Source organism: Vicugna pacos, chromosome 32, assembly GCF_048564905.1.
Source record: "Vicugna pacos chromosome 32, VicPac4, whole genome shotgun sequence".
Taxonomy (NCBI): Eukaryota; Metazoa; Chordata; class Mammalia; order Artiodactyla; family Camelidae; genus Vicugna; species Vicugna pacos.
Window position 1 is genome coordinate 16,653,989 of NC_133018.1, and position 105,829 is coordinate 16,759,817.

General features: G+C 40.9%; 1 protein-coding gene across 6 annotated transcripts; it reads right to left on the reverse strand.

Moving 5' to 3' along the window:
- Positions 1-15,655: 15,655 nt before the first annotated feature.
- MAP9 (microtubule associated protein 9) lies at positions 15,656-100,395 on the reverse strand. 6 transcript variants are annotated; one of them, XM_031670048.2, is made up of 15 exons: positions 97,316-97,440; positions 96,364-96,511; positions 95,544-95,628; positions 94,130-94,450; positions 87,872-88,101; positions 81,161-81,254; positions 79,293-79,456; positions 77,650-77,720; positions 76,383-76,551; positions 75,543-75,632; positions 73,260-73,421; positions 72,994-73,139; positions 72,682-72,814; positions 64,256-64,320; positions 15,656-15,737 (listed from the first exon to the last, which is right to left on the reverse strand). In XM_031670048.2, exons 2-14 carry the CDS (start codon positions 96,436-96,438, stop codon positions 64,291-64,293), a joined length of 1,770 nt encoding a protein of 589 aa, XP_031525908.1. In that variant the 5' UTR covers positions 96,439-96,511; positions 97,316-97,440; the 3' UTR covers positions 15,656-15,737; positions 64,256-64,290. The 6 variants fall into 6 exon arrangements, 5 of the variants coding, with proteins under 5 accessions (XP_031525908.1, XP_031525906.1, XP_031525907.1 ...); XR_012066275.1 differs by lacking the exons at positions 15,656-15,737; positions 64,256-64,320 and adding exons at positions 64,686-65,088; positions 65,500-66,920; XM_031670046.2 differs by lacking the exons at positions 15,656-15,737; positions 64,256-64,320; positions 97,316-97,440 and adding exons at positions 64,686-66,920; positions 100,310-100,395.
- Positions 100,396-105,829: the final 5,434 nt, after the last annotated feature.

Genomic DNA, 105,829 nt, shown 5'->3' on the forward strand with positions numbered 1-105,829 from the left:
GTAAACGTCAATCTGTTTCTCTGCTACTGCAAAGAGATTCAAGAAACAACTTGAGTGCAGAATGAGCCTGAAATACACTGTGGGACCATAATTCTGACACTTCTTTTCTTCTGAGTCTTTTGGTGCAATGAAGAAAAGGGAGAAAAGGGGGAGAAGCTGCAGGTTCAAAGACAAGCTGCTTCGGGGCAGAACACAGGTGACACATGGGGGGAAAACTAATAAATAAGGAAAGAAAAAACAAGGTAGTGTTCAGATTCAGTAAACAGGATGCCCAAACATTTCCAGCTCCACTGGCACCAGGGAAGTTGTCAATTCAAGTTACACACAGGTTGAGGCTGCAATTTATGCAAAGTTCTAGAGCACCATCTACCTCTGCTCCTATTACAAGATGGGCAATTCCTTAATAAATTATAAAAACTTAGACTGGTCAGCTGCTCCCACCTTTCTTGTTGCAACACCCTACCCAAGAGTCACAGTGTATCAGTCAACTGCCCTAATTTATTGCCTGGCATCCTTGCAGGCAGACTAGCTGATCCAGAAGAGGCTGTCTGTCATCTATTCATTCCACAATTCTTTATTGAATGTCTGCTACATGCTGGAGCTACAATGGTAAACAAGATAGACGTGAACAAGGCAGAGATAGTCCCTGCCCTTACGCAGTTCTCAATTTAGCAGGGGAGACAATTAGACAAACCATTACATAGAGTGCAGCGTATGCCATTTTCAGGGACTAAATAATGTTCTAGAAGCAAGAAGTGTCAGGTTGGATTTCTGCAGACGCAGACCCTGAGATATTTTTAAGAGGTGATCCCTGGAAACACCAGTAGAGAAACGGGGAAGTGAGGCAGGAAAAGGAAGACATTCAACAAAGGGTCCATTGTCAAATCATCCACCAGAGCTTAATCCTGCCAGGTGAATCTAGGAGTTGGTGTAGAGCACATGCCTCAGTTATCCAGTCTGAGGGGTAAGGGAGCTGTGGTTAGTATCCACCAACCCTTCAGAGTCAGTACTTGAAAGCTGCTCCCAGGTACCATAAATTTCCCAGCACTAGACTGCTCCAGAGATGGGAAAGTGAGCCCCGGGCGGCCAAAGAGAGACCTTAGGGAAAGAAAGAAAGAAACTGGCAGTTGGAAACGGGGCCAGTGTGCACTGAGCTGATAAGGGGTGGGGGAGTATGGGCGAGGCATGAGCATCTCCATTTTAAATATGAAAAAACTAAGGGAACAGAGAGGTTACATATCTTTCTCAAAGTCACACAGCAAAGAAGGTGGCAAAGCTGGAATTCAAGCCCAGGCTCCTAACCATTACACTCTACTATCTCTCATGTATTAAACATTTGGACTTTATTCTAGAGACAATGGGAAGCCTCAGAAAGGTTTTAAGTAGGGCCAGGGGTGGGGAAGGTCATATGCTCACATGGCTGCCCTGTGGGGAATGGACCAGAGAAGGGCAGAATGGAGGCAGAGTTGAGGAAATCGGGGTAGTTAGATGGACAATGGTAGAAATAGTGTTGAGAAAATCACGCCTAGGTTATTTGCTTCACAGCCAAGTACAACCAAGATTTGAGCCTGTGGCTTGTTAAATCACAAGGTCTTGCCTGAAAGGACTCAGTGTACCTGAAGCCCTATTTTCCCCCAGGGTTTCCCTACTTTGTGCCCACAAAGATGGACAGATTCTAAGTCCTCATTCAGAATCTCAAGGGTAGCATATCTCCTTATCTTGGTCTGACCATTCTTTTCATAGAAAACTCCTTTTTCCCTACACAGTCCTCCCTTAGTCCCTACATAATATATGAAAGACTAGGTCATGGATTTAACCCCCAAAAGGATGAGCTCACTTTTTTGTAATCCGAAGACCCCTCGCTATAGACTGTAGACATAATTCCTCAAGAAGAAAAAAGTTTCTTTCTTTCTCTACATTTGTCCTTTAAGAAGCTGTGAGAATGTTACTTGTGCATGGAGCCCTGAAACATTCAACTGTAATAATCCAAATAGGTATTTCAATATGTTTTAAACTTAATGCAATCTGAATTATGACTTTAATTTGAATAGGTCAACCTAATACTGCCGGCTAATTGAAGGCAGATCTTTCTCAAGCTCTGTGCTAGAATAAATTTCTTTTTCATGGCACTGCTTCCTTGGAAAAGCTAACAGCAGCATTAGCCAAGCACAATGAAAAGAAAAAAAAATAACCCTCCCTGTTACCTCTGTGGATAGCAGGAGAGGACAGGTTCAATTTGACAGTGAGAATGTAAACTGGCACAAAATTATATAGAATGAATTTGCCTGAAGGAGAAATTCATGTTTAAAAGCATGACTAAAATGTCTTTTAAAGGGTGTGGAGAAAAGGGAACACTCCTACACTGTTGGTGGGAATGTAGTTTGGTGTAGCCATTGTGGAAAACAGTATGGAGATTCCTCAAAAGACTAAAAATAGACTTACCATATGATCCAGCAATCCCACTCCTGGGCATATATCCAGAAGGAACCCTAATTCAAAAAGACACTTGCACCCCAATGTTTATAGCAGCACTATTTACAATAGCCAAGACATGGAAACAACCTAAATGTCCATCGACAGATGAATGGATAAAGAAGTTGTGATATATTTATACAATGGGGTACTACTCAGCCATACAAAATGATAAAATAATGCCATTTGCAGCAACATGGATGACCCTGGAGAATGTCGTTCTAAGTGAAGTAAGCCAGGAAGAGAAAGAAAAATACCATATGATATCACTCATATGTGCAATCTAAAAAAAAAAAAGACAAACAAACTTACATATAAAACAGAAACAGAATCACAGACATAGAATACAGACTTGTGGTTGCCGGGGGGCGGGAGGGAAGGGATAAACTGGGAGTTCAAGATTTGCAGATACTGTCCGGTATATATAAAATAGATAAACAAGTTTAAACCGTGTAGCACAGGGAGATAAATTCAATAAATTGTAGTAGCTCACAGTGAAAAAGAATATGAAAATGAATATATATATATTAATGTATGACTGAAGCATTGTGCTGTGCACCAGAAATTGACACAACATTGTAAACTGACTATAACTTAATCAATCAATCAACCAATCAATCACCAATACTACGTATCTATTAAAGTGACTTAAAACAACCACCACCAAATGACAATACCAAGTGCCAGCAAAGATACGGCGCAACCAGAACCCTCACACGTGGCTGGGGAGATGCAACATGGTAATTGCATGAGAGAACAGTTTGGCAATTTCTTGAAAAGTTAAGCAAATATTTGCCACTCAAACCAGTGATCCCACCCTTAAGTATCTACCGAAATGAAATGAATGTTTTCATACATTCGCACCAAAACTTGTACACAAATGCTTATAAGGGGTCTAATCATAATTGTCAAAAACTGAAGTAACCAAACTGTCACTCACTGAAGAATGGAAAAAGAAACTGTGGTACATCCACACAATGGAATGAGCAACAGAAAGGAATGAATTATTGATATACGCAGCATGGAGGAATCACAAACACATTATTACACTGAAAGTTGCCATATTCAAAAGGAGGGAGGTACAGATATATACACATATATTCTTTTTTATGTAGGATTTATATTGAAGATATATATATGTGTGTGTGTGTATACATATATATACCCTTTTGAATCTGGTACCTTTCATCATATACATACATATATAAAATTCCAATTATATGACACTCAGGAAAAGGCAAAACTGTAGGAATGAAGAGCTGACTATAAAGGGGCAGCATGAGGGAATTTGGGGACGGAGTAGTGGTTCTGTGTTTTGAATGAGATAGTGGTTGCATGATTGTGCGTTTGTCAAAACTCATAGGCCTCTGTACCATAAAGAAATGAATTTTATGGTATATAAACTTTAAAATAAATAAAACCAAAACAAACTGAGAGTAACTTCTCAATTTATTACACCATCCACAAATCCAGAATGTCTTAGAACACTTTTCTGAGCCTCATCTGGAGAACAGGGCTGGATCATAGGCTGTTATAAGGATTAAGTTGGACCAAGAATGCAAAGTGCCCTGCACGTAATAAATTCTCAATAATTGATGTTTATTATTATTCATTTAATAACCTTTACCCTGGGCAAGGCTCCAAGTATAAAATTTACTTGCCTGTCTTGTCCACTGTGTTATAGACTTCTGCTGGGCAGGGAACGTGCACAATGTTTATTTGCACACACCACAGTGCCTATTCCCATGCTTCACACAGGGGAAACGATCAATAAATTTTTGTCAAATTGAAATGTGTGCAGACTGCTAATTGTCCCCAACATCCATTCTCTATTTAACAATACTCCTGAGTTTTAGCTGGAAACATGACTGCCTAGCTAGAGACTACATTTCCCAGACTCCATTGCAGCTAGGTGTGAGCATGTGACTTGGTATGGCCAATGAGATGTCAGCAAAAGTAAGGTGCGCCCTTCCAATTGGTGCTCTTAAAAGGCTGAGTGTGTTGCTGGCTAGAGAGCTAGGACTACTGCCATTGCTTTGAACCCAAAGACAGAAGTCACATAGGACGATGGCAGAGGTGTCCATCCTCCTGTATCTAGAGACTATTACATCAGCAGGAAATGAATTTATGTCTTCCTAAAGCCCCTGCTAAAGCAGACAAATGAGACTCTAACCCACACAAATGGATGCCCACCATGCATACTGTTCCTTCATTCAGTCGTGCAAGGATGTTTATTGTTAACAGCTGCTATAGGGGTGCCAAGGGGTCTGTGACTGGTCTCTGCCCACTGTAAGCTGGTTGGGAAGGGAAAAGTCTACAGTCAAGAAGAGTTTAATAACAACATACAAATTAGATCTTGAGATGATGCAAGAAATGTCATAAGACTTTCACTGAGTCAACTATTCACTGCCTTCTAAGTGCCCAGCACTGTTTTAAATACTGGGAATACAATGAGGGGGAAAAGTCAGGATTCCTGCTCTTTGGGGGCTTACATTCAAGTGAGGAGGAGACAGAAGATAAGACAATAAATCAGTAAACAAATCAACGAGAAAATGTCAAACAGCAGTAAGTGCCTGGATGAAAATAAAACAATATGGTCTGACAGATACAGAGGAACTTAGGGAGTTAATATATATGGAGTGGTCAGGGAAGATTGCCCAACTAGTGACATTTAAGTTGAGGCCTTAATAGTGAGAAGAAGCTAGCCACGTGAAGACCTGAGAAAGGGTCTTATAGGGAGAAGGAGCAGCAGGTTCAACCACCTTAAGGCAGGAGAAAACCAAATTTGCTTGAAATTCAGAGGGAAGGCCAGTGTGGTAAAAACATATTGAGAAGGGAAGCGACAACGTTAATATAAATATTTATTAAATAGTACAAGCACTAAGAATGTGAGGAAGGAAAAATCAGTGTGGATTCTATTGATCAGAGAAGGCTTCCTGGAAAAGATGAAGCTTAAGCTGGATGGAAGTGTTGCGGCAAATTCTGTTACAGCTTAGTGTTACAGCTCAGCTGTGACAGCAACCTGGATCCGGGCAAGAGACCAAGCAGCACTCAGAGGGTTGGAGAACTCAGGTTTATTACCCCGGTGGGCCCAGAGGAGTTAACACTCTAAGCTCTAGACACAGGCTTCTATAGGCTGCCAGTCTAGACTTTGCAACATCATATGCAAATAAGGTGTGACAAAATTGACTAATCAGGAATGAGTTTTTTAGAAATGAACCAATCAGGAGTGATAGAAATGGACCAATCAGGAGTGAGCTTTATGCAAATACGGTATTACAATTGGACAAATCAGGAGTTAGCTCAGGGAACCAATAGAATCTTAGGAGTAAGTTCGGCTAGAGCCCTTTTATAGAGGCAAAAAGCGAGATAACGCTGGTCCAGGGAAACGGATGGAGCTGGCAGGAAAGTACTGGCCCTGCCAGGGGGTCCTGCTGGTCTTTTTATGGGGCTTCCCATCTCAGAAGGGGATTTGGATCAGCAGAGAAAACAAGGGAAGTAATTTTAGAAAAAGAGAAAGGTGAGCAAAGTATGGAAGCAAAATGGAACTGCTCTACTTTAAATGGTTACTGTGAACGGCAGATGTGCAGCATACATTACTCTATTTGCCACGTCCACACCCATGGTAGACATTGCTAATCAACCACACCATTTTTCATATAGAACCCGAGTATGGTCGTCAATTTTCAACCATCCCTCCATCAGTTCTAATCAATCAACAGGTATAGGAGGGGAAAACTCTGAGTCAGCCCTGAATGAATTTAAAGGCTCCCTTTACTGCCCAACAAAGGTGCAAAGGGAAAGCCCCATATGTGAAAATAATATAATTAGACTTCTATAGTTTCTTGCCAACTACTCAGGCAAGAATCCCTTACTTAGCAATATGCAACTACACCTCTCCCTTAAGCCCTGCACAACACGGAGCCCTAAACCCTAAACTAAAAGGAGGTTGCGCCCCTCCTGTTCTCCTGTTGGCATTCTCATGGTGATAATTGCGCAGCTGAATTTATGTGGTTCCAGTGAGCCTTGGCTCCGCCCCCCGAATCCTTCCCCACAACCCATGTGGCTTCTCAAGTCTTCCCATATATACCAGCTCCTCGCCTTATGGGTCGCGCTCTAAATCATTTTCTTTGGCATTTAAGGCACTGCCTCAGGATGCACCAAGGAGACTATGTGATCCAGTTCCAGGTACATGGACCCTCCTGAGTGATGACTGCTATCAGGGGTCTGGGGTTCCTAGGATGCTGCTTGTGACCTGTGCAGCCACCCTTCAGGGATGGGCACAGTGGGACAGAATCATAATGTTGATGACATTGACTGAGCACTTGCTAGGGGCCAGAACCTGTGCCAAACACTTCACAAACCAACCTCCCTGAGTTCTCGTATTAATCCCGTAAGACCCTCTTATCATGAGACCTATTTTACAGATAAAGAAACTGAGGCACAGAGCGGTAAGGCAGCTTGCCCGTGGTCTCTAATAAATGCCAGGAATTGAGCCCAGATCTCAGCCCTGAACCCAGCTGTTCTGCTTCACTAATTCAGTTCCTCTTATTTCTCATCTACACCTCCTACCCCATCCGATAACACAGTTTAATTCAAAGCAAAGGACAAAACCAATTTTAACTCAGAGCTACCTTCTGTCATCACTTGAGTTCTTTCAGTCTGGGTGCCTCTTCTCTTAATTTGTTCATGCAACAAACATTTATTGAACATCTCCCATATGCTAGGCACTGCCAGCCGGTGGGACTCTTTCCTGACTTTGTACCAGGAAATTCTTTCACTCTTGCAAAAGCATGATTCCCAAGCTGGTGACATACCTTCCTTGTTTATTGTTAGGCTGCATTTTTTTTTTTCCTGCAGATCTCATGGAATCTTTCTCAATACAAATAGTTTCCAAAAATACAGACTGAAATAAGTTTGGGTTGAAGGCTAGGGAAAAGATTGTAAAAATGAAATGTGCTTCCTTTTCTATGCACTGTTGATTTTACTGCAAATCCTTTCAGCTATTTGGTTTTTGAAAATAACATTAAGATAGAGCTACACCGATCAGCATGAATAAATCTCAGCCATGACGCTGAATGAGAAAAGCTGGTTACCAAAGGATCTGTGTACCCAATTATCATTTTAAATAAAGTAATGCGCAAAACAATACACTGTGCTTTGTTTGAGGATACATACATAAGAGATAAGAATATAAAAACAAGTATGGCAATTATAAGCACCAAATTCAAGATGTGGGTTACCTCTGGTGGGGGCATGAGGGAAAGGTGACTGGGGAGGGGACTCCAATTGTTTTGTAGTGTATTATATCTTAAACTGGATAGTGAGTACATGGGTGTCCACTGCATTATTCTTTATACCGCTTTGTATGTCTCACTATTTACACAATTAAATTAGTATCTTTAAAATAGACATCTGGATAAGTTACATGGTTTCTATTAGATTGAACCATAAGAAATCACCATCACTCAGCCATTTCTGACCTACAAAGGGGTAATTTCATATTTCATCACAGAATACAGACCTGCAGTGCATAATTCATCCAAAATCAGCCTTTCTAATAAATCCCAGTTAAGAATAATAAAGACTAGAAAATGGTGATCTGGGCTGATGTGTGTGTGTGTGTGTGTGTGTGTGTGTGTGTGTGTGTGTGTGCGTGCGCGTGCGTGCGTGTGTGTGTGCGCGTGCGCGTGCGCGCGCGCGCGCGCGCGCATGTTCTTGAACTCCAATTAACTACAGTTTTCTGGGGACAGAACTAAAATTAATCTCAGGGTTAAGACATGCAGAGAATGAGGAAAAGAGATATTACAGCAAAAAGGGGGAAAATACAGCATTGGCCCCAGAAATCAGTGTGAATTATTTCTCCTCTTATCTTCAGGGCCCACCCGAAAGAGTGCCTAGAATAATTGTCACTTGTCATTTCTCAACATTTCTGAAGTCCAGTGAGGCAAATTTTTGCCCATTAAAATCATGAGAAAGGCTTTATTAGAAATACAGAACAGGCCATTCATTTCTAAGGTGCTTGAGCAGATTTTCATTATCTTTCCCACCCCCACCAAAAAAGAGAAAATCTATTTATGTCAAGTAATGGAACTCATTCTGAGAACAGAGGAATAATGAGAAAACTATTGCATTGCTAGCATTTCACCCACTGATCAATTCTCAGCTGAGAGTTGTCCCCAAAGAGATGTGCTCCTTTTTTTTTTTTTTTCACTCAAGGCTTAAAAGGAAAAAAAAAAAAGTTTACTAGAGAGAGGGAGAGAGGCCCAAGATTACAGCACAAATGATCAAAGCAAACAAACTGTGTTTATATAGGGCAGCTGGGGCTTTACGAGCGCCCACAAGAAACACTCCAGGGAGCTTATCAGAAATGCAAATTCCTGCCCCTGCCCGGGTTTAGATTCCATGGGTCTAACCAGGAGCCCAGGAACTGCGCCTTTTGAACAAACATCCAGGGAGATTTGGATGCAGGGCATTTATGGACCTCACCAGGAGAGAAACATGGTAGGAGGATCTGGCTACCCTAAAACTGGTCTCAGTTCTCCCCAACACTGTTCTTGATCAAAGAACAGGGAGTGATGCCCCCTGTTTAGGGGTTCATTCTGAACTCGAGAAAACACGCTGAGCCAGCTGATTCCAGTTGCCAGCCTACAGAGTGGTTTCACTGACTTATTCATTCAACACATATTTACTGAGCACCAACTACGTGCCAGGTGCTGTGTTACAGTAAGAGGTTCACATTCTTGATCAAAGGGAGGGAGGGAAGGAAGGGAGGGAGGGAGGGAGGGAGGTAAAAGGACCCATTTAAAGAGAAAATACAGCTCCGGGAAAAGGAAGGGAAAGGAAGACTTTTTAAAGAGAATTCTGAGAAATCGTCCAGCAGCCCACTGCAGAGACATAATACATAATTTATGATGACTGCGTATCCTTCTGCTCAATGTACCTAGGTCCTTTGTGTCTTCTCTTCCGGACTATAAGCTCCAGGCAAAACCACCTCACTTGTTATCTCCAGCTAGAGACCGTGCACGCTGGGGAATTCTTGCTCCAAGCTTTAGGGGCCTTCAGCATATGTCACAGCAGCACAAACACGATTGGGCCTGAAAGGAAAAAGCAGAGGCCAGGCGCTGGGGTCTCGGAACAGGCAGTGACCGCCTGGGGACTTCACAGGGCACGGGGAGCAGCCTCCCCTTCTCCTGTGATCTTAGAACCGCCCCTCCCTGCCCTCTTCGCTTTCTCCCAGCCAAACATTCCATCCCAGGGTGAGCAACCGTCCTGCTTTGTCCAGGAGTGACAGGCTTCTGGGGACGTGGAACTTAAATGCTAAAACCAGGGAAGTCCCAGGAAAACCAGAACAAGCTGGCCCCCCGCCTAACCCTCTCTCCTAGGTGCCAACTAAAGACCAAGAAAAGCACCCAGCTGTGAGCCAGGGCCTGGGACATAGTAGGTGCTTGATGAGTATTTGCAGAATGAATGAAGGTAGGTACATAGCATAGCACCCGATACAGAATGAGCCCACCAACCTTTATTATTATTAATTGTTATTATTGAAACTAAGAGTGAGCAAGCATCTACACAGTCTTAAACACCCAGTGTGGCGGGCATCCTGCTAGGTCCACTCTTAAAACTCAAAATAAAATCCCTGATGTCACCTTTGCCATACGTGCCCATCAAAGTGGGCTGCAGTTCAAGAGGTTAAAGGTCTGGTTGTTTTTTGTTATTTGGGTTTATTTTGGAGTGGGGGGGGTGCCATAAAATTAAAGAGAATTGTTTCATGGAAATTTCTCATAACTGCTCTTTATTTTAATTCTCCGTATCATGTATTCCTCAAGTCCAATAAAGGATAGTGAGAATCAAAGCTGTAGCTACACGGCTCCTCAGAGGATCCAGGTCTGGGAGGGGAAGAAAACAAGAAACAAAGGGGAACAAGCGTGTATGTGAGACTCCCTCACCATCCCCCTCACCTGTCACTGTCAGGGAATTTGGTTTGCACGGAGGATCTTGTCCTCTGGGCTGCTCGATAACTGCTCGAGGCTGAAGTCAGATACGTAGAAACTCATGCATCTGCCAAGCCTTTTAGGCACAAGCAAAGCTGCCCTGTGAGCCCAGGGATGCTGACCCTGCACACAGTTCCACAAACACTTGCTGGCGGGGTAAGTCCCTTACACACCCCGTCTTGGCATCTCATTCATAACCAGTCTGCCAGCTTTGAAGCCAAAGTCAGTGAAGGACCCATTTCTCTTCTCAGCAGGCTTGCAGATGCAGCCATCCCCCTAGACAGCCTGCTGAGGTTACGTGCCCTCTTTCTCCTCCTGGCCCTGGAAGACTGTGCTAGCAACAGTCTTGACCGCCCCTGGGAGAGAAGAGGAAGTGAAATTACAATTAGCTATACTTCTTGGGTAGATAAAAATCTCCCTCTGCTATGTGAACGTCCCCAAAGACCCGGTCACATTCTGGGATTGCAAATACCCGATGATGTAATCAAGATGAATGTCTTAATTGTTACAATTTTTAAAATGCCTATTGTACGCCAGGCACAGAGCTAAGCAATATACATAGATTCTCATTTATCCTGACAACCACTCTATTAGTGGTTAAAACCACAAGCCTTGAAGTTAGACAGATCTTGGTCTAAACCCCAGTTCTGTGGCCTGCTGGGTGGCAATGGACGAGTGACGCAAACTTCCTAGGCCCCAGTTTCCAATATACTTGTAAAGTGAAGGCACAGATAACTGCCTGAAAGGATTGGTGTGCGAGTCGATGGTAGAATGTATCTTAAATAAATGGTCCCAGTCAATGTTTAGGTAAACGACACTGATGCTGATTCAGAAAAAAAGAACAAGAGGAAAGATAAACCAATTCAGAGAGGCTCATTAACTTAACTAAGGTCACTCAGCTAATGAGTGACAAATATGGGATTCACAGCCAGGGTTAGCTCATGTTCAGATGATTTTTAGCACCAGAAGACTCTCTTTAAACATCTTACAACTCCGAGTATTTGCATCCTACCTGCTATACAGCCGTGCTCGGAAGGAAGCTCAAAAGAACATTTAGGGCACCGAGGAGCACTGTTTGAAAACTACTGCTCAATATTTTTACTCTCCTAGAGTAATGGAAATAAAAGCAAAACAAAAACAAAGACAAATGGGAACTAATTAAACTTAAAAGCTTTTGCACAGCAAAGGAAACTACAAACAAAAGGAAAAGACAACCTATGGACTGGGAGAAAATATTTGAAACAATGCAATTTGACAGGGGACTAATTTCCAAAATATACAAACAATTTATACAGCTTAATATGAACAAAAAACCTAATTTAAAAATGGGCAGAAGACCTAAACAGACATTTCTCCAAAGAAGACATCCACATGGCTGACAGGCATATGAAAAGGTGCTCAATATTGCTAATTATCAGAGAAATGCAAACCAGAGCGACAATGAAGTATCACCTCACACCAGGCAGAATGGCCATCATTAAAAAGTCTACAAATAATAAGTGCTGGAGAGGGTGTGGAGAAAAGGGAACCCTCCTACATTGTTGGTAGGAATGTAAATTGGTGCAGTCGCTATGGAGAACAGTATGAAGTTTCCTTAAAAAACTAAAAACAGAGTTCTTATATGATCCAGGAAACCCACTTCTGGGCATATGTTTGTAGAAAACTAATTTGAAAAGACACATGTGCCCCAATGTTCACAGCAGCACTATTTACAATAGCCAAGACATGGACGCAACCTAAATGTCCATCGATAGATAAATGGATAAAGAAGATGTGGTGTACACACACAATGGAATATTACTCACCCATAAAAAGAATGAAGTAATGCCATTTGCAGCAACATGGATGGACCTAGAGATTATCATACTAAGCGAAGTAAGTCAGACATATATCACATTATATCACTTATGTGAGGAATCTTTAAAAAATGATACAAATGAACTTATTTGCAAATCAGAAATAGACTCACAGACATAGAAAACAAACTACGGTTACCAAAGGGGAAAGGGGTGGGGAGACAGATAAATTAAGAGTTTGGGATTAACACATATACACTACTATATATAAACTAGGTAAACAGTAAAGACCTACTCATAGAACAGGGAACTATATTTACTATCTTATAATAACCTATAATGGAAAAAAATCTGAAAAAGAATATATATATAACTGAATCACTTTGATATACACCTGAAACCAACACATTATAAATTAGCTGTACTTCAATAAAAAAAGAAAACTGCTGCTTCTGATAATTATTTATTTAATATATTACTTCCCATGTATCAGTTATCTACTGCCACAATAATGCCATGTAACAAACCACCACAAATAATTAATGTTTATTGCTCACACACCCGGGGTCACCTGAGAGTTGGCTAATCTAGGTTGGGCTCAACTCTATCCATCTCTCATCTTTCCTAAACCAACAACTAACTGGAGCATGTTCTCAAGACAAAGGTACAAGAGAACATGCAGAACATGCAGGTCTCTTGAAGCCAAGGCTCAGAACTGGTACACTGTTCTATTGGTTAAAGCTAGTCACGTGGCCACATCCAGAATCAGAGTAGAAGAGCACTGAAAAGCTAGATGGGAAGGGGAGTGGCACCTTGGGACTTACCAGGTCTTTTAATATTGGCATCTGCAGTGGAAGAGTGTGCCATACTAGCTTGCCCGAATGTTGTTTAGGCTCCTCGCAGAGAGGTTGGCAAATTCCCCCAGGAGCAGTACACAGCAGTCCTAGCTCAGCCTTTCTCCCCTCTCTGCAGGCACCCCTCCTTGCTCAACAGTTACAGCTAGTTATTTAATATAGCCTAGCACAAGGGAAACAGCTCGAAGGCTGGATTCCTGTTCCCTACTAGCTGTGTGATCTTAGGCAAGACACTCAACCTCCCTGAGCTTCAATATCTTTATTATGAAACGGAGACAATTATATCTGCCTTCATCTCTCTGGCGATGATCAAATTAAACCATCTAGGCCAAAATGCATCCTGAATGCTAGAATGATTCCTGAGCTCCTGAGCAAATCTTTCAAGGTGTTTCTCTCAGCCCAGCTCCTAATACCAGGCTCTGCCCACAGTTAACTCAAAGAGAAACTGTTGCAAGTCTATGAGTCTGGCCAATTCTCTTAACCTTGACATAGGGTGGGAAGGGGCAGCTGTTTATCTCGTTGTCTGTGCAAAGACAACTGGGGAGTGGGAGAGTGGGGGGCAGTTCCTGGAATTTTCTGAAACCCAAGAGCATCTTGGTGTGGCTTCTGTCTATAAAGTAAAAAGGGAAACAAACGCAAGAAATGCTGAAACTGAGCCAATTTGTCTGCATCCACTGGCAACTTTTGTCCTCCAAACTTTTCCAGACACACAGGCAGCTTAGTTGGTATTCAGGTCCTGGCTGTGCTTACTGAAGCCATCCAGCATTTATCCCAAGTGGAGTCCCCAACTCCCTTTTGCTTTGTTCTTAATCCCCAAAATAGGGTGGAATGGGGGCGGGAAGGAAGCTCATTTCTGAGGAACAGCATACATATTTTTTGCAGCTGAGTACTCATAGCCCAGATGAGTTGGCATCATCATTGCAGGAATGTGGGACCTGACGTAAGTTTCTGGGTGAACACTCTCAAAAGAAACGTGAGGATGGGCTCTTGCATCTCGGTTGCCCTTGCTTCTAACCACATCTCTTCTTTGCTATAGTTCATTACTGTCCCTTTGTCTTGTGCCTTTAAGCCACAGGTCAGTCAGTCCTTGGATTGGGACAGGCATTAGAACTCATTCAGCTCAACCACAGAATCTTGTCCTCTGGATCACTCCCCAGTCCGGAGCTGAAATCAATCCACCACATTTTCCCCACGCTCGGCTGAAATACGCCTGGTGACAGAGAATTCACTAAATCTCAAAGCAGCAGCCACAGCTGTTGTAGATCTTCAGAGCCTCCCTTAGTTAGGGTAAACCACAACCCACCTTTCCACAGCTCCCTTAGCCCCGATTCTGTTCACTGAGGCTTCACATGCTTCACTCCCTCTCTCCTACTGTTGTCCTTTGAGTATATGAAGGCAACTAGCACATCTCCTCGCTGAGAAATTTTAGGCCATCAGTCTTGATCTTTTTCAGCTTCTCACCCTGTACCTGGTCCCCACTCCAACTCCATCCATCATCATGCCCTTTCCTTACACCTAAAGAGTACAATTACCTCTCCTTCCATTTTCAAAGCTAACCTTTCCACCTATGTTCTCCACTCCATCTCCTCCTGCCCTCTCCATCACCTTGGTGATTGAACGGGACTTGGGCATCAATAAAAAAAGGGAGAAGGAAAGGTTCAGTCTCAAGCTGGCAGCTTGTGTGGCTGAATGAATGGGGAAGCCATCAATTACAAGGGGGAGAAGAGAGAGAAGCAGGTTTAGGAGGGAGATCATGAGTTCAGGGTGGAGCCAGATCGAGTTTGTGGTGTCTGGGGACATCCAAGTGGAAATGTCTACCAAGTGGCAGGACATAAGATTCTGAAGCTTGAGGAGGCAGCTAAGGCTGGGGCTGGGGATTAGGGAATCAGCAGCAGAGGGAAGGTGGTTGGAACAAGAGAGGTGACAATGTTGCCCGAAGACACTGTAAAGAGTGAGAATATCAGAGAGACAAGCTTCAACTTTTAAGAGGTGAATGGAGAATAATACAGAGATGGGAAGGATACAAGGAAAACCAAGAGAACTTAGTGAAATGAAAAGGATAAAGATCAGGGAAGGGGGAGTGACTAGCCATGTCAAATGCGACATGAGGTCCAGGGAAAGGAACAAATGGAAAATACCCAACAAACTTGGCTGTCGGAAGACCAGGGATGAACTTGGAGAATGTGGTTCCTGTAGAGGGATGGGGGCTGTAACCAAACTGCAATGGGTGAGAAAAAGTTGAAGGGAACACCAAAACAGAATTCCCTTTTGAGAAGTTTATATGAGAATAGGAGAAATTTTAATAGGAGTTTCTGATTTAAGAGTCATATTAGTTTCCTGGGGCTGCTGTATGAATGAGCACAAACTTGGTGGCTTAAAACAACAGAAGTTTATTCTCTCACAGTTCTGGAGGCGAGAAGTCTGCAATCAAGGTGTTTCCAAGGTTGGTTTCCTCTGGGGGCGCTGAGGAAGACTCCATCCCATGCCTCTCTCCTGGCTTTGTTGGCTGTTGGTAATCCTTGGTGTTCCTTGGCTTGTGGACACATCACCCCAATCTCTGCCTCTGTCTTCACATGGTTGTCTCCCTCTGTGTCTCTGAGGTGTGATTCGAATTCCCCAGCCTTTTGAGAGAACACCAGTCACTGGATTCAGGGTCTGCCTCATATCCAGAACGATCTCATCTTAAGATCCTTAATTACGTCTGCAAAGATCCTATTTCCAAATAAGTTCACACTGACAGGTATGAGGGATAAAGACTTCAATGTGTCTTTTGGAGCCACTATTCAACCTACTGCAAGGGTCCAAGTATGGATAGAAAATGTGCTTTGATGAAAACTCTCCTCTCCTTTGCCAATCTATGACGCCTAAAAAGTAAATCATCATATTAGTAGCTCATTAAAGATGTATTCATTTAGGTAAATGGACGCTTTAAAAGCCTCAACAGGGGTAATGTTCATTCAACAAAGATTTATTGACTCTTCTTAGCTATTGCCAGGGTTATTGCTAGGCACTGGGGATAATGAAACGAGTAAGATATTCATTCATCAAGTAAAAATCATTGTTAAATTAATTTCTGGAACCCCTAGTAACAAAAAGCCAGAAAACCCACCAGCTGCTGGAAGTGTATATAGATTTTCTTTAGTGCATACAGGATTTTTTATTTTTCACTTTTTTTATATGGACTTTATTGAGATATAACTTGCACACAGTAAAATGAGTAGATTTTAAGTGTACAGTTTGGTGAGTTTTGACAAGTATAACCACACCCCCAGCTGAATAGAGAAGACTTTTATTAACCCCTAAAAGTTCTATCTCCTTATAGTCAAACCCACCAGGCAGTCACTAGTCTGCCTTCTGTCATTAGAGATTAGTATTGCTTTTTCTATAGTTTCATAACAATGGAATTGTATTCTTTTCTGTCTGGCTTCTTTTACTTGATGCCATGTTCTTGAAATGCATCATGCTGTCGTGTGTGTAAGTAGCTCATTCCTTTTTTCACTCGGTAGTATTCCATCGTACAGATGTAGCCCTGTTTATTTATCCATTCACCTATTGACAAACTTTTGGGTTGTTTTCAGTTTGGGGTAATTGTAAGTAAAGCTGCTATACACATCCCCATACAGATCTGGTTGTATGATTTCATTTTTCTTGGATAAATAACCTAGATGGGTGACTGCTGGGTCACAAGGTAACACTACATTGTACTTCATAAGAGACTGCTACTGCTACACTGTTTTTCAAGTGGCTATACCACTTCGGTAATGTATGAGAATTCCAGTAGCTTTATATCACCACCAATATCTAGTATTAATTATCTATTTAAAAAAGCCATTCCAGGGGGAGGGTATAGCTTAAGTGGTAGAGCACATGCTTAGCATGCATGAGGTCCTAGGTTCAATCTCCAGTACCTCCATTAAAAATAAATGAATAAATAAATAAAACAAATTACCTCCCCACCCAAAAAAGAAGAAAAAAAAAAAGAAGACAATGAACTGACATTTTTAAAGTGCTGAATAAATGTCAACCCAGAATTCTATATGCAGCAAGAATATTAAAAAAAAAGAGAGAGAAACAGCCATTCCAGTAGGTGTGTAGCGGTATCTCACTTTGGTTTTCATTTGCATTTCTCTAATGATGAGTGATGTGTTTATGTGACACCTTATTTCCTCCTTGGAGAAGCATCTGTTGAAATATTTTGCCTATTTTTTTTTAAACTGAAGTATGGTCATTTACAATGTGTCAAATTCTGGTGTACAACATAATGTCCCAGTCAAGCATATATATACATATATTTGTATTCATATTCTTTTTCATTAAAGGTTATCACAAGCTATTGAATATAGTTCCCTGTGCTATATAGAAGACATTTATTTTTTAATCTATTCTTACATAGAGTGGTTAACAGTTGCAAATCTCAAACTCCCAAATTTATCCCTTCCCACCCCCTTTCCTCTGGTAACCATAAGATTGTTTACTAGGTATGGGAGGCTGTTTCTGTTTTGTAGACGAGTTCATTAGGGTCCTCTTTTATCTTATTTTTTTTTTTAATTACACATATGAGTGACATCATATGGTATTTTTCTTTCTCTTTCTGACTTCACCCATTTTTAATTGGCTTGTTTGGTTTCCTACTATTGTACGGTGGGATTATATAGATGTACATACATATACATATACATATATGTGTGTTTTGCAAAGAGTTTTACAGTCTGTGGCTTGTCTTCTCATTTTCTTAACAGTGTCTTTCAAAGCGTAAAAGATCTACATTTATGAATTCAAATTTATCAAAGTTTCATGGTTTATGCTTTTTTTGTCCTTTCTAAGAAATCTTTGCCCAACTCAAGGTCACAAAGATTTTTCTCCTGTGTTTTACAAGATGTTTTATAGCTCTGGGTTTTACACTGAGGTCTGTGGTCCATTGCAAGTCAGTATTTGCATACAGTGTGATGACCAGGTTGGGTTCATTTGTTTTCACGTGGATATCCAATCATCCCAGCACAATTTGTTGAAAAGACGATTCTTTATTGAATTGTCTTGGCACCTTCATTAAAAATTGACCACACATGCATGCGTCTATTCATCAGCTTTCTGCTCCATTCTGTCTATGTCTATTTTTCTATTCTTTTGCAAATATCACAGTGTATTGACTACTGTAGCATTACTAAGTCTTCAAATCAGGTAGTCTGAGTCCCCTGACCTTGTTCTTTTCAAGTCTTTTGATTATTCTGGAATCTTTACACTTCCATGTGGTTTTTAGAATTAGTTTGTCAATTTCTAAAACAGAAGGCTGCTTGGATTTTGAATGAGATTACTTTCAAGTCTATAGATCAGTTTGGAGAGGCTTGACTTCTCAACAGTATTGAGTCTTCCAATCCATGAGATGAAATATTTCTGCATTTATTTCAATTTTCCGTCATTTCTCTCAGCAATGGTTTGTCATTTTCAGTAGAAGGTAGGTTTTACACATATTTTGTTAAATCTACCCCTAAGCAATTCATGTTTTAAATACTGTTTTAAATTTTTTATTTTACAATTATTTATTGTTAGCGTACAACAGCACAACTACATTTTTATATTAACCTTGTATTCTGCAAACTTGCTAAATTCTCTTATGCATCCTAATAGTTTTAAAATAGATTCTTTGAGATTTTCTGTACACGTGAGCATACTGCCTGAAAATAAAGGCAGTTTCATTTCTTCCTTTCCAAACCGTACCCCTTTTTCTTTGCCTCATGGCCGTGGCTAGGACCCCAAATATGATGTTGAATAGAAATGGTTGAAAGGGGACAGCCTTGCTCTGTTCTCATTTTAGGGGGAAAGCTTTTCAGTTGTTCACTATTAAGTATGATGCTAATTGTAGATTTTTCATAGATGTGCTCATGTAACACTTTTTAAAATCCTACACAGTATCACTGTTACTATTAACATTATAAAGAGTAAGCATACTTAGCATAAAACGTGCAAACAAGACCAAAGGGTATGACATAAAATGCTCTGACCCAATCCCACCGATTTTCTCCCTAATTATTTGGATGCTGAAAGAGATAGCGACAGAGATTGGGGCGGGAAGGGGGCGGGGTGGGGGGCAAAAAGAGAATAAAGGAAAAATAACTTCAGTTATTCAGAGCAGCAGATCTTTTCAATGGAATTCTCCCCTTTTCCTGGAGTTTTACCAGAACCCAGTTCATTCTGATTCAGTTGTCATCTCTGGATACAGAGGACAAGGAACACTGCTCTTGGAGTCAGAAGAGCAGGGATGAGAAGTCAGCACAGCCCAACAATTAAGAGCCTGCGTTTCTAAGTCAGACGCACCTGAGGCTACCTCTCCATTGCAGTTCGAGCCTCTGCTCGCTCGTCTATGAAAAGGCCACGGTCACAGTACAGGTCTCACGGGCTGAGGTATAACTAGAGGGGTAATGCACAGGTGGAATACGCTCAGTCCTTTGTACGTAGCAAATCCGCCACGAAGGAGCAGTGCCTGGGTGTCTTTGGGCCAGTTTATTAACCTCTACGACCCCATAAAATGGGGATGCGCCCACTGCCTCCCAAGATTACATGCAAGTGAGATGAGACGATAAATATCAAAGACAGAGCCAAACAGCAAAGTCTGACCATTGACAGAGGTAAGAATCAGAATTTGGTCCAAGACCCACGTTCGTTCTTTTCTCTCAAAAATCGATTTCCCTGCAAAGCTACAACACTTGCGCCTTTATTGATCAACTTCCGAGATGACCTACATTATTCTGGATAGGCAATAGCCTCAATTTTTTTTTTATTGAGTTACAGTCAGTTTACAATGTTGTGTCAATTGCTGGTGTTCAGTCATACATGAACACACATATATTCATTTTCAAATTGGGCTTTTTCACCGTGAGCTACTGTAAGATCTTGAATATATTTCCCTGTGTATACAGTATAAACTTGTTTATCTATTCTGTATATACCTGTCAGTTGCCCCACTTTTTAAACAAGGATTAAATTGTTACTCTGGGATGAACACACTTCATTCTTTCTTCCTTCCAAAACTATTTCCCTTTTCTAATGAAGTCCCAAAATGGAAGAGGGTTTGGCGAGTCACCCAGTCCCACAGATTTGGAACAGAACATACCTCAAAAGCAACACCACTTATCTTAAGAACATACATCCCCAAATCTTATCTTTGGATTAAAAACGCAGGATGCCCAGTCAACACTGGATTTCAGATAAACAAGGAATCGAGTTGGGGTTCTTTTCTATAAAATAACCTATGCAATATTTGGGACATACTAAAATTTATTCATTGTGTATCTGAAATTCAAATGTAACTGGAAGTCCCGCATTTTATGAAACAACTCTGCTATGGCGTTCATTCCCAAACTGCATCTAAAACTTCCAACAAACTGCTCGGGTGTGAGAATTCAGAAGGCAACAGCCAAGATGGAGTGACTTCTGAATTTCATGGATGGTGCCAGATATTTCAGATACTTTTCCTCATTTAATCTTCACTCACACATTCCAACAAAAGCCCCACGGGCTGGCATTACCTCCCATTCTGTGCATGAGGCGACTGAGGCTGAGAAAAATGAAGCAGTCTGTCTGAAATTGAAAGTAATTCTCTAGGAGGGTTTCATGGCAGGTGAGACCAGTTCAAGCAAAGAGAATGAGCAGGAGGGGATCCAGGGGTGGGAACGGCTTGTCCTGGGGATGCTGAGTGTAGGAAAGAGGACATTTCTCGGAAGCTCACACGGGAGTGGCTCTGACCTGAGGGCTCATCAGAGCCCAGGATGCTGCCGGGGCCACTTTTGCTAGTGAACTGCATCTCTGTGCTTTCCTAGGTCACTCACTCCTGTGGCGTGGCGCGCACGCACGCTCATGCTCGCTCTTTCTCGCTCTCTGCCACCTCTTCCTTCCCCTTGGTGCTGCTGCCTGCTCATCTAGTATGCTGGTCAGCCCGGGCTAACGCTGTCCCTTGGAGGAAAGAAGAGCTCCTACACAGGCTTTGGGACTAACTTACTTGCCTGACAACCCTGCACGGGGATGGGGTGCTTGCCAACTAATAACCAAATGGAGCTTCAACTTCCCATTTGCCACCGAGCCTTGTATGTGTAAAACTGCAGTTCAGAGGCGGAGTGGCTGGGCCAAGTAGGATTCAAGCAGGCCCTGGGTCCTCCCACTAAATTCCACCAAATGCTCAAGGCCCAACAAGCCGGAGATGGGAGTCAGGGAGTCTTGGGAGGAAGATGACGAGGAGTCATGGAAGAGAATTGTAGGCAAAGAAGAGCCTGGACTTCCAGTGTCCGGACAAGGCAGCCGCCACGCTAAGAGGGGCTGCAGTGCTAACAAAGGCATGTGTGTTGACCAGCTAATGAAACACCTTCAGCCTCAAGGGGAGTTTTGCTGTAAGCGTGTGCAGGGCAGATTGGATACCCGTTAGGAGGCCACTGCAGGACTCCTGGCCTTCGGTCAGCAAATATTCACTGTGCATCTTCTCCCGTGGAGACCCAGGGCAAGGTGCTGCATCTCTTCTAGGTGCTGGGGACACAGCATCTAATGAGAACGATCTGGTTCCTGCTCTCCTGGAACTTACACTTTAGGAGGCAGACTGACAATTAGCAAGTTAACAACTAAATAAATACGCATGATGTTTTTCAGTTGGCACTGAGAGCTTTGAAAACATAAAACTAGCTGATGAAGTATACTGTACAGCACAGGGAAACAGTCAATATCTTGTAGTAGCTTACGGTGAAAAAGAATATGAAAATGAATGTATGTATATTCGTGTATGACTGAAGCACAGTGCTGTGCACCAGAAACTGACACAACATGGTAAACTGACTATACCTCAATTTAAAAAAAAAATTAGTTGATGAGATGATGGGGAGTGAGGTGGGGGGAATCATTAGAAAAGAGAGTCAGGGAAGGCACCTCTGGCTTAAGTAGAAACCTGAAAGATCAGAAGGGGCCAGCCATGCAGAGATGGTGGCAGGGTAGGGGGAGCAAACATTTTATACAGAGGAAGGAGTAAGTAAAAGGGACTGAAGAGAGAACAGATGGGTGGCTGGAGCAGAGTGAGCGACGGGAAGGGGTTGAGGTCAGATTGGTGGGAAAAGACCAAATCACACGCAGCCTTGCAGGCCAAGGTATGAAAGGTGAACTTGCCCCAGGTGCAAGGGCGGGCCTTTGGCAGAAGTGATAAATGATGGCAGCTGGGAGGAAAGTTTCTACAAGTCATTTCAAACCTGGAGAAGCCAGGCCTTTATGACAGGTGAGCAGTGAAGAACCCAAGAGGAACGCCGATCTCGCTGGGTTGGATCCCAGGACACGGATGGGCCCACGTTCACCCGCCATGGGCAGGGAGCTCTGCCGGGAGAGGTGTGTGCTTCTTATGTCTTCCTCTTACATCCGTGGATTCCCCTCCCTCCAACCACTTGTCCCATGTGGTCAGAGAGGTATAAGATTCCAGGACTCATACTGGGCTTGGAGAAGGACGAAGATCCCTTAAGAAGCCCTGGTAATAAACCACGGGTCCAGCCCACTGACCAAAGAGACCAGCACTGGGTTTTCAGCCCAAGCCCAGCTAATAATAAAATATCACCTCATTCCCTCTCCCCTTCTGTCTTATGCGCCTTTATTTCCACCCGGGGCCTTGGGAGAAAAGGGGCGGCTGAATGAAGACCGGCTTCAGGTATCCCTGGGTCCTCTAATCAGATACCATCTAAAGCTTCCCAGAGCTCACTGTGGCCCCTGACACACACAGGACAAATTCTGATGGATATGTTTGACACTTTTCTTTAAAAAATGATTGTCCCTTGGAGCTAAGGTTATGGATGGTTTATATTTTCTTTTTATGCTTAACCATGTCTTGCAACACTACTTTATTACAAGTAATACTTGTTACCTGAATGGCAGAATAAATAAAGAGAATGACAATTTATACAATTAGATGGGGCAAATCCCCCTGTGGTATAAGCGCTCCTCATATTTTGGGAAGAAAACTAAATATTCTAAAGGAAAACGTCCCCTCTCCACGTTTCAGAAAGGCATGAGTCTCCTCTTTTACAAAATGCATGACACCCACAAGTTAAGATCCAAGTTTCTCTGTGGCGTAATAGTCCCAAGACATTAACCTTATCCCCAAAAAACCTGACCTTTGAGCTTTCTGTTTTATTACCTTATTTGCTTGTACAGCTCTGTCGTAAGGATGTTTATTTTCAGCAACACAAGTGATCAATTCTCCCCCTCATCTCCCCGCACTTGCTTTCTCCGTGTCCCGAAGTGACTTTGAAAGGCCCAGGACAGGGGCCAGCATCCACTCAAGCTGGCTGTGCCTCCCTGTTATTGCTCATGTTCAAAAGATCGTTTTGTTTTCTCATCTTTGTCCTGACCAATTTCAAAGGGTAGTTTTAAGAATGAAGCTGACAATTGTCTGACCGAAATTAGTGCAGGTTTCCCTCTTGCAACTGAAAATCATCAAATATCAAATTTCCCAATGAAAAGCCCAAACTCCAAATTCAAGCTTAGAAGCCAGCACTCTGGGTAGTTGAATTTGGTGGCCATGTGTGTTTTAGTTCGCTCTTACACGTAGCACTTTACTTTGGAATTTGTTGTCAATGTTCACAAACCAAGAGATTTAACTCCACATTCCAGATTCTCAACTTCTCTTTAAAAAATCTGATGCTGCAACAGTCCTGGGTTCATACAGCCATCTGGCAACGCCAGGCTGAATCTAAGTAACAGGGCAGGGGCTCTCCTGTTCACCACTGCCCCCACCGTTCACGATGGGAGAAGCTGACAGAGCAGTCAGAAGCAGCCAGTTTGCAGTAATCAGGGAGGGAGGGAATTAAGGAATTCAGAGCCAGTTGCCCCACAAAACCCCAAGAAAGACTCCAAACTATGAGACCAGATTTACTGAGGAGCAAGACAGCAACCTGGAAAAAGCGGTTCACTGGAAGTCTAATTCCCTTTCCTCCACACACTCCCCGACTCCGGCTCAGAGAACGTGGACAGGAGATTGGAATTTTCTTCTCTGAAGAATATACAGTGGCCTCTGAGAACATCCTCCATGCCCTGCATTCGGGGACTCCCCGGTCAAATACTCAAAACAAAAGCTGCCACTTGACTACGACTCTCTCTAAGTATGGGGAAGGGGCCAAAGATCACCAGGCATTTGAGGAAACTCTCCAAAGCGAAAGAGGTCCAAGACAAGCCACATCATTGCTGGCACAGACAGTGTATCCCAGGGAATGGCTATTTGATGAGGGTCAGCAGCCAGCTCCGAGGCTGGAAAGACTTGCCGGATACGTTTTAGACGTGCTCTGGGAAACACCAGACAAGGCTAGGAGACCCCTCAAAGGACATCAGTTTCTGGCAATTAACCAAGTGGTGACTCACTCAACAATGAGTGTGCAGAAAAAGTGTAATCGTGGTGTTGTCACAGATCTGTGAGGCTGGAGGCATGCAGGTCACTTAATAATACACTTTGAAGAATAATAAAAATAGTAATAACTTGTTTATTTTTGGAAGGAAGGAAGGAAAAATTTAGAACATCAAAGAATGAAGGTGGAATCTTCATCCATAATGTCCAAAAGTGTCCACCTATAAGGTTATCATCTATAGCAATGGAATATCAACATATCATTTACGTCGTGTTTCCAGACTTGGAAGCCACTCTGTAGAGCCAGGGAGATTGTCAACAAACAGAAGGGTCAGTCTGGAGAAACAGAAGGGGAAAGACCAAGTTCAAGATCGCAGGACAGAAAACAGAGACAAGATTCAGCCACCGTCTGGAGCATGACTGGTCACCACGTGGAGGGGAGGAGAGAACACGGCAAGTCCTGCCTTGGTTTTACAGCGTTCATATATGTCCCTTCTACCTACATTTCATTGGCCAAAGAAGTCACATGGTCATGCCCAACTACAAAACGGGTAGCGAAGAGTGGTTCTACCCTGGGTCTTGAAGGCAGAGAGCCAAGAATATTTAGTGAACAGTACAAATAACTAGTGCACCTTCTTCTAGTTTTAGCTACACACTGGGTTTTCTAGTACGTGCAGCTAGGCTAGACTCTAACTGGTGTTGGGACCACGTTGTCCAGAAAAGTTTCATCCCCATACAGGCCAGTGAGCATCCCCCTGAGAGGAGCAGGAATTAGGAACTCCCATTTGCTACCTTCCTTTCTTCCCAGCAGTGGCAAAATAGAAGGACAGGAGCAGCAGTGACTGCGACTTATTGGGAACCATTATCCCTCCCACTCGTGCTCCCAGAGGCTCATGGTACCAGAGCACACAGCCAGTTAGAGGCAGGGTGACAACCAAACACACACTGGCTGACTTGCCTTAATCTCAGTGTCTCCGAGCACACAGTGAGTCCCTCAGATACCCAGATCCAAGCCCAGGTCTCCTGGCCCCAAGGGCAACCAGAATCTGCCATCCTTCACCTCCCAGCAAAGGCATCCTTCCTGTCCTGGTGGACACAGGTGGTTCTCATGGCCCTTTTCCAGCTTTGCCTTCTAACCCAGGAGGCTGCAGTAGAAAGTCTAAAGGGGGCTTTAGTAAGTTTTGCATTTATAAGGAAGATCTTTTCTTGACTTTTATTTCCAACCAGAGGTCACCCCCCAGCTTCCTCACCCAGAGCACCGTCAGTTCTCTCACTCCCCCTGGCAATGCGGCATGGGTTAGTGATTGTAGCTAAATGGGGTTCCCATGGGGGCTCTTCTGAGTGCTGGAGCCGGACACTAAGACCAGAAATCATGAAGCAAAATATTTTTAGACTTGAACACATCATTTTTTTTCTGTACAGCTTATATCGACACTGAAGAGAAAAGTAAAAGACAAATGACACACCAGAAGAATATTTACAATGTACATGATAGAAAGTGGGTTAATATCCGTAATATATAAAGAACTGAAAATCAGCAAGGAAAAAAAAAGAGCCAGACAGTAGAGACTGAAGAAACAAATGACAGACTTAGGAACAGACACTCAGCCTCCCCAATAACCAAACAAATAAGACTCAAAATTAGTTTCTTTTTTGTCAGATTAGCAAGAAGGTTGATCTTTTGCAGAACCGACGAGGGTAATTAGAAATGGACACTCATATATTGTTGGTGGGAGTCTAAAATAGAACAGCGTTTTGGGAGAGCAATTTGGAATGTCCATCAAAATTTTAACACCAAGTTGTATAGATTAAATATTTACGGCTTTTTGTATGTCAATCATACTTCAATAAAGCAGTTAAATTTAGGAGAGAGAGAGAAGGGAGGGAGGGAGGAAGCAAGGAAAGAAAGAAAGGGGAAGGAGGGAAGGAAGGGAGGAAGGGAGGAAGGAAAGAAGGAAGGAAGGAAGAGAAAGAAAAGGGAGGGAAGGAAGTAAACTACAAGCCTCCACCCCAGCGTGGCTGGGACACAGCAAGTGCTCGAGGCACAGCCGGTGAGTCTGAACACGCAGGGGCTGCCAGTGCTGTTAATAACAGATGAGCATTTTTTTCCTAATCACCCAAACGCTGCAGGAAGAAAATTTCCACTCTGCAGCAACAGGGATCTTCTAAGAACCAAAATCGCGCATATTATTTAACCACCTAAAACCCTCCAATAAAAATTAAATCCAAACTGCCCACCACGGCCTTTGAGGCCCCACCCACCTCTCCAGCCTCACCTGGCGCATCTCCCCAATTCGAGTTACCGAGCCCCACAGGCACTTTTTCCCCATCCTCTAACTGCCCACCTACCTGGAACAGTGCTTTTCCAGTGCCAGGTTTCCCCTGTCTTGCGCAGCTTGGCTGAAATGTCGCACCCCAGGCTTTCCAGACGGCCCACTCCAAAGCCTGCCACCCACTGTCAGTCTCTAACAAACACTGTTTTTGGTTTCTTTTTTTCCTTCCCAACACTTAGCACACTCAGCATTCTGCATATGTTTATTACATGGGTTTTGTCCATCTCTCTGCCCTCGTTGCACTGTGAGCTTCACAAGAGTGCACCCCTGTCCACTTTGCCCCTGCCCTTGAATGCCAAGCCCCTGGCAGAGCTGGACCTCATTAACCGTTTGATAAGCGAAAGGATGCCAGGCTCAGCAAAAGACTTTCTCGTCCACGAAGCTCTACCTTCCAAGAAAAAATGGGCCCCGCCGCACCGGGCGAGCGGGTTACAGCCTGCAGGAGAGCCGGGCTTCTCGGTGGAGATTAAATTGGCCTTCTAATGTTTGAAAAAAAGAGAAGAACGGAAGTGGAAGAAGTTGCAGCCCAAGACAGAAGGCACCAGAAGCACCAGCAATAGGACATTAGTGTGCCTGGGACGGGGACCCCCTCCCCCAGGCTGCAGGGCCTTGGCTAGTCCACCACACGGAGCTGAGAGTCTGTTTCCTGATCTGCTGCCTCAGCAGACGGTCGGCTGTGAAAGTGGAGACACGGAGATGGTACAGCGACACCGGGTCCCATCGGTGCCTCGTGCATCTGAACACACACCTGATACAGAGTCAGCACCCAATTATTTTTTGCTGAAAGGCTGTTAAATCCCACATCTTGTTTCTTCCCTCCTTACAGCCTGTTCTGCAAAACAGGTGAAAATAACTATATGTCCAGAGCCTTACAGCTCTGAACAGGAGATGAGTCCAAACAGAAAGGAATAAAGGTGTTTTTTCCTGATAGAAAACCCTCTGTGGCATGGATTTTCGTTGCTGCTGTTGACGACCGCATTTATTTTGTTATCTCTGCGTTATCGGCAGAGTGAGCCAAGTGATACCCAAAGCAGATCAAGTTTCAAATATCCTTTCCTCTTACCCTCATAGCTGCGCTTGTATTTCCAATTTCTGGCTCTGGGTTCTGATTAGGAAAAACCCGACGAAAGACACAGTCACTTGCAGAGAAAAACTCGTTCTTGAGTTTCTTTAATTAATGCCAAGGACAGTGGTTGTCTCGTTTGACTAGTTTGCTGTCTGCCGGGCCCTGGGCTGTGTGCCTTGTAAGCATCACACACCGCTGAAGCCGGGACTCCCCGAGGTGGGGGTTGTTGTTGTTCCCATTTTACAGAAGAGGAAACTGAGGCTTAGGGGGTTATAGATCACTCAGGGAGGAAACGGCAGGTGCCACACCGTGTAACGACGAAGCCCGTGCTCTCAACGCCTGGTCCCATTGTGCTTGGTTTGCTTTTATTTTCATTGTCCTCCCTGACGAGAGCTGGGTCATATTCCTCCTTCCTCTTGTAAGCAAGGGCCATCCCACGAAGGGGGCTTTGCTAGGTCAGCCTCCAGAAGCCACGGGGTTACTCTGCTAGGCATAATTCCTCTTTTTCCGGGTGCCTGACTTCATGGGCTCTTCCATCAGAGTTGAAGCGCCTTCTTAGGAGCCCATGAAAAAGTTCTATCACAGAAAACCAGACCTTACTGCAGCCAGAGGTTACTACTGAACTGGAGAAACCCAGGCAGGAGGAATCCAAAAATTCCAGGCTGGTGAGGAGGGTGGAGGGCGGGACATGCCACTCAGCAGGGCAGAGAGGTTCCGGCCACCTCCTCCCCTTGATCCTCCTCTGCCTCCTTCCCTAATATTGTCATCCTATTTCCAGCTGCACCCTTTCTGTCCACCCCAGCCTCTGAGACCAGCTCACAGAGACACCAGAATGTGCCTCCCAACATTTGCACAGAGGAGTTCATTTTTCCCAGCTGTCATTAACACTCCGACGGCATGCTCTGAGAGAGGGCCAGGCCCGGTGGTCTCCAGGTCATCAGAGCACCTGAATAATTTACTGCTCCCAGGAAAGGGCCCCTTCCCCTGCACAATTTCCTCCCACACCTTCAGATATCCTCCAAAGAGCTCCCGTCAGCCCACAGGAGGGAAGGAAGCAGCATTTGAAAGGAGGGCCCGGTCACATTCTTATTGGCGTCTAAAGCTATTACCTGGGGCCCAGAATCCAATTTTGAAATCAAATAAAGTCACATCAAAATTACAGTTTAATTTGTGAGCTTAACCCTGCTGGGGAAGGAAGCAAGGAAGCAGCTTAGGGAGAGAGCCCAGAGCAGTTCTGATGGGTAAGCAGCAGCCAAGAGCCCTTGTCCCAGAGGGCTGACGGATTAAAGAAGAAGACAGGAAGATGCGGCCAGGATGAAGTCATGAGGCAAGTGGGAGGGAAGGTGAGTTTGGTCGATGAACATCCGGTTGATGCCTGCACCAGCCTTGGGTCGGCTGGCCCTCCGAGCATCCTTCCTGACTCTGTGTCACACGGACGGCATTTCCCAGACTCCCGTGCTAACTGGCATCAGGTTGGTTCTGCCAGAGGGAGGCCCCGGGAAAGATCAGAGGGCAGGGGGAAGGAAAAGCAGGGACATTTGCCTCGAGCAGCTTCTCTGGGAGGAGTGGCATCTCCACGGTTTCGGAGCCTGCTGGGCAGGCCTTCTGGCTGCAGCTTCCACTGGGAGATCTCAGCTCCTGGAAGCTTCTGACCCCCTCCCCCCCTTCCAGTCCCGGGGCGGCAGTGGCCTCCTGCTATTGCTGATCTCCTATTCCCTCACCACCACCTGTCTAACCAGTTCCTGCGCTTAATTTCTCCCTCCTTTAAATACTTAAGAGTCATTTCTGTTTTCTTAATAGGACACTGACTGATACAACCACCCACACTGATTAATACAATCCTGAAAAATAGAAGATTTTCAGGAAGGCAGTTTGTCACAGAAGGCAATGAATACCAAGAGTTCAACCCTACAGATAGAGGCAGAGCTGAAAATCAAGGCCTCCCAGAGGTCAAGGCTTTTAAAAAACACAGCAAAACAAAAACAGAAAACAAAACAATACAAAAGCACCTTTCCAATTAAATTTGAATGAGCTTTCAAATCTCTGCCTCTACCTGCTGAAGGACTTTGCACAGGTCACTTAAACCTCTTGAGCCTCAGTTTTCTCCCCTCTAATATGGATAGAATCATACCTGTATTGTATATGCTTGCTTTGAACAGCGAGAGAGCAAAGATCCTGGCATGAGTTAACTGTTACATAAATTTTGGTTCTCTTGACCTGAATAAAGTTTATAGTCCCCACAAACACACTCTGGGGGTGGCAAGTGTGCCTCTGACACTTTCTCTAACATTTTGGTTCTCTGTGAAATTTCAAGAAACATGAAAGGGTGCCTTCAGCCCTTCAGAAAAACCATGGTGTTGGTGTCTCTTGAGAAAATTCTAGAAATAAGTCATCAGGGGGGAAAAAAAAAGTTCTTTCCTTTAACAGGGAAGTAGCAAGTTCTAGTGCCAAATAATAAAACTTTTGACACATGAAACCTGCCCAGTGCGGTTTTAGCTTTGACAGAGATGAAAGGGAGAGAGATTCAGCTAAGACACGTCTGCAAATGCCATCTCATTGGAGCCAGAGAAAGATTGCTTACTGTTTTACAGGTTTAGAAGCTGCCCCATGGGACCTTACTGCTCAGAATTCTTTTGTCTGCAGTTGCTGCGACAAAATTGAAAAGCCAGCTCTGACTTTCTCTTGTGATGTTGAAAAGAAACTGAGGATAGAGAGCCCCTGAGCGAGAATGTTGATTGGGTCTTTTTTTTCCCCCAAAGAAACCCCTGCTTTTTATTGCCCATCAGATAAGAGATTATCCCGCTGCTGCTTAAACAAAAACTCAGATAGCTGATCCTCAGGAGTGTGAGAGGAAAACTCTTATTCTGGAATCTTGATGGATTCCTGGACAGGGTCAGAGACAAATCTATACACTCGCTAACTCCAGATGCTCGTGGGGAGGTAGCCTGGGAGGGTGGGTATAACTCAGGAAACTAGAAACAGCCCCTCACTCAGCTGTGTCAGGGACCCCTTTAGACAGAAATAAAGCCGTAGGGTAGCAGAGCCCAAACCACCATCACTCAGAGCTGTTGCAAATCCAAATCCAACAGAAGAGGTTTCCAGCACCGTCAGACACCTGTGCGTGCCAGGTGATGGCCACGTGAACAAAACTCATTAGCTGCTCAAGGAGCCAGGGGTGACACGAGGGGGTAGAGCCCCATGGGGTGAGAAGGCCTTGGTTCAAATCTCAGTGGCTCCTTTCTGTTACTTTTCAGTCATTAGCAAGCCGCCTGCCTCTCTGAGTCTCTGAGCTTTATTATTCTCAGCCGCTGTACATAAATGATAAGACACCTAACAACAATCATCAGCCGTGGTCCTCACAGCATCACTGGGAGGATCAAAGGAGAGAACGGAGAGGAAAGCGTTTAGTAGTAATAATGGTTCCACCGCCCTGTCTGAGATTGTTCAGTCTGAGATAAAGACGAGGCTGCAGGGCTTTATCTGGGGAGGGGGCGGCTGGTGGGAGGGGAAGAGAGACGGAGCGGGAAGGAAGCTGGGAAAGGGTCCGTGGAACGAGCTGTGGGCTCCTCGGGCAACTCCTGCTGGGTAAACCTGGGACGGGGGACAGGACACACGGTGAAGAGACCCCAGCCAAGGCCTCAGGCAGCGGGGTGTTTCCTCACCAAGTCCCCATCACTGACCTGCGGGGCGTCGGCGCCATCACATTCCTGGCTGGTCTGCTGCAAAGGCACCTGGGAGCCAGGCTGAAAGGTGCCCCCGAGCTGGGATGCTCTGGGACGGAGAGGTTTCTCAGGATGCAGGAACTTCAGTGCTAAAAGGGGGACAGTCCTGAACACAGAGAGGGTTGGTCACCCTCGAGCTGCTCCAGGGGCACTAACTCCCGGGCACTTCCAGCCTGCCCGGAGGAGGGGCGCGCATGCCCCAGGGTCAGGTGACAGCCCAGAGGCAGAGTCACAGGTGTTTGCAATGAGCAGCCTTCAGTGTGTCGAGGGGAGGGGAGGGTAGGGTCGGGTCGGGAGGGGACAGGCAGGGCAGCAACAGCGCCTGCTGCATGCTGGGAGCCAGGCCTGGTGCCAGGCACTCCCGGGGCATCACGTGCCATCTCCCCACAACCCTGGGAGCTTGCACAGGAGGTACCCGACGGGCCGAGTATTAAAACCTGGGATGGCTCATTCTGTGTGTCCACTTAGCTTGGCTGTGATGCCCCAGTCTGTGTCATCAAACTCTAGGCTAGATATTATGTGAAGTTATTTTTTTAGATGTGATTAACATTTAAACCAGTAGATTTTGAGTAAAGTAGATTACCCTCCATTATGTGGGTAAGCCTCATCCAATCTCCCCCTTCTCTCTCTCTCCTCTAACCTGGCCCTGATGTCCCTTCAGTCCTCCTTGTTTCTCACCCCTCCCTTTGTTCAGACGTTCATGCTTCTAACAGGCTTTCTTCCTGGAGTAAGGGCTAGGTATGTACCATCCCTGCTTTGGATTGTTCTTGAAAGTCTTTTAACAAGATATTAACATCAGATTATGATTTGATTTCTCTCCCTCAACCCCCGTACTCCCCATTCTGGGTCTCTTGGTGAGTGATTTCCTTCCTGCCTCCCCCTGCCCTGTCCTTCCCAACGGACACACATAGACACAATCTCTTACCTTCTCTACTTTTGGTTTTTCTTATCACCATGTAAAATGCTTAAAAGAAAATGTTACATAACCACAAGGAACACTACCTTAGTTTATTCACCTGATCCCCATTCTCAGTTCCCAATATTCTCAGACACTTGTGCCAGGTTTTAACTGACCTTTAATATATTTTATTAATTACAAATTAACAGTAAAAAAATATCTCTTTAGAGAGAGACAGAAAGAGAGAGATTGATTCTTATTGAGTCTATTTTTCTGGCGAATCCTGAGTAATGCAAAGCCAGTCTATCAGCCTCCAAAGACTGTGTTCTCATACCCTGCCACTCTAATTTGTAGGCTAGAAAATGCCTCTGACTCTCATGCTACATTCTGGTCTTTAGCCCATCAACTGATAATTCTTCATAAAGCTCGGTTCTGCCTGGTGAAAATGCAAGAGAACACAAACTGTGTCCCTTAATATCCATTCTTCCATTCTTTTAGTAATAGAGTCCTTGAATTTTAACCGAGCACATAGCCACCCAAACTAAAGACTGTCCTTCCGTTGCAGCTAGCTATATGCCATGAGAATAAATCCTGGCCACTGAGATGTGAGCAGAAGTGATGCATGCAATTTTGAGTAGTTCCTTTAAAAGGAAGAGGCATGCCCCCGTCTTCTGTTCCCTCCTTACTGATGGAATGCAGATGGAATGGCAGGAACTGGAACAGCCATTTTAGGACATGAAACGATACCATGAGTTTGAGGATGGCAGAGCAACAAAATAGAAGGTGCCTGCCTGGGATCCTATGACTGGAAAACCACCACATCAATCCTGGACTGTATTCCCAGACATTTACTGAGAAGGAAATAAACGTTTGTTTTCTTATTCCAGGTCTCTTTATTACAGCAGCAAAACCTACATTCTAACTAATACAAAGAGTCAGAGTAGCGATTGGCTCCTGCCAACTGCTTCCATGTCCACTTTTCAAAGTCAGACACAACCACCCACTACCTTTTCAATTCACTAATCATGAAAATAAATGACTCATGGTTGGTGGCTCAGAAATCAGAACAGTGTCTTGATGCCAAGATTTTTTTAACAATCAAACTTGGACATCTCCCCTTTGATTGATGAATTGCTTCATGGTCTCAGTTAATACCCTCCCAGTGTCCATGTCTTTGCAACATGACTTTGCAGCTCGTCCCATCAAGAGGTGGGGTCTGCTCCCCCAGCCCTTAAATCTAGGCTGGCCTTGGGACTTGTTTCGGCCAACAGAACAGAGTTGAAGAGACGGTATGCCAATGCCAAGCCTATGCTTCAAGAGACTGTGTTCTTCTGTTCTGTCTTGGGACATGTCATTCTGAGAACAAGGTTGAAATAAAGGGCTAGACACTAGGTAAGGCAGATATAATTCGTCCCCAGCCAAGACTGTCCCAAATCACCTAACACCCAGATGACCACAGACAGGTGAGAACCCAGTCAAGATCAGCTGAGCAGAGCCCAGACCAGAAGAACCACCCACTAAGTCCAGCTTAGATTGTCAACACAAAATCACGAGCTAAATAAATGATTGTTTTAAGCCACTAAATTTTGGGGCCATTTGCTACAGTGTAGTAGCTAACTAATACACCTTCTTACTCCATGTGCTGTTCAAGAACTCAGAAGCGAAGCGATGGAAGCTTTGGGTTACCTGCAGGTGGATGAGTAAACAGATACCACCTCTTGAGAAGGCTCTTGGCAATACCTAATATTTTAAACATACACACCCTTTGATCCAGCAATCCCCTTCTTGGAAACAGATCCTACAGAAGCAATTGCATATGTACTGAAACTTAAATACAGTCATCCCTCAGTTTTCACAGAGGATTGGTTCCAGGAACCCTGAGGACACTGAAATCCACAGATGCTCAAGTCCCTTATATAAAACGGCACAGTATTTGCATATAACATATGCACATCCTCCCATATACTTTAAATCATCTCTAGATTACTTACACTACTGATGGAAATAGTTGTAAATGGTATGGAAATAGTTGTAAATACAATGTAAATGCTATGTAAATAGTTGCTGGCATGTAGCAAATTCAAGATTTGCTTTTTTGGAACTTTCCGGAATTTTTTTTTTCAGAATATTTTCCATCCAAGTTTGGTTGAATCTGTAGGTGCATAACCCATAGATACAGAAGGCTACCTGTATCAAAGATGAACATAAGATCATTGCTCATAAAAACTAGACATTAGAAACAATCCAAATATCCATCAGTTGCAGACACTAGATAAATTATGCTATAGCCATGCGATGGAATACTATGCAACCATGAAAAAGAAATGAGATAGGTCCTTATGTGCTGACATAGAAAAATGTACAGGATATATTAATGAAGACAAGGAGTAGAACAATATTCTTAGTGTTATCTCATTTATATAAACTATGAATGTCAAATGCACATGTGTATACCTAGAAAAATATGTTTATAAAAACATTTTAAAAATCTGGAAGTAGATCAAGCAAATGCTTATTAGTGATCAGCTTTGTGGAGTTTAAAAGGAGTGGTAGGAGTTTTGGTTTTTTACTTTTTACTCTACTTTGTGATCTGGATTTACTTATAAAAATGGGTATTAGTCTTGCAATTTAAAAAAATCACAGGGAAAACTCTTAAGCAGCAATGGCTACGATGAGTTGGTGGCAATACATTTACCAAGCTTTTTGGCTACCATTTCTTTGACCACAAGCCAGCTTTGTTCTCAACTATTATTTTCAGGGCCACTGCTAATCCACATCACCTTTTGTGCAAATTAAGAAAAGGAGCCCTTTTTCCAAGTCCATCCAGGTGGTAAGCAGATTATGGGCTGGACTTCAACACCCACTCAGCTCTCACCCTTGAGCAGTGAGTGACCTGCACAACCATACCCAGCACCTCTGGTTATCAATGATGTATTGCTGTCTTTGGTGGATTTAGATGGAGTAGGGGATCTGAAATAGAAAGGAGGAGAAAGAATCTCCATTTTTCATTGCTCAGGAAGCCATTGGGAAGACAAATGCCTGCATATATATCCACATTGGTATTCTTCTCTGAACCCAAGAGAATAAAGCCCATAAGGAATTCTGAGAGGGTGAAATCAGGACAGCATTGAGAATGCTGCACTACTAATTCCTTCTCTGCCCAAGTGTGCCTATATTAAAAAATGAACCAGTGGGAAACTCTGTTTACAGAGTGGTCTAATTGGGAAGTGACTTTTCCAAAAGCATCTTTGGTCCCCCTAAGAGATATCTGCAGGAAATTACCTACCTGCTACAGAAAGTTCATTTATTATTTCTTCATCCCACAAACACTTTGTGTGTGTGCCAGGCATTGTGCTGAGTAAGGGGATGGGTGAAGAGTAAGACAAATATGGCCACTGCCATCACAGATCTTACAGCCTGGTCTATGAATTGAGATGCGAACTACACAATCACACAGATACATAATTACAACAGGTGGTAGGGCTGTGAAGGAAGCCAGAGGAGTGTATATTGAGGTGTATGATCTAGTCTGGGGGAGTCAGGGAAGGCTTCCTGGAGGAAGGGACATTTGAGCTGAGCTCTGAAGAAAGTATAGAATTTAACTAGGTAAAGGGGAGCAGGGGAGGACTTGCCATCCATTCATTCAACAACATTTTTTTGGTTCCTTCTCAAGCCGAGCACTGTCCCAATAGGGAGCAAGAGATCAGATAAAGCATGAGAGTTAGAATTTATTCCCCACCCTTTCTTTGCAAAGTTTCCTCGGGATGGCTATGGCCCCTGACCTCAGCGGTCCTCCAAGGTGGCCTGCTCTATGCGGTTCTCTCCTTCTGGGTTCCAGTACCTTTTCTCTTTTCACTCACCTCAGCCTAGGATTAACAGCTCTCCTGCTTCTAGCCCTGGGTCCCTGTGCTATTCCTAGAAGTTTCCTTCATTCACATCTTTCTAATTGGTCCCTTTATAAACAACTCCACCTTCAATTATCCTGATTTGAATGTGCCATGTTTCCTGCTGGGACACTGATGGACACGGAAAGAAATCACAAATGACACCTGAATTTTCTGCCTGAACAAATCTTTTACAGAGATGAAAACTTGGAGAAGAGAGGGTCCAGGCTGGGAGAGGGAAACAAAAGCTATTTTTGACACATTACTGAGTTTCCTAATAGACATCCCAGTGAAGATGTAGGTTTATGCCTATGTATATATACAATTCTGTATTGCAGGGTAGAGGTTGGGGCTAGAGAGACATACCTGGAATTTGCCAGCATGTCCATGATATTTAATACCTTAGGGCTGAATGAGATCACCTGAAAAGGAAGAGCAACAGAGCAGAGCTGAAACAGCATGTGCAAAGGCCCTGTGGAAGAAAGGAGTGAGGCACTCTACTTTCAAGAAACTTGGAAAAAGCCCATGTGACTGGAGCAGAGAACCAGAGAGTGGCTTGGGATGAGGCTACAGGGGTACATGAAGAGAGCATGGGTCTTAAAAGCCTTGGAAGGATGGAAAAGTTTTAGGTAGACAGAATGATGTTGCCAATTAAGGCGTAGAGAATGGATTAAAGTCCCTGCTGACTAGAGATGAATCATAACTAAAGGGAAAGCCCATCTAAACATATCGTGACAATGGTACTAAGATTTGGGCTCCAGAAATGTGGTTTTACACGGTTTCTCAGGAACTTTGCTTTTGGGCAAAGTAAATGTATGGGGGGGGGTCAGCATTGGAAAACTAGAAACAAAGACCCCTCCCCTTTGCCCATATACCTTCTAGAGCCTACCACGTGGGTGCAGGCAGCTCTTCCTGCACAAAGCTCTCTGATTCAGCAATCTCTTTGCCACTCTAGCCTCCTCACTCAGTTTGCTTTGACCGGAAAGAATTTTACATTAGGGGGGAAAAAAAGCCCCCTTGCCTCTTATTCTCCCAAATCCAAAGTATGAAGAGGGAAACTTGAGTAGCCCGATTTTCACACCCTCGACTGCCCGGCTGGACTGTCGTAGTGAAACAGGCACAGTTCTGGGTGAGGCGCACACCAAGTGTAGGTGTCAGAGATGGGAGGCACAGGCGGGTTCCAAGGGCGGGGAGAACTGACGGCAGTGAGGGCTAACAACTGGCCAGGGGAGAAAACCCAGAATGCGGTCACTGATCTAGTAGATGAAACAGGAGACTAAAAGGCAAGGCACTCAGGCACACCCCCACCTTCCCTGAACCATTACAACGGTCCCAGCACCGCACAGCAGAAAAAAGAGACATAAGCTATTAGGTTCCATTTCCGTCTGAAAACAACAGCAAGATAATTTCCCTCTGGTGACCTACATTGTGACTGCAGCCATGGCTGAATCTGCAGAATCTGACTCCCAGTGCAGGTAAGTGCAAGAAACTGGAGTCGTCTGATAGGCCAGTGCCTGTTCCAAAGGAGCAGCAAGGGGGCTGCTCCGCTAGCCTTGAACCTGATGCTTTGCCCCTCAATTCACTTAGATTCCCTGATGGGAAGTGGCTTTGTGCCTTTGCAGTGACCGTGCCCTCTTCAGAGGCCACACGTGGCTCAGGAAGGCCTTGCAGTAGCAAAGAATCTTTCAGGAAACCTGATGTTTTTAAAATCTGAGTTTATAAAAACAGTTAAGGGCGATTATTTGCATTACAAGAAGGTGCTTCCTCTATACCAAATGAATTCACAACAAGGCTCCAATACATTAAGTATAATCTCCTTATGTAATTAAGCTTTTGTTTATAGGCCGTAAACTCTGAGGATAAAAGAAATCTGAAGAAAGATCCCTAATAGCCAAAATCAAGCAAACATTCAAATTCGAATGATAATAACTAAAACTTTATAGAACAGTGAATCTTGTGCCAGGCACTGTTCTAATCTCATTATATTTACTCATTTAATCTTCACAAAGTTTAACTTCTGAGATAGGGAAAATTACTACCCCCATTTTACAGATGAGGAAACTTTTTCATCAATTTATCAACTCCAAAGATGTCTCTGATTGGCTCAGCCTGGTCACGTGCCCACCCCTGCAGCTGGAGGTTGGGGGAGAATGGGTCACCATGATTCACAAAACAGTCCTCAGGACCACAGAGCAGGAGTGGGCCAGCTACAGCCCAGGGGTCTAATGTGGCCTGCCTCCTGTTTTTGTAAACAAAGGTTGATTGGCATACAGTCAGCGCTTTCATTTGCCTGTTGTCTGTGGTCGCTTCCATGCTATGGCGGAGTTCAGTCTTTGTGAGAGGAAGTGGTCTGCAAAACTTAAAGGAATTACAACCTGGACTTTTACAGGAAGTGTTTGCTTCCCCTGCCATAGGCTATGAGAGAAGAGTGAGTTCCCTTCTTTGCTTATAGTGAAACCCAGCACTTCTTCCTATTGGCTGCATAACCTTAGGCTTGTCACATACACTTTCTTCAGAGGATGAACTGGTAGATGGATGGATGCACAGGTGCATGGACGGATGCATGTGTGCACGCCCAGAGGATCTCATACTAAAACCTCTTTGTCCCGCATTGCGTTCCTTTGGCGTTGGATTTAATTGTGGAAATGGTTCATTTGGAATGAGCTGAATGGGAGACACGCCAGGGAAATGCTCCCCTACAGTAAATAAAACGCTTAATACAGAGTCACACACACAGTAAGCCCTCAATACAGGATAGGAAAAAAAATAGTTAATGGAAACCCAAGAAAAGCAAAGCTGTCTCCCTTGAATGAGAGCAGAGTAAATAACTTTGTAAAGGAACAGAATGACTTTCAGCATTTCATCCTGCCTCCTCCTTTCTGAGATCCTGACGCAATTATGCCTCAATCAGAAGAAAGCAATTTTGTCCCCATTGTGTAGAGAGGAGAGGATGGTCCCTGCTTTGATGTTTGAACACCTCCCTATGTTCCGGTACGGATGCAGGTGGCTGCTGACCTGGAATGCACTGGATGGCTTGTGTCGACGCAGAGGGATGTTTGTTTAAAGCTGCTGTGGAAACAAAGCGCTTTCATTCTAATCAGAAGTCCTTCAAGAATAACTTCCTTAGTAAGTCAGACAAAGACAAATATCATATAATGTCACTTATATGTGGAACCTAAAAAAACATGATACAAATTCTATTTACAAACCAAAAACGGACTCATGCACACTGAAAACAAACTATGGTTACCAAAGGGGAAAGGGTGGGGAGGGATAAATTAGGGGTTGGGGATTAACAGATACACATTACTATATATAAAATAGATAAACAAGGACCCACTGTATAGCACAGGGAACTATATTCAATTTCTTATAATAACATATAATGGAAAAGAATCTGAAAAGAAAAAATGTGTAAGCACATAAATGTATAACTAAATCACTTTGCTGTACACCTGAAACCAACACTGTAAATCAAGGACACTTACATAAAAAATTTTAAAAGGAATAACTCTTCTTTAATTGCTCACAGAAAGTAGCACACCCACTTCTAATGGAACATTCTGAAGACTGAACAGGAGACAACACTTTAAATGCTACATCTGCTTCCTTTCAAAAGCCTCTTACTCTCAGTGGGACTCAGTTGCCTCATCTGCAAAATGGGAAGACAATTCTTTTTTTCCATGAAGATCCCTTCCATGGGTGTAGACCAAACTGCATCTCTAATTACTCTTTCCCCCTTTTGAATGAAACACTATTTTCAGGGACCTAAACAAGAATCCCAGAAGTGCATTTATCAACCGCTTTCCATGGGCCAGGCTCTCCACTTGGTGATCCTCACACACTGGCCCCACGAATCCACACAGCCCGCCCTGAGAAAGCAGATGCTCTAATTAGCCCCTTTTTCAGATGGAGAAATTGAGGCTTAGAGAGTTGCTCTGTCATGCCCAAGGCCATCCATAAAGACAGGGGTTGATCCAAAATTTGAACTTAGGTCTATGTGATTTGAAATCCCATACTCGTAACCATTTTACACTAGAGGAAACTGAGCACCAAAAGTGAAACAATTTACTGTCAAATGATTCAGCAGAAAAAAACCAAATTTTTTGGTACTGTACTCCCAACTTTTCTGTAATTTTGTGATTATGTCAATTTTTTTCTATATTACCAAGAGTATCATCTATCTACTCCAGGAGCTTTAAGTGCTAAGAAGAGTGCCTGGCATAAAGCAAGTTCTCCATCAATATTAGTTGTTATCATTATCAGCATCTTCTTCCTCCTCTGAACCTGACAGAATGTGAGGCACCAGCAGGTGAAGGTCAATTAATCTGACCATCTGGGCACTAGCCCAACAGCAACCATCATCTATCAACAAAATGATCTTGCCCCAATATATCAAACACTTAGCAACCATTCGTACAGATGCAGCAAAACATTTGTTTTCATTAGAGAATTTTACTGACAAACAAGTCACACAATCCATCAGCAAACTCTGTTGGCTGAGCCTGCAACACAGATCCCGAATCCAAGCACTTATCATGCCTGCAGCTAACAGCGCGGAACACATTCTCATCTTCTCTCACCTGAATCATCGTACCTGCTTCCCCATCCGTCTCCCTGCCGTCACCCTGGTCCCCCTTGCAGGCTACTCTCAACATAGTAGGTGGCATAATCCTGTTTTAAAAAAGAAAGGGAAGGCAAAGCAAGGAATCAGATCCCACTGCTCCTCTGGTCAAACTATTCCCGGGATGCCCTACTTCGCTCAGAAAGGAAGCCGGTGACTTGACAGGGGTCTACAGGGCCCTACACATCCAGCCCCCACGATCTCCCCAACCTCATCTCCCCCACTTTCCCTCTTGCTCACACTGTCCCAGCCACACTGTTCCAGGAGCACACAGGGAGTGTCCTAACTCAGGGCCTCCGTGCTGGCTGTTCCCTCTGTCTGAAATGCTCTTCCCCTCATCCACATGGCTAATTCCTTCCTCTCCTTCACTTCTTTGCTTAAATGCCACCTTCTTAGTGAGGCTTTCTCTGACCCTCTATTTAAAATTGCAACACCCCTTATCCCAGCACTCCCCACCCCATTCCCCTATTTCTTATTTTCCACAATTATCTTCACCTTCCAAAATTTCTGTATTATTTAGTTTGTTTGTTTGTTGGATTGTTTATAATGATCATAATATTAGTTCCTTGAGGGTAGAAGTAGTGGATGCTCATTTTCACCAGAATGCCCCAGCCTGAAACATGGCAAAATCAGTCAATATACATGTGCTGCAAATGAATGGAAGGGTGTTTGCAGGGGGCAGAGGAAAGAAACGTGCCCAGAAGAAATGCTCACAGAAACGACACCAGCTGATGGGGGCTCTTCATGGCCAGAGCTGTATGTTTTCTCTTGGTTCACTCACCAGCCGCCGCCCTAAACCCCCCGCCCACTCTGGTCCTCTGATTATGAACACAAATACCGGAAGTGACTGATTTTAAAACAAATGAAGGTTCCAGTTTGGTGGTTGCTCAAAAAGAATGACTGTATGGTCCAGTGACTCCCCTTCTCAGTATGTACCCCAAAGAATTGAAAGCAGGAACTCAAATAGACGTTTGTACACTCGTGTTCACGGCAGCATTACTGACAATTGCCAAGTGGTAGAAACAACCCAAATGTCCATCGACAGATGAATGGATGAACCAAATGAGGTCTATCCATACAATGAAATATTACTCAACCTTCAAAGAGGAATAAAATTCTGATACATGCTGCAACATGGATGAACCTTGAAAACATCACGTTCGTGTGAAGTAAGCCAGACACCAGCACAGAGGAAAGGCCAGTGAGGACACAATGAGAAGACAGCCTTCTGCAAGCCAAAGAGAGGTCTCGAGAGAAATCAACCCTACTGTCACCTTGATCTTGGACTTCCAGTCTCCAGAACTGTGAGAAAATTAATTTCTGTTGTTCAAGCCGCACTCCATCCCCATCTGTAGTATTTTGTTCTGAAAGCCTGAGCAGACTGACACAGTTGTGAATAAAGCAGACAAGGTATCTGACCTTAGGGAGCTTCTAGTCTAATGCAATATCCTCAAGGGGCAGGCGCTCGATTGCTCAGTACATGCAAATAATGCAAGTATTCAGAACACAGGAGCCCTGTGGTCTTTGTGACATGGGGAAACTGGTCCAAAGGGAAGGCGGGACTTGCCCTGGGTCACAGGTCTGATCAGTACTTTTACCTTTCATGGCATCACTTTTACTGACTACATCACCTTAGTTCCAGCAGGACCAAGAGTCATAAAGTCTCAACAAGGCATTGGCTAGAGATCTTTTTTAATCATTTAAAATGAAAAGCGCTAAGGGCACCAAACGGCAAGTCTCATTACTCTCAGAGATGAATGGACATGAACTTTTCCAACCTGAAAAGGGAATAAAATGGAATGTAGCACGATCTGAAGTCTACCAAGAGATCTGGCACACTTGCATCAAAGAACCGACCCCTGCTTTCAAATAAACACTGCAGGTTTTACACTTCTGTAAGTGAGGAACCAACCACCTTGAATTCTGAACCAGCCATTTCATATTTGGGAATGTCAAGTACGGAAACAACCCAGAGTCTCAGGGGGGAAAAACATGATGCATATTATGCAAACAGAGGAAAATGAAAACCGGCCTAAATGCCCATTAACTGGCGACTAGGTGAGCACGTTACAGTCAGCAGAGAATTATTCAGACCTAACAAATTATGTCTGTGATACATCTGTATCATGGGAAATATTTATGTCATCAAATCAAGTAAAAAAATAGAACTGCATACAGTATACACAGTGATTGTAATTGTGATAGATGAAAATCTAAGCATATAAAAATACTAAAACATTAACCGTGGTTGTCTCCATACGTCTCATCTGTATTTTGCAAATTACTGACAATGACTTTCTATATATGTGTGTCTGTGTATACAAACGTAATATAAAAAGGAATATGTACCCTCCTTTCAACATAGAAGAAAGCTGAATTTATTTTAAATATATTGTGTAATATCAGGAAAATATATAGCCTAGATTTTCCCCCCAAAACGAGTTTTATATTCTGAAGACTGATGGCACTGGTAAGAACAATGACAATTAACATGAATGCATTTACTATCATGCCAGGCACTGTTCTAAGAACTTAACTTGTATTAACTCACTTAAACACTTGCTCACTCACTCTGTTCTATCTGCACTACCCTCCCTGCTGTTCCTCAAACTCTTGGCTGCCTCAGGGCCTTTGCACCTACAGTTCTCGCTACCTGAAATGCTCTTCCCCTCAGATATCCATCCACAGGGTTCACTCTTTCCAGGTCTCTAACTCAAGTGTCACCTCCTTGGGGAGGCCTTCCCTGACTCCCTGACCTAAAACAGCACACACGTTCCTCTCTAGTCCCATTACTCTGGTTTCTTTGTCTTCAAGGCATCTGTCTTACTGTGTAGTTTACTTATTTATTGCCTGTCCCCCCCATTAGATCATGTCTGTTTTACTCACTTTTGTCTCCAGCACTGAGAATAAGACATACATTACTGGTAGATGTTCAATAAAAAGTGAATAAATACAACAATCCTACGACAGAGTTACCTTTATTATCCCCATTTTACATATAACAAACCGAGTACAGAGAGACTAAGCTACTGGTCTCGAGGTCACAGGGCCAATAAGTGGCAGAGCCGGGGTGAAAATAGAGCAGTCTCACTACAGAACCCACATTCTTAACCAAAAAATGGCTTGAGGTACAATTATAATAGTCAAAGTATTGATGAAATGGAACAGATTTTTAAAGAGACATCTTCAGGAAAAACAGGCCAAGGGAAGCGTAATTTCCATTCATTAAGCATAAAATTCAGGTCTTCAAACTGGGGGAAGAAAACTGGTCTGTGCAGGTAATACATTCAGACTCCTTGATTTCTGGGCTCTGGAAGAACCAAAGCTGATCTGTGGCTAAATCCCCACTTCAGAGCACCCTGTAGCCCCAAAGAACTAGCGGTCCTCAAATTATGATATGTGAACCACCCAGTGTTAGCAAAAGGGATTGTGCAGTTAAGACACCCATTTACAGAATGATCTCCACGTCTGTCATCAGAACCACCTTGCAACTTGGGGCTCTCGCCGGCTGTCAGCAACATGACGACAGAGACCGAGCCCGTCTTGTTTCCTGCCAGGTCCAGGGCCCCTCAAGTGGCATCTGGCAGACAATCAGCAAACAATCAATATCAAAAGTAAAATGAATATTAGGCATGAGAAAATGGGAGGCTCAGAGAGGGGGCACCACTTTTCTAAAGTCACACAGCTAGTAAGTAGGCAGCCGGTTCCTCTGACTCTTAAATTGTCGAGGGCATATCACTTCTCCTGCCAGGACAAGGATAATTCAAATGGCCAGACTTCACTGTGCCCTTGATGGTTTTAAGGCAGAGAAGAAGGAAGCTCCCCAAACCTGTCTGGTGATGTGGTGGCCATGAGAGAGTGCAGCTCAGATTTCCCTGCTGCAACAAATGTGACTGGCTGTCAGCCTCCAGCTGCTGCACTTTCCAGAGACCCCAAAGCCCCACTTTCCCAGGGCTGCTCCCGACCCCTGACTGCATGGCTAGGGTAGTCACAGCTGGGCCACTCGTGAGACACACAGGACTCCTGGAAGGGCAATCCTTGCTCTGGGGCCCCTGGCTGAGACCTTCTCTTGGCTGCACTGGGATCTCAGGCTCTTCCCACCCAGCCCCTCCCTTTCCCCCAGGCGTCAGACCCACATCATACTCTATTCCTGCTCCCTCTCCTCCTCATCCTTGGCAGGCACTCCCCCCACCCAATTCTCTCCTAACATCCGCTTCTTGCAGGACCTGAACTGGTGCAAATGGATTCTCGAATGAAAACCTGACCCATCCACCAGGGTTTTGAAGGGTTCTGGGTAATTGCAGTAGGGTGAATAATGACCCCATCCCCCACAAAGATGTCTCCACCCTGGTCCGCGGAGCTTATGGACATGTTACCTTATATGGAAAAGGGACTTTGCAGATATAATTAAGTTAAGGATCTTGAGATGGAGAGAAAATCCACCTGGATTTTTTAGGTGAACCCAATGTAATTACAAAGGCCCTGATAAAAGAAAGGAAGGAGGTCACAGAGAAGACAAAACGCCACATTGCTGGCTTAGAAAAAGGTCCCGTGCAGCCTCTAGCAGCCCAGACCCCGTGCCCCCTGCTGTAAGTCGTGGTCTACTGGCCATGCAGGGGAGAATTTCTCCACCAGCGCTAGATGTCTGCCTTATTAAATTCCAGTCCATTATTACCATCATCATCATCCCCTCTAACTGTGCAGCAAACAGTGGGTTGCCTTCCCAACATCCTTTCCTCTCTTGCTTCTTTCCATCAAAGCTCCAGTTTTGTCCAAGGGTCACCTGTTATGGTTACTTCTTTCTGTGTAACAAACCACTCCAACACTCAAGTGTTTTAAAATGACAACCATCATTTGTTTTGCTCAGAAATCTGCGACTTGGGCAGAGCTCAGAGGGGACAGCTCATCCTTGCTTCATGCAGTTTCATCTGGGGCAAACTGACTGGCAGCTGGCGGATCCTGTTTCAAGATGGCTCACTCACACGGCTGGCAAGATGGCACTGGCTGTTGGCTAGAGTTCAGCCATGATGATGAGCTAAGATCCTTGGTTCTTCTCCACATGGGACCCTCCATCCCAAGAAAAGCAGCTGAAGCCATGGGACTTTTATAACCTAGCCTCAAAAGTCATATGGCTTCCCTCTACCGTGGTCACAAGCTTGCCCAGATTGACAGGGAGGGAATGTAGACACTGCCACTCAATGGAAAGAGCATCATAATCACATTTTAAGAAGAGTATGTGAGATGGAAGATATCGTTGGGGTATGTGGAAAATGAAACCTGCCACAAGATTCCTGGGTGAAGGTGACCCTCTCCCATGGTCAGCATTTCTCATCCCTGGCGTAGCAATGTGATGTGGTTCTAGCCAGTGACTTGCAGGGAGAAGTCTGCTGGGGTCTTCAGGGCAAATTATTTCTCTTGCTCTCAGAAAAAAGATACACAAAAGAAAATGGAGCTCTGTCCATGACTGGACATTAGACTGCACCTGGAAAGGCAACTAGGGCTGGGAGAGCCGTCTGTGACCATTAGGGCTGCTGACATTAAGTGGCAGAGGAGAAACATGAGAAGAACACTGGTTCCTCGGTGAAGTTAACAAAGCACTGAATTCATCATGGAGTCACTGTTACTTGAGATAGTAAATTTTTCTTATTGTTTAACTTAGTGAAATCAGGATTTTTTTTTTTTGGTCACAACAAAAGCATCCTGATTGATAAAAATAGCCACCTTTTTATTGAGCCTTTACTATGCACCCATAGCACACAGTGCCACAACTCTGCCACTGGCCTAAGCACTATACATTTGTCATCAAATTTAGTCTTCACAGCAACCCGTGAGGCAGGCACTGTGATTAATCTCACTTTACAGAAAGGGAACTGAAGCTCAGAGACAGCATGGAAATTGTCCAGGTTCTCACAGCTAGAGGCAGAGCTGGGATTCAAACCTGGGGTAGATGCCCTTGTACTGCACCGCTCTTCAGAGAAACTGCCTCCCTGACCCTCCTGCACTGTTGGTGGGAATGTAGTTTGGTGCAGCCATTATGGGAAACAGCATGGAGATTCCTTAAAAAAAAAAAATATGAACCAGCAATCCCACTCTGGGCATATATCCAGAAAAACTCAATTTTGAAAAGATACATGCAGCCCAGTGTTCACGGCAGCACTACTGACAATAGCCAAGACATGGAAGCAACATAAAATGTCCACTGACTGGATAAAGAAGGTGTGGAATATATACACAATGGAATAATACTCAGCCCTAAAGAAGAATGAAATAATGCCATTTGCAGCAACATGGATAGACCCAGAGATTATCATACTAAGTGAAGTAAGCTGGAAAGAGAAAGAAAAATACCATATGATATCACTTATATGTGGAATCTAAAATAAAAGACACAAATGAACTTATTTATAAAACAGAAACAGACTCACAGACATAGAAGACAAACTTATGGTTACCAGGGAGGAGAAGCGATGGGGAGGGATAAAATGGGAGTTCAGGATTTGCAATAGTAGCTGCTATACATAAAACAGATAAACAAGGAGGTCCCACTGTACAGCACAGAGAACTATATTAAGTATCTTGTAAGAACCTATAATGAAAAAGAATAGGAAAAGGAATATGTGTGTGTGTGTGTATGTGTGTGTAACTGAATCACTATGCTGTACACCAGAAACTAACACAACACTATAAATCAACTCTACTTCAAATTTCAAAAAAAAGAAAAAGAAAAAGAAATTGCAAGTCAAAAAAACCTCCCAAACTGCCTCCCTTGACTGTCCACAGGCTGTCTGCTCCCTCCATTCAAAACCCGACTCCGGTTTACAAACTGATTCAGAGAGCAGCTGCTGCAGCCATGAATTTATGAATCAGATCTGGAAGCAACTGCAATCTTCGAACAATTCTGGGGAGATAGTCAAAAGCCATACGATGAAATCCAAACCAGATGTGATTTACCCCCAAGCGTGGCAATTCAAGCTCCAGCTGGAGTGGAAAGATGAAATTTGCAGAGGAGAGCTCTCTCTGCTTTGAAGCATCCTACACCTGCCTCCCGAAAAGTGAGATCCCAGTTTAGTTCAAGCACGGCTTGCAGACTATTTTTTAGTTGTGGTAAGTCTTAAAACACAGTTCAAGTGCTTTGCTTGAGTGTTTAAAGCACACCTTTCACAGAACAACAAGGCTTTCTGGCAAAAAACCAAGTAGACCCATAAATTGTTGGATGATCTATATCCAGAGAATCTAGAAAAAGCCACAGAGATAAGAACATCGTTTGCCCAAACCAAAGAAATCAGCAGATGTTTAATGAAACCAAGAGCACTAACTTCAAACAAGGCAGAAACTCATATGGACTGATATTAGATAATATGACCTCTTGATCATTATGGTATTAAAACAAGGGTAACATTAAAATTAGCGATGCCCTGTAGTTTGATCCAGTTTGATCATTTCAAAGTCTGGACCATGTAAGTTTCATTTCCGCAACTCTCACAGTATCTGCATGTTTGATTTGGGTCAGAACATTTTAGGTTATATCTGAACAACTCCCCCCACCAAAAAAAAAAAAAGAGAGAGAATGTGTTATTCCTGGTAAATAAAATGACCAGGAGTCTTCTACTTCAGGTAAAGCTGGATCCAGGCACTCAAATAATATGATCAAGGCTTGTTCTCTCCCCAGGTCATGATTCTGCTTTTCTCTGTGTTGACTTCATTTTCAAACAGAGCCCCTCCTTGTGGTGAAATTCAGCTACTCGGGGTAGCATCACATTTTTATCTATCTACCCTACTGGAGAGGGAGCCTCTTCCCAACTCATGCAAGTTTTTGGTGGACATTCACCCCATCTACACAGCAGCTAAAGCTGAGGATGAGTAAGGACTGAGAAAAAGCTGTTGGAGATGGTGATCTGAGGATCTTTGGTGGAATTCAGAAGAACAAACTAATGTTGGAAAATCCCTGGAGCATGGTAGGTTCTCAATCAGTGTTTGCTGCCCACTGTAGCAGAGACTGGCAGTGCTCATCCGTATCCCCTCGGGACTCATCAGACGGCAGGCCCTTGTGACCCTGTACCCGAGGGCTTCCCTTGGCCCATTTACAGGGCAGGCCAGAAGCGAAAGGGAGCTCATGTGTCAGGCGTAGCCCAGTCAGTCCACAAGAGCTGCATGTTGGATGATAAATACCCTGGCTTCCTCATCCCTCGGGTGGGATAACTCTGAGACTGGTGTTCTAGCTGTCTCCCAGCAGAACTGAGCTCCAAGCAGTGGTAGCAGGCTTAATGCTTCACCCTTTACTGACTTACTCTCACATCCCAACCCCCTGACCTGTGTTTCCTGAGATCACCTCCCCAGTAAACCACTTGTACCAAATCCTCACGTCAGGGTGTGGTTCTGAGGGAATCCAGCCTAAAACAAACATGAATGCAAATAAGCCTAGAAACATAGAACTTTAAACTGAAATGAATGTGTGCCTGGATTTTAAGCCCCAAGTGGTGGAAGCTATGTCTTGTCTTTGTATCCTCACTACCCAAGCAGAGCTGGGCACAGAGCAGGTGCTCGGGAAATGTTGGCTGAATGAATGGATCAGGAAATGCATCAAACAAAAACGGATCAACTTTAAATTCTACTCTGAAATACTACACAAACACACAAATGCTGGGAGTTACTGATGGGGAAGTTACAGATTTGGGACTAGAGAGCATAATGAATTAGGAATCAAGAAACGTATGCTGTGGTTCCATCCTTGCTACTGACCGGCTGTGGGACCATGGTATTCCAATCTTCCTGAACCTCTCCATCCTCATCTGTAAATTGGGTGAAGTGCCCAGATCCTGCAACCATGCTGCCTGGGTTCAAATCTCACCTTGGCTATTGACAAGCTGTGTGAGTTTGGGGAAGTTACCAAACCTCTCTGTGCCTCAAGTTCCTCTAGTACAGGATTTATTCATCTTGAAGCTAGTGACTTTTTGGACCACATAAGGCTTTGTGGTGAGGGAGGGGCTGTCCTATTCACTGTAGGATGTTTAGCAGCATCCCCGGCTCTCTCCCCTGGATGCCAGTAGCATCCCTCACCTGATGCAACCAAAAATGCCTCCAGACGTTGCCAAATGTCCCCTGGGGGCAAAATCACTCCCAATTGAAAGCCACTGCTAGAAAATGCGACCATAACAGGACATGCCTCGTGGAACTGGTGTGAGGATTAAATGAGTGCAACAACTGAAAGTCTTGGAATAGTGTCTGGCACATAGTAAGTACTGGATGAGTGTATTATTATTATCATTATAATTATTATTATCATTATTGTTATTACCTTTGCCCTATCAACATTTACAGGTAAATTGTGCACTAAAGCAATTAGTGAAGCTCAAGGTTAAAAAATCACATTTGAAGCCACTCTTCTTGACTCCAACTGGTCAACTGAAGCATTTAAAATCAGAAGACCTGGGGCTGAATCGCAGGATTGCCACATCCCGAACGTGTAGGATCATCAGACAGAATACAAGATACCCGGTCAAACTGGATTTTAGATACACAACAAATAATTCTTTAGTCTAAGTATACCCTCAAATATTTCGTGCAACATACTTATACCTAAAAATGATCTGTCATCAGAAATTCAAGTTTAGGGGCGGGGGTGTATGTAGCTCAGTGGTAGAGTATTGCTTAGCATGCACCGGATCCTTGGTTTAATCCCCAAGACCTCCATTCACCAAAAAAAAAAAAAAAAAATGAGTAAAAAACATTTTTAAAATAAATTCAAATTTAATTGAATATTTTTATTCGCTAAAGCTGGCAACCCTCTAAATGTATTTTAGACAATTTAACTTAACCTCTCTGAGCTTCAGTTTCTTCATCTGCTGGACAGAGATAAAAATTTCTACCTCATTGAGTTACTGTAAGGGACAGAAAAACGCAGTAAATGTAAAGTGCAGCACCTGGCATACAGTAGGCGTGAAACACATGACAGTTACTGGAATTATATAGGCAGGGATTAAAATGCTGGCTTTGTTATTTACAAGGAAGGGGACAGCCTTGAGAGCAGACGCCATCTATCTCACTCATTACAGCCTCTCTTGTGTTAAGCAAGCAGCAGGGAAGTAGGAGCATGTGCTCAGAAGCCAAACACCCTGGGTGTGAGAGCCCAGCCCTATCACTTACTGGCTGTGCAACCTTGGGCAAGTCACTCAATCTCTCTGTGCCTTTGTTCCCTCACCTGGAAAATAGGAATAATATCAGAACCTACTGTGTAGGGTTACTGCAAAGGTTAACTGAGTTAAGAATGAGTTAATAAGGAGTTAACTGAGTTAATAATCCTGGTTGAATTTATGTGTGAATGAATGGAGGCGCTGTACTTTACCGCATCACCGCATCTCAATTCATACAAGAATCCACTTATCTGTCTCCTAACTATATATATGTAATCGCAGATCTCCACAATTTCTAGCCTTTCTCTGAGATTAAGGGTCTAACCTCCACATTCAAACACATCTAACACCCCTCCTGGTCCAGGTCACTTAAAGTATGCTGTTTTAAGCAGTAGCTAGAATCCTGAAAGATGCTCACTGGAGTAAAGTAAACAAGCATTTACCGTGCATTTACTGCGTAGCTTGGAATTTAACAGAGCCGAGATGCAGGCTGGCTGCAAGAGGCCAAAATTAAATGATGACCTTTTCAAAATTTGCTTTCTCTGATGCAAATGCTAGCCCATGGCTGCAACCAGACATTTATCACGTCTGGTTAGCAGATTTATATTCAGACAATTCCAAATGCGTGGAAAACAGAACGTGCTCTCATTTAACTGCACCCAGACCTCTCTCTTTACCAAGCTTCTCAGTGTTTAACTGTTCCATGTGAACTGGCCATTCTCCATGCCCCGGACACACAATTTCCCATTAAGAAGGACTGTATTTCAACCACAGTTATTTTTTCCCACCATTTATGCTGGGAAGTGGGAGGGAGAGAGGATGCTGAAGATGAGAGAGGGAAACTGACGAAGAAAAGGAGAGAAAACGCAGAGTGCTGAGGAGACTTCGGAGAATAAAGGATTCCCACTTGTCGTGTTCATCATTTTTCATGCTCCTCCACTCCACGCCCCTGAAGAGAATTTCAGGAAGTTACTGAGATTTGCAAAAGGTATTAAATTCCATGGCCACAATCCTCTACCTCCGCAGAACTCGCACACACTCAGATTTCTCTGACAGTTGATTCAATCAAAATTTAGTGACCTGAGCATCTATTGGTCCAAACTGGGAAGCTATTCAATTCAAAAAATATGTGTTGGGCATTGAGTGTCCCAGGATAACTATCCTGAGAAGAAGGAGGGGAGGGAAGGAGGGAGAGGGAGGAGGCAGGGGAGGAAGGAGGATGGTGGAAAAGACAAAAGGGAAAGGAAGAGGAGGGACAATTAATAAGCATCCGTGTTACACGTGATGTGTAATGAGGCTGTGCAGCACAGTGGTTAAGGTCACAGACTTCAGCCGGGGCTTGACTTTGAGCTCCCAGTATGTGTGACTCCTGATGTGTTCAGAACCTCTCTGAACTTCCATTTCCTCATTTGTAAAATGGAGATAATTGCCCAGAGCTGCTTGAGCTGTTGTGAGGACTCAACCATGAACCTGGCACCTTAGTCAATATCCAACAACCGGCAGATGTTATCACTGTCACCAGGCACCACGCTGAGCGCTCCTGGGTCCCATCCTCACGGAACCCTGCCATGCAGCGTCAGCACACTGTGTGCAGATCGGGTTAGAAGGCTGGAGGTGATCCTTGGGCCTTAGCCCTTCCGTGCCCTCCAGCCATTTCCAGCTGCCAGTGGCTGCATCTTCGTGGGGCTTTTGACAGAATGATAGAAGCCTCTCTGGCCAGCAAGCAGAGCAGGTACTGCTGGGGCATCACTCCCACCCCAACCCAGGAGGCAGCCTTCTATGTCCCACTCCGTGGTCCCCTCTGGAGGCCAGCTTAATGCTGCCCCTATATTGGCTGCCTTCCCTTCCCAGTATCACTCTCACACTCTTCTGGCACCTCCCAAATAAACCACTTGCACAGAAATTCGTACCTTGGGATCAGTTTCTTAACAGACTCAGCGAGGTTGAGGCAATTGCCCAAGGACACACAGCTATCAAATAAGGGTGCGAGTAGGGGAGGGTGGTTAAACTAGATCAGTCTCATTCCCCAAAGGCTGTGATCACTTACCTTCTGCTCTCCCTAAACTAATGATAGGCCGGTGTTTAGGGAGGGTGGCACCCATCAAGAGTTTTCCAGGGAACCAGCTTTAAACAGAAAAGGCTGCCAACCTCACCCACATTCTCCTCCTTGATCCACTGTAGGCTGCACTTTCTCTAACATCTCTTCATCCTCACATAGGGCAACATGGCAATATTCTGCAGTCTCTCTCTGGGATACCTGAATAGATGATTCAGGGAGCATTTCCAGGTACCCATTCCCCAAAACAGTGGTCCTGTGAAAACTGGCGCTAAAAATGAGAGTCCTGGAGACAAAATTAGGTGGGGCAATTCTAGATTTGCCAACCCCCTCACAACACCATTAATGTATTAAAGGTTCTGAGAAGTCCTGCTGTAAACAACCCTGTTTAGCCCAGGGATTTCCAGGCTTTTTTGACTATGAAATCCTTTTGGGTTATCAATTATCAAGATCCCTGTAGAGTCTCTTCAATAAGTGGTGATGGGAAAATTGGATAGCTACATGTAAAAGAATGAAATTAGAACATTCTCTAACATCATATGCAAAAATAAGCTCAAAATGGATTAAAGACCTAAAGGTAAGACCAGATACCATAAAACTCCTAGAGGAAAACATAGGCAGAACACTCTTTAACATAAATCATAGCAATATTTCTTTGGATCCATCTCCTAAAGCAAAGGAAATAAAAGCAAAAATAAACAAATGGGACCTAATTAAACTTAAAAGCTTTTGCACAGCAAAGGAAACCATCAATAAAAGAAAATGACAACCTACGGAATGGAAGAAAATATTTGCAAATGACATAACCAATAAGGGACTAATATCCAACATATATAAACAGCTCATACAACTCAACATCAAAAAAAAAAAAACCAAACAATCCAATTTAAAAATGGGCATAAGAACCAAATAGGCATTTTTCCAAAGAAATGCGGATGGTCAACAGGCACATGAAAAGATGCTCACCATCACTAATCATCAGGGAAATGCAAATCAAAACCACAATGAGGTATCACCTCATGCCTGTCAGAATGGCTATTATCAAAAAGAATACAAATAACAAATGTTGGTGAGGATGTGGAGAAAGGGAACCCTCATACACTGCTGATGAGAATGTAAATTGGTGCGGCCACTGTGGGAAACAGTATGGAGATTTCCAAAAAAACTAAAAATAGACCTACCATAACCTAGCAATTCCACTCCTGAGTATATATCCGAAAAAAAAAACCCACTAATTTGAAAACATACATGCACCCCAATTTTCATAGTAGCATTATTTATAATTGCCAAGATATGGAAGCAACCTAAGTGTCCATCAACAGATGCATAGATAAAAAAGACATGGTATATATATGCATACAATGGAATATTACTTGGCCATAGAAAAGAGGGAAATTTTGCCACTTGCAGCAAATGGATGGACTTGGATGGCATTATGCTAAGTGAAATAAGTCAGACAGAGAAAGACAAATACTGTATGATATGACTTATATGTGGAATCTAAAAAACACAACAGAATAGTGACTATCCCAAAAAAGAAGGAGACTCAGATATAGAGAACAAACTAGTGGCTACCAGTGGGGAAAGAGAAGGTGGAGGGGCAATATAGCAATTGGGGATTAAGAGATACAAACTATTAGATATAAAACAAGCCGCAAGGACAAAAGTTTTTCAGATAGATAGATAGATAGACAGACAGACAGACAGATAGATATGTATGTATGTATTATGTATACATATTATATATTTGTGTGTTTGTTGGATTGTGATGTAAAACGTATTTTTTAGGTCAGAAAAGTTTGCAAGACACTGTACTTAAGTTATACTAGCAAATAAAAGCACAAATTAACCCCCCCCCCAAAAAGCCACTAGGATAGCCTACGGTCGCTTACAATAGTATAATAGTACAACATGGAAAATATAGCCAATATTTTATAACAACTATAAATGGAGTATAGCCTTTAAGACTATACATCACTATATTATACATCTGTAACTTATATAAAATTGTGAACCACCTAGCTTCAATTAAAAAAGAAAGATGAGAGAATTAAATAAATAAATAAATAAAAATAAATTTTAAAAAGATCCCTGTAAAAATTAGTGTTCCATGGAACACATTTTGGCAGCGACCAGACTGATAGAGAAAGAAGCCTTCATCTGGTTTGTTACATAGGCTTTAATTAACTTGTATATGGTTATTAATTAGCCCATGTGATCTGGCCACTGGAATAAGACGTACATGGCTTTAAGGAGCACACTTGGTGCCAATATGCCAACACCAACTAGGTCTATCCAGGGAATATTATTGTGCCAACTGCCAAGTACTTACTGTCTATATCATGAGATACCAAGACTCCAAAGGCTGTAAGACAACCGGGTGGACTCCTGGAAAGGTTCATCACAAAATGTCTTCAGGCTCACCTCATCACCACCTTGCTCTTGACCACGGTTGCGTTACTGAGTCCAAACTCGTTCTGCTCGCCGCATTGACAGGCCAATAAATCGGGAGACGAGGTGTTGGGGCAAGGAGTAGCGACTTTATTCAGAAAGCCAGCTGACTGAGAAGATGTCTGACTAATGCCTTGGAGAACCATCCTACTCCAGTCAGAATTCAGGCTCCTTTTATACAAAAAAAAAAAAAAACAAACAAAAAAAAAAACACAGGGGAGGGGGTGTGGTTGGTTGTTGCAAACTTCTTGCTGTAGGAATTCTTTGTTCTTGCAGCTGTGCACGTAGGTCAGGTCATGGTGCCCCCTGTAAAACCTCTAACAAAACAAACTTTATTTTCTATTCTGCAACTTGTTAGCTTTATATAAGAGCAGAAGTGTGAATATCCTTAAAGGTCAGAGCCTTGAGAATAGGCCCTCCTGTATATTTCAGGCTAAAGGCAACATTCACAAAAGGTGCAGAGCTGGCAAGACTAAGCCTATAAAACAGGGCACAGGTTAAATCTAAAGGAATTGATCTAATATGGAGACAGATTTGTTCTCCTCTATTACAGTTGTGGGATATGGTGATGAGAGGTGGTTGAATACAGAAGGAAATGAAAAACCTAATATAATTTGGAAAGAGGTTTGGCTATAGTAACCATGGGATAAGTTGATTTGTTCAACATTCAAAAATACCATTTATATCTAGAATTTGCCCCAAAATAATAATGGGAAGGAGGAAGTGGGCAGGAGAATAGATTAAACAACATTGCTCATGAGCTGATAAAGACTAAACTGGGGGTAATGGGTACATGTAGGCTGATCATACAATTCTGTCTACTTCTGCACATCTTTGACATCACCCATAAAAAAGGACAGAGTCTATATTTATATGAGCAGTGCATTAGGAAGGGTTATGCTATAGGGAGACATTGTAGAAGAGGGAAATGCATTCAGGTGCATAATAAACATATAAAATGTATTTGGTTTGAAGGATTATAAAGATGTAATTATGAATGTTACACATGTTTGAAAATATTCTGCATAGTATTAGAATAGAAAAGAACAAATCTGACTCCATATTAGATCTGTCCCTTTGGCTTTAACCTGTGCCATTTTCTAAGGTTAGTCTTGCTAGCTGTGCACCTTTTGTGAATGTTGCCTTTAGCCTGTCTGATACACAGGAGGGCCTATTCTCAAGGCTCTGACCTTTAAGGATATTAACACTTCTGCACTTATATAAAGATAACAAGTTGAAGAATAGAAAATAACGTTTGTTTTGTTAGAGGTTTTACAGGGGGCACCATGACCTGACCCACGTGGACAGCTGCAAGAACAAAGAAATCCTACAGCAAGAAGTTTGCACTAACCAACCACAACCTCTCCCCTTTTTAGTATAAAAAGAGCCTGAATTCTGACTGGAGTAGGATGGTTCTCCAAGATACTAGACTGCCATCCTCTCGGTCTGCCAGCTTTCCAAATAAAGTCACTATTCCTTGCCTCAACACCTCGTCTCCCGATTTATTGGCCTGTCGTGCGGAGAGCGGAATGAGTTTGGACTCGGTAACAGTGTGCTAATAGGAGTACAGTGCAATGAAGGAGTGAATTTACGAGATACAGGATGATGAGAGGAAGAGGAGGAGGCTAGAAGGGATTTATATTCAGGAGTCAATAAAGTGGGGCAGAGGGTCTGTTGGAGGCTGAACTCCACAGGCAACACTCCTAGGTGCCCTGGGTATGGGGCTCCCTCCTCTACAGAGACCAGAGCTCGGGGAGGGGGGGTTCTGGGCAGAGTGACCAGAGCTCAGAGGGGTTCTGGGATATCCTCTGGAGAAGGTCTGTGGTAGTCTGGGAAGAGCCTGAGTAGACACAGAAAGTGATCATATGGCAAATTGAGGGCTACCCCAGCCCGCACACTCAGGAACACTGCAGGACTGCTTTCCAGCGCAGTTCTAATCACTGTAAATAAACCAAGGATGGCAGGTGGCAAATTGTCTTCTGGCCCCCATTTTCCACTTCTTCCCTAGCAGTCCTTCTCAATGGAGGCACCACTGGCACTTTGGGTGAGACAATTCCTCACTGCATGGGACTGTCCCACGTAGTCCAGGAAGGTTAGCATCTGCCCCCACCCACCCACTTCCAGGAGGATGCCCTAGACATCATAAAAACCAAAAATGTCTACATACATTGCCCAGAAGGCTACACCTTAACCCATCCCTGGGTAGCCCACAGCCAACAACTGGCCAGCATCGTGGTCCAGAAAGCTGGTCCCCTCGTCTCAATGTGGCACCAAATCTGTGCTACAATCTATGCTCCAGCGTTCCCTGCAGGATCAGGCTGAAGTGGTCTCCCTTGAGGCCATCTTCCTGCGTAGCTTTTTGCCTGTCCGCTCGGGTTTGTCTCACTCTCCTTCTGAGAATGCTCCCTTAATAATCACTTGAACAAGAATCCCCACCCCAGAGAATCCTAAAATGGGACTACTAAAATGGGTGTTAGGGGGGAGATGAGATCTGGGCAAAGCACCGTGGCATCACTAGCACTCTGCCTAGCACACATGGGACTCAGTAATACTCATCAAATGATTGGGTGTGTGGACAGACGGACAGGAGGGCCCATTACCCTATGAGGGCCAAAACTAAAACATACCACACCTCAGAGGATGGTAAAAGATCATCAGAGGGACCTGAGTCTGACTCTTTTTTTACCTCTTCCTAGCTGTGTGACCTTGGGCAAGTCACATTACATCTCTGAGCCTTAGTTTGCTCATCTTTAATGTGACAGACAGCTATGACATCTACTTCATAGGGTTGTTGTAACAAGCCAATGATTCAATGATTTATACGTATATAAATCTCCCATCACAGTGCTTAATACATAAGTGCTTGATAAATGGCATCCATTATTATTATCATGACTTTTAGTATTACTATTGATCCAATTAAAAGTCAAATGCAAAGTGCATTCCCCTTTGTGTCACAATGTAGAGTTGACAAGTAAAGCTAGTTTAAAAAAAAAAAAAAAAAGCAATCACCAGTAGCTAATTGTTCAAAAGAGAGAGATTAAGTTCAGGGAAGTGAGCTTTTCCTTGTTGTGGTAAAATTAAACCCAACACGGAAAACAGGTTAATTTCTTGGGGAAAGAAAGTAATGATCTCTCACACAGGGAGGTGCCCTACGTGAGTTTTGTGAGCCTGAGACCTCGGTAGAAGCATTTATCAATGAGTATTTTAACAGCCTGGCCTTTTCATCCAGAGCCAGTCGATAAGTGTCTCCAGCTCTCTCCGGCTGGTGATTAGTTGTGTTCATTATTTATGTTTTTCTGCATGCAGATGGAATACAGTTTTTACATTATCCCTAAACACCAGGAATTAATAGCATATGAAGTTCTGAATGTATGAGGCACTGGGCCAAGCTTGGTGAGTCAAGCAAGGATAAATGATGCACTGCTTAGCTCTCTGGCCCCCCTCCCCCTGCACTGCCACCGACATGGTCCAAGGCACTCTCAGGAGCATCCTCCCTGGTCCCCCTGCTTCCCCCCTCACCCCCAACTGCTGCAGATTCCCCTCACAGCAGCCAGCAGCCACAGGAATCCTGTTAAAATGTAAGTTGGATCATGTCACTCCTCTGCTCTAAAACCTCCTGTGGTTTCCCATCTCAACCAGTGTGAGGAAGTCCTGCAGTGGCCCAATGCTCTACCCAGTATGCCCCCCATTATGTCACTGGATTTGTTTCCTATGTCTCTTCCCCTGGATTGCACCACCTCCAACTAGATCTGCTTCCTTGCTTTTGCCTAAACATTCCAGGCATACTTTGACCTCAGGGCCTTTGCACTTGCTGTGCTTGCTGCATGGGACTCTTTCGCAGTTATTAGCATGCTTCACCCTCCCACTTCCTTCAGGTCTCTGCTCAAATGCCACTTTGTCAGTGAAGGCTCCCTGACTTCCCTATTTAAAATGGAAGACACACCCACCCCATTCCCACACTCCCTATTTCTCTTTTCTCAGTTTTAACTTTCTCCATAGCGCCTTATTACACCCCGCCCCCGGACTTGACCATCTCTCCCAAGAAAATATTAATACCATGTGAGCAGGAATCTTTCTCTATTTTGTTACCTGCTATAACCCCAACACCTAGAATAGTGTCTGGAACAATAGGTAAACACTGTACTAAATATAGTATATAATAAAAATATAAAGAGTATAACATAATATATAATTATATGTAAATGTATAATATATTTATAATTACAATAATTAAATATATGTATATAGTATACTTCTAGTATAATTATGTTATACAATTGTAATAAAATATGTGTATGATATATTTATATCATAATCATATGTTATATATAATATTTGTGTTATTGAGCTGCTATAACAGACATATCATAGACTGGGTGGCTTAAACAACATATATTTCTCATAGTTCTGGTGGCTGGAAAATCCAAGTTCAAGGTGCTGGCAAATTTGGTGTTTGATTAGGGCCAGATTCCTGGCTCACATATATGGCTGTCTTCTTCCTTTGTTCTCACACGGCAAAAAGAGGGCAAGGGAGTGCTCCGGGATCTCTTTTACAAGGACACTAACCCCATGTACGAGGGCTTTACCCTCATGACCTAATTACCTCCCAAATCTACTTTTTAACACCATCACTTTGGGGGTTAGGGTTTAAAAATATGAACCTGAAAGGGACATGCAAGTATTCAGTCCATAACAATATATAAAACATAATACATAATAAATTATATTACATATAATTATAACATATAGTGTATATTTTATATAACATTTATTACATATAATTATATAAGATATAGTATATGTCATAAATAGTAATATTAAAAAGGGACTGCTCAACAAATACTCACTAAAGGAAACAACTGATGGCTGAGATCCATGCCCAGAACAACTCTTCTGAGCCCTGAAATTTCTTTTCCTCCTGCACCAGCCCTTCCAGTTTCCCAAAGCACCCCCACACCCTCCTCCTTCCCCCCTCCACATCCTTGCTCAGGCTGGCCTCCTGGCCCTGCATGCCTGATCTACCCCACAAGTCCAAACCTTACTCCTGCTTCCCCTCTAGCCCAGGTCAACTACCTAAATTGTTGGGAAGAACTTCCCAGTATTCCAGCCCCCACAGTGGACTCCTTTGCTAGCTGAGGCCAGCATCTGCCCTCCATGCCATGTAAGCAGCCTATGTGATCATGTCCAATTTAACACTTCATCCCTTCTTTGATCATTCTATGTATATTAATCATGCCAGCCCCTATCCAGTAGAACGCAAAACATATTGATAGTTTTGTTCTGAGATCAGGGACCCAAGCTATAGGATTTGCCCCTTATCTTCCCTTACAGTACCTAGACTCGTAGTCTAGGTACACACACTCCCAGGAGAATTAAATACACACATATAATATAATATAATATAATATAATATAATATAATATAATATAATATAATATAATATATGTATATATTCCCAGGAGAATTAAAAACATATGTCCACACAAAAACTTGTACACAAGTGTTCACAGCACTGTTATTCATTATAGCCCAAAAAGCAGAAGATACCCAAATGTCCACCAACTGATAAATGGATAAGTAAATTTTGGTCTATCCATATAATGGAATGTTACTTAACCAAAAAAAAGGATGAAATACTGATCCAGGCTTCAACATATATGAACCTTGAAAATAATATGCTTAGAAAACAAACCTATGGTTACTAAAGGGGAAAGGAGGGGAGGGATAAATTAGGAGTTTGAAATTAACAGATACACACTAGTGTGTATAAAATAGATAAACAGCAAGGATCTACTATTAGCAGAGGGAACTGTATTCAATATCTTGCAATAACCTATAATGGAAAAGAATCTGGAAAAAAATATTATATATATATACATGGGTATATATAATTAAATCACTTTGCTGTACACCTGAAACTAATACAACATTGTAAATCAACGATACTTCAATTTAAAAAAAAAGAAATAAAAATAGATGTTTGAACATATGTATTGTATGTATGTGCATGTGCTGTATTTTATATAAGATACATGAATACATACACACATATTATGTATACAGACATACAGGTAGCATGGTAGAGAAAGACATGGATACAGAGAGAAAAATACAGAGTGAGAGACTTTATAGATCTTATCTACCTTATTCACTCTCAGTTTAATTTCATGTACAGAGGAAAATGCACTAGAAAATAAAAATTGGAAGAGTAGGCAGTATGTTAACCATGACTGTCTTTGGGAGAAGAGAATGTGGGTAATTTTTGTTATTTGCTCTTTCTAGTTATTTAATCATTATATACTTACATAACCTTTGCAATTCGTGTAGTATTTTAAATAAAAAAGTTTTATATCCAAATTTCCAGTCATTTCTAATAAAAAGTGTATCAACAAAACGTAATTATTGCATCTTTCGTCAAGAAATAAAACTCACACCATGTTTTCTATCATTATGAAATGAAATTTGGCCATAGTAAATAGTATCGGCCAATAAAATGAAACTTGAATGGCTCACTTTAATTAAGCATTAAATGAACATATGCTACGAAAAAGCAGGCATTGAAGACGGCGCCTCAAATCATTCTTAAAACATCCTAAATTCAATATTACAACTTTAATTCACCCAAGGTAACATTATACAACTACATGTAACACATTTCGAAATAACAAAGTCACATGAAATTTTAAAGTAAAAAGAATTCAGAGACGTCTCCAGTTAAATGTTACATGGGATTTATCATTCTGTCAGCCAATGTACCTAGGAAGCAAGGTGATTGATACTTATCTTTGCTTTGTGTAGAATGGAGGCACATGGCTTTTCTTTTCTTCTTTTTTTTGTGGGGTGGGTAGGTGGGTGGGAGGCAATTAGTTTTATTTATTTATTTTCAGAGGAGGTACTGGGGATTGAACCCAGGACCTCATGCATGCTAAGCATGTGCTCTACCACCTGAGCAATACTACCCCTCCTTGTTTTTTAACATGGCTTTAAGTACTTTTCAGTATAGCACTATTGAAAGCAGAGTCAAAATTAAATCAGGAAACTCTGCTTTCTGTATTAGTTTATTCTTGGGATTTTTTTGTTGTTTTTTTTTTTGGTACTGGCTCTGTTCTACCAGGCAAAAGGGATGAATGGGGATTTCACAGTCCTCCAAAAGCTTCTCCAGACCTTAGTTTACCGAACCTTATCATATCACATTAGAACAATTTGCAAAGATGGAGAGGAAACTTCAGACGAGGAGGACCCAGATCAGAAGAAAATAGCCAACTACCTTCCCTACTTTGTAGCTCAGCAGAAACTGGGAAGAGAAAAACATAATCCGGCTCTTGGTGTGCGTGTTGGGGCCTGGGAGGTGCGGTATGTGGCAGACAGGCCCGGAGGCCCTACCTCACCTTGGGAACTGTTTTGATGAACATGCAATGTCTCCTACTTTGTAAAGTTCCTTTCCTGTACTGTGTCTGAGCCCATGACTCAAGATTTAAGAAACTTCAGTCTTTCCCCACATTTTCAGGGACAGTGTAGGTGCGCAGACTGCTTTGATCTGATGGATAGTTACAGAGAAGGCCAAGGGAGAGTAAGGGCACTTCTGAGAGGATAAAAACCAATGACGTTAATAATGACCACAGTAACAAGAGTTAGTGGGAAACTTTTATCAGATTATCAAAATTGCGAAATAGTGGACAGTCTACAGCTGGGAAACCTGATACCTGCGTTGTGACTCTAGATTTCTTACGGTCATTTATGTGAGTCTGGGCAAGTCAGAGGCTTTGGAAATCAGTTTCTTCAACTTAGAGATGAGTTTGGGCCAGGTTTATTAAGTTATTAAAATCCCTTTCAGATGCATAGTTGCATCACTCTAAGGTACACACAACTGTGGACACTTAACAACCATCAGGTACTGCTTTGGCAACAGTGAAAAATAACAGTTTCAATCCTATTTAAAGCAATAAGTGAACTACTAACATTTTCACAATGTGGTGCAATACAAACCACTGGAATATTGTTATCCCTGAGAAGTTCTTATTTTCTTACATTAAGAAAATTTTAACCTCCTCCTGATCTAAAAATACGTTTCCTTTTCTGTAGCACTATTTCTTTCTCATAGTTATTATAAAATTTTAGTTCTGAATAAAATTGTATTTTTCAGTATTACTATTTCAGTTTCTAGGGAATTGTTCTCAGAAATGTTTAAGGTTTACTTATTGGTTTTTTATTTTTATTTTTAGAGGAGGTGCTGCGGATTGAACCCAGGACCTTGTGTGTGCTAAGCATGCACTCTACCACTTGATATATATTTTCCCCACTTAGTAATGTTTTAAATTATTCATTAAAGTCCTACTTACTTTGAGGTGTCAGTATTCTTCAAGTGATCAATACAGTTTACAGAACTAGAAGTTTAATCTGAAAATCTATAGGCTTTTAGTGTCTTTGAGTTAATATTCCTTCATATTATAATGAAAACTTAATGAAAGTTAATGATATTGATATCTGATAATTTCTAAGGAAAAATGGGGAAATGCCTCTTAAATAGATAAATATATTGAGAATTACCAGACTTGATTCTCCCCTTTGGATCTCAGAAAGTAAAGAGCACTGTATTTTCACCCAGCTCCCAAAACTCACTTTATTTCTGCTACAGGAGAAGAGGTTGATTTCATTCAATGAGACAACTGAATCTGCACAGCTTGCTGTAAACAGGAAATAATACATTATTTATGACAGTGAGAAGAAAATCCCCATTTGAAATGGGAAATTAGTTGTTGGGTCTTTGCAAACACCTCAACTTCCCACCTCAGCCTACGTCACAAGCAACACTAAGGGATTAGTGTTTAAATTTCTTTTCAGAAGGTCCCAAATACAGATTCCCTCTTCAGTGCTATGGCCGAGCCTGGGCAGAAGGGCCGAGATTTCTTCTTGTAGGCCAAATAGGTGCAATGTCAAATTACCATTATCAGCCCCATCCATGTTAAACTTCTCACAAACATGAGGCGGGGAAATACAGGGCTCGAGGTAGGAAATAAATGAAAACAGTGAACATTTATTAAGCCTTTTATTATGTGCATACGCTTTACATTAATTAACCAGCTTCATTCAATTCCCACAACTAAGAGGTGGTAACAGTTAATCCACTGAACATGATAAATTAGAAGAAAATAATCAGGACATTTAAGTAAATATATAATGTGAAATCTATGACGCACACACTTAAGATCTCACACCCCTAAAAGTAGCTGTGCTTTTTTTCGGTTTCCTTCTACTTCCCTGGAATTCAAAAATACCTTTTAAGCTCTGAATAGTTAATTTAATACAATAAACACTTACCAATTTGTTCTGGTAGGCATTGTGTTTGGTACTATGGAGGACACACGGATGAATAAGAGAGGCTTTTTAAATCCCATGCTGATAACACACATTGCTGGTAATTATTTCAATTTCACGACATATTCGCCCAGTTCCTGCAGTATAAAAGGCTTCTAGTTTCACTTATGAAATTTTAAAAATCTATCTGTAGCACTGATGGGATCTTACAAAGAGATCCATGACATCTATTGTATCTTGCACATATACTGCAGCAAGAAGGCTAATGCTCAGTGTGAAAACTCCTGAGTGACTATCGCAAAGCCTGTTTCATACCCGCTGGGAGTTCTGACATTCTAGTACTAGATACAGGCATTTGACTAATTCCTTAAATATTATGAATTCTTTTTTTCCTTTTATAGATCTAATGAGGTTCACTGTCTCTAATAACAAACAGCCTGTTTCTTAAGGGGAAGATAATCTCTGGGTAACAATTCATGATTCGAGGATCTGAGAGGTAAAACGTGTCTATACGGTTAATATAATACAGAGGTCTTAACAGAACTTACCGAAGAGCATGAACACGAGCATCCGGATTCCAGAGGTAGAGAGATTTCAGCAGCTCTAATCCCAGCTCAGTCACGTGCTCAATGCGTGGTAAGTTCTTTGATTTCTCTGAGTCTCAGTATTTTTTTTATCTGCCAAATGAGGCTAATAACACCTACTCTGAATAATTGTTGTAAAGATGAAAACATTTGTAAAGATCCAGCAGAGAGGATACAACGGCTGCTTGATAAATAGTAACTGTTTATCCTCATCTAACATTGCACTGCATCGTTGGCTAAAGCAGCATTTCAACTCTGGGAGCATTCATTTGGTGTGTGATAAACTAGCTGACCAGTTCCAGTGTGAGTCTGATTAACATAAGGATATGCAGAGACCAAATACAGATTCTTTGGACATTTTCCACCAATTACCTTCCTGCATAGCTGTCTTCAAATATAAGCTATAAGACTCTGGGTTAATTAAGAGGACAAAAACTGCCTCTATCATCTTTATGGCTTTAGTCTGGAAAATAATAATAGTGATAAAGACCTTGGATTCTTGTGGAATTTCCATAACTAATGTACATCACTACCATGAAATGGGATATCTTTTGATATCAATGAAATAATAAATAAAATAATATAGAATTTAGAAAGACACATTTCAGAGGTCCGCTCATTATAAAGTGCCTATGATTGTCACTTAAGCAGGAACAGATAAAGATACTAAAACATAAGGAAACGTTCTTAAATAAAATGCCTTCATGATTGGTGTTCTACTGAACTCAACTGAGCAAAATTCTAACTTACACAGTATAATACAACTGCTTTGAGCTAAAGATTAGTTTTAAAAGGAATAATATATGCATACTCCTCAGGGACAATTCATTTTAAAACGTGAATCTAAATGCACAATCATTCACAAATTCAATTTTTGTGATTATGGTACCTAGATGGTTTTCTTTTTATATTGGGGAATAAACATACTTAAACAACACGCACAGGTTAGTAAAAAGTGATCATGGTTCATCAGACTGTAAGAATTATCAGGACATGATAAAGGGCTATGTATCTGAATGGTAAAAGCAATCTGATTATTAGGTTTTCATTTGAGGCAGTTTATCTACAGTTCAAAAAATGCTTTCAATGCTTTCCTTTCACTGATTAAACTCCAAAGCATCTTTTCACTGTCAGCAGAAATAACCAGCATCTAATTAAAATAGACTCTTCTCACTATAAATAACTGAATGAATAGCTTTAAATTTAGTTTGGCTAAAATTGGTGAGCTGATAAGTAACTAAATAATGCGAGAGTAAGAATTATCAAAACACTTTGGAGAACACAGTTCTGCTTGGAGGGCTCCATGGAGGAAGGGCCTCATTTTCAAGAAAGGAATGACGTTTCTTTTGTTTTCGTTCAATTCTTTCCTGCCTCTCTTTCTTTTCCTAAAAAGAAAATAGAACTATACATTTATATACATATACGACCATTATTTTCAAATCAAGTTGTCTGCTGAAGAACAAAATAATCACAGTAAGATATTCAAATGTCATTTGCTAGTTTAATTGGTTATAAAGCAATGGCAGCTAACGAACATTGCTATTTATACGTATACTCTCAATAGGCATTAATGCACTACTTTAAAAAGAATTGTGTAAGATAGAAAAAAAAAAAGACCTGTGATCTCATAATTCAAAGAGAATAATTATTAGAAGTTAGTGATGACTTTCTGAGAACAGAGTCTCAGAAGTAAAGTTCCTGGGTGCAAAGGTTGAACACGTGATGGCAGTAGGGGATACGCCACATTTTTACAAACAGTTGAATATTGAGGCTCATTTTTCTTTGCTTATTATTGAGCTTGAGCACATTTTCATTTCTTTGGCCCTTTTGTGAATTTTCTGCTCAATTGTTGGCTCTTAGAACCACATGGGTATCAGTGCTTTCAAGCTGTAGCAATTTTCATAGAGTAAATACCATCCTTGCAGCGTTTTAGCTACTTTATTTTTAGTCCTTAATTTTTTTACCAAAAAAAGAAAAAAGAAATATTTCAACCACAGACAGCTAAACTGTTTCAAGAGTAATATAATCAAAACCTGTGCACCCTCTACTTGCCTTTTGAAATAAAACATGGCCAATACTTGTGAAGCCCTGTATCCACTCCCTCCCTGCACTTGCCTTCTCTCCACCCTCCGAAGCCAACCATTAGTCTGAATTTCCTGCTTATCGCTGTAGTGAACCTCTTAATACCTTTATTACACATGCATTCATCCCAAACAAGTAATTTTGTTTTGCAGGTTTTTTTGAATTTATGCTAAAAGGTAACATGCTATATATTCTTTTGCAACTATCTTTTATTTATCATCCTATTTCTAAGATCCATCTATATGGAGCTGTAGCTCTAAGTTCACGGATGCCCAGAATTCCAGCATATCAACATATCACAGTTTATTAATCTATATGTTAATCTATTCAGACATCATGTCCTAATGTTTTTTCCGCACAAAGACAATGCTGCTGTAAACATCCCTGTTTGACTCTCTGTATTCATAAGCCAAGATTTTCCCTCCACATGCATGCCCAGGAGCAAAACTGCCAGTTTTCAGGACACGGATATGTTTGACTTTGTTGAAAAACGACAATTTATTCTCCAAAGAAGCTGTAGGAAATCACCCTCCAACCAGCACCTACACTGACTTCTGATTTTGATGTATTAACGATTTTAAAATCTGTATCTGTTCACCATTTCCTTTGTTATTTCTAGGGCCCTTCTAGACTTAGAAAGGCATTTCATCCCCATAAGATCTGATAAATATTGTTTCTTTTTTATTCTTCTAATGCTTGGTATTTTATATTTAATGCTTTAATTCTTCTGAAGTTTCTATTCAGAAGTAAGGTAATTGTTTGAAGCGATTTTATGTTCAAATGTTACAATCTCAATTTTTATTGCCTCGCATCCACTAATTTGTGTTACTTTATTATACAGCACGTCCTTACAAGTAGTAGGTTCTGAGGTGCCCATGGGTCTATTATTCTGCTGTTCCCGTCCCTTAGGGAAATTTCAAAATAGATGGTTAATAAACAACAGATAATTCCAAATTATGTGAATTTCTATGAAACATATAAACAAGCTTTTGTGATTGACAAAAAAAATAATAAAAGCACTTATTTCCAAAGAAAAGCAGACTCGGGGAAAGTCGCGTTAAGTGAGATGTGACGGTTCCGAGGAGCCACTGGTGATGTGCACTGAGGGGAGGGCATCCCAGGCAGAGAGAGCAGTGTGTGTGAGGCTCTGACAAGTGGGGGAAACGCTGGACAGGACAGGAAACGAGAGAGCCAGTGTAGCTAAAGCCTGGTGGGAGATGCAAGATGTAACTAAAACCCAGAGGAGAATGATAAGGTAGATGAGTAAGATGAGGTGGGGCCTCGCAGGCGTGGGTAACATTCAGAACACAGGTTTAAAAAAAAAACAAACAAGCTGGTTTAAAAAAAAAGGCGGTCAACAAGTGACTTGGAGAAGAAAAGTATGAGAGGTAAGCTGGGGAACACGGCAGCCAGGGAGGAGACAGTCCCATGCAGAATGCCCAGAGTTCTAGGAAACAGGGCAGAAAAGAATACATTCCATTGGCTAAACGGTCTGGCAAAATCGTAACTCTCAAAGTGTAGTTTTGTGAAAAGGACAAGACTGGAGTTTGTTGAGGATGAAGCGGATATGGAGAACTAAGGAAGGGTAAGCAAACTTTCCAGAAGTTAAGCTATAAAAAAGTGCAGAGAAATATGGGACTGTAGCTAGAGAGAAATGAAGAATTCAGAGTTTATTTGTATGTAAGATTACACATCCTGAGACTTTTGGGGAATAATCCAGGAGGGTAGAAGAATGCTGATTCACAGGAGAGTGGAATGGTACATTCATATTTCATTGCTTGATTGGTACAGTTCTGTTTCCTGTTATTCCGAAAATATTACTTTCCATAGCCTCGCATTTTTAGTAAACCAGGTGAATTTTAGAACCACTGGTTTCCCTGCACATACTCCCTTCCAAGAAGCGACTAAGTATCTGAGGATTACTGTGAAATCTAAACATTGATCTAGGAATACCTCAAATGTTAACGGCATTAGGCCTTTCCATCCTGCAGCAAAGACTGTCTCTTCATTTCTTTAAGTCTCTGCTAAAACTATAAAGTTAGGTGGTTTCCTTGCATTCCAAAAGGGCAGTGGTGTCAGGCAAACTTTGGACAACCCCATCTCTGCCCCTCCTGGACAGCCTGGGAGGAACGGCATTTTGGTAAATTATTAAGATGTCTACACTTCATTCATCAGTACATATATGGAATTGATAATATCATAAGAGGAACACAATAATGTAAGGTTTTCATTAGCATGCAGTTATTCCCATACAACAAAAAGAATGAAGAGAGGTGTGAGTTTTTTGTTTGTTTTATCGCTTTGCTCTTCATCATGATAATGTCTGCATCGTTGCTACTCCTAGTAAAGCAAAGAGAATACCTCCTTTCAGAATCCTAACTGAGAATTAAAAGTTGTATCTGGACCACTGGGGAGGCAAGCCCTCCAGCTGGATAAGGGGAAAGCAGTGACGGACTGTGGCCACAGAAACTGACACGCCTCTCTGTCCATTCCGCCTCACGTGGGGAGAGAGAGGAACCTGAGTGTGATTTTACTAGCAGGCACTAAAAAGTCAGGGCAGGAAATAGGCAATTAAATTATCCACCTTAATATCAATTCATATGAATCAATGCTATCTTGGGTAATGATTAAAAGAGCCTTGTTAGAACGTCCTCCTGACTGTTGTCTGTTGGAGGCTGAATCTTTTGCTCATTTTCTTATCATAGGTAACTATGAATTAATCTGGGAACCAGCATAAAGAAGCATCTTACCTGATCTGTGGCAACAATTTTCCCCTAAAAGAGGTACCCATCTAATCCTCACTCCCCAAGCTAGGTTGTACATCAGAATTTTGAGATATTACTTTACATGAAAATCGAAGTAACTAGTTCTTCTGTAGCGGGGTATTTTTCCATCCTCTTTGCCAATAATTTTAATAAGATATTGGTAAGATGGGGAATAGATTTTCAACATGTTACACACGAATGTTTTCATAGGTAGCACTACCTTTGTAGAGTATACTATATATCAAAACAAGTTATTTTGTCTTAGGTCTTTGATGAGTTTTTGTTCTCCAGAGGGTTGATTAGAATGAGAAAATGACTAAATACTATAATAAAACATGATGTACCTACACGGGACTTAGTCATTAAGGGAATTCTATCACCTTTTCAAGATAATGTGAAAATAAAACTGAAAACTGAAACACTTACATTCAATCCCTACTACCCTAAGTGATACTAGCAGAATCAGCACACATCTCCTTAATATAAGAAGATTTAAAATTTTTCCTAGAACAAAGCATTATTTAAGAGTTTAATCTAAAGAAATCATGGAACACTACTTTCCTTGTTCAAACCATTGAACCAAGGTTGATCGCCTTATTTTAATGCTTTTTCTCTGCATGGATTTATTTAGCATTACAGCACTGCCAAAGTCAACACGTAAGAAACAATAAACTGTTAGTATTTTTATTAGGATTGCATTAAATTTGTAAATTACTCCAGGGAAAACTGACATCTTTACAACATCATTATGAGATTCAGTGCTTGTGTCCATAGGCAGTTTTGTTCCATTTTGATGTCAAGTCTTCATTTGTGTCCTTCAGGAGTGCTCTTAAGTTTTCCTCATACTGGTCTTACACATTTCCTAAGTTTATTCCTAAGTGTTCCATCTTTTTATCTTTAAATAGCCTGCTTTGGGTCCTGTGTGCCTCTCTAGCTACTACTAATTCTAAAATTTAGGTGGAAAAAACAAACAAACAAAAATATTCAGAAGTATTTCGAAAAAGCAATGAAGGGAGATTAATCTGAATGACATGAAAACATATAAAGCCCAGTGTGGTACTGGAATAGAATGAGATGGACCAATGGAACAAAGCCAAGAAGCAAACAGACTCTAAAATATGTGCATGTACCTAATGCATCATATAATAAAGAAACTACCTCAAATCAGTGGGTAAAAGATGGGCTGTCCTATGAAAGATGCATTTGGAAAAACTAAAGATGGAATCACATTTCCCATCATACATCAGGATAAATTCTAAGTACAGCACATGTTAAAATATTAAGATATTCAAATCATAAAGTTATTAGAAAAACATGGGAGCTTTGATCTCAAATTATGGAAAAGGTTCTCTCAACTATGCCTGAAAATCAGAACCCATTAAAAAAAAAGATTGATAGGTTTGACACCTGAAAATAAAATTCTTTATGGAATAATATAAGCAAAGTTGAGAGACCAACAATATAATGGGGAAAAAAATTTGTAACTGGTATCAGAAATGACAGGCTAATTTCCCTAGTACATAAAAAAGCTTCCAGAAAACAGGAAGAAAAAGACCAACGGAAAAATATACAGTTTATGAATTGACACTTTACAGAAAACAAAATACAAATAATCCTTATCCAAATGAAAAGATGCTCAAGCTCGGCCCTAATCAGAGAAAAATGTAAATTAAAAAATAATCTGGATGATACACATTTTTTTAAACTAGCTGATAGACAGAAACTCAGAAAAAGTTTGATAAGTAACGCTGCTGGATCCTGAGTCCTGTGGAGAAATCCTGCACTTTTTGATTGCTGAATCACTGAACGTGTTAGCTACTCATACAAACGTTGTCAGCTATTCACTTAAAGTACTTATTCATTCGAATGTATCATTAATTCAAAAATTAATTAATAAAATAAGTATTTATATTGGTATTTTAACATAGAAAGTGGTATTTTGTTTGACATAAGGAAAAATAACTATAAACGTTAAGTACATGGAGACAAACAAAAAAAAATGTAAGTCACCAAAGTGAGCGACTGAATGTGGGATGCAGGGAGGGAAGAATATTCTGGCTGAAGTTTTAGGCCTGAGTGCTTTAGGGAACAGCAGAATCATTAACAGAAGTGAGTGAACCGAGGCAATTATGATATGTGTTGGATATGTATGAAGACATGAATTTGAGAGATCGAATTCAACAAGGCAGCTTCCAGGTAGAAGTGGTCAGCAGGAATGGAACAAACGGGAATTAGGGACAGAAAAGTCACCAAAAAAGTGCATTTAAAAGACACAAGTGTGTTAACAAGTTACACCTACCAGCCATTTTTCATATTCATCAAGAGCTTGTTTATCTTTATCTTTTTTCTCAGCTCTTTTCAGTTCTTCTTTTCTTTTCTCATTTATTTTCTCTTTTTCCTTTTCCTTGAAAAAAGCTTCCTTTTTTTCATTCCTAGGTAGAACAGTACAAAACACTGCAAAGTTAAAGGAGAATACAGAAGAAAGATTCCCGAACGTATATTTGCAATCATGAGATTGAGTGCCTTAGTAACATTCAAGTCAATGAATTTTAGAAAAGCCTAAAGTGTTATTAATTTAAAATCTATGAGAACATTTATTATTTTGGATTACCATTTTTCAACAGCAGTCAAATTATCTTTCCTTTTCTCAGCAACAGTTTCCTCCTCTTTCCGTTTCTTGGCTCTTTCATATTCTTTCTCTTTTTTATTTTTCTCTTTAAGATATTCCATCTTTTTCTCTTTCCATTTTTCAAAAGCCTGAAAAAGTTCAGAATTATTTTCTTAGTTAAGGTGAATATTATAAGTAAAAACACAGTTAATCACTAATTTTCAAATATTTAAAAATAATTAGGAAAGATATTCGAAGCCCCTGCGTACTTGAAGTGCTTCTCCTTTTCTCACAGCATTTTCTTCCTCGGTTTTCTTCTTGTTTTTTTCCTCAAGCCTCTTTTTTGCAGCCATCTTCTTTGCTTCCTTTTCTTTCATGGCTTTCCAGGCCTCAAATGATGCTAACGCTTCTTCTCTCTTAGCAGCTCTTTTCTATTTTGGAATGATAATAGACAGTTATATGTGTATGTAAAACAGCCAAATATAAATAGATACAACAGACACATGTGCCCTTATCTTTAGTTCCCTTCATATTCATCAAATGAGGTTTCAAAGCAATATATTTAAAATTATTTAGAGAAGTTAATTTATAACAAATGTTTCTGAATTCTTCATTGCATTTAAAAATCTTTCTGAACCCTCCTACACTGTTGGTGGGAACGTAGTTTGGTGCAGCCACTGTGGAAAACAGTAAGGAGATCCCTCAAAAGACTGAAAACAGACTTACCATATGACCCAGCAATCCCACTCCTGGGCATATATCCAGGGGGAACCCTAATTCAGAAAGACACCTGCACCCCAATGTTCATAGCAGCACTATCTACAATAGCCAAGACATGAAAACAACCTAAATGTCCATCGACAGATGACTGGATAAAGAAGTTGTGGTATTTTTATACAGTGGAATACTACTTAGCCATACAAAATGATAAAATAATGCCATTTGCAGCAACATGGATGTTCCTGGAGAATGCCATTCTAAGTGAAATAAGCCAGAAAGAGAAAGCAAAATACCATATGATATCATTCATATGTAGAATCCAAAAAAAAAAAAGACAAACACATATATAAAACAGAAACAGACTCACATAGAATACAGACTTGTGGTTGCCAGGAGGAAGAGGGAGGGAAGGTATAAACTGGAAGTTCAAGATTTGCAGATACTGACTGGTATATGTAAAATAAATAAACAAATTTATACTGTATAGCACAGGGAAATATATTCAATATCTTATAGTAGCTCATGATGAAAAAGAATATGAAAATGAATATATGTACGTTCATGAATAACTGAAGAATTGTGCTGTACACCAGAAATTGACATAACATTGTAAACTGACTATACCTCAAAAAAAAAAGTCTCCTTTCCTAAGCATTTATCAGATATTGATCTACTACTATTCGTGAGAAGGAACATTTTTTTTGGAAGTGTACTGAACCAACGTTATCAAAACAAACTGTAATAGGCTAAGTGATACTGAGAAATGATTGTAATAAAATATTGCATTAAAAGATAAATTTCAGGGAAGTTACTGGCTTACAGTCAGTCAGAATAAGGTAAATTGGCCAGGTCACACAGTACACCACAGATCTTTGCTTTGACCCTGAGGTTTGACTGACATCAGAGCATAAAATTCTTACTGCATAAACTTACCCCAAATGTTGAAAACATGTGCCAGGTTGGAAAATAGGTAGATGAATGTATAGCAAGTACGTTATTACTTTACGTACTTCAATCTAATCCCATAATATTCCATGTTTGCTCCATAATACTGATTAGCATTAAATGATATAGCGCCTTCTTACAGAGATAACGTAATTTAGAAGTCAAAGTATGACCTCCCTCACTGCATCGTGAAGACCAAATGAGAAGGTATCTGGCACTGGTGGCAGAGAACTCCTCAAACGTGGTGCCAAGGTCCAAGCACGCCCCCTGCAGGGCTGCTCCACACAGTGCCGTGCGCTGGGGAAACAAGTTTCTATCCATGGTGGTATTAAAAAGCACAATGAAGGATCTGCTTTGTTTTGTTTTTTTCAGGGATTTTACTTTAAAAGATGGGAAAGAACTGAGCATGTTGTGGGCTATGGGGCAGGAGTCAGAGGCAGGAGAGACTGAAAGAGAGCCCAGCTCCAGTCCATGTAGGGGCTGGTCCTTAAGATACATACAAAATACAAGACAGAAAAGAGGAAAACTGAAGGGTAATGTCTAAAGACAGTATTCTTGGCTAAGTTGTAATACTGAAGTCAGCTTTTAAGAGTGAAGTAGGTTTCTGGTCACAAGAAAAAATAAGTTCAAAATCAGTAGTGCCAAAGCTATTCCACACATACAAAAAGCAAAATATCTCTGTGTATTTGTGTTTTCATTTAAACAGTTATAATATATTTATATCAAACTAAAAATGTACAAAGTACCAGAGAAATAAAATCAGAAATCAACCCTTTTATATATAAGTTATTTCACTGTTTAAACAGTTGATTCAGAAATACTAAACATTCAGAGAAATAGCTGACTTAAAAATCCAGAATATTTTTCTCTTCTATATTTCAGAATACCTGTTCATTTTGAATCCTTAAGTTTTCACTCTCAATTCTTTTAATTCTGTGCATTTCATGTAAATACACATTTTTCTTTTCTAACCACTCCTGTGAGAACAAGAAAAAGGCTATATAACATTCAAAGTGTCACAAATGAATTAGAATTCATTTCTGAAACATATAATTAAAACTTTAAAAAAGCAAAACATAAAACTTATAAACTTTATATATACTAGTACCACTTTTCTTTTTCTGATAATATTCTAATATATAAAGATGAACAAGAATTAAGAAAATCCTATGTGTGTTATTTTTAAAACAGATTTCAAAGACTAAATATAATGGCTATATATATTAACATTTTTCTCTGAAATTCACATGGACAATTTTCTAAACTGTACTATGTTCTGTATAACAAATAAAACCAAAAAAAGACATTTTTGGAATTGTGAAAAATTTAGGAAAGTTTTTTTTCTATGCAAGTTTAACTTATATACAAAGTCTCAGGAAAGAAAAAAAATTAAACCCCCTCTTGTTCATTACAATATAAACTTTAAGGAGAAAAAGCATAAAAACACATATGCCTTAACTATATTTTGCTTTTGCTATGTTTTTATCAATTGCCATGGCATATTCTCTTTAATGATGGTCAACAACGATGGTCAGTTAAGCAAAGCTTGGAAAGAGGTAATTCAGTACCAAAAAAAAAAAAAAAGCTGTAGATTGCTCAGGTATTATAAAGGAAATAAGTTAAGTATTAAATCATTATTTCTGACAGGATCACTTTGTTCCCTAATAAACAAATCTTACGTAAGTGATCAGTTCTTCTCATTTTTTAAAAAATATTTTCCTTTTCACCTGATAAACAGCTGCCCTTATGTTATCTGCTCCATCAGGCTCTGCGTTCTGTTTCTGTGAGGGCTTTTGGTCCAAGACTCTCAAAGTCCCTAAATAGTGAGAAGTGGGAACTGTTGACGGAGTTCTCCTTAGAGAACTAGATTTCTTTAAGAACTCAGAGGTCATTAATCTGAAAAGATCCAAATGAATCAAGATAAGCTATTACAATTGCACCTGGTAAAAGAAAGATTCATTAGAATCTGCAACTATATTTGCAACTATATTTGAAAACTACATTATAATTCAATAAATTATAATCACTTTGAAAACGATGTCTGGTCTTAGTATACAAAGATCCCCATTCAACATAATTTAAATTTTATTACTTTAAGTTATATAGCTTCAAAGCAATTTTTCTTGTTAGATATTTGTAATTAGAACATTTTTAACAAACACGGGCCGCATCTCTAGTTACATGGAAAAAAAAATTAATAAATCGGTTTTAATAATTTCTTGTATTACTTTGTTACATAAACCACCTTAAATATAAAGTTAAGATTAGTATGCTCTGTTTCAGGGGTTGGTGGGAAAACCTGGCCCACCATCTGTTCTGGGATATAAAGTTGATTAAAACTATGACTATTTCATCTGTTTACATGTTGCCGACAGTGGTGGCTTCCCTGCTACAACAGCAGAACTGAGTAGTTACAACAGCACGCTCGCCACGTGGTCTGCAAAACCTGTCAGAGGTACTCACTGGCAATTTACAGAAAAAGTCTGCCGACCACTGTTCAATTTTACTGATGATAATTTAAGATTCAGAAGGTTTGGATTAGCATTTTTGAGTTAGGCATCCATTATCGTCGGTATGAACAAAGCCGTATTAGTTCTTATCATTTTAATAAACCAATTTAGTCCATAAAGCCTCAAAGTTTAAAGTATAATTAATTTTTCATGTACTGGACAAAGACCCTTAACAGAGAAGTACCATGCTGGGCTTCAGCTTTATTGCCACTTTACTACTACTATCTCAGGAAAAACAAAGAGAAAGAAATTTTATCCCAGGAGCAATGCAGAGCATGGAGGATCCTTAATCAATTCCTTTTTATAAAAGAATATAATCAACTAGGGGGATTTACCATGAAATAACTACTTCATTCTTCTCATGAGATAAAAATTAAGAGAAAATTAAGTAACACCAAATGAAATTTACTTTACAGAAGTTACACCAAAACTAGCTTTGTTGGAATTTGAACCCATAACTGAGGGATACTGATAAATCTATTACCTGCCAGATGCACTGGATGCTCTGTTATTTGCTGACTTCTTATTCTTCGTATTTCTATCTTGAATTGTGTTCTATTAAATAGAAAAAGCCATAAATGGGTTGGTTACTCACTATATCTATCACAGTTAGACTCAGCGGTCAATCTGCTAGTACATCAATATTTTTTAAGCATCTACTATGTGTCAAGAACATCTGTCAGCAGGGACAAATGAGAACATTAGATTTTAGAGAGGGTTGACTGACGATAAACACATAAACAAATGTGACTCGTGAAGGTGATGAATTAGGGGCAGTGACAGAGTGGAGTTGAGGGGCTACTTTAATGAAGGTGATCGGGGAAGGCCTCCCTAAAAGCTTGACATCTAAGACAAATAATGAACAGAAAAGGGCCTCATGAAGTTCTAGGGAAAGACCCTGACAATTTTGAGGACCAGAAAAGGGCACGCAAGCAGAGGCACAGTGAACGGCAGGGAGAAGGGAGAGTGTAAGGTCCGGGAAGAATCATGTGAGATCTCCAGAAAGTGCTCTCCATAATGAGAATCCAGCAAAGAGACCTTACAGGGGTATGATTCAATTCAACCTTAAGAAAGATCACACAGTAGAGAGGTAAGAGTAAAGCCAAGAATTCAGTCAAAAGAAGTATGTTGTAATCTTCCTTGCTATATATAAATCACCTGTTCTAATTTACAATTATCTCTGTTAGACATATCTGTGGCCCTGTCTATAAATTCCAGAATACCTTTCTTCCTTTTAAGGGATAACTTTCTACTTTACACAGACATGTGGGTACTAGGACTAAAATGAGGGCACAGAGTAAACACTTTCCTAACTTGGCTTAGTGTTTTTCCCTAAGGAACATGGTTGAGGACAATATACCTGGAACATGGCTTAATGAACCTTCTTCAAAGAATGTATAAATAAATAATATTCTGTATTTTAAGAGTCCTCTTCAACCACAAGTTTTCAGCTAACACTGTTATCTTCCCCAATAATAAATACATACAGCCACCAGCTAACTGCAGACGTAAAAGATAAAGAAAACTCAGGGGAAATAAAGATTAAAAATGCTATGCCACATCTTTTACAAGTATGGTATTCTGGTGCAATATAGCATAGGGACAAGTAATTCTACACACCACAAACCTGGTTCTCAAGGTAATTCATAATAATAAGATTCCTGAAAATGATTCTGTTCATCCATTTAAATAAGCACAGATGTTAAAAAACGTTTCTTAAAGATTTCCAGTACAGTTTGTAAAATATTTAAAAATGATATTCAAAAAATTATCTTTCACTAATTCAAAATCTCAGAAATTGTCCCAGACAGCTACACTTTTATAACACGAAGACCTACAGAAACCTACTCACTTGTGGGTATGTATTTCTGAAACATTTAAAACTATATTATGGTCATATACCTCTGATAATTATAATGAAACACTGGGTTTTATTATATTCACTGCAAAACTTCTTTGAAGTTAAAATGCCATTGAATTAAGAATCACTTGACAGTATAATATCACTATCAAAAGATGAGTTTTCCACAGATAATTCAGAAGTACCTAACATGGAAGTTAAAATATTTTAAAGTTCTATTTCAAGATTTAAGCTGTAGTATAGAAGGTACAATTTTATATAAATACCTTTGCAGACTCAGTGCATAAGATCCCCGGAGGTAGCAACAGTGGTGGATTATCAACTGTTACGTCATCATTCGTAATCGGTTCAGCTTTCTCCTTTTCTTCTTCAGGGTCATCAGTAATCACTTGACTTTCCTTGGGTTCCTCAAGTGCACTAGTGACAAAGTCTATCAAAAATTCATTTTCGTATGATTTCAAGGAATTATGGTTTTCAGTGCATTCTTCATTCTCACCTATTTTGTGACAACGTATCAGAACTAGATCCCCTTTCTGAATTAATAAGGTGGATAACAGATTCATTTGCTTTCCACTAAATGAGAACTGTATGTAATCTCCTTTTCTTTAACAATAAAATCTACTAAAGCATTTGACACACTTAATACTTAGAATAATATCATATAAGTACATAGATATACCACAAGCACTTGCTGATGTGTAAAACCAAGTAAGTGAGACGGTTTTATCAGTTCTACTCAAAACCCTGTAGCTGGAACAGGAGGCACAGATCTCTAAGCTACTATAGTTACTAACAATGCAGTTGTAAAGTTGTACAGATGCAGAGAATCAAGAATCCATGCACTATACCTCAAAAAAAAAAAAAGAATCCATGCAATTCGAGACAAGTCCACCACCCAGAGAATCAAGCCACCCTGTAGGGTTTTATTCCCACTAAGGTGCAGTGTTGCCTCTGACGCAGCACAGGCAGTAAAGGCTTAGTACTTATCCTCTCAGTGCTGGAGGGACAGGCCCAAGCTCTGGCATGGAGGGTTCAGCTTTGTTTTTACAGAATGGTTTCTGTTGCTCTGATCCTAGCACACTTTGGCATGCTCAACAGAAAATCAGTTCTCTCTGTACTGATCACCAACTTTCAGTTCCACTAGGACCCACCTACTGGCCAAACTTGTGTCTTTACTTCCAAAGTCTTAACTCTGCGGCCTTCATTACAGCCATTTTGGGGGACCTCGTTTTGAGGTAAACTAGATTTAATATCACTTTATAATTCCAGTTATACATTCATATTTGGATAGTACTCGTGATTCACAGTATCATTAATGGATTCTTTAGAGCTGCTGATCAATGTACTCAGTGAAAAGAACAAGGACTTTGGAGCCATAGATTCAAATTATGGCTCCGTCACTGGCCTTGGGTATGTTTCCCAATCTCTTTGCACTTCACTTTTTCTCATCTATAAGATGACAAAAATCACACTACATAGTAAGCGCTTAATAAATGTTAGCTACACATTGCAGTCCTAGAAGCGGCTTTGCCTTCAGCTCTCATTAAGCTGTATGTCATAGGAATAAGGGAAGAAATAATGTTAACTACTAGTACCTCACATTTACTACATACTATGGTCCTATTCTGTGCTTTATATGTATTAGCTAATTGAATTCTCACAACCACCCTACTCTTATTATGTTTATTTTAAAGATCAATGTAAAGGGCCAAGAAAGGTTACTTTGCTCATGTAATTGTGCCTGGATTCAAATCCAGCTTAGTCTCTCTCTAAAAGTCCACCTAATCATCATGCTGACTGTTGCAGCAACACATACGGAACAACAGCTCACATTTACGGACTACTCTGCTTGTGCCAGGAATTGGGTTAGCGGCTAAAATGGAGAGTATCACTTAATTTTCACAACAGCCTTATGAGACTGGTCTTATTATAATTTGGGGAGATGGAGGCACTGAGAGGTTAAGTTCTGCATCTAAAATCACATGGTTAATAAATTGCATAGTTGGGCTTAAAACTCAGGCAAACACACATATTGTTCCTATATCTATCTAAATAATTATTAACTATCTTTTACAAGTAACATTCTAAGCAACACAGAGTTCACAAATGAAGTAGAATAATTTGACATAACCACCAGTAGTGGATGCTTTTTCCCCAGATCCTGGTGCAAAGGAGTCTCCAAGACTTTCTTTAAGGGATGATGACGATAGACTTGTTAACCATGGATCCTATGAAAAAAATGTATTTAATATGTAAGTTCAGTTCTCAAGATTTGTTGGGGGGCAATAGCACGGCTCAGACTATTTCGTAACTCTGACATCTGCATTATTAGGAGTTTTCTGCTGAAACACCACAAGTGTTAAGTCGATAGAGGTTATAATATGCTTTACTTTCTAGCCTTGATGTCTTGATCATTAAAAGGGGTCATTAAGAGCTAGTCTAGTTCTGCATTTGTTTTTAGCAAATTTCAAAGCTCCTGTCGCTCTAAAATCAGATCTTATAAATATTTAAGGCAAACATTTGATATCTCTAAGTATATACTTCCTAAGAAAGTATAAAGAGGATAGTAAGTAAAAACCCTTAGTTTCAAACAAATATTACTGGTTGTTGAAATAAAAGTAATTTATAAAACCAAGTAGACAGCTACTTCCAAATATTTTAGATTAAAAAAAGTAGATTTCATGCACTTTAGCTTTCCTCAAAATTATTGCACCTAAAATAAAGTAATTATTGTATCTAAAATGAAATAATTGTATTTGTGTGCCTAAACTAAACAACTCTTAATAGAATAATATTCAAGTCCAAAGGTGACGATATTATAATGTAAGAAGTTTCATTTTGTTGCATAAGTAATAAAACTTAATTTTCTTCCCCACAATATTTTATAGGTACAAAGAAAATCGTATGTCAAGAGCAATAGAGAGAAGCCATCGGGGAAGATGGCAGAGGGGGTGAAACAGTGGAATCTACCCTGAGAGAGGATGCTTTGCCCAAGGAGATTTGCAAGTTAATAGCTTTTTTTCTCGAGGAAACTCCCTCAGCTATGCAGCTCAAGCAGTGGAAGGCTGTAGCCTTGCTGGACTGGCTTGAGGGGTCAGACAATAGAGTTTAGGACTGTAAGGTTAGCTGATACATTTGGAGAAGAGCTGCAGAGGGCATGAACCCTGAAATCTGCATAAAGGATCCATCTCAAACCCCTGGCTCACCTATGCATGGCATAGGAAAGACCCCAGAGGGTTCTGTACAATCACAGCAGCTTGAAAGTGATAAAATTAAGTAGACATTTCAGTCAATGCTTACGGCAAGGGAGACAGAAATGGGAATTTGAGTCTAGACATAGTATCTATGTGCTAGACACATGTTCTGAGGAATATAACAGAATCCAGAATCTCTACAACATATCATTCATAATGCTCAGTATTTGAGCAAAAAGTTAATAAATAGGTAAAGTAACAAAAAAACACTGATACATACTCATGAAAACAAAAACAAAAACAGTCTATAGTAGCCAACCCTGAGATGACTCAGATGTTGCAATTAGCAAATAAGAACTTTAACGTAGGTATCATAAATATATTCAAGCACTTAAGATGAACTATACACATAGTGGCTGAAGAGATGGGTGTATCTTATTACTAGAGATACTGAAAATACAAAAACTATCACTGGAAATTCTAGAGATCAATGGATAGACTTTAACAGCAGATCAAAGATGACAGAAAAGGGCAGTGAACTTGAAGACAGAACGATACAAATTACTCAGTCTTAAAAAACAAAAGGAAAAATGAAGAAACATTAAAGAATTTTAGAGCTCAGTGAGACATATCAAAAATGTGAATGCACATGTAATGAGAAATAAGAGGGAAGAAATATAAAACAAAAAATATTTTTAAACTTCTCATTTACATGGAAAGCATCATTTTACAGGTCCTGAAAGCTCAACAAAACCCAAGCATGATAAACATAAAGAAAACCACACCTAGACATCTTGTAATCAAACTGTCGTAATTCAAAGACAAAAGGCAGTATCTTGGAAAAAATTCTGAAAACAGAAAAAAACCAAAACATTATATACAGAGGACAACAAAATAATGTTTTGCTGATTTCCTAAAAGAAGTAATAAAGGATAGGAAAAATGGAAACCTACAAAGAGCTGGGAATAGGAGAAGGGAACTGTCAACCAGGAAGTATTTATTCAGCTAAGCCAGCCTTCAAAAATGAACATAAAGTAAGTATTTTTTAGATAAGACTGAGAGAATCCATCACTGGCAAATCTACATCAACAAGAAAAGCAAAAATAAGTTCTTAACACTGAATGGAAATAACACTCAAAGGTAATCTGGGTCTAGAGGAAGAAATGAAGATCCCCAGAAATGGTATATATATTTAAGAAAACTATGAATATTTACTCTTTCCTTTCTTTAGTTCTTTAAAAGTCAAAGACAAAAGGTTTAAAAGGCTCTTTAAAGAAAAGTTATAACACTATATTTGGGAATTATATCATGTAGAAGTAATGTACATGACAACAACAGCATGATGGATGAGGAGAGTATATGGAAATATACTGTTATAAGGTTTCTATAGTAAATGTAAAACAATGCAGTGTCGGCTACTAAATTACTATCCTGTAATTCACAGAGCAACCACTAAAAACAGAATGTGGACAGGTGCACCTAAAATGGCAACAGACTAAAAGGTATCTGATTAACTCTGGGGAAAAAAAGGCAAGAGGACTTAAGAGAGGAACAACAGCAACATCAATTTTAAAAAAGATAAAATAAATAGAAAACAAACAGTAATAAGTTGGCCCTAAGTGTACTTCCATTAAAACTATATGGACTAAACACTCATAAATGGAAAAATGGATTCATAAATGGACCACAATTAACAAGCAGATTGTCAGACTTGATAAAAAAGTAATACCAAACTGTTCTTATAAGAGTCCTTTAAAGAAAAAGACATAAATAGTTTGAAAGAAAAGTGATAGAAAAAATTATACCATGCAAATAGTGAAGTACTGAAATATCAAACAAAACAAACTGGAAGACAGGAAGCACGACCAGAGATAGAAACATTTCATAATGCTAAATAGGGCCAAGACATAATAATAACACATGTGAATGTGTCTGACAGACTCATGAAATGCTGCCTGATCTAAAAGGCAGTGCAGAGAAATTCATAAATATTACTGGAGATTTCAACATTTCTAGGTGGTACTTGGTAAATCAACTACACAGAAATTCAGTAAGAGTGGAGAAGATCTGAATGACACTACCAACCATCCCGACCAAACCAAAATTACAGAATATTACATATAACACTTGTGGAACACAGTCTTTGTAAATGCAAATGAACTTTCACAAGGCACACTTAGTCTGGGCCATTAAAAAAAAAAATCTCAAAAACTTTAAAAAATGTGAATTCATGTAAGATTATATTCTCTGTTTACAATAAAATTAAATCATAATTAATGCAGAATAGATCACGAGAAGATACAAATGTTTGGAAATAAAATCATTTGCCACAAAATAATCAACTAGTCAAAAAAGAGATCACAAGGAAAATTAGAAAATATATTTAAAGGGATGATGGTGAAAATAAATGGCATAAAAAAAATTGGGTGCTGTTAGTCAGTGCACAGGGTAAAATTTATAGCTTTCAATGGTTTTGATAGAAAGAATGAAAGGCTTAATATGAATGGACACTGAAAGGTAACCAAATCAAACCCAAAGAAAAGAAAAGAAAGAAAGAATAAAGAGTGAAAATCAATGAAACTGGAAACATACAGTAGAAAAAACTAACAAAGCCAAAGCTGGTACTTAGAAAACAAAACTGAGCAATGCCTATCAAAATTTAACAAGAAAGACAGAAAACATGAACTATATATTAGAAGTGAAAGATGGAATGTCATGATAACTATACTGTCTTCAAAAGGATAAGGAAATATCACAAACATTATGTTTATAAATTCAACATCTCAGATAAAACGGACAAATTTCTAAATAGATATAAATTACCACACTGATGAAGTAGAAAACCTGAATACCAAAATATCCACACACACACACACAAAATCAAATTTAGTGTCAAAGACCTCTCCAAGAAAGAAAATTCTAGGCCCAGATCATTTCACTGGTGAATTCTCTCAATTAAGGAAAAAAAAATGATACCAAACTTTTGGTCATACCAACAAACGTTTAGAAAAAAAGGAAGAAGAGACATTCTCTAATTCATCGGATACCCACGCCTGATAATAACATTATAAAGAAAAAATTATAGAAAAATAGCCTCCATAAATATAGATGTAGTTCTAGCAAAATATTAAGAAATCAAATCCCACACTAAAATAGTCTATTACGATCAACCAGATTTTATCCCACAAAATTAACATAAAGCATGAATATGTATCATCATACACACACATACACACAAAGGAAAGCTGGGAAGTGCAAACAGCAAGAAAGAAAATGTCACTCTTTCAATATCTAGCTATGACAGCTGCAGGAAGCTAAGGCAGTAGGGAGGGAGGTGCAGTTTCAAATGAGAGTTCATACAAATTTAAAGAGGTTTGAGCACAGTTGAACTGGATGGAAACAGCCCCTTTCAGAGCCAAAGGTTCTGAGAGAAGGGTTGGACAAAAAAAATACTTGGGAAATCCCTGAGAAGGTTGCCTTGAAGAAGACTCAGAGCCTGGTCAGGAAAATTTTTATAATGAGGAATATGGAAAATTTAGATTATTAAAAATAGAAGCATCTAATATAGCCAACAATGAGATGATAGCTCTACATTATGAGCTATGTTGTGGTCATAAAGGTGAAGGTAGTCTCAAGGTCACCCAGCAACACAGAAACGTTTTATGGATTAAAAACAAAAGTATGATACAAAACATTATGAATGTTAAGATGACAAATATGATAAAACAAGTAAAGAAAAACAGCCCAAAAGGGAATAAAAATAAAGAACACAGTTGTTACTATGTGGAGGGACTATGGGTAGATTTTTTCAATTAATTTTGTCATAGTAGGATGTTACTTTAAAAACTTTAGGAATACTTTTTTTTCCCCTTTAATTAAGGGACACAGAAATGCACTGAAAAGAGAAGTTAGGTGTCACGACCAGTTTGCATAGTGTTCTCTCAAACTTCATGCCTATCCAGAATCTCAGAATGTGATCTGATTTGAAAATAAGGTGTTTGCAGATGGAATTAGTTAAGATGAGAACACACCGGGTTAGGGTGGACCCTAAATCAAATGACTGGTGTCTTTCTTAGAGAAAAGTGAGGGGAGACCAGAGACTCAGGGAAGAGGGCCATGTGACCACAGGGGCAGGGAATGGAGAGAAGCAGCCACAAGCCCAGGAACACCAAAGAGTTCTGACAAAAACCAAAAGCTGGGAGAAGCAAGGAAGGATTCTTCCCTGGAGACTTCAGAGGGAACATGGCCCTGTCCACACCTCGATTTTGGACCCCTGACCTCCAGAACTGAGAGAATAAATTTCTGCTGTTTTAAGCCATCTAGTTTACGGTAATTTGTTACAGCAGCTACAAGGAACTAACCATAGTCACTTGGCCAGACGATTCTACCAAATGTAAAATAATTGTTTGGTTTTGATTAACACCCTCTCTTCTCCTGATTTTTGGAACAAATCAGAACACAGTACACTGAAGTCAGATAGATTTATATCAAATTGCCAGCTTTACTGGTAGAGCTAATCTACAGAACAAGACTGGAATCAGTGGCCCACTGTGCTCACCCTTCTGGTCTGAATTAGAGAGATTCATCCATTCATTCATGATACAAAGGAATTCCTCTGGCTCCCTTTGTTCTCCCTCCCAGGGGGCACACCCGTCCTCACACCAGTACCAGAGAGGAGTCAGGGGAAGAAGGAAGCTCACTTGGCCAGGCATCTAGCTCCTTTTCTCTGATCTGCTCCAGCAGATTATGGAGGAGGAATGTTCTTCCCATACTTTTCCCTTCTGAACCGTGGTGTGGAAGTTCCCTAACCTTAGTGAAGTAGAAACACAGGGGGCCCAGTGTTCTTCCCTAATAACAACACACAGTTGACTCCCTGATGAAATCCTGGAGGATCACATCTCCTCCCATCCTGGCATATCCCCCAAAATATCGCACAGTGCCACGAACGTTCAGTATACATTTGTGGAGGGAATAAAACCAAACGAATAAAATGACATGGCCATGTTATCCTTAGCCATAAATTATACAATTCAAAGATACGCAAAGGAAAACTTATTTATCTATAAAATAAGCTTGTTTATCTATAAAATATAAAATAGATAAATAAGTTTATACTGTATAGCACAGGGAAATATATTCACTATCTTGTAGTAGCTCACGGTGAGAAGGAATATGAAAATGAATATATGTATGTTCATGTATGACTGAAGCATTGTGCAGTATACCAGAAGCTGACACAACATTGTAAATTGACTATAACTCAATGAAAATAAATAAATAAATAATAAAAATATTTTTTAAAAGTTTTGCAATTAAAGTGCTTCATAGATTCAAAAGGGCAACTTTTTTTCATGTTTCTCTTTCTCTGAAATTGCATGCGTCTTATATATAATTCCTGTGTGTTTTGGCTTAATCGGCAGTTTTCTTCTTTCTTAGCAGTACATAAAATAATGCTATATCTTTGCTATGTCTTACAATTGAGTTTTAGACCCAACAGAATATATCTGAAAAAACTTAAAATTATTTCCTTATCAATTGCTGAAGAAAACATGTGAAATACACACACACACATGCATGTACATAAACAGTCTCTCTCTCAAAATCAGATGCAAAAAACTGAATTCAAAATACAATTAAGTGGTAGTGCTAACCTCAGGATCAAGGTTTTCAGAGACAGCATGTTTCTCAGCTTCTCGCTGTCCGCCATTCAGCTCTGGGAGGGACGCAGGTACAGAATGTGCGTCTAATTCTTCACGGAGGGCGGTTTCTCTATCTTCTCCCAGCCCATCTTTCTCCTCCCTGTGGCTGTGCTTTTTCAACATGCTCCTTGGCCGAGGTGAAGGCTTAAAGTGCTTGTCTGCTTCAAGGCTGCTGTTGGTTTCTGCAGAAAAATACAATGTTTTCAGGTGAGTGTATAAAAAAAATGACCACAGCTCGTACTACACCCCAAGTGCCCCCACACTTCCCTCCTGTGCCCCAGCACCTTGGCCCCATGTCCTGGAGAGTCCAGAGGAAGCCCACACTCTTCTCTACACCGAGCTCCAGGAAGTACGAATAAGTTCACAATCAAAACTCGAAAAAAAAAAAAAATACGGGGGACGGCATAGCTCAGTGGTAGAGTGTGTGCCTAGCATGCATGAGGTCCTGGGTTCAATCCCCGGTACCTCCATTAAAATAATAAATAAACAAACAAACCAACCTAATTACCCCTCAAAATAAATTTTAAAACACATTAAATAAACAAATAAATAATGAGAGAAAAAATAAAAATTAAAAAGTTTAAAGAAAAAGCTGCCATCTCAGAACTAACTAGTATTCTTCAGTTTTATGAAGAATTAACCCTTCAATGTCATCAACTCTCACAGTATTAAATTTTTTTTTAAACAAACAAAACAAAACCATGCCTCAGTTTCAGCCTTTATAAGACGAGGCAGTTCATCCATCAGACCTTTAACTGAGTGTCTGCTGCCAGGCCCACCCCCCAGATCACTCACAGTCCTGCACCTCATAATCAAGGTGCTGGCAGTGGCCATGTCCAAGGACTTTAGAGGATGGGAAGGGAGCCAATTCTAAACAAATAAAACTATAGGACAGAGGTAAGTGCTGTTACAAGTATGAAGATGATGCCGGTACAGGAAGCAGAACAGCCAACTGTCACCGGAAGAAGAAATGGAGAAGGAGATGACTTATGAGTTGCTGTTCTCTGAGTCCATAAAACTTCGGCAGCAGTTATTAAAGTTTCTCCATCACAATTTCCAGTACTTCTGAGTGTAAAACAACAATCTAATGCTGGTACACTTCCAACCCTCAAAACATAAGAAAGTTTTTTTTCACATGAACTCTTCCCTGAATTGTACCTGTTGCACATAACCAGTCCTCCATTGTTCCACCAGTGTATTCTTCTCACTAAGCTTCAAAACTGAACCAATTAACATCTTCCTCCTTCCTATCTCTAAGTGGGCTTATAAATCCTGCTACAAGATTCTACAACCATACCTAACTGGAACCACTATATGTGTGTTGTTGCCAATTTGAGCTATGTCCTAAACTCTGGCCGAACTGTTCAATCCAAAATCCAAGAGTCAACTTAGATTCCTCCATCTACATCCAAGGCACCATGATACCCTATTGATTCTATGTGCTAAATTTCTCTCTCATTTATCACTTTCTTATCCCCACTGCCAGCTCCTTGTCCACTCTTACCTAGGCGACTACCTCAGTGAGATTCACAAAATACACATCAAATCACATCACGCCTCTCCAGAAAATTCTTCACTGGCTCCCCATCACCCAGGCCTGCAGAATAAAAACTTCATTGCTGCTGAACAATATAAATGTAAGGTTTTACGGTCTTGTCCATGTCTACCTGCGCTGCCTTGTCTCTGGCAGACCCACTCAGGAACCTACCCTGAAATGCTAGGCTCACTGTCCTGTAGCTGTACCACATTCCTTCTGCCACTATGCCTTTACCCAAGCTCTCCCTCTGCCTAGGATGTCCGCCTCCTGCTTCTCCTCCTGATGAACACTTGTATGCCTTTGGAACCTGTTTCAGCAGAGTATTGTATGTCTGAAAAGAGGTGGTGAGTCATTTTTTTCATTATCATTTCAGGAGAGGTTCCCTCGTCACAAGTTTTTAAATGCACAACACGGTATTGTTAACTAAAGGCACAATGCCATACAGCAGAGCTCTAGAACATACTCAACTTGTGTAACTGAAACTTTGTCTGGTGAATATCGGCTCCCACTTCCCCCTGCCCCCAGCCCCTCACAACCACTGTTCCACCCACTCTCTGTGTGGGTTTGTCTATTTCAGATGTTTCCCATTTGAACCTTGCTCTGACACACATTAGCACTGCAAACTTACACAAGTCAGATGATACCACACACCCCCGTTTTCCCATTGGTAGCATCAGTTAGGAGGTGCTAAGGTGCTCGTGAGACTTGAGTGAGACAGTATTTACAAAGTACATCGCACAGTGCACCGCACACGGGAAGTGCTCAATGAAACATCAATGACTGCAGACATTTCCTGTTTTGGTTTGTCCATCACTTCAGTTTTCCTCCTCTCCTTTCCCTCCGTGTGATTCTGGTGGACTAACAACTACATCCTGCATACCTCAGCAAGAAGGGTGGGTCCACCGTGCACCCCCTTCCTTCCTGCCCGACTCGTCACAGAACCTTCCCTTCCCCTGCTCATAGCAGGCAGTCACAAGGTCAGGATTCTACCTGGAGTTGGTGGATATGCCTTTAAGGCCATGGAGCGGCAGGATGTGATCTGCAGACTGCTAGGGGCATCTCCACTGCCAAGTGAAGGTCTGGCCGAGACAGAGACCAAATGACAGAAAAATAGGACTAAAGGATGGAGTAACCGGGGCAGTGACAGAAGGGGAGGAGAGAATGAGAGGGTCAGGGAGTCGGGAAGGGAGGACAGAAGAGAGAATCCTGAAGACACAGAAGTACTGATTCTCTACACTTAGTCACACCTAAAGCAAGGCCTTCTGACATCCCTGCTCAATATGGTGATAAATTCCTCTTTCAACTGGTTTCTGGGTCATTTACAACCAAGAGTCCTGACTACAGGTGCTATTATTTGTCAGTTTTTGCTATTAACACCGCTTCCTCTAGGAAGCCTTCCCTGATGCCCTCAGGTAAATTTCTGTGCCCACTTTCCTGTGTTCTTACTGTACCTTTAAGACACCTCCCCACCAAACTGTAGAGTCTTTGCTATGGCCTGAATGTTTGTGTCCCCAGCCAATTCTTCTGTTAACCCAAAGGTATCAGGAAGCTGGGCCTTTGGGAAGTGATTAGGTCATGAGGGTGGAACCTTCATGAATATGATTAATGCCCTGAAAAAGATGCTCCCTCTCCCCTTCCATCGTGTAAAATTACAATGAGAAGTCTGCGACCCAGAAGAGGGCCCTAGCAGCCCATGTGAGCGCTGTGATCTCAGACTCCCAGCCTCCGGAGCTGCGAGAAACAGGTGTCTGTTGGTTAGAAGCCACCCATGCTGTGGAATCTGGCCACAGCAGTGCAAGCGGACTAAGACAGTATTGGAGGACTGGTACTAGGTCTTGTAATGTCATAGTCTCAGTTACCATCACAGCGCTTGTAACAGAGAAATATATTTTACCCACAATAAATTGTGTGGATAAATAAAATGATCTGCTTATGAACAAATGCTGAATAATAAAATGAGTAGTAAAAGCATTACAGAGTGCTTAATTTATGCCAAGATTGCTCTCAGCACTTCAAATATGAACTCATTTCATTGCCTTAAACCTCTAGTGGTGGTTCAACTACTGTCCCCATTTTACAGATACATAAAACGAGGAACAAAGAGGGCATGTGCCCATGGACATAAACTCTGTGTTGTGGGATTAAAGCAGGAGCACCCTGCCAGAAACAAACATCCCTCCCTGCAGCAGCAGTTCACTGGGCACAACAGAAAAGACACACTGGATATTCTAGGGAGTCAATAACTTATCAATTAACTTCCCATTTTTGCATAACTGGGAGTTCAAGATTTATAGATACTGCCAGGTATATATAAAATAGATAAACAAGTTTATACTGTATAACACAGGGAAATATAGTCAAGATCTTGTAGCTCATAGTGAAAAAGAATATGAAAACGAATATATGTATATTCATGTATCACTGAAAAACTGTGCTGTACACCAGAAATTGACATAACATTGTAAACTGACTATAACTCAATAAAACAATAAAAAAAAATAGGAGCACCCTGACTCCAAAGTTCATGATTTTAGTCATTTTGCTGTTAAAATTAAAAAAAAAAAAACCCTGTAAAAATTACTTTCTAGTAAATTCACATTCACTACCAATGTGACCATTACTTAATAAAGTGAAAGAATCTGATAATTGTACTTTTTACAGAAGACAAGCAAGAACAAAGGAAACTTTCAGGTTCTAATGTTTCTATGAAGCATTAAATGACATTTAGCAATATCTCACCACATTAGAACATTAAGTTCTAAACTCTGTAATTAAAAGTCTAAAAATTCAGAGAAAGATAAAGCTAAGCTCATGAACCACATTCCTTCTTTCATGAATGACTCATTCATTTACACATTTATACATTCAAATACTTAATGAATTCTACATGCCAGGCACTAACAAGTAGCCTCAACTTTTTTTTTCCAATCTGAATTAACCTATGGAATAATAATTTTAGTGCATTTTATACCAAAATTCCACTTCCAGAAGCACTGTCAAGTTTTCAGAAAGAAAAAAATAAGTCTATATATTATCAAAATGTTTTGTTTTATAATAAAATGTAAATGATTTCCTATTTTATCAATTATTTTTATAATACATATACTGAATTGCAAATGGTTAGTAATTGTTTAAAAATACAGTATTGCAGTTAGAATCCTGGTGCCATCTTGTGGTCAAATACAGTATTTCCCTATTTGTTTTAATTTGTCATAGTTTTTTTTTTTTTAAGTATTAAATAGGCAGATTATTGCTGATTATCTACCATAAAGGTCTAATTTCATACCTCTATCTATATCAGAATAATTTTTAGCTTCTATGATGTGCTCACATTTTCTTATTAACCTAATGAAAAGCTTTTCAGAATCAGGACAAATAGGACAAAAACAGCTTTCTAAACTCAGTTAGAACCAAGGAATATTGCCTACTCTATCTTTCTTGAAGAGTCACTGTGCATATTTCTTTATTAATGGCTCCAAGATGTTCTCTCATAAAAAAATCAGTTTAAAATTTCTATAATTCTCTTTTCCCCTTAATACCAATGAACAAACCGTGGAAATAGTGACATAGGGAAATAAGTCACAGTATGATCACATTTCCCTTCTCTCCATTTTTGATTTTACTTGGTACACTGGGAAGGTGCATTTTAGCAAGTTAATTCTGTTTCATTCGGCCTTGTCCTTATGTTTTTACAGAATTTCATAGTTTGAGACAAACTTCAGTGGATTCTTACAACAATTCTGTAGGAAGGAAGAACAGGTTTTCTCCCCCTCCTCATGAGGACAGTAAGGCTAACCCCATCTTTAATTGACATTCAGTGGCTTTTTCCCTAGTATCTCTGCTTGTTCATATCTTCTCCCCATTTGAAAGTAGATGGGATGGTGAGGGTGGAAAACATAATGGGTCCCTAACACATGGATAAAAAAAGCTCTGCCTGAGGTTACCAGTGGTAGCTAATATGTAAAATACGAAATACTTACCAGTACCATATTTAATAATGATATAAAGGAAAGAGATTTTTATTAAGGTTAGCATCAACAACCATTTTTTTCTATAAAACAAAAAAAAGACTGGAAGACCCCCAAACCCTTAACCTTCCACGCCCTCCTTTCTGCGTTGGCAGCCCAGGGGACGTGACAGCGCTTGGTACCTGCTCAGCTCCATCTGTGCTGCTCTGTGCCCAGAGCCCAGTAGAACTGTGGAGAAACTACTGTAATATCACACCAGGAAATTTCCCCTCAGAAAACTGCGTTTTAGCGGGTTTTCCCGGGGAACGGAGAAACCAAATGGAGATTCTCTTTTCTTAAGGAAAGTCTGGAGGCTTAAACAATGACAGTAGCAACAAAACACCCCGTCAATATACAAACAAATGGCCAATGGTTGTGTGGAAATGATGGTTTTAAGCACTAGCCTCAATGCTGCTATAACCCTAATATCTGGAGTGGCCTCCCTCCTATCAGGCACCAGCAGAGACACAACACTGAACGTACAACTGGACATCAGAATTAGGGCATTTCTCTAAGGGTCTATTAATTTTGATTTATATCTGTAAAATGTAAAAGTCTGATTTTTTTCCCCTAAATATTTACTAGCCACCATATAAAAGTATTTTGTGATTGAACATCTTAAAATAAATTCTGAAGAAATGCAATGATAGTAACCTAATCAACTACCTGGAGATGCGCTTTTGACTGGAAGAATTCTGGGTTTAGTTTCCATTTTAATGTTCTCTCTTTCAGGTTTCTGTGGCTTACTTTGAGATTCAGATAAGCGATTCCCTACCAAGTCTTCACTACCATCGGGTACCAGCTCCTCATCATTTTTGACGGTGACTACCAGCTCATTTTTCTTCACTTCATTGTTTGAGTTCTTGGTTTTCAAAAAAGACAGTTTTGGAGAATTCTTTTCTTCATCATCAGATATATGAAAATCATTCATTTTTTCCTTAACTGAATTTTCATCTACTGAAGTGTCAGAAAAATCACCTAAGGAAACTAAAAGACAGAAGAGAAAAAAAATGTTTTCAACAGAATATTTTAACATTTTGAAGGTTACATTAATCAAAAAGATTATCTTAAAGACTAGAAATGAACTTACAACTGTGAAAAGATTTGTAGCTCTAAAAAAACAGCTAACTTAGGTCGTTTTATTGACATTTATAAAATAAAAATTTCAATTTCATTCATTTATTCAAAACATACTTATCAACTGTGAATGGTATGTCAAGCCAAGGACTGTATTAGCTCCGAGAAAAGTCATCCAAAAGTTCTTCAAAGTAACAGTCATGGACATTTAAATCAGATTTTGGACTGTAAAGCTTTTATTTACAAAAACTTCATCATACAAAATCAAGAATATTTGTAAATGGAAGAATTTGCTAACTATATATTCTTCCATAAAAATTTTGGAATTGCCATTCCATCTACACCAGAGAATTAGATTTTACTATGAGAAGAATAATAAAGAATGTTAACCTAGCTATATGGCAATGAATTAACTATTGTTCTGATTACTTTTACAGAGACCACTGAGTTTCTTACTGAATATTAAAGTATAAAACACTGAATTTCAAGTTTAGAATTTCGCATGTTTATCCTGAAATGTAACATGTTAGTATTTTTACATAATCAAAAGAAATGAAATTAATCATTACAGTACTGACAGATTGTGTTTTTAAAACTGATCCCCTTTCACAACCTTGAAAATTTGATTTATAAAAAGCATTATAAGAGATTCTGATGTGCACAAAGTTTAGTTCTGTGCTCTCTAGTTATGAACTCTCTGTAGAGTCTCATAGGGTTGACCTTAAAGATGAACTTGTCATCTCCAGTGTGGTTTATCACTGACAGTAAGTCTGCTGTCAGTTAATTTTCATTTCCATATACATATTCAGAAACAACCAAGGACAATCATGCAAATTCTTGAAAATTAAGAGTGGCTTTTAAACTCATTAAAAAGTTGGAGATCTAAAACCAGTGAATTCACAGGCATTATTTTAACCTAGTGATTTTCTTGGAGGGTTGGGCTAAACGAAACCATGGAAGAAAAGACAAGAAACATGGTTTACTTTCCCACATTTCCACATACCAATCTCATCACTGTCAAAGTCATCTGAGTATTCAGAACTCCTTTGTCTAGCTGAGCGAGCTGTAATTGCTTTTATTAGCTCATCCTGAAATGAGATAATTAAAATCAATTTCCAATCAGATGTGAAGGTCTCACATTTAATTCTTGAAACAAATAAGCTCGATTAATATATGCTTTAAAGCCTAGGTTTCATTCATCTAACAAATATTCCCTGAAAGCCTATCTTGTTCCATGCACCCAACCTCTCAGACTCAATGCAGAGCATCACAGACATGATCCCTCCCCTCATGGAGCTTACAGTTAAAGGAGACAGACAGTATCTAGTAAATTCATTGAGAAACTCAATTTAGACGGGGTTCATTATAAACTGGCATTTTGGAAGAAACTGGCATCCTTTATGATCTTTTGTTTCAAGATATTGCTGTTAACAGATGTAATCAATACTGCAAATTTAGAGGCTGAGTTCAACATTGTATTGACTGGACAGAAAAAGCTTAAAGATTATGTTACACCAGGAAAAAAAAAACATTAAAAAATTTATATGAAAATAGCAATCTGAAGTTGTTATTCCACTTTTAGAAGCTAATTTAACTTGTAACTTTGTAAGAGCCTAGTATTGAGTCTAGTTTGGTAGTCTTAAAGCCACACAGAAGAGTCAGTAATATTGGAGCCCAAATACAATCAATCACCTGCAGAATCTCAAATGAAACATAAGATTTACTCCAGCTTTACACAGGGCAGTTCTGGAACCACTTTCAAGTCCAATATTCCTAATACAGTGTTTTCCTTGTAAAATCATTCAAAATAAAAAATACTTTACCTGGAAAGTAGTTCTTTTGGTGACTTTTGGACTCTTTGTATATGCCAAAGTTGTACTAAAAACTTCATCGGACATAGTGTGTGTTTTAATTCTCTGCCTTTATCAAATGGCTAACAAATGACAGGAATATTTCATCCTCTGATGGTGGCTGAAATATATAAAAAAAATCAGACTTTTTTTGCATGCTTGAGAATTTCTATTAGTACACTTAGAGCTCCATCCCCCCTCCAAAAAAAAAAAACAAACAAAAACAAGGAAAGCATCATATGAACAGCGAACTTTATCTTCACTTAAAAATGTAAATAAGAGTTCTTGTAAATAAATAGCAAATCCTAACTAATAAATTTATTTTCAAAAAAAAGTAAAATTCAAATTGAACTTGTCCTAAAATAGTTTTACAGTGAAGGGTGAGCAAATAAATGACTGCAATAGGTTGTCGCCAATTAAGACAGAAAGTTTTTCTCTGTGCCATTCAAAAAGTGTAATATTGACAACAAAACAGCCATACTTATTTAAAAGCCTACCAAGAGGACAACTGTCAGCATAAAGTATATAGCTAAGACCAATCATCACTAAGAGGAAAAAAAAAAAAGCTTGCGCACAACGCTGGGGAAAAAAAATATCAATAGCGATATCTTTCTTGTCACTCTCCCCTCTCATAAAAGTGTTGATAGTACCAGATAAAACAAAACGAAGCTTCCGCGATGGACTGCACTAAAATCACTATACAAAAGGTCCCGTGAACGTTTCCAGAGCTGGAGACGGAGCCCAGAGCCCGGCCCCGCCGCCCGCCGCGCGCTGGGACCGCTCGGCACGACCAGGTGGCGCCGGGTCCCCGGCCGCTCCGCCCCGCGCGGCGGGCCGAGCGCCCCGCATCAGCCAGGCGGGTGCACAGCCGAGGGCCGCCGACGCTCCGATCCTCTGCGACGCCCAGGTCCCCAGCTGCGCTCACCCTGCACTCCCGCGGACAGCCCCCCACGGCCTGGAACCCAGCGGCGGGCCTCGGGTAGGAGCCCTTCGCCTGCGCCTGCGCTTGGCTGCTCTCGGAGACCCGGCTCTGCAGGGAGCGAGGAGGCGGGACTAAGAATGGAGGTGGGAGGCGGTTGCTAGGAAACAGCGTCTCCGGGAGGAAGTGACTTCTCCGCCACCTGGTCCCTGGTTACCTAACACCTCCCTACAGCCCGACGCGTCACTGGGGCAACGACCCAGACGACGGAAATGACATCAGCCTTCTGGGTCTAGGGAGAGGGGTGCTTTATTTGCGGCCTGTGTTTCAGTCGTTGCCTAGGAAACAGGACCCGCCCAGCTCCCACCGGGGAACTGAGAGCTGGCCCCTGCCAGTAGCTTGAGGGGCTTCATGCGCACTGCTATAAAAACCAAAGCACATCCATCATTTTATCACAGGGCATGAAGTTCTATGAATCGGAGTAGTGTACTGATGGAAGAGTGCACTGACAGATGGGACAGAATAGTACAATAGTGACGTTTGCACAAACTGCGCATTTGAATCCTTGGCGCCCCTCCCTCTATTCGTGTGATGTCGTGCAAGTTAATGTCTGTGTACCCCAGTTTCTTCTGTCAAAAAAAAAAAAAGTCCCCTTAATAGCTTTGCTATGAGTAGTGAATGAAATCATGCGGATGATTGCTTGGAAGAGTGCCTAGGATTGCATTCAGTCAATGTTAGTGAAGTTCTTTTTGCAACTCAGCCGCAAAGGACCTGGACAGAAATCATTTCTGTCGACACAGCGAAAACCCATACCGAGTGTTTCTTAACTGTAAAGTTTCCCCCTTTGTATACTCAGTGGCAAATCTGGCTAAAATCCAAACAGTCAACAAAATGATCTAATGGGCAGAGCACTGTGTGTTGATAAAGTAACCAAAATCAGCACCACTTAATTAGCATAGGCAATCCTTAAACAAAAGACAAAAACACTTCCTTAAAGACGCTAAAATAATGAGGGAGTGGGGATATAGCTCAGTGGAGACCGCATGCACGAGGTCCTGGGTTCAATCCCCAGTTCCCCCATTAAAAAAAAATGAATAAATAAACCTAATTACTTCCCCTCCAAAAAATAACAAGGACTTCTGTTATCTTAATTTAAAAGAAGCTTAATCCTAGTTAAATTGTCTGAATGAATTTATTTTTTATTGATTAGTAATTAAACTTGTTACCAGTATTTTTTCCTTATCTCTGAAATTCATTTTAACTTACTCAACAGTTATTTATAAACAAATCACACTGAGATATATGTTTAATAAATCAACGTATTGAAAAACTAAATGTACATAAAAAGAAATAAGAAATACAGTTTAAAAAACTATGCTTTTAACAGTATGGGCAATGCAACTTTTTAAATGCTGCGTTCAGTTTGTGCTCAACTTGTTTTTGTTTGAACTCAGTTTGGTCAACATTTGTTTCATGTTTAAGTGTCTCTGCATGAGAAAAAGATTTTTCATTCACTACTTAGCATTAAATTTCAGATCCATATAAGTTATTAATCAAGAAATATGATTCCATCATAGTAGCAGTGTCCACAGTGAGAGGACAATGTCCACATTTTCCTTATATGTGCAGTACTAATTTTCTCATGTTAAATATTTTTTACTCATTCAAAAACCTCTACTCTGTTAATTTTTTTCATCCATTTGGCTAATATAGTTTTCACCTGGATATGATTTAAGAAAATAAAATTCAAAAAAATTAATAAAAAGAGCCTGTAATGAAAGATTCTACTTTTTTACAGAACCCACTAGATTTATATTTTCAACATTATTCAAAATAATTTTAAAGTATATCAAAGCTATGCCAGACACAGCCACAGTAAACAAAGACAGTTAACCTGAACCAGTTCTTTTCTCCACAAGCCCTAAAGCACAATGCTTTTCCACTATTATCTTAAGCAGCAGAATATGATGCATTTTATTAATATTTTCAGGTTAATATGTTGATAATAGCATATAAAATCTGAATTAATAGTATGATGTTATCTAATGTATAGTTTGCAATAAACAATTATTGAATGAAGGAACTCAAGAATAAACAAATATTTTTAAACCAAAAAATAATTTTTGAAACATTCCTAAAATAGCTCACAGATCCTCAGAAAATGAAATAACCACAACACACAATTTCAGTAGTGTATGTAACATTTTCTCTACATTTCATTTTTATAATATATATTTGATCACAGAAGTTATTTACCTAGCAAATTTAAGTTTAATACTCTTCATTTCTGAACCTTGGCTTCACTCATTCATTCATTGGATAAGAAAGCATACCCATGTCAATTACATTCTGGGTCAGATTTGGTGAGTTCTAAGGTGAAGTAGACTAGGTCCCTGCCTAGGGATCCTGTTGACTAGAGAGAGCTAGAAGACTGGGTGAACACATGATGACTGCACACTGTGATCATTTCTCTATAGCAATGCCAAGTGAGAAGCTCTCAAGGCAGAAAAATCCTTCCTGGAGGTTCTAGAAAGTTTTCACAGAGAAAGTGAGTTTGAGTTGATTAACGAGTTTAGGAGATAAAGAAGGGTCAGTAGTACATTTCAAGCAGAGGAAACTGTCAATATGAAGGCTACTCCATTGTGGGTGTAAGAAACTGAACAGAGATTGTGATGGTGCTCAGACTGTGCTAACTACTGGGCAAGGAGGGGAGCGAGAAGGTCCATTTCTAGATCAAGAAGCCACTAAGAAGTGACTCTTCTTTAAAAGTTCCCTGCCTTCATCTCATCAGGCAAATTGTTTATCTCCTGTGACTGGCAGCACAAGTTAGAGACACAGGATCACAGCCAGCGCTGGTTGGAAAAATAAAGCACTTGTCTAACATTTTGAGAAGTATACTACAAAAGCAAATCCCCAAGGGTGTCAATTGCTAAAGATTATACTTAAACACTGAATGCCCACGTCGGCAGAGGGCAAGAGCCTAGATACAAGCGCACTTACCAGTCAATACCAGCGCTGACTTACAAGATGAGAGCAGCAAGAGGCTTAAAGAAGGGAAATCTCCGAATCTTGAGGAAAGACAATCGTGATCAACTTCAGTGGTGAATGTGTTTATCAGCTTCTTATGAGTGAGGGAAAAGTAGCCGTTGCTGGTCAAATATACCAGTACGTATTCTTTTGGATTGTTATGTAGGGAGACATGAACTATTATACGGCAAGAGAAACGTGATTCCTCATGATTCCAACTCAGAACGTGTCATTCTGAAAAAAAATTACCTTTGTTATTAGGATAATATCCTTAGTTAAATGCTGCCTACAGATATTGTTCTAGACAAAGATAACTGATCTGGGTGGATACCACATCTATTACCTATATACTGTGCCTAGTATAATTCTTTGTACTTATATCATTTTTTTAAACAAAACTCAGTGAAATTGGGGCTTTTTATATCTACATTGTATAGGTGAAAAAAAGGAATTAATTATTAGCCCCATTTTACAGATGAGAAAGCTGGTGCTCAGAAAGGTGAAATAACATGGCCAAGGTCATCCAGTTTGTAAGTGGCAAAACCAGGCATAAATCCAGGTCTCTCTGACTCCAGACCCACGCTGTTTGCTGCTGCCATGCGACTCCCTGCCATGTACAAGGGCCCCTTGTGGGCAGAACTCCCACCCGTTGGTCCATGACGATGTGGAAATGTGGGTCACTGTTTTGCTAATGTAACCTCTAGGTAGAGCTCTTTAATCCACTGATGAGGAACTGGTCATCTAAACCCTCAGACCCCTTTAATTTTAGGGCAGCATACACTTCTGATTCTTTTCTGCAACATTTATTTCACACCAAGGCACTATGCTGAGAGCTGGAGATAAGATTAAAAAGAAGCAGACCATGTACTCCAGTAGCTTACAAATCCAGGGAGAGAATGGACATGCAAACAAAGTGTCCGAAACAACATAAAACTTCATTATGTCCTCAGACTAACCCTGGAAGGTCAGGAATCTAATCCCCACTTTAGAGATTAGAAAAAACAAAAGCTTGGGGAGGTAACATGACTTGTCCAAGGTCGTCAGTAGAGGAGCCAGGGTTCAGCTGAACTCTGTCATCTGGGGCCTGGGGTCTGTCTGTTCCATGACAGAACCTCACATCCACTGGTCTGGCCGTGACAGAAGAAATCCTCTTCTTCCTGTGATCACTCGAGAAGAAGGACCAGGTCTTTTTTTTTTTTTTACCATTTTTTTAATTAATAGACTTTATTTTTTAGAGCAGTTTCAGGTTCACAGCAGAATTGAGCAGAAAATACAGAGTTCGCACACAGCCCTCCCCACCCACATGTATACTCCCCTACCCTCAACATCCCTCATCACTGTGGCATATTTGGTACAATCGATGAACCAACATGGACACATTATTATCAACCAAAGTCCATAGTTTACACTAGGGTTCATTCTAGATGTTGTACATTCTATGGGCTTTGACAAATGCATAATGACACGTAGCCACCACTATAGTATCATACAGAATAATTTCATTGCTCTAAAAATTGCTTGTGCTCCATCTATTCATTCCTCCCTCCCTCCCTCTCCCCAAACCTCTAGAAATCACAATCTTTTTATTGTTTCTGTAGCTGTGCATTTTCCAGAATGTCATTTGGTTGGAATCGTACAGCTTATAACCTTTTCAGACTGGCTTCTTTCATTTAGGAGTATGTCTTTTAAGTTTCTTTCATGTCTTTCATGGCTGGATAGCTCATTTCTTCTTTTTTTTTTTTAACTGCACATGTATTTTTTAATTTACATATACGTACTGTTCATTGTTTCTAAGAATGTTTAGACCTTTAGCTTTTTAAACTTATATAGTTATTAAAGGAATAAAGCCAACCACAAAATGAGAATTAATTCAAAAAAATACATACAACTTGCTATTAACAGCAACATTATTTATAATTGCCAAGATATGGAAGCATCCTAAGTGCACACCAATAGTGAATAGATAATGAAGATGCAGCATATATATGTGTAATGAAATACAACTCACCCATAAGAAGGATATTTTGCCACTTGTGACCCTTCATTCACTTTTTTTCACTTCAAAAACCAGAATTTTATAACCAGCATAAACATTTCCATTACATCAAAAACAACAAAATACCTAGAAATGAACTTAACCAAGGAGGTTACCTATACTCCGAAAGCCGAAATGACACAAAGAGATGGAATGATTTCTTGTGCTCTTGGATTGGAAGAATCAGCACTATCAAAATGGCCACACTACCCAAAGCAATCCACAGAGCCAATACAAGCCCTGTGCCAGGCGCTGTTCTAGGCACTGAGGATACAGCAAAGAAGTCTCTGTCCTCTGGGAGCTGATATTTCAGTGGAGAAGACAGACAATTGACCAAAAAATAAAGAGCAGAATAATTTCAGATAGTGAAGTGTGCTGGGAAGGACACAAGACAGAGTGACATGATAGAGAGTGACTCGGGAGGTATCCACTTTGCTTAGAGTGGTCCAGAAGAGTATCTTTGGGAAGATGAAATTTGAACTGAAACATAAATGACAACAAGTCAGCCATGTGAAGATCTAGAGGGAGAGCATTTCAGGAAAGAGGATCAGCATGTGCAAATATCCTGCGGCAGGAATTGGCTTGGGACATTTGAGGACTAGAAAGGGGCCAATGTGAATGAAGGGAAGTGAGAAATGAAGAGAACAGAGTCTGGAAAAGTGTTTGATATATGATGTGAATGTATCACTGCTTGGTCAGCATAGAGACATGGACAGAGGCCAGAGCATCTCAACCAAGGGAATGCTAACTCCCTCCAGGGAAACCTGGTAATGCTTGGGGCGAGCTTATTGTCATAGTGACTATGGGAACACTGACATTTACTGGATGGGGGCCAGCGATGCAAAATATCGTCAGATATGCCGAAGAGTCCCACACAGTGAAGTTCTGTCCACTCTGAAATCCCGGTAAGGCACTTGGACTTTATTCTGGGTGTGATGGGAAGCCATTCCAGGCAGGGGAATCCAGCATGTGTGTTTATGAGATAGCTGTGTGTGGAGAAAGGCAGTAGCGGAGCATAAGCAGAAATGGAGGCCACTTCAGATCTTACCTGTTTCCGGGAACACTGCTGCCCTGTCTCCCTGACCTTCAGAAACAGCAGTGGCTGGACTACGGTGGCAGTAGCAGAGCTAGGGAGACGCGACCTACTAGGTCGGGATCTATGCTTTAGGAGAATAGATGGAACTGGCTGCTGGGGAGGGGTCAGGGAAGATCCCTGGGTTTCTGGCCTCACAGGGTGGTGGCCATACCATGTCCTGTGCTAGTGGAGGAGACACCGAGAATGTCCGCCCAGATCTTAAAGGAGCTGGTGCAGCCATCTCCTGGCACTGGGGGTGATGGCTCACAGCTGGCCCCAGGGGGTCAGGGTGGTGCTGCCTCCACCTGAGACCAAAGCTGCTTCTCCCCTGCTCTCTCCTGCCCCCCTCACCACTCCCCTTCTCCAGGACCTTCCTTCTGCAGATCACTCACCCAGGAGTCCTCATCAGAGGCCCCACTTCTCTCCAGACTTTGACCTAAGACAGATGGGGCAAGGGCTCCCTGAAGTCTTATGATTTAAACACAAAATGTTTATTAAAAAGGTTTTTCGTTTTTGCTTAGGAATAGGAGGGCTGGGGAGGGGCTGGGAAGTAATGGCTGAAGGGAACAGGGTTTCTTTTGGGGTGATGGAAACGTTCTAAACCTGACTGTGGAGCTGGTTGTACATACCTGTGATAGCCTAAAAACTACTGAACGGTATAGTTTACAGTGGCAAATTGTATGGAATGGAAGGTGAACTATATCTCAATAAAGCTGTTACAAGGCCACCCTCCTTGATCACAGCCCTGCATGCCTTTTCAGTCACATCTCCCACTCCTGCCTTCAGGTACGGGCTCCAGCTAAGGTGATCACCCCCTAAAGCTTGTGCTCTTCTGCCCTGTGGCTCTGCCTGCCTGCCCACCCCCCCAGATCCCCCACTCTCCCCATCCTCCCACCCCACAGCAAGTGTGAAGCCGTCACTCTCCCTGGGACTCCTCAGGGGTCAGTGTGGTGAAAAGGAGGCAGCAGACAGCCTCAGCTGGCCTCAAATCCTAGCTCCCCACGTACTAGGTGAGTGGGGCCTCTCCTAAGTCAGTTCGTGTGCCTGAATCTCAGTTTACTCATCAGTAAAATGGAGATCAGCCATTGGTCCTACAACTGCTGAGTTCCTGGGGCACCACACTCGGCATGGGGTGTATGGCGGCGAGCAAAAGACGGGAGGGGACCTGCCTCACAGGTTTCAAAATCGCCTGTTCACAGCCTCTCCTGGTATTTGGCATGCAACTGTCATTTAGTAAATGAAGCGTATTATCATCATTTCCTTCTACTTTTTAGTCATGATCCAGGCGTCACCCAGAGCTGTTTCATTTTCCATCTTGTATTCCGCCTAAGTGTCTCCTTTGCCTAAATGGGCCATAAAGTCCTTTAAGACAGGGATTAAGACAGATACTTGTTTTGTGTTCCTCATAGCAGTGGCTCACTGGACTCATTAAAAAGTGGCTGAACAGATGCGTGCATGCAGATTCTTTGGAGTTTTTGAATCTGAAAGAAAATCTGAAGGCATTCTCAACTCACTGGCCTGGATAATTAAGACTGGTTTCGCAGTCTGGGCTGGCACAGAGCGACGCCGAGAACGCGCTCCCCGGCTGCTGCGCACACGTCCACCGAGAACGCCCGTCACAGCGCGGCCACAGCCACCGCGCACAGACAGGCGCACCCCGCGAGCACCTCAGGAGCGTTTTCTGGACATTGATCCTGATGACTCATAATTCCAGTCAAGTCAGCCAGTCATCGAGAATTAAGTATCTCTATTCCTAAACTCAAAACAAGACAGATCCAGAATGCGCTAGGGGAAAAACAGTCAAACGACATAAAGACTTCACGGAAAGGCATTTACAAGGCATCTGAAAAGATGTTCAGCCTCCCTTTTTAAGAGAGATGCAAATATAGTTACACTGAACTGTCACTGTTCACCTGTCAGACAGACAAGGGTCTAAGTTTGTCAGAAGGTAGTTTGACAAAGGTGTGAGGAAAGAGGCTGGGAGGGCTGTAACTAGGTTCAGCCTCACTGGGGGACAATTCAGTATCACACATCCAAGTAACAAGTGTAAACCCTTGGAACCAGCACCTTTACAGCGAGACCTATGTTCAAAGTTGCTCTTGGTCCTCGGGGTTAGTGGGAAACACTTCATGGGAGTAGGTGTGGAGGGGAGACTTCCCTGTTCTAGGTGAGTGTGCTACCTATTCAAAAAAATACACCCAATTTTTAAATTCGGAAGAGCTTTAAGCCTAAGGGGGGAAATTTTTAAAAAATAAAAACAAATTGGTTCATTGGAATTGGTTGTCTAATTCCTGCTGTTCCCGCTTTGCTTAGCACCCTGTATCTTTAGTAGCGCTTATCCCAAGTATAATTAACTGCCTTCTGATGTGTTCAAGACCTAGTT

What these genes read in the sequence shown, in the direction of transcription:
- MAP9 (XM_031670046.2), bottom strand. Translation starts at nt 96,438, where the DNA reads ATGTCCGATGAAGTTTTTAGTACAACTTTGGCATATACAAAGAGTCCA. An exon ending in CTGAAAACCTTGATCCTGAG is followed by an intron (nt 81,255 to 87,871) that starts GTTAGCACTACC and finishes TTTTTTTCATAG; the next exon opens with GATCCATGGTTAACAAGTCT. An exon ending in GCATCCAGTGCATCTGGCAG is followed by an intron (nt 76,552 to 77,649) that starts GTAATAGATTTA and finishes GGATCTTTTCAG; the next exon opens with ATTAATGACCTCTGAGTTCT.